Source organism: Chlorocebus sabaeus, chromosome 25 (genome assembly GCF_047675955.1).
Source record: "Chlorocebus sabaeus isolate Y175 chromosome 25, mChlSab1.0.hap1, whole genome shotgun sequence".
Lineage (NCBI taxonomy): Eukaryota > Metazoa > Chordata > Mammalia > Primates > Cercopithecidae > Chlorocebus > Chlorocebus sabaeus.
In genome coordinates, this window is record NC_132928.1 from 40967427 (window position 1) to 41111605 (window position 144179).

At 34.5% G+C, this 144179-nt stretch overlaps 1 long non-coding RNA gene across 3 annotated transcripts; it reads left to right on the plus strand.

The window, feature by feature from the left end:
* The first annotated feature begins 18746 nt into the window (after nt 1–18746).
* LOC103230412 (uncharacterized) lies at nt 18747–109789 on the plus strand. Of its 3 annotated transcripts, XR_012091230.1 has the most exons (7): nt 18750–18915; nt 42564–45014; nt 45664–45795; nt 47362–47447; nt 73462–73586; nt 81049–81152; nt 105967–109784. It is a non-coding gene; the product is annotated as an uncharacterized lncRNA (long non-coding RNA). The 3 variants fall into 3 exon arrangements; XR_012091231.1 differs by having other exon boundaries at nt 18747–18915; nt 42564–45795; nt 79918–81152; nt 105967–109789; XR_012091229.1 differs by having other exon boundaries at nt 18749–18915; nt 42564–45795; nt 105967–109786.
* Nucleotides 109790–144179: the final 34390 nt, after the last annotated feature.

Consider the following 144179-nt stretch of genomic DNA (forward strand, 5'->3'; position numbering starts at 1 on the left):
TTATGAGCTGCTATCAGCCTCACTGCAATCCAGATGGTTTATGAAAGAAAAAGATGAGAAAGAAATACTGTATTTTCACAAGGAGCAGAGAACTTTTTCTTATTAACTTTGAGATTTTTTTTTTTCTTTTTTCTATTCTTTTTTTTTCTGTTAGTTTCAGAAGTATGGGGGCCTAATCCATCTACCACTTTTAAGTCTTAAATATTCATATTAAACATTTAAAACCATAATTTACCAACATCATTAACATAGAAGTTTGCCAGCTTTCAAGAGATATTGACATCGTTTTGTAAAACTACAAACCTAGGACTGAACAAAATGTTATATTTATCGTGATAAAAATATTTATAAAAAATTTAAAATATGCTTTTATGTTCTTAACACTGCACATCTACATTTGCATGGAGTGAATGGAATCATATTCTGCATACTTAAATAATATACATCTGAAAAGTTCACATCAGTTGGTAATATCTTACCAAATAATTCAAGTATTCTGTAACATAGGTTATATAACACTTTGTCTACATATGAACAAAACACCGTTGGAAAATATATTTCACTACTTTTAAAAAGTAATACTTGGAAACAATACTGATACTTCAAGAAGACTTTTGCTAATTTCACACTACCTACCTATCAATCCAAGTCAAGTTAGTTTCACTTTAGGCAAATGGCTTAATTTCTCTAATTCTAATTTTTCCCATCTGTAAAGTGAGTAAAGTGTGTACCTTAACTTAAGGTTTCTCTAGACCTTCTGATTTAGAACGACAATGCACAGCAGATAGCAAGATACATGGCACATGATAATCATTCAATAAATATAATAATATAATATTATTAATACTATTGCTATTTTTCCAGTTTGGGTTTCCCAGGAAGCAAACTGGGGAGTTTGTAGCTCGGGATGTTTATTTAGGTGGGCTCTCAGACTTAACATAAGTGGAACTGAAGGGAAGGGAGCAGGAATGGTTAGAGAAAGAAGCTGAGCTGTGATATGGGCCTGCTGACAGCTCTGGCCATCCCCACTGTGAGTTCTGGAGCCGAAAGGGCCCTTCAGGGTTGTCCCAAGTCAGGCCTTAATGTCTAGGCCTTTCATCTCCCAAGTGGATCAATTATTTGATGTGGGCATCCTGCGGAGGGAAGTGGTCTTGAGAAAGCAGCTGTGTGCAGCTGAGGCAAACCCTGAAGGAGCTAAGAGCTGAAAGCTGACTTTTAACAGCCCTCCCTGTACAGAGGCAACAGATTCTTCTTTGAAGGGGAAATTAAGTGCACATTACAGATGTGCACATTACAGCATCTGTCACAGTTACTAATGTCCAATCATAATTCTTTAGTTAATTTTCAGTAACATCAATATTGTAAAATCAAATTATTATAATTCATCTTACTTTTCAAGTTTTTCAATATCTTTGATAGAAAATGATTTCCAAATCAGTTAATCATAATGCTATTTTTATGAAATTTAATTTTAATTTTTATAATAGATATTTTCATCTTCTATTCGTATACCTGATGAACAGTCTGTCTTATATTAAAAGTAATTTGTGAATGAGTCATCAGAAGAGTTTACTCTGGCCCTTGGAAAAGAAAGTAATCTTGTTGAACATTGTTAAATATGCCAACTACCCTTGTAACAACTTACTGAATTTCCAGGACCTGGATGTCAGTGAGAGTTAAGGGTGCGTTTCCTCTAACGCTTTGCTCTTGTTTATATGCATGCTATGTATGTAATACTTAAGTTCCATTCCACATTGAGTCTGCATGAAAAATCTATACTTAAAAATAAAATGGCATTCATCCATAACAAATTCTAGATAAACAAATTCTAGAAAATAATGAACCACTTTACATGCATGATTTCTTATTTTAATTTCATAACAATTCTTCCCTTTTTGCAGAGGAGGGAACTGAGTTTTTCAGGTTAAATAACTTTTCAGGATCATGTAAGAGAAAAAAGAATTTGAACCCAAGGAGTTACATTCCAAAGCTTATGCCCTGAAACAGACACCTCTTGGCTATCTTAATCTCTTGAATAAAAACAACAACAAAAACAAACAACAAACCATCACCATCTGTCACTTTCCTGAGTCTAATAGATTTTATAAAATAATTGTATACCTGTGCGGGGGATGGTGGATGAGGTTAGTTACAGAAATATACATTTAGAAGTTAATATCCAGACTCTCAAACTGGCTTCTCATCATTTCAACACAGAGCATTCCCCTTGTCCTTCAATTTACAAAAGCTTCAAATTTATACCATCTCTCTGGTTCTTCTCCCCTTGTCTGCCTGTATGGATTTAACTCCACTTTCTTTCAACAGTGTTAAATCAAAGTCACAAAACCTAAAACTTCACAAATTCTTTAAAATCTGACTTTCAGAGCAACTTAACCACCATATAATTTACGAAGAGATTTTCTACATGGTGGCTCATGAACAGTGTTTCAGATGTCAGTAGTTAAAGGGGTGCTTCACATCTTCTCACACATTGAGCAAAATAATGATTTTTAGGACTTTTCTTAAATAACAAATTTAGGATTACTTCAATTGCTCATATCGACAAGTAATTAATGATTTGAAAAAATTTTCTCAACCTTCCTGACACTTCAATATTATGGATTTGATCTGTAAAAAGTAAAACTAAGACCTAATACCTGTAAGCTCTAGGATTATATGATCTTAAAATAAAGTTTCATATATTTAGCAGATAAAATAAAGTTTCCAAATTTTAGGCTAGCCAACAGGTAGTCAAAAATGTGATCCGATTTTTAGTTTTGTTTTCATGTATGTATACTATAGATTGAATACACATTTTAGATAAATTTAAATATAATTAAATTTAAACATCATTGGGAATTTTGATTATAATAAAGAATAAATCCAAGCAAATTATTGAAATGATCAACTCTCATCAAAATATGTCATCTTGATTTTCCTTGAAAAAAAATTATATTGCTAAGAGACTAATGTAGCAAGGTCTATAGGTTCATGCAGAATTTTTACTTTTTATTGTTGAAGTAACTTAAAACTAGTACACCACTTCTTTTCAGCTTCTTATTCAAATGACTGTATTTAAAATGCTCATGTATGTATGTTTGGGTGGTTTGATATACAGAGGAATGTGTATTAATCCCATGGATAATTGTATGTGTTAATTTTGTGTTCTATTAAAAATAAAAATTAAAAAAAAAAACTTTTAAACCTTCCTTCTATGCCCACTTTATTGTTACCCTTGATTTAAAAGTACAAAATTTATTATTTCTATATCATTAAAATATACATTTAAAAGTAACACTTTTCATAATATTTATTCTTCAGAAAAGATAAAGCAGACTAAAAATACTAAGAAAAATTGAAATAAAATTTGAAATAAATAGTCTTATATGCTTGCTTGATATGTTACAAAAAGATATAATAACTTTATTGGGTGCATTGGAAAGAGTAAAAGAAGATTATTTCATTCATGGACATTTTTTCCTTACTTTTTAAAGAAAAAGTATTACACTTGGTATAATTTTTTATTATAGAAATACTAACTGTAAATGAAACCAGATGTGTTTCCCTGGCTTTAATGTTAATTTCACTTTGCCAAACATGTGAGAAAAATTGAAACTGAAACGTTTGGGGCAAGATGAGACAGAATTGAGGTGCTCGGCTGGGTGCGGTGACTCAAGCCTGTAATCCCAGCACTTTGGGAGGCCAAGACCGGCGGATCACGAGGTCAGAAGATCGATACCATCCTGGCTAACACGTTGAAACCCCGTCTGTACTAAAAAATACAAAAAACTAGACGGGCGACGTGGCGGGGGTCTGCAGTTCCAGCTACTCGGGAGACCGAAGCAGGAGAATGGCGTGAACCCGGGAGGTGGAGCTTGCAGTGAGCTGAGATCCGGCCACTGCTCTCCAGCCTGGGCCACAGAGCGAGACTCTGCCTCAAAAAAAAAAAAAAAAAAAAAAAAAAAAGAATTAAGGTGCTCAAAAGCATAAGACATGAAGATCAAAAAGTATTTTACTGCAAGCTCATATTTATAAAATGTGAAAGAAAAAAATACATTAGAAAGGAATGGTAATAAAAGTGAAGGTATCCTTGCAAGCTTGTTCTCAGTGGTATTTACTTTTTAAATTCAGTTTGGTGCAATTCAACCTTAAAAAAAAGTCTTTGCTTTTTTAAAGTATTTGCCGTTTTAAAGTATTAAGGAAATTAATGTTTAATATAATTTTACAAGAAGATTTGTTTGAAGTAATCTGACCAACTCTACTCCTCAAAGCTCTACTGTGCTAACAACTGAGACTTCATTCGTGGCTCTAGAACCATCTACTAGGTTCCAGAGGTTGCCTTGAATCATTCAGAAGGAATTAAGAAATCCTAGGTTACTATCTCAGGTTGAACTACTAGGTCATTCTTAAAGACACTGGGGCACTGCTTATACTCTGATCTTAGTAATTTGGTTTAGGCCTTGTTTTGTTGTCAGTCCTTTAGTTATAGAAGAGAATACCTTATTTATTTTCCGACTTTTAAAATCTGTTCAGGACCTTGTTCTACCCGAACTGTATTTCTAAGTAATGACTCTCAACTATGAACTAATGACATCTGACTTAAGTCCTCCTACGTGAAAAATGTCCTTAATGTTAAACCTAAGCTTGTCTGTTTGTTGCTGCACCGAATGTTGCGTTACAGCGAATAACAGAGCCCACATTTCTCTCCTGCCAGCCACATATTTAACTCTTCCTACACCTTTTTCTTGCTATCTATAGAGAGCAAGACCTTTCTTCTATCACCATGCACTCTAGAAATCATGATGTACTCCCAGGCCATGGGGTATCCTTGCCTGTTTTAATTTTCTACTTGCAATGTCTGCTTTTTATTGTTCTGAAATTTGCAATCAAGAGTAAGTTCTCAAGGGAACTTTGTATAGTTACTAACCCAAAGGATCTTAATATACACTTCATGTATGCACATATGTATATTAAAGGGGTAGAACTATTATGAGGTGGACAATAATGTAAATCATGAATAACACAAAAAAGTTTTATATTAAGTGTTACAAAAAAGATAACATTTTATGGGTGTTTAAAGGAAGAAGTCATATGGAAGAAGGCATGATGACAGAATATCTCAGGTAGCAATTTCATAACCAGCTCATAAAAATCAATACCTGTAGAGTGGATTTTAGAATTTTCTTTGCTAATATTGATAAATATAAAGCCAGAGTAACTGTGTCTGAATCTCTGCACTGTGTGGTCTTTTACAAGTAATAACACTGCTTTGCTTGATTTGCCTCATCCAAAAAAGAGGATTTATCACAGAGTGTTAGAGGATCAAATTAGTTACTGTAATAATTAGTTTTTTAACAAAGTTAAACATTTCCTGGCATGAGGAAATGCCAGGAAATTTGGCACTTAACTTTATTAGTAGTAATAATTAGTAATTATTACTGTCATCATCACCAGGATAGTCATTTTTATTATCATCATCATCTTATTAAAGAAAATGGTAAAAATAAGACAATCGGAGGCAAGTAGTATGACACATATTGGATAGAATGAAGGTAATTCTGCTTATATGTTATTATTAATTTTAGTTTGCTTTAAAAAATTGAATTGGGTTTGAAAAGAGATACAAAAGATTTAAAAATGGTATAATGTAGTATATTACAAATAATTCCCATTAGCAATAATAAAGTTAATGCCAAATTGCCTGGGTCTCATTAATCCATTAATTTTTCTTCCTATTTGTTAGAAATGAAGAGGCAGACATATGACTGAGGAAAATGAATTGTTCAGAGTCATCTGCTACATTTTGTCATGATTAGCCTCAAAGTTTATTTGGTGTAATGAAATATAAATATTGAGTTTTGTCAATGGAGTGGAATCATCCTCTGAGAAATTAAATTTTCACCCTCTTTGTGGTAAACATATTACTAATTCCATCCAAAGGTTTTCTGTTGAAAAAAACAAAAAGGTCTTAGGAAGCAAAAAAATGAAAAATTGAATAACCATGAGTATTTTGAAGAGAAATAAGGAATTGTTTAAATGTAATTTAAATATTTGATCAAGGATCTAAAATGATAAGAACTGCAGTTTACAAAGTTTATATTGAACTAAGTAAAGCTGGTTTTTGGACATTTGTGATAAACATTTGAGGACTTAGATAGTAAAGGGTAAATGGAATTTGTAGCATTCCTTAAGGCATGTTAAGCAAAAGAGTATATTTGTGCATTTGTGCTTCCATAACAAATACCTGAGACTGGGTAACATGCAAAGAACAGAATTTTTTTTTCTCGTACTTATAAAGTCTGAAAGTCCAAGGTAAGGCACTGGAAGCTTTGGTGTCTGGTGAGGGCCCAGGCTCTGCTTCCAAAGGCACCTTATTGCTGCATCCTCACAGGGCAGAAGGTGGAAACAGGGCCTACCTAGTTTCCTCTAGTCCTTTTATAAAGCCACTGTATATACGACCATGGAGCCCTCATGGCTTAATCACCTCCTAAAGGCCCCATCGCTTAATACTGTTTCATTGGGCATTCAGGTTTAGCCTGAAATTTGGAGGGGACACAAGCATTCAAGCCATAGCAGAAAATAACAGATGAAACTTCCATAGGGTCATATAGTGTATTTCTTAACTCCTGCAAAACTTTATGTGTCTTTCTTATTAATTATTTTTTACCTGAGTCCATTCCCTACACTTTTGATTGATTATGTGGCCCTTGGGTAAAGATTCTTTCCCTTTGCCTTTTTCATAAGAGAAATGCCCTGGACAGATTTGGCCTATCTTCACATTTAAAAGTGCATCTACTTTACAATACCCAATCTCATACGTATCATTAAAATAATACAGTCTAAAAGTTTGGGTTATTTTAATAGGTATAACTAGAACTCTCAGACTAAAAAGAAAGCAAGAAAAGCTTACTGGTTACTGAGCAATTATAATTATGCCCAGTTATTGAGCAACATATATTAACTTTGTCTTATTTTATCACAACAGGAATTAATATTGATTTTAAGGACGTGAAAATAGTCTTATATACAATATATTGTCCAAGCTTCCATATCTAGAAATTTCACTGATTTTTTTTAATGAAAAGCTTAGTCCTAAACTAGCAAACTGGCTTAGTAATGTTTTTGATTTGGAGAGAAAATATTCAGATTAGCAGTTATACATGAATATTAAATATCAACGAGGAAGGGTCTACCTATTGATAGCAAGTAGGCTCAGAAACTACTATATACAGAATTCCCCAAAAACAGTGAGCTTTTCTCATTTAATAAGGATATAAATGATATTTTTCTATTCTAATAGAATAGTTACAGGCCACACATATACACAAGATGAGATACATATCAGACAGTGTATTTAAGTATGAATTCATTGATCTGATTTTAAGAATGTTGAGTAAATTTCCAACTATCTTGCAACATTATTGTAAATATTATTTTGCTGACATGTGTGTTTACTTCTATTATAGCTGAATGTCATTTGGGGAAATTTGATAATAGTGAATAAAGTTAAAGGAAAGTAAACTTGTAAGAATGGAGATTTGAAGTTTGCTTTTGACTTAGAAAATTTTGTTTTATTAGAATTTACACATGAAAGAGCATTAATATAGACTATATAGTAAAATATATCAGTGATGTTAACATTTTATTTTGGGGATGCAAGTTCTTTTGTCTACCGTCTCTCAATTCACCTTAAACAACATGCAAAAAGCACACTATCAAACTCCTCCTTAAAACTACTCAGAATATTATCAGTGGTGGCTTTCCTAATTTAGATTATTTTGTTTTATAAAATCTACAGCTATGTCATATTGCAACATTGCAAAATTAAGTTTTTGACAACATTATTGAGGTATATTTATATAACATACAATTCACATTTACATTGTAAATACATTAATATATGATTTTTAGTAAATGTATAGTTTTGTGCATATATCACCAAAATGCAGTTTTAGAATATTCTCATCACCCCTAAATTGTTCCCTGAACCCTTCTGGAGTTAATACCTACTCCCACACTGAGCCCTAGGCAACCACCGAACTCTTGCCTTCACAAATTTGCCTTTTGTGGACATTTTATATGAATGGAATCATACAATATTCAATCTGTTGAATCTGGTGCCTTTCATTTAGCATAATGCTTTGGAGGCACATCCATGTTGTAGCATATATCAATAGTGTATTCCTCTTATTTCTGAATAGTATTCTGCAAGTACATGTCATATAGTATTTATCAATTTACCAGTTGATAAATAATTTTATTCTTTCAATGTTGTATCTTTTATAAATAATGATGCTATGAATATAAGCTATTTATAAATATATATAATTTATTTTCTAAGATTGCTAGATGTAGAATGACTGGGTCATTTTTTTTTTTTAACTTTTTAAGTAGTTGTGAAACTTTTTCAAAATGACTACCATTTTGCATCTCCACCAGTGAAAGGTTTTTAGTTTTGCTTTCCTATGATAGCCAAAGTTTTTTCTCCTCTTAGTCATTCTAATGGGTGTAAAGTGATATTTCATTGTGGTTTCAATGCGCATTTCAAATATGAATAATAATATTGTACATCTTGTCATATGACTATCACTAATATACCTTCTTTCGTGAAATGTCTTTGCAAATTTGTGTTCAAATTATATTTGAGACTTTATTTACTCTTGTTCCTTAAAAATTCTGGATACAAATCCTTTATCTGGTATAATTAATTCACAATTTTTCTTATTTTGCATTTTGCCTTTTCATTTTCTTAATAGTATCTTCTTTTGCAGTGGAAACGTTTTTAATTTTATAAACTCCAATTTTCTGCTTTTTTTTTTTTTAAATAGATCATGCCCTTGGTATTATATTTAAAAAATCTTGGTCTAGCCCTAAATTTAAAAAAAAGTTTTTTTTTAGAAATTTTATAGTTTTAACTATTATACATCAATCTGTGATCCATTTTAGATACTTTCATGGATGGTTTGAATTAAAACTACTATTTCATTTATTTGCTTTTAGATATCCAGTTGCCTAGAAACTACTTGTTATAAAGACTTACTCTCGATCTGTTGAATTATACTGTAACTTTGTCAAATTAAATTGACCATAAATGTTAAGATTTATTTCTGGACTCAATTCTATCACATCTTGACATCTATACCACACTCTTGATTGCTATGGGTTTATAGTAAATTGTACAATACAGAAATGTAAGTTGCCTAGCACTCTTCTTCTTTTAAAAAATTGTATTGTCTGTTGTAGGTTCTTTGCTTACCCCTATAAACTTTAATATCATCAAGTAAGTTTCTAGAAAAGAAAGTAGGCTAGGTATTTGATAGGAAATATGTTGGAATTAGATCAGTTTGGGAGAATTGACATTTTCCTTTATTCAGATCTTCGATTTCTTTACAATGTTTTTAGTGTACGTCTTCTGCACATTTTTGCTAAGTATATTTCTAAATATTCATTATTATTTTTATTATTTTATTCTTTTCTTTGCTGTTATTATAAATGATAAATTTTCTCTTACTTTCTTTTTATAGAGTTTTGTTTTCAGTTTATAAAAAATGCAATTTCCTTATATACATTGATCTACTATCCTGTGACCTTCCTAAAGCATTTTATTCCTTCTAGTATTTTTCCTTTTGCAAATTCCTTGCAGTATCATGTTTGGAAATCCTAATAGTTTTTCTTCCTTGTCTCAATTTAAGTGCTTTAACTTATCTTTAAACATCACAGGTAAAACTTTCAATACCATATTGACAAAATGCCAAAAGTGGACAGTTTAAATTATTCCCAATTTTAAGGAAAAATAAATAAGTCTTTCATCACTAAGCATGTATATGTTTTGGTAGACACATTTTGTCAAATGGAAGAAGACTTCATTTAATAGCAGTTTGTTGAGAAGTTTTATCATTAGTGGCTTTTAGATTTTGGCAAATTATTTTTCTGCATCTATAGCACTAACCATGCGGTCTTTGCTCTTTTGTCTTTTACTATTATATACAACATTGGTTGAATTTTGAATGCTAATACATTTTGTATTTCTAAATTAGTCTAACTCATCATGATGTATAATCTCTTTATATATTGATGGTTTTTTTTTTTTTTGCTAATATTTTAAAGACTTTTTGTATCTGTTACTGAGAAGTATTGGTCATAATGTTTTTTCTTTAAATGTGGTATCTTTTTACGGCTTTGATATTGGGGATAACACTGCTTTCACAGAAGGAGTTGAGGTATTCTATTTGCTAAAAGTTCTTGTGAAAAAGTTATATATATATATGCATGCATATATACACATATATATATAAATATATACACACATATATAAATGCATATATATGTATATAACTAGCTGAAATAAAACATGAATGATACCACCTAAGACGTTGATTTTATTTGTGGAAAGTGTTGTTGTTGTTTTTGAGAAAAGGTCTCCATTCTTCCCCCCAGGCTGGGGTGCAGTGGCAAGATCATAGCTCACTGCAGCATTGAACTCTTAGGCTCAAGCGATCCTCCCACCACCACTTTCTGAGTAGCTAAAACAACAGGTGCACCAAATCACATCTGGCTTAATTTTACTTTTTGTAGAGACGAGACTTGCTATGTTGTCCAGACTTGTCTCTAAATACCTGGCCTCAGCAATCCTCTCACCTCAGCCTCCAGAAATGTTGGGTTTCAGACATCTGCCACTGCATTCAGCTTCTTTTTATTTTTTTTTAAATTACAAATTAAATATTCTTACTTAGGCCTGCGTTGATTTTCTGTTTGTTTTGGAACCACTCTTGGTGATTTGTGCCTTTAGGACATTTCTTTTTCTCTAAATTTTTAAATTTGCTCATTATTATTGCTATTAATATTTGATTATTGCTAAGCTATTTATTATACTTTCTCACACATCTTTTAATTTCTGCAATGTCAGTAGTGAGATCTCGTTTACCATTGCTTATATTAGTGGTATATAGTTCCTTTTATTCTTTTCTACTTTCCTTTTTTTTTTTGTCATCAAGAGACTTCCATTTTTTATCTTTTTAAGTAACAAACACTGATTTAATTGTTTTATGCAATTTTTGATATAATGTATGTTCATTATTTTGCTTATTTTAAACAGTTTGCTTTTTCTAGTTTTTTTAAAGGCAGAAACTTAAAATATTCAATTAAAAACAAAATTTGGATACTTCCCTGGAAAAGTAAACAGAGATAATAAAATCAATCCAATAAAGAAAATGTGGCACGTATACAATATGGAATACTATGCAACCATAAAAAAGGATGAGTTCATGTCCTTTGCAGGGACACGGATGAAGCTGGAAACCATCATTCTCAGCAAATTATCACAAGAACGGAAAACCAAACACTACATGTTCTCACTCGTAAGTGGGAGTTGAACAATGAGAACACATGGACACAAGGAGGGGAACATCACACATTGAGGCCTGTTGCGGGGTGGGGGGCTGGGAGAGGGATAGCTTTAGGAGAAATACCCAATGCAAATGACGAGTTGATGGGTGCAGCAAACCAACATGGCACATGAATACCTATGTAAGAAACCTGCACATGTGCCCCAGAACTTAAATAATAATAATACATAAAATAAAATAAATCCAAAAATAATTAGACAAAATATTTACAAGAAATGATTGAATCTATTCTCAAAGAAATAATTGAATGTTATATCTTATAATAAAAGGATAAACATAACTAAGAGAAAAATAACTTGATATATAATATGTAACAGTCCATGAACATAAAATATATAAACAGTATATCACATGTATTCTAAGAATATACAATGATAAAGATATTCAACAGGTCTAGGCATCTGCCATTTTTGTTTGTTTTTGCTTTGTTTTGATCCCATAGGTAAAATGATGTGTGTATCCAATTAAATACTACTAGCCTGGAGTACGTTAGATTCAAATTCAAAAAGTGAGGCAGTAACCAAGACAATTTTAGCTGAAATTAGGACCGATTATACTATTATCTTGCTTTCTATTATTGTTAGGCAATGCAAAGCATAGCATAGCAAAGACTTGAACAAATAAAGTATCACAGAAAGTATACAAATTGATTAATTTTTTCCTGAAGCTAAAGTAATATGGATAATGAGGGGACTGACAAATATTGAGGGACTTTGCATAAATTATACAGTATTTAAGATTTTTATACTAGAATTTATATTAGTAACAATTTATACGGTTAGAGCATGGAGATGGTTGAGATTCTGTTCTTATTAGATAACTCTAATTCAATTAGAGTCATCTGTGAAGCAATTTATTCTCTAGAATATTGCAGAAAGCAATAGCACAATCAACCAGGAAGTAATGGAACGTAACAGTTGGGTATGGTCAAAGAGAGAAAAGAATCAAAGATAACCCTGCTAAAACCACTGTTGTCCCAGTGTAATTGTAGTCAGACACATGAAGCTATATTCACTGAGAACAACATCAGAGGCTTCACAATGCATTGGGAAAAGGAACTTCCTTAAAATAACCCAGACAGGCAATAAAAAGTGAACAAGCTGATAACAAAGAAGACCCAGGTTTGGAGTGGGTGTAGACCCAGGTTGACAGCTGTTGTTATGTTTATCTTGTCATTCAGGCTCTTTCATTTATTTCTGGAGATTCAAGTTACCATGAGTATTAGATAATTTACCCCAATGTAGCTTTGCTCCAACCCAATTTCTGTGTTGTTATTGTGCGATATATTACTTTTCTATATGTTATATACTCAACAATATATCATATGCATATTATTCTACCCAATAATTGCTCCTTAAATCAGTTAAAACGAGAAAAAAAAATCTGCTTTTATTTTGTCTTCTGCAATTACATCATTACATTCACTGTTTCTTTTTGTTTTCTTGTATGAGTTACAATTATTTTCCAGTATCTCTTAATTTCAGCCTGAAGAACAACATTTAGTATTTCCTGTAAAGTCAGCGTGCACCAACAAAACCCATTTATTCTTTCAGATTTGCTAAAATATATTTTCTAAGATATCCAGTTTTTAGCAAAAGTTACAAGACATGCAAAAAAAAAATAAAGAAAAAGGAAAGTTTGACCCCTATGACAGATAAAAATGTCAGACAATAGAATTATCTATTAGAGAAACTATGTATTGCATTTAGAAGATAAAGACATCAATGTAGCCATTGTTAATACATTCAAAGAGCCGAAAGAAACCACAGTTAAAGAAAGGTATAATTGTAATGTACTACCAAATTGAGATCAATAAAGATAAATTTCAAAAAAGAATAAGTAGAAATTCTGAAGTTGATAAATACAATAATGAATGAAAATTTACTATGGGACTTCGTGAATAGATTTAAACTGACAGAAGAAAGAATTCATGAACTGGCAGATAGATTGATATTGATTATACAGTCTAAGAACACAGAAAAAAAGAATGAAGATAAATGAACAAACGATCAGAAAAATGTGGACACCATTAAGTGTACCAACATGCACAATAAGAATAGCAGGAGAGAAGAGAAAGAAAGGAAGAAACACAAATAGACACAGCACAGTAAAAACGCTGAGAACCAAAGATAAGAAGTAAAACTTGAAAGAAGCATGAGTAAAATGACTAATCATAAAGGAAGACACAAAAGATTAACAACTACTTTCATCAAAAACAACACAATGCAGAGGAATAATACATTTAAAATGTTCAAAGGGGTCAAAAAAGAGATTCAACAAAGAACTCTGTATTCAAAAAAGCTTCTTCAAAAGAAAAAAAAAAAAAAGATGAATTAAAGACATTCCCAGAAAAACAAAAACTGAAAGAATAAATGGTTTTTGTTGGTGCATGCTGACTTTACAGGAAATACTAAATGTTTTTCTTCAGGCAGAAATTAAGAGACGCTGGAAAATAATTTTAACTTATACAATAAAACAAAAAGAAACAGTGAATGTAATTATATAATTGCAGAAGACAAAATAAATGCAGATTTTTTCTTTTATCTGATTTAAAGAGCAACTGTTGTATAGAATAATATGCATATGATACATTATTGAGCATATAACATGTAGAAAAGTAATATATTGCACAATAACACCACAGAAATTGGGTTGGAGCAAAGCTATCTCGGGGAAATTATCTAATACTCATGGTAACTTGAATCTCCAGAAACAAATGAAAAAAGCCAGAATGACAAGATTAACTTAACAATAGTTGCCAATGTACAGTTCCTTTCTTAAATTATATTCTTTAAGAAATATAAAATTACAGAAAATAATAACTGTAACAATGTATCATTGGGTTTGTAACATTTAAATATATAATAACATGTATATAATTTCCCATCCAATGGCAGAACTTTAACCAGGACCGACCAAATGCTAGGACATAAAGCAAATCTCTAAATTTAAAAGAATAGAAATAGTGTAAAATATGTTCTGAACACTGTCTTAGACCATTTTGTGTTGCTATAACAGAATACTGAGTCTGGGTAATTTGAAAGAACAGACATTTATTGGTCTGGTGGAAACCTGGTCTCCACTTCCAAGATGACTCCTTGAATGCTGCATCTTCTGGAGGGGAGGAAAAGCATTCCTCACTAGGCAAAAGAATGGAAGAGAGGGAATCCATTGGCCAAAATCATTTTTTTTATGGCTACATTAATTCATTCAAGGTAGAGTTTTCATGACCTAAACAGTTCACATTTGGTCCCATCTCCCAACACTGTTGGATTGGGGATTAAACTTTTCACACTTGAATTTAGAGGGGATGGAAACATTCATATCATAATAAACACCATTAATAAAATCAGATATGAAAAAGGGGAAATTACTCCTAATCTTACAGCAATAAAAAATATTCTAAAGAAGTGTTATTAAAAATTGTATTCCAATGTATTAGACAACCCAAATGGGCAAATTTTTAAAAATATGTAAACAACCAGAACTGACAGAAGAAGTAAATGATCTGAGTAGACCTATAAGTAAAGAGATTAAATTAGTTATCAAAAAAACCCAAAAAAGCCTAGCACCAGATTTCATTATCGAATTCTATCAAATATCATCATGTATCATTTAACAAGGAGACGTTTTGAGAAATGTATTGCTAGACAATTTCATTGTTCTGCAAACATTACAGAATATCTGTTCTGACATAGATGGTATAGCCTACCAAATACCTAAGCTATGTTGTATAGCTTATTGCTCCCGGGCTACAAACCTGTATAGTGTTTTAGTCTACTCTAGGCAATTGTGAAACAATTATATATATATATATATATATGCATTTATATATTATATATAATATATGTATTTATATATTAATATATAATATTTTATTTTTCACAGGACATCTTAGAGATGTCCAAAATCGAAGTTCCAAGAGGTGGTCTGCTTGAAATTATAATCTATATATAATTATATATAATCTATATTTATATATAATATATAATATGTTATATATTATATATAGTTTATATATATATAATTTTTAAATAAATTTAGTGGACTAAATTTATAAAAAAATAAAATAATTGTGTTACAACAGTTAGAGGGCTACAAAGTCATTAGGTGATAGGAATTCCTCCACTCCATTATAATCTCATGGGCTGTATATGTGATCTGTCATTGAATAAAACATTGTTATGCAGCACATAATTGTACTTAAAGATAAACTACATCAATTCTTCACAAACTTCAGAAAAATAAGAGAGAGGGGAGCACTTTCCAATTCATTCTATGAAGCTAATATTACCTGGATACCAACACCAGAGAAGACATCACAAGAAAAGAAAATTACAAACCAATGTGTGCTATTAATTGTACACAAGACCCTCTCCAAAATATCTGCAAACCTAATTGAGCAACACATGAAAAGAATTATAAACCATGACCAAGGGTTGACATGGTATGTTTCTCTCCATCTCTTCACTTTTAAGCTGCCTAAATCTTTATGTTCACATGGGTTTGGTAGACAACATACAGCAGGTTCTCAGGGTTTTTTTTTTCTTTTCTTTTTTCTCAACCATTCCAATAATCTGTCTTTTAATTGATGTGTTTAGACAATTCTCCTTAATCTGATTAGTGATGCAGGTAATTTTATCAGCTGGCCCTTAATTCTGATACCCCAATGCTAAATTAAACATGATTTCTCATTTGGCTCAAAGTCTCTTCAGTCTTCATGAGCATAACATTTTTATTTACAGCTGATTCTCATTGAAATATTTAGGGATCATTGTTATTCCTTGAAATATGTGAGCTTGCTGCAAATTGATTTTGATGTTAAGGAATAGAGAGAAAAAAATACTTTTTTTCTATGTGAAAAACTTCCACCAAAATGCACAAATACATGTATTTTCCAACTATTTTTTCAAAATTTGTTGTAACCCTTGTGACATACGTATCTATATGAAAGCCACATATGCTGTACCAATTTTGTAAAGCATGTTCTGTGTCTCAATATTGTATTTGATTTAGACAATGCATAATCACATTGACAACTGCATGTATTTTAAAATTATATCGCTCTCACTCACTATAGAGATACTGCTCTACCATTGATGAGGAAAGAAATTCCTAGGAAGCACTACAATAGAGTTGCAGAACAGTTAACCGGTTTGAAATGGTTCAGTTCCTTACAATTGACACACTTTTAGAATGAAGGTTTAGAGCTCTGCATTTTGCAAAGTTTTCAACTCCTGCTCTTGTCTCTTTAATTTTCAAAATTCTGAAGTATTAAAAGTGCTTACTTGTCAATGTTTGACTCCTGGTTTCCACTGCAAAGAAATCTGTCCTGTGCTTACTGCATCACTGTTTTATATACTCAGCTTTTGAATCTCCCGCTGTTTTATATACTCAGCTTTTGAATCTCCCGGGCCACAGTAACCATTTACCATACCACGGGCAGTGTAAATGGTTACATTTACATATATAATAGCTACCAGGTATATGTGTCACTTTCAGAAAAGCAAAATAAAATCAATAACAAAGGCAACCAAAGAAATGTTTCCACTGCAGAACTGGACATCCTCAGATATAAAATGGTGGTCCCTCAGCTCTGAGGTATAGATTGGGGTGTGGGAATAATTAATACAGACTCTACCCCACACTCTCTTGGTTATAACAGATAATGCATAGATTATATAGAAATTAAAGTTCTGTATTTTTTGAAATTAGAAACATGAACCTTGTTATTAACTATTTCCACAGTTTTCTCTGTTAAGCAGAGTGAAGCATTTTCCTTTATCACATGCTTTTCTCTAAAACTTCAGCTAGTTTATCTGAAGCATGTTTTAAATTTAGAAAACATTTTATCTGACTAAAAATCATTTTTTTCTCTATTTATATGGAAACATCATTTGCATATACAATACTCACATGTTTAGCTAAAAAATGTATTATATCAGCTTGTTCAGACTTAACAAATTTCATTTAAATATTAATCTAAATTTCAAAATCTTGTTCTGCAGTAGACATTATATTCCAGCTCTTAGTGTATATTTAATAAAAGGAAAATCTGTCTAGGTGCAGTAGCTCATGCCTGTAATCCCAGCACTTTCAGAGGGCAAAGCAGGAGAATGGCTGGTGGTCAGAAGTTCAAGACCAGCCTGGGCAACATGGCGAGGGCCTCATCTCTACGTAAAACTTAAAAAAAGAACAATTAAGCAAGTGTGGGAGGGTGGCATGCATGCGTAGTCCCAGCTACTCCAGAGGCTAAGGGGGAAAGATTGCTTGAGTGCAGGAGGTTGAGGTTGCAGTGAGCTATACCATTGCTGTACTCCAGCCTGAAGGCAGAGCAAGTCCCTGTCTCAAAGAAAAAAAAAAAAAGGAAGACTTAATTTAAAAATTCATATTTTTTATACAAAGAAAAATGTGCCCCTAAGCCTAATGTACTCAGCCTTCAGATCAGTTAGCTTGTATGACTTCCTGAACATCTTTCTTTGTCTCCTCAGTCAGTACCTCTTTATTAAGGGAAAACGGTCCTGGAACCTAACTTGCTAAATATACTGTATTTTCTAAATTGTGAGTTTTTTTAAGTCCTAATGTACCCCAAGTATTTCAACTCTGGAGACCCTCAAAAACTGTATTCTCAGGTCCTTGTTAGTGTCTCACAGCTGAGACAATGCTACGAACAAATTTTCAAGTGCTGATGAGAACTGGTATAGATAATTAATGTTTCACAGAACCAGTAGTCTTAACTCCTCACCACTAATATCTTTATTTTTTCAATACCTAAGGCTTGCATATTTATCTGCTAGGTTCCGGATAAGTCAGTCTCCTTCAATTGAGCTACAGAAATACTAGTCTTCTGGTTTTCTGCTTCTCACCATGAGCAGAACCTCTGTGCTACTGTGCCATAGCTGTGGGAAGATAAGGCCAATTATTAGTCCTGGAGTGATGGCAGGAACTAGGGGCAGAGCCCTAGCCCCCATAATCTCAACTTTGACTTCTGAGCCTGAAACATCTATCATACATAGAAGACGGAGCTGTAGGGTTGGTGATTGGAGCTCCAGCATTTTCAGCTCAATACACCTAGATTACAGAGTCAGGCTTATCAGTGAAAGCTGGGTGAGGGAAGGAAGCCAGTTTTCTAGTTTTGCCCTCCAGGAATACAACTTCCACAATACAAATTCTTGCAGATGGGGTGAAAGATACCGTTGGCCTGCAGTTCCTAGTGTGGAATTATAGTCCTATGGCTGAGACTGAGGGAAAGCGATCCCCTGTTTTCATGGCAACATTCACTTGTAGTGGAATATCTGTAACACAGGAAGCTGGGCAGAGGGAAATGAGAGCGCCTCTGCATCAAATTTCATTGACTGCAGCTGTTCTTACCAAGATTTAGTACATTTCCTGGGGGGAGCGGGGCGGGGGGAAATGCTTTTTGACTTGCTGTCTGTGCCAGGTCAAATTTCAGTCATTTTAAAATGATGTTGCTTATAGTTTTCTTCCACTAAATGGTCATATTGAACAGGTAAGCTCCTCACCCAGTCGATCTTGACGTTCTACTATGCTTTCTTTCCTTAATATTGACAATTTGTTTCTCTCTCTCTCTCTCTCTCTCTCTCTCCCCCTGCTATCTGTCTCTCTCTCTCTCTCCAGTGCTTTTAGGGAATTGTCAATTTTACTATTTTCAGAATACAAGTTATATTTCCTTGTTGCATTTTCCTGTTATTTTGTATTTCATTTATTTCACATTTTTAAATTATTACCTGTATTGTATTTACAAAGTTAAAATTTGCTGGTTCTTCTAAAACTTCATTAGTTTGAATACATTGGGATATGTTAATTTTTTGCTATTGATTTCTAATTTAATAGTATTTGAGCAAAATGTATGTAGGTATTCAGTGCATTGGATTTTATTTTGATATGTTTTATAAACTAGGATATAGGCTATTTTGGTGAAAGTTCTGTGTTCACTTGAAAATAAGGTATATCATGAATTGGTTTTGAGTGTTTGAAAAATGTAACCTAGGTCATGTATTGGTTGGTAACATTGTCAAAATGTTCTACAGTCTTAAAATTTGCTTCATCAGTTACTTACAAAGAATGCTAAAATTTCTAACTGTAATTGTGACCTTTACTTTTTCTTCCTTTGATTGCGTAAATTGTGTTTCATATAAAATTTACCTTTACTATTTGTTTCATAAATACATTTAAAATTGTTGAATCATCTTAATGAACTTACCATGACTTTCATTATAAAATGCCCTCTTTTATTAATAACATCTCTTATTTTATTTAGGTCCTTATTTTAAACAACATAGCATATCAATTTTCATGGTGTATCTTTCCAATTACTTTGCGTCTGTATGTTTAAACTGGATTTTAATAAAGTTTTATAAATATGTGGGTCTTCCTTTTACTAAAATATTTTTAGTCTGATAACCTCTTCCTTTTACTTATGGTAGATATGCTATCTATATCTAACATAATTACTAACATTATTTAGTTTAAGTGTGCCATTTTATGTCTTTTCTGTTTTTTCATAAGTTTTAATCCTTTATTTTTTTCTTGCCTATTTTGGACAAAGACAATATCTATATGGTGTGTGTGTGTGCGTGTGTGTGTGTGAATGTATGTATGTCTTTGGTACCTAGATAGGGATTCTAAATAATTCAATTAAATCAGAGATTAGGTTTGAAGATGCTTAGTTGCAAATTTAATAAACTCAGTTCACCTTTGATTTGTCTTTTTTCCTTGGCGGTGACCCTTTTGATCTTTGGATGGGGTCCTTGGCAATTTACTTATGTGCGCTGAAAATCTTGAATATAATTTTACTCCTTGGAGATTTTTGTCTTAGCTCTTTACCTTTTTTTTTTTTAATCTTAGTTTTCATTCTTACAGCTTGGAAATCTAGAAAATGTACTGTAGTGGAGGCCAGCTATATCCTTTTTTTTTTCTTTCTTTTTTTTTTTTTTTTGAGACAGAGTCTCCCTCTGTCACCCAGGCTGGAGTGCAGTGGCCGGATCTCAGCTCGCTGCAAGCTCCGCCTCCCGGGCCCACGCCATTCTCCTGCCTCAGCCTCCCGAGTAGCTGGGACTACAGACGCCCGCCACCTCGCCCGGTTAGTTTTTTGCATTTTTTAGTAGAGACGGGGTTTCACCGTGTTAGCCAGGATAGTCTCGATCTCCTGACTTCGTGATCCGCCCGTCTCAGCCTCCCAAAGTGCTGGGATTACAGGCTTGAGCCACCGCGCCCGGCACCAGCTGTATCTTTCAAAGAGGTCTTCTCTCTCTGCTCGTGAAGATATTTTCTTTAAATATTACATATAGAAAAAATAAGCTATTGACATATAAAATATTTTTATAATTGCTCCTAGCAAAATTACATTATTTTATTAAAATTGTCTCCTGAATACTGCTGTCTTATTATAGATTTCACTTTTATTCTTTTTAATTGTCCATTTGCAAGTGTATAGGTTTACTAACTATCCTGAGACCAATGCACAATCTTTAAAACATAAACGAAATTTCAGCAAGGTTCAGAATATACCTGTTTTCAAACTAGCCAGATTTACCTCATGGAATTGTTATTTTGCTTTCAATTTTAGCTTTTTATAGTCTATTTCATGGTTATTTCAGCAATACAATTTAAAATATCTTTTGACTTTTAAAAAATTGATTTACAAAGGAGTTAGTCAAGGTATCAAATTTTCCTAGTAGAATTTGCTGGTGGAAACAGGCACTTTATATTGCTTTTTTTTTTTTTTTTTTTTTAAATCAACTTTCCAATACCATCTTTTTCTAGTTTGAATGCTCATAATTGACAAAATTTTGAAAGAATGAACTGATGAAAGACCAACAGCATCTGGCTTATTACCATCTCTACTCCTAAATCAGATTTTGTCTACTAGCTTTTCTTTCTCTACATGGTTGTTTCATGTGACTGACAGCACAAACAATAGCAGGAGAAACAGGATTCTTTCCACCCATTGGACAGAATATTGGTTACATGCTGAGACAGCTACAGATGAGATAAACTTGAGTAGGGTAAAAAAGAATGAATATTAGTTAAATTATAGTTACCAAAGCATCAGCGGGGGAAACAGAACAAAATATCAGTAATAAATTCCTAGAAATTCAACCTTTGGGTTTTCACATTATGATCTAATAAAAAGAGAGCTAATTTTAAAAGTGTCTTCAAGTTTGAAGACAATATTTTATTAGTCATTTTCCTTTATAAATGTTGATTTTTAGAATTTTAAGATTATATATAGTGTAGATTTACATAATTTAATTAATTTAATACTATAATTATGTATAACGTTTTGTTTTTCATGGGGATTTTTTTTCAGTTCTTCATTTAATGAATGGTGTAAATAAATCTTTAATACATACAGCACTTTTTTCAATATATCTTTTAGCAAAAATAACATTTTTCCCATAAAATTTTCCACATACATCTAAAATATAAAAACATAAATTGTATTTTTGATGTTCATGTATTTTATAGCATTTAGTTCTTGACAATGTCATCAGGAGGAACAATGATGCTATTCTAGTAGATGTAGCTTTAAAATCCTACAAGACACTTAAAACTTATCACTGTTAATTGATGTTTAAACACCCCTCTATACTTAAAATATTATTATGCTTTTCATCTATTCAATAGCAAATATTGGGTAAATCAATTAAACACATCTCTATATTTAGCACATTGTAAAAATTTGAAAACTTATATATAATAAAGGAAAAAGATAAACTTAAATTGTAATCTTCATCCATTCTCATACCATACTCTAATGTTTTATACTCAATTTAGTTCTTACTTATTAAGGCCAGAGAAATATGTTGAAAATATGTAAACCATTGAGTAGTTACCACAGTGAAGTATCCATTGCAAATTGTTCCATTAGCATTTGGGAAAAAGTATCACAATACATATCTTTATTTTTCAATTATAATTTTTAATTCCTATTTTTTTAATTTCCATTATGTGCACAACATCTAGTGTAGATAAATATATTAAGATTTATTTCTATTTACAATTATATAATTTTCCAAAATATGTTTATGTGAATATATAAAAACTTTGGCAAAGACGGTTAGCTTTTTTCTTGGCAGTTATATTAGGTTGTTGCAAAAGTAATTGTGTTTTTGCCATAACTTTTAATGACAAAGTCTTTAGTATAAAAATGATAATAGTCATAGGGGAATTTGGGCCAAGATGACACATAGCATCCTTATCAGTTTTAAAGTTTCATAATCTTTATTTTATAAATATTCTTATTTATTAGGTATTATTAAATCAATTTTACCCAAATACTCTAAAGCCATAGACAAGTAAAATTACTTTTTTGCCATAAAAATTAAAGTAATGCAACACAGTGTATTAAAATATATTTTTCCATATTTGCATTCCATATTATTATGCACATTATTTTAAGTGGTGTTGCATTTTTATGATTCTCACAAATATCTTAGGAAGAAAAAAAATTTCTCCAATTTATAGATGACAAAATGGCCTGAAAGAGATGAGTTTTTCAGTAAATAATAATAGTAAATACAGGTTTTTAGATTTGAAACCATTTAGGAATTCTCACAGTCTGGTATTGTGCTACATTACATTTAATTTAAAAAAAAAATCTAAGCACCTTTACTTTTCACTGATGTAGAGGCATTGTGAATAAAGCACCAGATTAATGACAGTTTGCGACAGAAACAATCACTTTATCAACAGTATTTTTTTAAGTGGCATAAGAAAAAACAATTCAATCATAGCAGCACTTAATGTTATCTAATGTTAACTGCTGCTTCCACATTTCCATTTTGAAAATTATGGTATTTATAAGACTTTTTGTCTTTGGCTCTTTTATTTCAGGAGATTTGAGGAGAAGCAAGCTATTTACTTTCATCCATTTACAGTAGACGATTTATTTTAAGGATCATTTCTGGGAAGATGATTATAATTCTAATTAAATAGCTTGTCAGGAAAGCATTTGCCTTAACAGATCTGTTGTCATCATAATATCAGCCAGATGTAAAACTGGCATGCTGATATATTTGACCTGCATTTTTACTGCTACCACATTTCCTTCTTTCTTTGTTTAGTCTCCGTCAAGTTTGTAATCAAAGAGCACAGCTCTATTACAGAAATACTTTTATCTGGAAGGAATAATTATACTATATTTGAATGATCAAAAACTCAGAAAAATAAGCAGTAATATTTAAAGAAAAGTACAATTCAAACCAAGATCTCATTAGAAAGCCAGACTTTTTATTAGTGATAATCAACAGTTCTGGTGTTAATATTGTTAATTAAAGGGATCTAATTGATTCCAGATAACCTCATCATTATTCAAATATGTAGCTAACAGAATGGCTGAATTTTATCTTCTAAAGGGGTTGTTTTATTCACTTAATGTTTCCTTTTTTATACTAAAATTTGAACAAAAAATGAATATATTAAAGTTCCAATATAAGACATTCTTGTTGTCCACCTCAATCCTAAACCACTCGTAGGTAATACTAAAACAAAAAGAGAAAATGCTCAGATGTGCCACACAGATATCAAATTTTAATATTGATAAATTTGACACTACTAGATTTCCTATAGCTATACCCTCGATGTGAATATTCAAAATCAAAGTGTCTTAGAATTCTGAGGTACTTCACAAAATAAACCTGCCTCTCAAAAGAAGGAGCAAAGCAGAATGAATATTTCCTATAAGGAACGTTATTTCCAAAGAGAAAGAGGGAAGAGCTGAACTGAGAATACTCCAAATTTATGTCTCCCAAATATACCAGGAAGAATATTCACTCTTTTATTAATAAGCTTTCTCTAAACAGAAGGGAATCTCAGGGATGGAGTAAAAGCACTACTTTCAAGATATATCTAAACACAATTTTTGGGATGCCAAATTCTGGGTGAAACATTGCCTTTCTCTTTTCCATTCTTATCTGTCTTCAGGTTTAATTGCTATTGAGATTTTATGTGTATTAGTCTGTTTATGAAACTTTTTTCAAAATTCTCAACTCAATCACTTATGTATGAATTTGCTTTTATCAGTGAACTTTTAAAATGAGACATTTATAATCATGTGAATAATGTTTTTAAAGCTATTAACTTTAGGGAAGGATAAGCAAGCTCAGAACCCACTGCTAGAGTACACTAAACTTGCCAGATAAGTCAACATAGTGTTTGCAGAAAGAAAGTAAAATGTAAATAAATAAATATATAGATAAACTTGCTTGAGAAGACTAACACGCACTAACATTTATTCAATTTGTCTTTCTTTCACTTAATCTTCATTTAACAAATGCCTACTAAGCTTTATACCCAATAACATATGTCATGTAGTGTGAAGGATGTAAAGGAACAGTTTAACTATCTGGCAGTTTGTTAAAATGTTTCTGTCTGCCATTCAATTACTAGATAACTGAAAACATACGCTGATCCAAAGACATGTTAAATTATGTTCCTAGTTGTGACTTTATTTTTAATAGGCAAAAACTACAAATAGAACATATGTCCAACCACAAGTGCATGGATAAACAAACAATCATATTTCCATACCATGGAATTGTTCTCAGAAATAAAAATTAAAAAGATCGAACAATTGATGCATAATCTGGAATGTATCTCGAAATAACTATATTGAGTGACAAGAGCCGACATAGAATAACACATGCCGTGTGGTTTTATTCACGTAAAATTTTGTAAAATACAAACTAAGTTATAATGACAGAGTGCAGATCAGTGGTTTGTTGGGATGACAGTGAGGTTACGGTTGGGAAGAGTGAGATTACAAAGAGCTATGAGAAAACTATTGGGGGTAATGTATATGTTCATTATCTTTATTGTGTGAATGGTTTCACAGGTATTTACATATGTCACACCTATCAAATTGTACACTTAAAATATGAAAATATTTCTGGTAAAATTTCACTTTGTTTTAAATTAAGAGAGGCTAAGATGCGTATTTTTACATCCTTGAGTCTAAATTATGTTAGAAAACCTGGGCAGCACAATAAACAAAGAGGGAGAAAGAAAAAGAGAGAAGGAAAGGGGAAGGAAGGAAGGAAAGAAGGAAGGAAGGAAGGAGAGAGAAAGAAAGAGAGGGTGAGAAAGAAAAAGAAAGGAAAGAAAGAAAGAGAGAAAGAAGGAAGGAAGGAAGGTAGGTAGGGAGGGAGGGAGCGAGGGAGGGAGGGAGGAGGGAAGGAAAGAAAGAAAAGACAGGAAAGGAAGGAAGGAAGGAAGGAAGGAAGGAAGGGAAGGAAGGAAGGAGAGAAAGAAAATAGGGAGAAAAGAAAGAAAGGAAAGAAAGAAAAAGAAAGAAAGAAAGAAAGAAAAAGAAAGAAAGAAAGAAAGAAAGAAAGAAAGAAAGAAAGAGAAAGAAAGGAGAGAAGGCAGAGAGAAAGAAAAGAAAAAAAAGTAAGGAAGAAAGGGAAAGAAAGAAAAAGAAAGAAGAGAGAGAAAGAATGAAAGAAAAAGAAAGAAGGAAAGAAGGAAAGAAAAAGAAAGAGAGAGAGGGAGGAAGAAAGAAAGAAAAGAAAGAGAAAGAAAAAAGAAAGAGAGAGGGAGGGAGAGAGGGAGGGAGGGAGAAAGAAAGAAAAGTAGAAAATAAATAAGCAGAGACTACAGAAAGGCAGAAGTAAATCTGCCTTTATTTGTATATGATGTGATAATACTTTAAAATGATGCATATAATAGAAGTTTTTAAACTGAAAATTGAGTTAAAAATCTATTCCAGAAATTAGAAATAAAACAGAGAACAAAGCCAAAGAATGTATAAGGATGAAATTAAATATAAAACCAAATATTAAAACATTAAATGAATATCTGCTGGAGAGGGTCCACAAAACTAAAAATTTATTCTTTGAAAAGAGTTCTATTATTTTCAATAATTCATGGTAGTGATAAAAAAGAAAAAGGTAGCAAATCTCCATAGCAGTCATGAAAAACAGGTGAAAATTACATTGCTATAAATCCCTTAGAAATATTAAGAAGACATTCTGTACATTGTGACAATTAAATTAGTCTTTTAAGTAAAATGACTAATAATAGGATAGGAAATCTCAACAATTCTGAAGCTAAAAGGCATAAAAATAACATCCTACGACCACTAAGGAAACAATAAATTTTGCAATATTAGCAAACAAAGCACTCCTACTTCAAATGATTTTACCAAAAAGTTCTACAAAGTGTATCAGGAAACAAAATTCCATTCTTACATAAACTTTCCAGAGGTGCAAGATGACTTGAAAACATAGATGACAAGAACCTCTGATGAGCATTTACTGTGTATGCTACGTAATGGAGAAAATCATCCGAAGTTGATTAAAAATGTAAATGTGAAAAAACAAAATGTTAACACTTTTCAGAAGGCACTATCATATGTGAAATAAAATAATAAAAAATAATAATAACATGAACAGATGGCACTTGTGTTCCTAAAGAGCTTATTTGGAGTACAATATCTAGTTAACGGGTTAGGGTAGAGCTGACTCTTTTTGTTCAAACAAAACTCGGAGAGCAATTTAGTTTCCTCTCTATGTAACATATTTAGGCAGAGGAAGCCTGAGATGTCTATCCTGTTTCTTCATTGTTCTTTTGGTTTTCAACAGATTAAGAATTTCTCATATGTCATAGCCAGGCACAGGGGGAGAGACTATTTTTAAAAAATGGACTCAAAGAGGCATTATGTTAATGACTAATTTTCTTTTTTCTTGTTTTCATTATTTTATTTTTATTTTTTTTAAGTTCCAGGGTCATGTGCAAGATGTGCAGGTTTGTTACAGAGGTAAACATGTGCCATGGTGGTTTGCTGCACCTATCAACCCATCACCTAGGTATTAAGCCCAGCACGCATTAGCTCTTTTCCCTAATGCTTTTCCCGCAGCTGCCCTCCCCTGACAGGCCCCAATAAGTGTTGTTCCCCTACCTGTGTCCGTGTGTTCTCATTGTTCAGCTCCCTCTTGTAAATGAGAACATGTGGTGTTTGCTTTTCTGTTCCTCTGTTAGTTTGCTGATGATAATGGCTTCCAGCTTCATCCTGTCCCTGCAAAATACATGATATTGTTTCTCTTAATAGCTGCATAGCATTCCACAGTGTATATCTTACTATATGTTCTTTATCCAGTCTATCATTGATGGGCATTTGCGTTGATTCTATGTGTTTGCTGTTGTGAATAGTGCTGCAATGAACATACACATGCATGTATTTTTATAACAGAATGATTTATAGTCCCTGGGATATATACCCAGTAATGGGATTCATTCCATGTCTTTGAGGAACCACCACGTTGCCTTCCACAATGGTTGAGCTAATTTACATTCCCACCAATAGTGTAAAAGCACTCCTATTTCTCTACAACCTTACCAACATCTGTTCTTTCTTGACTTTTTAAATAATTGTCATTCTGACTGGTGTGAGATGGTATCTCATTGTGGTTTTGAATTGCATTTGTCTAATGATTAGTGATGTTGAGCTTTGTTTCATGTTTGTTGGCAGTGTGTATGTCTTTTTTGAGCAGTGTGTTCATATTCCTGTGCCCACTTTTTAATGAGGCTAATGTTTTTTCTTATAAATTTGCCTAAGTTCCCTGTAGATTCTGGATATTACACCTTTGTCAGATGCATAGATTTTTCTCCCATTCTGTAGGTTGTCTGCTTGCTCTGATGATAGTTTCATTGACTGTGAAGAACCTCTTTAGGGTAATTAGATCCAATTTGTCAATTTCTGCCTTTGTTGAACTGCTTTTGGCAATTTCATCATAAAATCTTTGCCCATGCCTATGTCCTAAATGGTATTGCCTAGATATTCTTCTAGGGTTTTTATAGTTTTGGGTTTTACATTTAAGTCTTTAATTCATCTGGAGTTAATTTTATATAAGGTATAAGGAAGGGGTCTAGTTTCAATTTTCTGCATATGGCTAGCCAGTTCTCCCAGCACCATTTATTAAATAGGGAATCCTTTGCCCACTGGTTGTTTTTGTCAGGTTTGCCGAAGATCAGATGGTTGTAAATGTATAGTTTATTTCTGAGTTCTTTGTTCTGTTCCATTGGTCTATGTGCCTGTTTTTGTACCAGTACCATGTTGAGGGTTTGCTTACTCTAGCCTTGTAGTGTAGTTTGAAGTCGGGTAACATGATGCCTCCAGTTTGATACTGTTTGCTTATTACTGCCTTGGCTATGCAAGTTCTTTTTTCTGTTCCAAGTAAATTTCTTTCTTTTCTTTTCTTTTTTTTTTTTTTTTTTTTTTTTTTTGAGATGGAGTCTTGCTCTGTCACCCAGGCTGGACTGCAGTGGTGAAATCATGGCTTGCTGCAACCTCTTCCTCACAGGTTCAAGCCAGTCTCCTTCCTCAGCCTCCCAAGTAGGTGGGATTACAGGCATGTGCCACCACATCTGGCTAATTTTTTGTGTTTTTAGTAGAGACGGGGTTTCACCATGTTGGCCTTGAACTCCTGACCTCAAGTGATCCACCTGCCTCAGCCTCCCAATGTTCTGGGATTACAGGTGTGAGACACCATGCCTGGTCCCATGTAAATTTTAAAATAGTTTGTGTCTAATTTTGTGGAGAATGTCAATGGTATTTTAGTGGGAATAGCATTGAATCTATAAATTACTTTGGGCAGTATGGCCATTTAAATGAACTAAATGCTCCAATTAAAAGACACAGAATGGCAAGCTGGATACAAAGACAAGGCCCATCAGTGTGCTATATTCAAGACACACATAGCATGTGCACAGACACACATGACTCAAAATAAAGGGATGAAGGAAAATTTACTAAGCAAATGGAAAGCAGAAAAAAGCAGGGATTGCAATTCCAGTTTCTGACAAAATAGACTTTAAACCAACAAGGCTCAAAAAAGACAAAGAGGGCCATTATATAATGTTAAAGGGTTCAATTAAACAAGATGAGATAACTATTCTAAATATATATATGTATGTATGTATGTATATGTATATGTATCAATACAGGAGGACCCAGATTCATAAAACAAATTCTTAAAATCTACAAAGAGACTTAGACCCTAGACAATAGTAGTGGGAGACTTTGATACCCCACTGTCAGTAACAGATCATTGACACAGAAAACCAGCAAAGATATTCAGGACTTGAACTCAGTTCTAGAACAAGTGAGGCTGACAGATGTGTACAGAATCCTCCGCCCAAAAGCAACAATAATATACATTTTTTTTTTCAGCGCCACATGGCACTTACTCTAAAATTGATCACATAATTGGAAGGAAAACACTCCTCAGCAAATGAAAAAGAACTGAAATAATAACAAACAGTCTCTCAGACCACAACGCAATCAAATTAAAACTCAAGATTAAGAATCCCACTAAAACCACACAACTACATGGAAATTGAACAACCTGTTCCTGAATGACTTCTGGGTAAATAATGAAATTAAGGCAAAAATCAGGAAGTTCTTTGAAATCAATGAGAACAAAGAGACAATGTACCAGAATCTCTGGGACACGGCTAAAGCAATGTTTAGAGGAAAAATTATAGCATTAAATGCCCACATCAAAAAGCTAGAAAGATATCAAATCAACACCCTAACATCACAACTAAAATAACTAGAGAACCAAGAGCAAACAAACACCAGAGCTAGCAGAAGACAAGAAATAACCAAGGTCAAAGTGGCACTGAAGGAGAGAGAGACATGAAAAACCCTTCAAAAAATCAACAAATCCAGGAGCTGTTTTTTTGTTTGTTTGTTTGTTTGTTTTGTTTTGACTAATTTTCAGATCAAGATGTTTCCACACACATAGACCACATCTAGGGCTAGCATCATCAGCAACGCTTACTTCTCCTCACACTCCACAGAAGAGGAGAGTTCTCTCTTCTGATAACTGTGTGCCATATTGGCATGGAGAAGGAGGGGTGAGAACACAGTATTATTAGACAATTCAGTAAATTGAGTAAACACTTATTTAGAAGCAATTGCTTTAAGGTAACATTAATAATTATCATCATTTTTTAAATATTAAATTGTTCTAACAATTATTATATAGAATAAAACAAATCCTTACAGAAAAAATACATAAAATAATTTATATATAAATATATGTATTCATATGTAAAGGCACATGTAGGTATATACACTATTATATAAATTAATAATATTTGCTTTTTTAGTTGATACATGTGAGTGTAAGATACATCCTGTAATTTTATTTACCAGTATATTTAAAATCTTAACATGTAACATTTCAGTAGTATTTTATCAAATGATTATGTTTACCTCTAATGTCTTTACTTTTTAATATTTCCAAAAATGTGTATTTGTTTTAAGAAATATGCAAAATACATCAATTCACATGCATTGTGATCACTTTGTCCTTGTTCTATGCAGTTATTTAGATTATAAAACTCATAAATAGTCGATTTCCACACTTTGTTACCTACTGTCAATTTTAGTGTCACTTGAGAACTCATTAGAGATTGTGCCACTGATGCCCAGTGCCATATTAGTCAGTGCTAGGCAAACTTCTCATTTTCTGCCTGAAAGTGGTGATGGGGTAAGGAGTTACCTGTCCAGGACAATATGAGGATATAATGAATATGCATAAAAAATTCTTCCTCATGTATAAGAAGCAATCACTTTCAGTTGTCTCCGTTGGTTTCTCAAAGTATTAGTGAAGGGGGAGCCAGAAGATAGATCACAGACAATGCAAGTGAATAGAAACAATGAATGTCTCAGAGTAATAAAAATATATTTTTGTGAAATGTCCATATTTTGTGAGGATATACATCTTTGCTCTTTATTTTGAGGATGGATGTCTCTTACCTCCCCTACTCCTACCTCCTTACCTCTCTCCCAAGGCACTAGCTAGGTCTGAGAACCCATTCCTCTTTGTACATCTTTAGGAATAATTAATAATTGTAACCATTGCAGTAGTCAGAAAAAAGATCTGAAAACTCAGACCAAGTGGATTAAATAAACAAAAATAATTATTTTCAAGGCATCGTGTAAATAGTTAGAAATAGTTACCATGAACTAGAAGGAAATGTACATGTGAATCAAAACCAATGTACATCCCCAAATACTAGGCACCAGTGACCAAAAGAGCAGAGTTTACCATATTTTCTTGAGACAAACAGCCCTGACTACATACATGTTTTCCAAAAATAGAATAATATAGAAAACGAATTTAGTAATTTTTTTACATTACTGTACTATAACATAAGAATATAATTGGTAAAATACAACAATATCATTAACCATTCTGATGTGGTTTAAATCTGTATCCCCACCCGAACCTCATCTTGAATTGTAATCCCCATGTATTGAGGGCTGGTTCTGGTGGGAAGTGATTGGTTTATGGAGTAGGTTTCCCTCATGCTCTTCTAATAGTGAGGGAGTTCTCATAGGATGTGATGGTTTAAAAGGGCTGGTTTCCCCTGCCCTCTCTCTCCTGATGCCTTGTGAGGAAGATGCTTGCTTCCCTTCCCCTTTTGCCATAATTGTAAGTTTCTTGAGGCCTCCCAGCCATGTGGAACTGCGAGTCAATTAAACTTCTTTCTTTCATAAATTACCCAGTCTCAGGCAGTTCTTTATAGCAGTATAACTATAGCTGTTAGAGTTTTAACTGACTAATGCATGTTCATTTAAGAATATATATATACACATATATATATAATTCCATTCGTGAATCTAAAAATATAAGATATAATATTATTAGGAGTTACCCAAAGAATGCTAGGATAATTTAACCAAAAAGGAAAGTAAGCAAAAAAAAAAAAAAAAAAAAAAAAAGAAAAATCACTACATAATTTCCATGTGATTTATCCCAACAGTGGCCTCTAAGAGAGACCTTATATGTTTTTTTATTTTTTAAACAAATTTTTGTGGGTACATAGTAGTTGTATATATTTATGGAGTACATGAGATATTTTGATACAGGCATGCAAAGTCAAATAAACACATTATGGCTAATGGGACACATATCCCATCAAGCATTTATCCTTCGAGTTGCAAACAATCCAGTTACACTTATTTTGCCTTATTTATTTATGCTGATCCTCTCCCTCCTCCTACCCTCAATAATTACAATCTTTAAGTTATTTTAGAATGTACAATTAAGTTGTTATTGACTATAATCACCCTACTCTGCTATCAAATCAAAGGTCTGATTCATTCTTTCTATTTTTTTAAATACCCATTAATCATCCCTACCTCCTCCCCACTGACCCCTACTACACTCCTCAGCCTCTGGTTACAGGCATGCAAAGTCAAATAAACACATCATGGGTAATGGGACACACATTCCATCAGGCATTTATCCTTTGAGTCACAAACAATTCAGTTACACTTTTTTTTTCTGCCTTATTTATTTATTTATGCTGATCCTCTCCCTCTTCCTACCCTCAATAATTATAGTCTTTAAGTTATTTTAGAATGTACAATTAAGTTGTTATTGACTATAATCATCCTACTCTGCTATCAAATTGAAGGTCTGATTCATTCTTTCTATTTTTTATTTTTGTACTCATTAGTCACCCCGACCTCCTCGCCACTGCCCCCTACTACCCTTCTCAGTCTCTGGTAACCATCCCTCTACTCTCTATGTCCATGAGTTTCAGTTATTTTGATTTTTAGATACCACTAATAAGTGAGAATATGCAATGTTTGCCTTTCTGTGCCTGGCTTATTTCCCTCAATATAATGACCTTCAGTTCCATCTATGTTGTTGTAAATGACTGGATCTCATTCTCTTTTATGGATAAATAGTACTCCATTGAGTATATGTACCACATTTTCTTTATCCTTTCAACTGTTGATGGACACTTAGAGAAATCTTGTAAGTTAAGCTTAAAAAAGAGAGAGAAAAAAACATTTGGAAATGTTCCACATCTATGTTTTCTAAGAGTTTTTAGAAAACATCACTAAAAATGAACTGTCTTAATGATAAAATTGTGTAGCAAAATGTACAGATAGCATCTAGTTAGTAAGAAAACTTTGGCTATACTTGCCTCGTTACCATCACCAAATTAGAATTTTCATCGTCACCCACATCACAACAGTCACCATTAAATACTACCACAGTAGAGCATAGTTCCCTGATTAATGTGATTACAAGAGATTAAATTCAAGGGATGCCTTTAATAATTTTAAAAGTGAAAGAAACAACATATATATTACTTGGAGATATTATAGTCTACGAGAGAGGAAAACCAGCAGATTTAACAGATACAACTCTAGTCTTAATCTTAAAAGAAAGAATCAGTAGAGATCCTGGAAGATATAGCAAAATTAGGGAGACAAGAAGAGCATATTTTTTATGAGAAGACAGAATATTTTATATAAATATATATATATAAATAGAAAATAGTTTTTTAAAAATTTAAGTGACGTCTCCACAACATTTAAAACAAAAGAACACTTAGAAAATTAGCTAGCATGTAGAAGATGTTATTATGGCCTGTTATACACAACATAGATCAACTGAGACTGAGTGACTGAACTTATTGGCTATTAATAGAATAATAAAAGATCTATGATCAGGAAACATAATAACAAGGTGACATGATTTCATACAGTTTGTGAAGAAAGAAAAAGTCAAGTATATTTTTGGTGAAAGTAAAATGTCTCAAGTATGACTTTTTCTGTGTCTGTCACTAATTTGAGACTCTTGGTCATAGAAAACGTTCTCTCTGTGAAAATAAAGTACTACATTTAATATATGCATATGTTCTTTATATAACTTTACATAAATAGTTATAATTATGGCCATTTAACTTTCAGGATATATATCCCAAAAGAGCTCCATTTTGTTAAAATCTTCACAACCTTTTACATTCAAATATGCTTTTGCTAAATTATTTGATGTGATCTGAGATGTTGTATTAGAGCCTATGCAAGCTATCATAATTTTAAGGTAGAAGCTCACATTATAATATTATAGCCCCTATAAAACACATTTCTATTTCTACTCCTTTTGTGAAACTATAGTTTCCACAAAAATTGTAAAATTCCTGAAATACATTTAACCTACTCTTCAAAGGGTATCTTTTGTCTGGAACAAAAACTTAGTACTATGATATTGCATTAATTATCATAAAAATCTGAATAGAGATGTTCATCCCCTCTTAAAATGATGTGGAAAATTACTCTCAGATTTAATTTCTTTTTTTGACTTTTATCCATTTCTCTTATACACTATCATATGAAAAGATACTTAGGTTATTCTTTGCATATATAATTTTTTTTCTCTATGAAAGCAATCCCTTTCATGGTACATATTTCAATTATCTGCTGGTAATTTTTTCTTTTCACTCAAACAAAAAATTGCCTTTTTGCAATCTTTACAATAATATTTTTAAAGACTTGATTGCTGGGTGCAGTGGCTCACACCTGTAATCCCATTTGGGAGGCTGAGGCGGGCGGATCACCTGAGGTTGGGAGTTCGAGACCAGCCTGACGAACATGGAGAAACCCCATCTCTATTAAAAATACAAAATTAGCCAGGTGTGGTGGTGTATGCCCGTAATACCAGCTGCTTGGGAGGCTTAGGCAGGAGAATTGCTTGAATCTGGGAGGGGGATGTTGAGGTGAACTGAGATAGCGCCATTGCACTCCAGCCTGGGCAACAAGAGCGAAACTCCATCAAAAAAAGAAAGAAAAGAAAAAAAGGCTTCATCATCCCTGTTTCAATGGTCACTATTTAATTTATGCTCAAAATTAAGAAATATTTACAATTTATTTAACATCAGTATAATATTTTTTATAACATTTTATATGCAAAACAGAAAGCATTCTTTTTCAGTTGGCATCTCAATTAACCAATGGCATTAAAGGGAGGGATGGATAGGTTTTCTAAATGTTATACAGACACCTCGCATGATTGAACTGATCGTTATTATTTGGTTCCCATAATGTGTAAATTTACCCATTTATTTGGTTTCTGGAACAAACAAAAATAGTGAAAAAACAATGACTTACCCAACCTCATCCAAATTCCCTAGTTTTGTTTTCACAGAGAAGAATGTTCTCATAATTCAGGTGTTCTCCTTTAAGATGAATAGAGATATTAATTTGATGAAGTGGTAATAATTATGCATCATGGCTTAAATGCAGATGGGAAAATGAGGAGAGAGTTTCCCCTAATTGGGGACAGCCATTGAATTACTTTAATTGTCAATGTATCCTCTAAATTAGCAGGATAAGTATGTGAGCAGGACATAGTTATTTTGTGTTATCTTCATGACCCTTTATTTGGAGAGTGGATTGCTCCCTTTTAGAATTTCACAGCAGACACAGTTAATGGTCTACATTCTTTTTTTTTTTTTTTTTTGTATTTATTAACACAATCTATGGTTTTTGTTAGCAATAAGCTAAGTTAAAATAAAGTAAAACAAAGAAGAAAATATGTAACTTATTTTATTATTATTTTCAACTGTTTGGTGAGTTGGTGATGAGATTTAAACTTTCTTTTAACTCGACGTCTAAGAAATCACAATTTATGATGTTTAATTGGTAGGCTTCCTTTTATCCATGCCCTTTATTTTTTGATAATACAGCTAATATACCCAATATCAGAGGAGAGATAAAGAAGATCTGGATTGATAAAACTTCTGATATGTTTCTGATAATGTTGGACTGCCTATTTCTGTATTTTTTCCATGAAATATTTGTCAATGTTGATGACATTTTTCATTATAATTTGTTTTTTTTTTTTTTTTTTTGAGACGGAGTCTCCCTCTGTTGCCCAGGCTGGAGTGCAGTGGTGTGATCTCCACTCACTGCAAGCTCCGCCTCCTGGGTTCACACCATTCTCCTGCCTCAGCCTCCCGAGTAGCTGGGACTCCAGGCGCCAGCCACCACGCCCGGCTAATTTTTTGTATTTTTAGTAGAGACGAGGTTTCACCATGTTAGCCAGGATGGTCTTGATCTCCTGACTTTGTGATCCGCCTGCCTTGGCCTCCCACAGTGCTGGGATTACAGGCGTGAGCCACTGTGACTGGCCAATTTGGATATTTATACATGCAGCTGAATAGAATGTTAGATGATAGTGTCTAAGTCACATTTACATGTAAACAAGTATTTAATTCTAAGACCTACTCATCAGAAAAAAAAAAAAAAATCAAAATTTGGAATGCTACATAAAAAATCAGAGAATCACAAAATATAAGGAAAACAGATGATCAAACTCACAAATCGCAGGCAAAATATATCTAATACATGTATAATGTCATGTCATAATTGTAAAAAATGTTTAGGACTTGTATAGATTGTAAAATATCATTTATTACATATGGCAAGTTAAGGCCTAAGCATTTCTAGTATTGTTAAAAAACAATGTCATATACCTAGTTTCTGTGAGAAAAATATCTGTATCTGACTTACCTATTAATATTTTGCTAATTAAAATATATCGATATGGATTCAGAGCAAGAGCCAAACCTTAAAGCAAGAATGAAAAAAGAACTGTAAGATGTAAAATTTATTGTGATGAAAGACCTATGTTTTAGAGTAATTGAATATAAGGTCTGAAGAAGAATTTGTCTTCATAGAATAAACTTTAAAAATCAAACTAGAGAGTTGTATTTTCATATGCACTCAGTTCAAAATATTTTCTAGTTTTCCTTTAGATTTATTTTTTAAACCATGAGGAATTACTTGTGACATCTCTGAGAATTTTCAAGATACTGACTTCTAATTTAATTCCATTGTAGTTAGAAGACAAATTTGTCATGGCTTGAATAATTTTAAATCTTTTGAGACTCACTTTATGGCTCAGCACATGGACTGTTGTTTAGAAGTGTTTCAATACAGCAGAAACTATTTTGCTAGTTTTGTATGAAGAACACCATAAACATCAATTAACTGAGTTGGTTAATAGCATTACCTACATCTTTGGTATTCTTACTAATTTCTATTTACTTTTCCTAACAATTATTGGGAGAGTAATATTGAAATATCAGACTATAATTGTGAATTTGTCTGTCTCTTACGTAAGTTCTATTATTTTTTGCTGTATGTGTTTTTCAGCTCTGATTCTGGGTGAATACACATTCAGGATTGTTACATACTTTTATGAATTTATTCCTTTATTATTGTAAAATGACTGTTTGCATTCCTGGTAATATTCTTTGTTCTGAAATCTAGTTTCTTTGATACTAATTACTCTAAAGCTTTTAATTGGGTTGGCAGGGGTTGGTCTTTTCCGTAATTTACTTTCTTTGCTATTACTTTATTTGAATATTTGTATTTAAAGATTTTTATGTTTGTTCTTCCTTTTCTTTTTCTTTTTTTTTCTTTTGTTTTGTAGGTAGCAAATATTTGGGCCTTGCTGTTTTATTTCATGTGAAATCTTTCCTCTGTCTTTTTAGGGGGCAAGAGTATTTAGACAATTTACATTTAATGTGATTAAACACATTTAGATCAATCATTTTCAACTTGTTTTCTCATGCGGTTTTTTCTCCTTTTTCTTTTTTATATCTTCTTTTAAATTGTGCATTTTTATAATTTCCTTTTATATCCATTGTTGAATTATTAGCTATAACTATTTGTTGGGTTGTTTTAGTTTTTGTGTTAAGGACTATTTTATACACAACTGAACTTCAAGTGACAAATTTACAATTTCACTAGTATAAGCACCTTTTAAAGTACACACTTATTACTCCTCCCCAAATATTTGTGCCACATACCTCTATATAAGTCATAATAACACAAATTATTTCTAGTTACTTTACTTCAAATAAATTATCTGTCAGTGCATTAGTAGACACTGTTTTTAGAGCAGCTTTATTAAACATAAAATCTAGAGCAGTTTACAGAAAAAAAAAAATGAGTAGAAAAGTGTAGGGATATTTCAAATGCCCCCGCAACACCCCCACCCAGTTTCTCCTCTTATTAAAATCTTCCATTAATATGGTACATTCCTTACAATCATAAGTTAGTATTGTTACATTATTATTAACTAAAGTCCTTTTTTACATTAGGATTCACTCTTTGTGCCATACAAGCTTATGGATTTTAACAAATGTGGAATGGTATGTGTTCAGAATTAGAATATCATACAGAGTATTTTTACTGCCCTATTTAGATCCCTTATGTTCCTTTTATCCATCCCTGTCTCCTTCTCCACTGAATCATTGGCAACCATTGTTTTTATTACTGTCTCCATAATTTTGGTTCTTTTTCCAGAATATCATATAGTTGGAATCATACAGTGCATAGTCTTTTTAAAATTATCTTCTTTCACTTAGCAACTGCATTGCATTTAGGGTTCCTCCAAGTCTTTTCATGAGCAAATTATGTAAATATTTTAAGAAGATTTATGTAAGTTACCTTTGCCAGCTTTCCTCATTCCTTTGTGTAGGTCAAGAGTTCCATCTGGCATTCTTTTCTTTCCGCTTGAAAAACTTCCTTTAATTTCTTTTTTTTCCTTCTTTTTTTTTTTTTTTTTTTTTTTTTTGAGACGGAGTCTCGCTCTGTCGCCCAGGATGGAGTGCAGTGGTGTGATCTTAGCTCACTGCAAGCTCCGCCTCCCGGGTTCACGCCATTGTCCTGCCTCAGCCTCCCCAGTAGCTTGGACTACAGGCGCCTGCCACCACGCCTGGCTAAGTTTTCTGTATTTTTAGTAGAGATGAGGTTTCACTGTGTTAGCCAGGATGGTCTCGATCTCCTGACCTCGTGATCCGCCCGTCTCACCCTTCCAAAATGCTGAGAAAACAGGCGTGAGCCACTGCGCCCAGCCCATTTAATTTTTCAAATACGATATTTTGGTAATGAAATCTTTATCTTTTTTGTATCTGAAAAGTTATTTATTTATTCTTTGTTTTTTGTGAAGTATTATAGTATAAATAATTCTTGGTTGACTTTTACTCCTTTCACTCTTTAAAGAATATCATTCCACTCTTTTATAGCATACATTGTTTCTCATTAAAAAAAAAAAAAATCTGATGTTATCCTTATCTTTCTTTCCTATTTGTACAAAAAGTCTGTGTTGTATGGTTCCACTGATACAAATTTCTAGAAATTTCAATCTAAGCTACATTGACAAAAAGCAGATTGGTGGTTGCCTGATAATAAGGAGAGTGAGAGGAAAAACGTTAAAAGGAGGCACAAAGGGACTTTTGATGGTGACTAATTGGTTTATTATCTAAATTATGATAGTGGTTTTATGGTGGATATATATGTCAAATATAATATGTCACATATCACTTGTCAAGCCTGTAAAATATCAAAATGAGGATTTTTTTCCTCTGATCAGCAGGGAGCTAAAAAATATAGTCATAATGACTGGCATCCATAAATCTTGATGTACTTCAAAGTAGTAAAAATTGTAGGTTAAAAGCAGGAAGAGGGTAATATATGGCATCAGTTAAAAGGTTATTTTAATAACCATATTTAAGAGTAAAGATCTTTCAAATATTATCATCTTACTGTATAAAGAGAAGTGAACATGCTACAGTCCTGGAGAAATCACTATAAATTGTTCCAGAACACTCAAATGACAAGGGAAGAATGCCCCAAGTGGGCACACACTAGGCATGCGGCCCCTCCCAAGTGATTACAGGCTACTGTGCATGCGAACAGTCCACCTAAAGGGAAGAATCGGAGCAGAAGAGACTCAATCCCCTGGAAGACAGCCAGTGTACAAAACTGGAAATCAAAGGTCAAGCCGCACACTGAATCTCTCAAGTCACCCACTTGGCCATTTTACAAGTGTACTATACTTCCTTTTGTTCCTGCTTTAAAATTTTTAGCAAACTTTCACTCCTGCTGTAAAACTTGCCTTGGACTCTCCTGCCTCATGCACCTCAGTCTAATTCTTGCTTCTGAGGAGGCGAGAATTGAGGTTGCCGCAGACCCACACAGATTTGCCACAACTAACATACTATGAGCCAAAAATAGGAGAGTATGGGCCCAATGTCAATGTTGAGGGGACATAGTTTAATAAAATAATGTTAAACAGTAATTTAATACCTAACTGTGTCATAGGAGAATTTCATACTTAAGAATATTGTATTTTAAAATAGTAAAAATAAAATGGATTTTCCTTTCCTTTTTTTTTTTTTTAGATAGAATCTCACTCTGTTACCCAGGCTGGAGTACAGTGACGCAATCTCGGCTCACTGCAATTTCCGCCTCCAGGGTTCAAGTGATTCTCCTGCCTCGGTCTCCCAAGTAGCTGGAATTACAGACATCTGCCACCATGCCCAGCTAAATTTTTTTTTTATTTTTAGTAGAGACGGAGTTTCACCATGTTGGCCAGGCTGGTCTTGAACTCTTGACCTCAGGTGATCCACCTGCCTTGGTCTCCCAAAGGGCTGTCATTACAAGCTAGAAAATATTTGTCACCCAGCTAGAAAATATTTTTAAAACCATTTAAGGAAAGGTATGATTGTGGTATGATTCTTTGCCTTCGTTAGAGGGGTTTTGGACTTCTCTTTGAGAATTTCCATGTAATAGAAAAATGTTATACAGGTATTGAGGAAAACTAATTCACTCTTCTCATTTAACTCTGGATTTAGTTGGTGCTGAGGCTGAACTCATGAGGAAGAGCTGCTGATGATCAGATAGAAGTAGAATAAGAGGGAGGCTGAGATGGAGTTTGAAATTGGACTGTATGGGTAGATATTGCAGATAATATATTTGAAAAAATATATATACATACTGGGAGATAACCAGCATGAAGACTATCGTTTAATTCCAGTTTACTGTGAAGTTGGAGATGGGTAATATTTAACAGGAATCTGGAAACACTAAAAAGTGACAAACTAATATTTGAGTGACACCACCGACAATCTTCTGCTTTATTTGGCCATGTCAACCTCTGAAGCTTCCAGGATTTGAGGCAGTGAGTATCCTGTCCTTCAACTTCCAGAGATCAAATTTGGGCCTCCTAGTGGTCAGTAAGAACCATCACTGCTATTCTGTTGGAGATAAGGATTCCTGATATATAAGGTACTAGAGGAGAAACGTAACAGAATCTTCTGCAAAAATGGACAAGCAGAGATTAGAAGTTGATATACTTTAGACTATTTATGCGGAATGAAATTTCACAAAGAAGTAAACTAACTACATAAATGTTTAATTAGACCTGCAGTTATGTGACCTGCAAACAAATGAGCAAACAAAAATAATTAAGAAAATAGCTTATCTCCTTGCAGACATCTCTAATGTTAAAAGTACGTAAACGTTGTAAACAGTCATAATTGTTATAATTGGAGCATACAGTACTCAACACTCAATTAAGACAACTAGTTGGCATTTTATACTTTTTTTGTTTTGTTTTTGCCAATTGTGAACCTGCTGCACCTTGATTTATTATTTATTTACTTATTCATTTTTATTATTATACTTTAAGTCCTGGTGTACATGTGCAGAGCATGCAGGTTTGTTACACAGCCATACACGTGCCATAGTGGTTTGCTACACCCATCAACCTGTCATCTACATTAGGTATTTCTCCTAATGTTATCCACCCACTAGCCCCCCACCCCCAACAAGCCACAGTGTATGATATTCCCTCCCTGTGTCCATGTGTTCTCATTGTTCAACTCCCACTTATGAGTGAGAGCATGCAGTGTTTGGTTCTCCGTTCTTGTGTTAGTTTGCTGAGAATGATGGTTTCCAGCATCATCCACGTCCCTGCAAAGGAAGGACTCATCCTTTCTTATGACTGTGTAGTATTCCACGGTGTATATGTGCCGCATTTTCTTTATCCAATCTATCAATGATGGTCATTTGGGTTGGTTCCAAGTCTTTGCTATTGTGAACAGTGCTGCAATAGATGTACATGTGCATGTGTCTTTATAGTAGAATGATTTTTAATCCTTTGGGTATATACCCAGTAATGCGATTGCTGAATCAAATGGTTTTTCTGGTTCTAGATACGTGAGGATTTGCCACACTGTCTTCCACAATGGTTGAACTAATATACACTCCCAAAAACAGTGTAAAAGCATTCCTATTTCTCCAGATCCTCTCCAGCATCTGTTGTTTCCTGACTTTTTAATGGATAGCCATTCTAACTGGCATGAGATGGTATCTCCTTGTGGTTTTGATTTGCATTTCTCTAATGACCAGTGATGATGAGCTTTTTTATGTATGTTTATTGGCTGCATAAATGTCTTATTTTGAGAAGTGTCAGTTCATATCCTTCACCAACAATTTGTTTTTTTTTTTTTCTTGTAAATACCTAGGAATACAACTTACAAGGGAAGTGAAGGAGCTCTTCAAGGAGAACTACAAAATACTGCTCAAGGAAATAAGAGAGGACACAAACAAATGGAAACAGATTGCATGCTCATGGATAGGAAGAATCATTATTGTGAAAATGGCCATACTGCCCAAAGTAATTGATAGATTCAATGCTATCCCAATCAAGTTACCATTAACTTTCTTCACAGAATTGGAAGAAACTACCTTAAATTTCATGTGGAACCATAAAAGAGCCAGCATGGCCAAGACAATCCTAAGCAAAAAGAACAAAGCTGGGGACATCACACTACCTGGCTTCAAACTATACTACAAGGCCTGCAGTAACAAAAACAGCATGGTACTTGTACCAAAACAGATATGAAGGCCAATGGAACAGAACAGAGGTCTCAGAAATAATGCCACACATCTACAACCATCTTATCTTTTGCAAACCTGACAAAAACAAGCAATGGAGAAATAAATGGTGTTGGGAAAACTGGCTAGCCATATGCAGAAAGCTGAAACTGGATCCCTTCCTTACACCTTATACAAAAATTAACTCAAGATGGAATAAAGACTTAAATGTAAAACCTAAAACTATAAAAACCCTAGAAGAAAACCTAGGCAATACCATTCAGGACATAGGCATGGACAAATACTTCATTACTAAAACACAAAAAGCAATGGCAACAAAAGCCAAAATAGACAAATGGAATCTGATTAAACTAAAGAACTTCTGCACAGCAAAAGAAAGTATCATCAGAGTGAACAGGCAACCTACAGAATGGGAGAAAATTTTTGCAATCTATCCGTCTGACAAAGGGCTACAAACAAATTTCTACAAATTTCCAGAATCTACAAACAACTTAAACAAATTTACAAGAATAAACAACCAACCCCATCAAAAAGTGGGAAGGGATATGAACAGACACTTTCGAAAAGAAGACATTTATGCAACCAACAAACATATGAAAAAAAAAAGCTCATCATCACTGGTCATTAAAGAAGCGCAAATCAAAACCAGTGAGATACCATCTCATGCCAGTTAAAATTGCTATCCATTAAAAAGTCAGGAAACAACAGATGCTGAAGAGGATCTGGAGAAATAGGAATGCTTTTATACTGTTTTGGGGAGTTTAAATTAGTTCAACCATTGTGGAAGACAGTGTGGTAATTACTCACATATCTAGAACCAGAAAAACCGTTTGATCCAGCAATCGCATTACTGGGTTTATACCCAAAGGATTAAAAATCATTCTACTATAAAGACATATGCACATATATGTTTATTTCAGCACTGTTCACAATAGCAAAGACTTGGAATCAATCCAAATGCCCATCAATGATAGACTGGATAAAGAAAATGTGGCACATATGCACCATGGAATACTATGCAGTCATAAGAAAGGATGAGTTCATGTCCTTTGCAGAGGCATGGATAAAGCTGGAAACCATAATTCTCAGCAAACTAATATAGGAACAGAAAACCAAACACTGCAGGTTCTCACTCATAAGTGGGAGTTGAACAATAGGAACACATGGACACAGAAATGGGAACATCACACACCAGGTCCTGTGGGGGGTGCAGGGAATTAGGGGAGGGATAGCATTAGGAGAAATACCTAACGTAGATGACGGGTTGATGGGTGCAGCAAACCACCATGGCACGTGTATGCCTATGTAACAAACCTGCATATTCTGCACATGTATCTCAGAACTTAAAGTGTAATAATAATAATAAAAAGAAATGAGTAGGTTTGGATAGCACAGCAAGAAGGATTAAAATGGCCTATTCTTTGATAGAGCAATGGAGGATTTGTGCAAGGAGTTAACAGAATAAATAATAAAACTTGTGAATAAATTATAAATTATATACTTGCCCTTGAAATTCAGAGTGATAAACTTGTATCAGTATTATTTAGTGTAATGTTACATTTTTAATCTTTAAAATTGGAGATACAGGAGATAGCTTTGGCATATGAGTAAATCTATTTTAAGTATTATTAAGCAGAATGTGATTAAACAACATACCAAATGTTATAAATTTTGCAGCTATAAAGTTACATATAAACATAAAGATATAGAAGGAAGAATCTTTCAAATAAAATTAGCATTCAAGTACAATTGACAAAGCTCATGGTTTCTAATCTATTTTGCATTCTTTCTTTCGTTAAAGGAACTCACCAGTTTTAGTCTTTCACATGGGCATGAAACTGAAAGTTACATTCCCCAGCCTTCTTTCTAAGCAAATAGAAGCCTTGTGCCTTCTACTTTTCTGTCTTTTTTTTTTTTCTTTGACTGCAATATAGAAATGGTTATAGGAGCATCTCATCTTGAACTATGGGAAGAAGACCTATGACGAGGACAGAGAGGAATTTGACAACCGTCACCTGTATCCCAAACACTCCAGAGCTGTCATATCAGCTCTGTTTTGTTTATATTTAAAATTTTGTGTGAGTGAAAAATAATCATTTTTTATAAACAGCCGTTTTAAGAGATAAGTGTTTATTAAAGCAATAAAGCATGTGTCTTAAGCAAGGCAGCAAACACAAATAAAAATAAAATAACCACCATCATTTAAGGCACATGAAACATTTAAAAATAGCAGTTCAGCTGTGTTGTATATAAAATTGAGTTGTGTATTTCTAAATCTCACAGACATCATCAAAATTTTCTTTTAAATTCTTTTAGTTATTTTACTAAATAATAAACTGGCTTTTGCATTACTCTTTTAAAAGTCCTTCTAAATACAAACCACCTACAGGTTATATTTAGCTAAATTGACAACTGGTTCAAATTTTTTGCTTGTTTGTTTTAGGTTTTTTTATTATTAGCTATGCACATCCAATAAAATGCATTAGTGAACTTGAGGTAGTAGGAGCTGGCTATAATAATGGAATAAGATTTTTAATGATCATATAATTGCTGTCCATTTGTAGATGTAAAAATAGACATTGAATGGTAAAGTATATCATTGATCACATTTTGCTTTTCCACATAAATTAGTGTTATTAAGAAAGAAAAGAAGAATTAACTCTGAAACAAGATTAACTACTAAGCTTGAAGTTTAGATCAGATTTCCTTTTTTCTTTTCCCCCCCAGACAGAGTCTCGCGCTGTACCCCAGGCTGGAGTGCATGCAGTAGTGCGATCTCAGCTCACTGCAACCTCTGCCTCCCGGGTCCCGGTTCAAGCAATTCTCCTGCCTTGACCTCCTGAGTAGCTGGGATTACAGGTATGCACCACCACTCCCAACTAATTTTTGTATTTTTAGTAGAGACGGGGTTTCACCATGTTGGCCAGGCTGGTCTTGAACCCCTGACCTCGTGATCTGCCCGCCTCGGCCTCCCAAAGTCCTGGGATTACAGATGTGAGCCACTGTACCTGGTCAAGGTCAAATTTTCAACTGAAAATTCATTTTCACTATTTAATAATTACAATCTATTTTAAACAGTTCTATTGTTGCATATGATGCAAAAGTTAGTGGTTCCATTATGAAATCTTCAATTTCTGGTAACAGTATAGCAATTATGCTGCTTTTAATTTTCAGAGTCCTGTATATACACAAATATTTCTATAAACCTTTCTCCCTTTTTTAAGTTATAATAAATTGCTACAGCCCAATATTGCTACAATTAAGGAAGCCTGGAAAATCACATTAATTACATATTGAAATATAGTGGAGAGACGTGGGACAGATGACTTGCAGTTCCTGAAGAAGGAAGCTGACCTGAAGTGAGCTGACAATCACTGAATCCTTTATTCCCTGGACACGCTTGCCTCTTCTTGCTATAGCCTGAGAATTAAGCTCATCCCATAAAGAGGAGTTTTTCTGTAGAAAGAGAAACCAAAAAAGTCTTGATCTTTTATATAACTTCATTTCTCATAGTAACCTCCCATTCTCCTACCCCAGAAATGCATTTTGTAATCCATGCAATTTAATTTCTTTTGTCCCTCTTAATGGATCATTCTGCACATCATACACACACACACACACACACACACACACACACACACACGCCCCACATTCATACTGCACTATTTTGCATGATGCATTACCATTTGTGTGTGCTACTCCAAACACACTTACTCCAAACACATTTGTTACCATTTTTCTCCTATGGACCAATCCACACAAGCTTGATACTATCTACTCGCAAATTATTCTCATGAATTTCCAATACAAAATTAGAAATGTTCCAAAGTTGAGTCTACAAAGAAAGACCATTTCTTAGACTGGAAAATACAGGAGGCAATACAAAGTTAAAGAATGTAAGCTTACTTCCAGGCAAGATGTGGTGGCTCACACCTGTACTTTCAGCACTTTGGGAGGCTGAGATCAGAGGATGACTTGAGGCCAGGAGTTTGAGACTGATCAACATAGCGAGACCCCATGTCGACAAACAAACAAACAACAACAACAAACATAAACTTCAACTGCAGAACTGACTTTAGAGCTGGAGTTTATATAGAGCCAATAATTTTTATATTAATATTTTTTCACAATATTACTCTACAATGTGTTTTCTTCCCTCATAGAATGATGAGTAATATGTTAAATGCCTTCTCTGGAGACTGTCTTTCTTTTTGTTTTAAAAAGAATTGTTATGGGGTATTTACCCTATGTTACTCTGAAGAATCTGTTAATCCAAGCCTGACTGAATCCATTATCCATCACATTAACTTTTTTTTTCTTTTTGTGAACTTGAGTTTAATTAATGAAATGGATGATTTTTAGAGAAGAAAACTCAATATTTATTACCTATTTAACATTTTGTCTTGCTAAAATCATCTTCAATAGGGTGAGAAGAATGATCACAGAGGACAAATAAGCACAGAGGCAAACACACCCAGGACTTATCAGGGAGCACGATCCACAAGTATATGGTTAGTGTGGTCTTGTTTATATTATACTTCACTTCATTGGGGAACCTGTCTATGTCTTCACTTTGGATAGTACCTGTCTGATGCTTACTTAAAAAGCCACCCAGTTATGGTTTCCAAGTTAGCACTATTGTCTTAGGTATTGGTCACATTATTGGGTTTTGTTTTCTGTTTGAAATAGGTTTGCCTGACTTATCTTTAGCTATATATAATCAGATTATATATAAACACAACAATATATATGGTCCTCATTGTTCCAATGAGATCCAAAAGTATTAATTACGGAATGTTTGAGAGGCTGGTATCCTATTTGGGATGTGTGTATGTAGTTCAATATTTTAAAAAAAATCATATTGGATTATTTAAGACTAGCCTTAGGACTATTTGATGAAATTTTAGCAGTTATACAATTTAATATTTTTACCTTTCTTTGAAGCTATGCCACACGCTCATAGTCATTCTCTTTGTGCCCTTGACCTCAGAAAGATAAATACACAGGTATGGTCCCAATGCTCAGCATTCACAGAAGGAGAGACTGATAGCGTAAGACTGAAAGAGGGTATCAGGTAGTGTGTCCTTTTTACTGCTTTATCTAATTAGTTAAAAGTTAATTCTTGGATGGACTCCACCAGAATGACAAATAATAAGATATTACTAGAACTTGTAATACCATATGTCAATGGACTTGTTGCTACTGATGTTGAAAATTTAGGATCATTAATTATTTAAAACATTGCCACGACCACATTTAAAGACATATAATGAATATATAAGATATTGGTTAATATTATTAAATTTATTAAAATTATTATTTATTAAAATTATTACTGCATGTTCTCACTCATAGGTGAGAATTGAACAATGAGATTACTTGGACACAGGAAGGGAAACATCACACACCGGGTCCTATTGTGGGGAGAGGGGAGGGGGGAGGGATAGCATTAGGAGATATACCTAATGTAAATGATGGGTTAATGGGTACAGCACACCAATATGGCACATGTATACATATGTAACAAACCTGCACGTTGTGCACATGTGCCCTAGAACATAAAGTATAATAAAAAAATTATTAAATATACTTTATTTTGCTTAGTACCACCTTCAAAGGAAAATTACTTCTAAATCAGAATTTAATTTGATTTTAAGAGACAATGGTTAAGTATACAACTTATTTAATTACTTAGCAATTATGTCTGTGGGTTCTACTTCTGTATTAAATAATATATCATATAGTATCACATCCTCTTATCTTAAAATAGTTGGTTATTAACAAATTTGTACACAATTTAAATCTAATGTAGTACTCGTAATAATTAGTATTATTTGAATTATTTTATATGTTTTAAATAAGAAAGGTGGGATAGAAGGGCAAAGGAAAATTTTTCAGAGTAATTTTCCAATGACCTACAAAGCCATTGGAAATATATTTTTAAAAATAATTTCAATTTTTATTTTGGATTAGGGGGTTTACATGCAGGTTTGTTACATGGGTATGTTGTGCGATGCTAAGGTTTGGAGTGTGAATGATTCCATCACCCAAGTAGTGAGCATAGTATCTAATAGGTAGTTATTCAGCACTTACTTCCCCTTTTTCTCTCCTTGCATAGTAGTCCCCAGTGTCCATTGTTCCCATCTTTATGTCCACTTGTACCCAATGCTTGGGTCTCACTTATAAGTGAGAACATGCAATATTTGGTTTTCTATTCCTATATTAATTTGCTTAAAAATGACCTCCAGCTGGTATTCATGTTGCTCCACAGGACATTATTTTGTTCTTTCTTATGACTTCATAGTATTCCATGGTGCATATGCACCCCATTTTTAAATGCAATTCACTGTTGATGGGTACCTAGATTGATTCCATGCCTTTGTTGTTGTGAATAATGCTTCAATGAACATATGACTATCTCTGTCTTTTTGATAGAATAATTTATTTTCCTTTGAGTATACACCCAGTAATGGGATTGCTGGGTCAAATGGTAGTTCTGTTTTAAGTTCTTTCAGAAATCTTCAAACTGCTTTCCACAGTGACTGAACTAATTTATATTTCCACCAACAGTATATAAGTGTTGCCTTTTCTCCACAGCTGTCAAAAATATCAGGTCTTGTTTTTTGACTATTTAGTATTTTACTTATTAATTTTTTTGAGTCAGGGTCTCACTCTGTCACCCAGACTGGAGTGCAGCGGCACTGTATCAGCTCACTGCAACCTCAACCTCTCGGGATCAAGCAATCCTCCCACCTTAGCGTCCTGAGTAGCTGACATTAAAGATGTGTGCCACCTGCATGGCTAATTTTTTGGATTTTTGTTAGAGACAGGGTCTCATCATGTTGCCTAGGCTGGTCTCAAACTTCTGAGCTCAAGCAATCTGCCCTCCTTGGTCTCCCAAAGCGCTGAAATTACAGGCGTGAGCCACCATTTCCAGCTATATTTTGACTTTTTAATAGCCATTCTGATTGGTATGAGATGGTACGTCATTCTGGTTTTGATTTGCATTTTTCTGATGATTTGTGATGTGGAGAACATTTTCATGTTTGTTGGCTGCTTGTATGTCATATTTTGAGAAATGTCTGTTCATGTCTTTGGTACACATTTTAATGGGATTACTTGTTTATGCTTGCTGATTTGTTGACACACCTCAAAGATTCTGAGTATTAGACCTTTCTCAGATGCATGGCATGTGAATATTTTCTCCAATTCTGTAAGTTGTCTGTTTACTCTTTTGATAGTTTCTTTTGCTGTACAGAAATCTTTAGTGTATTTAGATCCCATGTGCCAATTTTTGTTTTTGTTGCATTACTTTTGAGGACTTAATCAGAAATTCTTTCCCAAGGCCTATGTCCAAAATGATATTTTCTAGATTTTCTTCTCAATCAGTCTAGTTTGAAGACTTACATGTAAATATTCAATCTATATTTAGTCAATTTTTGTGTGTGTTGTAAGATGGGGGGGGCGTCCAATCTCATTCTTCTGCATATGCCTAGCTAGCTATCACAGCACCATTTATTTAATAGGGAGTCTTTTCCCCATTGCTTATTTTTGTTGATTTAGTTGAATATCAGATAACTGTAGTGTACAGCTTTACTTCTGGGTTCTCTATTCTGTTCCTTTGATCTATGTGTCTGTTTGTATACCAGTACCACACTGTCTTGGTAACTGTAGCCTTAGAGCATAGTTTGAAGTCAGGTAATGTGATGCCTCCAGCTTTGTTCTTTCTGCTTAGAATGACTCTGGCCATTCAGCCTATATTTGGGTGCCATATGAATTTTAGAATATGTTTTTTCTAATTCTGTGAAGAATGGCACTGGTAATTTGATAAGGATATTGTTGAATCTTTGGATAGCTTTGGGCAGATGTCCATTTTAACAATATTGATTGTTACACTCTACGAGCATGGAATGTTTCCCTCCCTCTTTTCCCTTCCTTCCTTCCTTCCTTCCTTCCTTTCTTCCTTCCTTCCTTCCTTCCTTCCTTCCTTCCCTCCCTCCCTCCCTCCCTCCTTCCTTCCTCCCTCCCTCCCTCCCTCCCTCCCTCCCTCCCTCCTTCCTTCCTTCCTTCCTTCCTTCCTTCCTTCCTTCCTTCCTTCCTTCCTTCCTTCCTTCCTTCCTTCCTTCCTTCCTTCTTTCTCTCACTCTGTCACACAAGCTGCAATGCAGTTGCATGATCATGGCTCACTACAACCTCAACCACCAGGGCTCAGTTGATCCTCCCATCTCAGTCTCCTGAGCACAGGCATGTGTCATCATGCTTGGTTACTTTTTAAATATTTATTTTAGAGATGGAGATCTTGCTACATTGCCCAGGCTGGTCTCAAACTCCTGCACTCAAGTGATGCTCAGCCTTGGCCTCCCAAAGTGCTATGATTACAGACCTAAGCCACTGCACCCATCCTGTTTTTCTGTTTGTTTGTGTCGTTGATATGATGATATGGTTTGGATTTGTGGCCCTACCCAAATGTTGTGTCAAATTGTAATCCCCAATGTTGGAGGAGGGCCTGGGTGGGAGGTGATAGAGTCAAAGAGGAGGACTTCACCATTGCTGTATTCCTGATGGTAAGTGAGTTCTCATGAGATCTGGTTGTTTAAAAGTGTGCAGCCCCACCCCCTTCTCTCTTTTCTTCTTGCTCCAGCCATGTAAGATGTGCCAGCTTCCCCTTCACCTTCCACCATGTTGAAAATTTCCTGAGGCCTCTCCAGCCATGCTACCTGTACAGCCTATGGAACTACAAGTCAATTACGTTTCTTTTTTTAATAAATTACCCAATATCAGGTATTTCTTTATAGCAGTGTCAGAATGAACTAATACAGTCATCTATGATTTATTTTAACAGTATTTTGTAGTTCTCCTTGAAGTCATCTTTCACCTTCTTGGTTAGATGTATTCCTAGGTACTTTTTGTGTGTGTGTGTGGCTGTTGAAAATGGGATTGCATACTCGATTTGGCGCTCACTTTAAACATTATTGATATATGGAAATGCTACTAATTTCTGTACATTGATTTTAGCCTGTACACATATGCACACATGTACATGTAATCCACTCTGAGTTAATGAAATTATGGCAACTATACAGTGTGTGTTTAATCATCTATGAAACTAAGATGATATACCATATATATTTAACTTGCTAGGATACATTTCAATAATAATATTTAAAGGATAAGGTGGCCTCAAAACAGAGTTGAAGTTGTGGATTTTTAAGGTTATGTTAAGCATTGCAATGTAGTACTAACCTTTTTCACAGATGGAATAAAGTCTCAGTCTGCAATTTCAGCACCTGCCCTTCAGGGTCTTTATAGCTGATATTTTAAGCAGACAGTAAATGTAGAAAGAACATTTCATAAAGCATACTCAACAAATACGTGTAAAAATTCAACTCTGTAACTGAAATCCCATTACATATCTATTTAATCTGATTTTGAAGGAAATGCTATTTTTTTCTTTCTATAGCAATAAAATGCTACATTTAAAATCAATCTGTGCATAACTCACTGACATGGATTAAAACTCTAGCTCATGTGGCATTTTTAGCAGACTGTACAAAATGGAAATGTCACCTTTTCTTTGGGGTGAAAGTATTTTGGCTTTCCCTAGAATGAAATATACAGAGTTTAACATTAGCTTTCAGACGAAAAATTCTATTTTAACCCAAAAGTTCAACAAAATGTTAAGTCTGTGAAACTATTACTAAATAACAGAATGTCTAAGTATTTATCCTTGGCCAAATGTAATAACTCTCTCTATATTTTTCTTTTTATTTATCCTGGGTGTATTTGGTAATCCCAATAAACCAGAAGCAATTTCCAAAGATTGCTAATGAAAATCTTAATTAACTATGTAATGCATCTATTCATCAATTGTATTTGAAGTATTATTTTGAAAGTTAAAGATAGATGATTCCTAAGTATACGAAGTCTACTTATGTGACCAAAATAAGCTAAAATGATGAATGTCATAAAGATCCTGATATCCTCACACTGGGTTTATGAACTCTCCTATAATGATGAGATTATTTCTCTTGACCCTGAACACTTGAACTGGTTATAATGACACTGGCCAAAAGAGTATAATATTATATGATACATAACTTATGATTGTATCTACTATATGACATGATTTATTGCTCAATAGAGTGGGAGAAAACATTATACTAAAAAACAAAGAATACAATTTAAACAGCCTTAATAATTATATTTGTCTTTATAGAAACTTAACAATCTCTACTATAGTAAATGACCAGCATAAAAGTTTGGTTCAGTTTTAGGACTAAAATATTATTTTAAATGTCTGATTATCATAGGCTCTGTGAATTCTTTATAACAACACTGCTTATACACTTTCATAAATTAGGACAACATCAAGCAATCTGTCTATTATTTTAAAAGAATTATAGTATTTTACTTCGTTTTTGTATAATAGAGCCCTGTAGATCTTAGCATATTCAAAGAGTTTTGGGTTGTGATTTAGCACAAATTTACTAAATTTAAAATGTAATTTTTCACTAATGTTATCTAATGCTAAAGTTAGTATGAACAGTCATGGGTAACTAATTGCAAATAGAGGAAATCTAAAAGTAGAGCAGGACATGTAGTCACTTACCGATATGCTTAGATATCTAGTCATTTGCTTGGCACATTGCTACTGATTATTCAGTGACCTGAAACTTGTCTGGGTATCTCTTAAAACAGAAATTTTGGATGTGTAGAAAGTTTTACTAAAAAAAAAAGATACTAGATTTTAAGCCCTACAACTGTTACACACAAAATACAGTGCTGAATAAAAGAGAAATAATTTCTTCACACAGGAGAATCAACAGGAAAGACAGACATGAAAATATTTTCTGTGATAGTGTCACAAAGATAAAATAATAATCTGAAAGGGAAGCATGTGGAGTGACTCCTATTATTATACTGTTGGGGGCCGCACCGGGGGTGGTGGAGAATGAAAGAACACACACAAAGACAAAGACACACAGAGAACATGGCGGCCGCACTCAGAGCCTCCGCCTCACTTTATTTATACTCCATAAACCTCAGGTCAGCAGAAAGAATGCAATGCAAAACAAACTTTCTTTTCCCACATGTAACCTTCTACTCAGTACCTTGTTTCTATATTCTTTCTTATCTACCCGCCTTCTTGGCGCCTACGGGAGTTCATTAAAAGTTCAGTTGGAGATACTGTCCTTGAGCCCTATCTATTCTCAGCATACTGTTTTCAAAGGCCCCTGCATTTCCCCCCTTTTAATTTTGTTTTGCCTCAATCCTAAAAAGGTAGCCCATATTTGTTCCTGTGTTTTCTTTTGTTTTTGGTGGCGACAGAGGGAGCATCGAATCACCAAAAGAAGTAGACACAAACCAAGTGCCCAAAGCAATATACTTCCAGAGATTGTAGAAATCCATGTTTTTATCTGAGTCCATGGGTTAAAGGCAGCAAGGCGCTGCCCCAGCTCCTGCAAGGTTACAGTTCCAGACAGCACATGTAATTGTTGTCGAAATGCTTCGGAAATGTTCTGAGTGAGCTCTTGAATGTCCAAACTAATATTTTTATGGCCAATTAATAATTTTCGGATTACAGTCCAATTTTGAGAGATGTTAAAAGGCACAGGCATTACACAAAATTGAGTGGAATTTCAATCACATTGTAATGTTACCCGAGTATTGAGTACAGTGAGCTGATCTCCAAGCCATGTCAACGCTTGTTCCATGTTGTCCAATCTTTTAGCAAGTCGAGAATCAATGTTTTGTTGTTGAAGCCATAACCGGTGAGATTGTTCATGTCATTGCTGCACAAATTCAGCATTTTGTATGCTTTGATGAAGAGCGAGCCCTGCTACAGCCGCAGTGGAGGCAATGGCAACAAGACTCATCACCGAGGCAATTATAAGTCCAAGGGCACGGAGGGTTCGCTGAAGAGAAGTCCAAATATAAGTTTCAAGAGGTGATGCCCCCCACGGTCGCGTAAGATTAACAGGTAGCCAAATTTCCTTACGAGCCCTGAGGATATAAATATCCCCAGCAAAGTTGTGCCACCAAGAATGATTGAGGCAAGACAAAAATGTACACGTATTTGTACAATTAACAATTCCCGTATTATTATCCCATATTAAATTCCCTGCTAATAATAGGTAGGGCTTACGGACACAAGCAATAATATATCGAGAGGTATTCCGATATAACTGAATATGAAAGGAATTAGTTGGGTTAGAAAGATTAAGAGACATATTTCCCACAAAAGTGCTAATGGCATCGTCTGCAGCTAACAACTTCCAAAGATGACTCTGTACTTAGGCCTCCTTCACACCATACCAAGGTTTCATTATTGTTAGCAGCAATACTTTTATTTACCCGGTGCCATTTCAAAGGTATGTGACTAAATTTTATTTGAAAATCACCGTGTACACTTCAATTAGCTATTTGTATCCCATTGTATTTTAATAAAATCCGGGTTTTATTTCCCCGACATAGTTGCCACTCCAGCACCTCAATATTAGGAGAAACCTCTGGAATAGGACAAAAAGGTAAAGAACTAGGAATAGTTTCATTACTATATACAGTATGATTATAATAACAGTATTAGCAGCCACATAACTATGATTATAGCGAACAACCCAGGCTTCATACGATTTTCGGAGACAATGAGAACTATTTCCCATGTATATTGGAAGTTCTTCCACTCCAAATTGGTATGTGTTGTTTATAATTTCCGTTTCCCATTCTATATTGTCCTTGTCTATATAGGGGGACGGCATTTAAGTAGTGTCATTGGTGAAAACCTTAATTTCCGCCTCTTCCCAGGCGACTCCCTGATACAAGGGTGAAAAGGGAATATAAGTGCAATATTCATACAAAGCCTCACTAAGGGAAATAAGTTCCCCACTGAGGCACATCCAACAAAGGAAGAAATGCATGCTGAATCCAGTTTTCTTTTCAACAGGGTTTTAATCATCTTGTAGGAAACCACTCAGGTCCGCTCCCTGTAAGGACAAGAGCATAGCCCCATTCCTGTTTTAGAACTTGCCCTTGAACATACTTACCTTCTTTATTAGGATACCAAATCTTTAAATTGTCAGCGGGGACTATCACCGAGAGAGGTGAGGAAAGATGAGTTACGACAGCGGAGTCTTGCAATTGTCTCCATTGATTCAAAAAATAATTAAAGTAAAAAGAACCTTCAAAATCAAAAAAATTAAGGTAGAAAGGTTAACCTTCAAAAAAATGTGTTTTTTTGGGGGGGCTCATTTCCCCCTTTTTGTTTTAATAGTTGAGTTTTTAAAGTTAAATTTGCGCGCTCGATGACGGCTTGACCTTGACTGTTGTCCGGGATCCCGGTGATATGTCGAATATTGTATTACTGTAAGAAAACTTGTAATTTATGAAAGACATAGGCAGGGGCATTATCAGTTTTAAGTATAAAAGGAATGCCCATAATGGCAAAACAAGCTAAGAGATGTGTAATAACAGAATTAGCTTTCTCAGATGGCAATGGAGTGGCCCATTGAAAATGAGAAAAAGTATTAATGGTATGATGAACATACTTTAATCGTCCAAAAGAAGGAATATGTATAACATCCATTTGTTAAATTTGATTAACTTGAGTACCTCTCAGGTTAACTCCAGGATGGAAGGATGGAATGCTTAAAGGAGCACAGAAAGGACAAGCTCGAATAAGAGAACAAGTTTATTTATGAGTTAAATGAAACCGTCGTTGAAGGCCAGAACTATTAGTGTGATGTAGAGCATGTTCTTGTTCTGTAGCCTGCAAGTGGCCAATTAGAAGTGAATTAATCTGAGTATTTCCATGAACTAATGGTCCAGGCAGTTGAGAATGAGAACGAAGATGAGTGATGAATAAAGGAGCTCGACGTTGGCTCAAAGTAGAAAATAACAAGGAAAAGAGTTTTTGAAGAGAAGAAGTAGCACAAAGAGGTAAAGTGGCCTGAGAAATATAAGAAGTAACATAAACGGCATATTGAGAATCACTAACAATATTACAACCAGTAGTAGGGAAATTAAGTAAGACCATGAGAATAGTAAACAATTCTCCCTGTTGTACCGAGGGATAAAGATAAACTGTAACTCAAGATTGATGAAGCTTCTTGCCAAGAATTAGAAGTTGCAGGAAGATAAATGATTTGACTATGAGTGAATTGAGAGATAATTAAGGAAGGATCTCCTCCCCAAAGTTGTCGACAGTGATGCCGTCCTTTGATGATCAGTTTAGCTAAACGATCGATATAAGTAGCCAAGTATTTAGATGTTTTATTGGACAAAAAGATCCATTTTAGTGGCTGATTGGTCTGAAGAATCATTCCTGTAGGAGAATGTAAAGTATGAAATAAACAAAGGGAAAGGGGAACATCGGGAAGGATATAATGTAAATGAGCCTTTTGAAGTTGCTCTTTCACAAGCTGGAGTTTCTGTAAAGCCAAAGGAGTTAAATGACGTGAGCTGTCCAAGTGACTGTCTCCTTCTAGAATAGAAAAAAGATGTTGTAACTGAATAAAGAAAAAACAATTTTTGAGATCTATGACCATTAATTTTTAACTTTGTGGGATAAGGGCAGGATTAGGAAGACCAGGCTGTAAACTTTCCCTAGGTTTAATGTAAACATTTATAGTTTTAAGACAAGACAAAGACGGGAATTCCATGCAGAAATACGTGGCTTTATATTCCTCTCGGCCATTTGTTTTTTGACTTACTCTTTTAGAGTCCTAAGTATTTCTTTAAATAATGGTCACTGTTTCACATAAATAGGAGTGGTGGCTATGAGTTTAAAGGATTGTAGCCCATTTTGAACATCGTATTTTTGGCAGCTGAGGAAATATGAGGAATGTTTTAAAAAGCAGCAAATTGTTGTGAAAGATCTTGTTCCCAAAAATTAATATTGATAGGAACAATATAAAAATAAAAAAAAACACTTGACCTTGTTAACCTTTAGGACCGACACAGGTTAAAGGTTCTACGTCTTGATAAACCACAGAAGCAGCACCCAAGCCAGTGAGTATAACTGCAACTTGTCTTTTTTCCTATTGTATAGGCCTCTAATTTAAACAAATAATAGACATATTTACCACCGTATCAATTAACCCTTTAAAAACTATTTCATTAATGTGCAAAGAACATAAGGGCTTTTGGTTAGAAACTAAAGTTTCCCAAAAAACAGTTTTTTCTGTGCTACCAAACCCTCCCTATTGAGAATACATTTCCCTGTCTCTAGGCAAATAAATTGTGAGACTTAAACCATAATAAGACTTTTATTAGTAACATTATGTCCTTTTGGCAAAGGGCCACACTCTCTAACAGCTAATTTATATACTCCTTTATTAGGAGACAAAGTATAAGGCTGAGTAATAACTAAGTCAGCAGTGGTGCTCTGCTTAGTTGCCACATAAAGCTGAGAAACTGGGGTAAGGTGTGGGATCCTTAAGGAGGACTTGAATTTATTCCTTGATGTTGTAGGCCATTGCTCACTGGGTATTGTATGTAGATTTAGTCAATAACAAATATTTGTAAACAAATAAGGTGATTACAGGTACAGAAATTCAGTTTATAGTTTACTATTTAATAGAGTATCTGCTTTGTAAAAAATGGTGGACCACAAAATACTCAACGGATTTTGGTTTTCAAAACACAATGATGCTATCCAAGGCTAAATGGATACTTGAAGTTGGGATTGGATCCGGTGCTGAGATACAACTTTTACTTAGTTATTGATTTTTCTTTTCTCTGATTATTCCAAGGAGGGTGACTACCATTTTTGTACTTTATAGAGCAGTCTAGAGGAAAGGGTTAAGCATGTAAGCTCTGGGGACAGAAAGTCATATTTTCAAAATATAATAGCTATATGACCTTGGATACATTTATAAAACTGTCTTAACTCTATTTTCCTGTCTACAAAATGGTAATAATTATAAAATTTGTCAGTCTTAAAGGGATGTTGGAAGAACTAAATGCAAGTGAAAATTTTTTCACAGTAGTAGACACATAGTAAGTACTCAGTATACTATGGCTATTATTACTGTTATTATTGTTAATATTACATCTATTAATTTTAGCTCTTTAATGTAACAAGTGCAGAACCATAATCTCACATCCTTCAGAGTCATGTTGATCTTGTATTTTTTGGTCCTTGGACTAGTTTAGTGATTTATTACAAGAAACGTAGTTAGTTTGTGCATTCTTTTTCTTTCTTATATTTCTCATTTGTAAAGACTGATAAACCAACTACACTTTTAGACCTGGTGACATAAATTGTTGGGGCCCCTCCAACACTAACACAAGTTTTAATATATTTATCTAAATTGGCCCCATTGGCCTTTAATGATTTTAACAATTTTTGACAGTCAGCATAAGCATTTTTAAAAGACAACGTTTGTAACAAAATTTTTGAAGCAAGGTCAGCACCCACAATTTTCAAGACAGCATCCTGAAGACGGGCTACGAAATCTGAATATTGTTCATTTGTGCCCTGTAAAATCTTCACAGAGGAAAGGGAAGATTTTCCTGTTATCTCTACCTTATTTTAGGCCCTTAAAAACAAAGTCTTGATTTAAGTAAGGGCAACATCTTCTAGACCAGCCTGAGCACTAAGAGTAGCATATTGGCCCGTGCCTGTGAGTTGTTCCTCAGTGGCTCCTGGGGGATCACACATAACATTTTTTCTAGCCTGTACATGCGCCTTGTTCATTTGCCAGCTGTGCAATTGTAACCACTGAGAACGATCAAGAAAAGCCTTCCCCAAAGTTTTCCAGTCTATAGAAATTATCAAATTTTCTGATGAAAAAATATCAAGAAGACCAAGGATAGGGGTTCATAGTTAGAAATGGTAGCTTTCATTTCTTTTTTTAAAAATTTAATTTATAAGGCATTAAATTGGACATTATTGCCACCATTTGAAAACTAAGCATTAGGAGCAAAAGAAGCACAAATAATTGGAAACAGATCCAGCTCTTTAAAATTTTTTATTTTTTATTTTTTTATTTTTTTTTTTTTTACGAGACATTTTTTTTTTTTAATTCACAAAATGATACATGTTAACTCTAAGCTGGAAAACACGGATCACTAAGTGATTTTGTGCGAAGCAAACAACAAAATCATTAACACAGAAGTTATACCAAAAATGCAAAGGAGCCTTCCCACCTCTGCACAAAACAAAAGCCCAAAAGTTGTTAGGCTGAGACATTTCAAAGTAAATTATTTTATGACCTCAAGAAAAAGATCATATCAAAGCTATTCTATCAGTTCCAGGAAAGTTTCCAAAATGTTTAATCAAGTCAGCATAAAAAGGATACCAAAATCTAGGAGAAAGCGCGTAATAAAATAAAATGCTGCAAAACACAGTTCATCCTCAGTTATATCAGTGAAATATCCTAAATTAAAGACTTGTCGATAGAATGCAGCAAAAACAGAGACAGAGCAAGAAAGGACGCCGAGCAGGAGCCCGAGGTTCACGGTAAGAAAACAAGTGGCTGAGCAGCTGGAGAGAAAGCAGCCCGGGGGATTCGGCCACGTGAAGTGCGGTCGACCCTGTGGCAGGGACCCGCCAGGCTGCCCGCCCCTCAGCGCCTCAGTCCCTCAGCTCCCTCAGCCATCTCAGCCTGTTGGGGGCACTGAGAAAACTTTGCCAAACAAGGGTAAAGATAAGGAAGCCCGGGGGTTGGAGGCACTGGAAAATTCTCTTTTAACAGGGCAGAAGGAAAAGAAACAGGGAAAGCTCACAAAGGTGAATTAGAAGAATGTATCTGTAATATTTGTTGAAGCATTTCCATAATACACTGCATTTCAGAATTTCCCTTAGAAGAAGGAAGAGCTGGCTTTTTCTCTTCTCCCCCTTTTGCTACCCTGGCACAAATGGGCTCCATTTCAGATTTATTTTATTTTATTTTATTTTTCCAAATCCTCAGATACCTTTCCTCCTGTGGCTACATTACCACACTCCGAATCAGTCTCAAGTAACTCTAATGTCTGAGTGATAGAGTTACACAAGGTCCACAGTTTTAGAGGCATAATATCCCCTAACTGGAGAGCTCTAAGCAAAGCTTTTACTACCTGTAACCATTTTTTCCGATTCAGCTGCACTTTAGTCTGATACTGAAACCAGTAACAATGTTATTCAACATGGGCAAACAATCGCTTCAAAGTCTTTTTCTTTCACTTCTACTCCCATAGACAGCAACAGTCCTTGAAACAGCCATAAATATTCTGAGGCCAGAGAGATGGAATTCCCATAATGAAAGCTTAAGAAGGTTCCCCTTAACAATATCTGAGCCTTACCTGCTCCTAGGGGGTTCCCCTTCTTGTTCTCCCCTACTCACCCGTGCTGACCCTGCTCGCTGCGCCACTTGTTGGGGGCCGCACCGGGGGTGGTGGAGAATGAAAGAACACACACAAAGACAAAGACACACAGAGAACATGGCGGCCGCACTCAGAGCCTCCGCCTCACTTTATTTATACTCCATAAACCTCAGGTCAGCAGAAAGAATGCAATGCAAAACAAACTTTCTTTTCCCACATGTAACCTTCTACTCAGTACCTTGTTTCTATATTCTTTCTTATCTACCCGCCTTCTTGGCGCCTACGGGAGTTCATTAAAAGTTCAGTTGGAGATACTGTCCTTGAGCCCTATCTATTCTCAGCATACTGTTTTCAAAGGCCCCTGCATTATACAATTCAGGTTTATTTTATTCAAAAAAATTAGATGCAAGGATTTATGCCAATTGTGGTAGATAGATGAGTTTTCTTTGGTGTTTAAAACAAATTTTTTGAGAATAAGAGTTGTAAACATTATGTGTGAATACATTATTCAATTAATTATGGTAAGTTCTGCTTTCACTCAACATTGAACCCCTAGTGCACACCACGCTATTGAGTAATTATTGAATAAACTAATGTGTGACTAATTAGATGAAGGGGTAAATTAGTAAGTACAAGAACATGGAGGAGAGACCACTTATATCTTGGGAAAAATAAGGAATTATAAGTATTATGGAAAATCTTGTGGTCAGGCAAGCTAGTGAGTAGTTTGACATGTTATTCATAAATTGTAAGCAGGGAGGACACCTGAACATTTTTCCATGTTTGAATTATTGTGGCATAGTAGAGGCCAGAATAAATTTAGAGTGAAAGTTTGAAATGTAAATTTAAAAAATCTGAATTTTTTAAAAAACTTAGTTTAGTTAAAAAGTATTCAGAGATTCTACAAAATGCTAAAAGGTTTAAATAGACAGAGGATATTTTCAGATGTCAACTCAATGAATAGCCTAGTATGATGAGTCTATTTTTCGTTTTTCTTTGTTTAATGTTTTTTCAAAGATATGTATACCAAACACCCTAGATAGACATAGTAATTTTGTAGTGTTACGGATAAGAATCACAAATAATACACTTGGAGTTTATTCAATGGAGTATAAATTTAGGAATAGAAAATACTATCCAATATTGATGGCTTAAGCCAAATACTTGAAATAAAAAATGATAAAAACAGACCATGCACGGTGGCTCACCCCTGTAATCCCTGCAGTTTGGGAGGCCGAGGCGCGTGGATCACTTGAAGACAAGAGTTTGAGATCAGCCTGGCCAACATGGTGAAACACTGTCTCTACAATAAATACAAAAAATTACCCGGCATGGTGGCGCATGCCTGTAATCCCAGCTACTTGGGAGGCTGAGGCATGAGAATCACTTGAACCCAGGGGGCAGAGACTGCAGATAGCCGAGATCCCACCACTGCACTGCAGTCTGGGCAACAGAGTAAGACTGTCTCCAAAATAAATTTTAAAAAATTAAATAAATAAGTAAATAAATAAATAAATAAAGGGATTACACATATTGTTACAACATGATTGTCTCTAAAATTGAAGGAAGAAAATAGCTCAGCTTTGTAGGTTAAAAAAGCCTTCTTTTTATGGGTAATTAAGATGTAAATGACGAGTTGATGGGTGCTGATGAGCTGATGGGTGCAGCACACCAACATGGCACAAGTATACATATGTAACAAACCTGCACGTTATGCACATGTACCCTAGAACTTAAAGTATAATAATAAAAAAGAAAAAAAAAGAGTAGATATTATTTGTCTGTGTCAATACAAAGAAGGTTAAGAAGAACCTTTATTTAAAATTACTTTAACATGTATATTCTTCACTCAAATACATTTTAAAAGTTCAGAATAGCAGCATATTTTCTTCAGAGTATCACATGTATAACAAGGCTATAACTGCCTTTGATAATCAGTCTCATTTATTGTAATTATTTTAAATGTTTACATTTATGCATAGTTAGAAAAACATAATTCTTCTTTCCAGGCTTTTATTTAATTTGAAAAACTTCATCCCTAACAGTTATAAAACCATGATAAGATATTATTGCAGAGCATTGGTAAAGTAACCCTGAAAGATTTCAGTGTAGCATAACCCATAATTTAATATTCTTCTGCTCAGAGTTAGACAATTCTACTTTCCATTTTAACATTTAGAAATAAATCCCCAGAATTAGAATATGCAACATTAAAAAAACAAGAAAAAGAAATACATAGTAAACATGAATCAGTTTAACAAGAAAAGTGTTTATTTTGACAGTGATTATTGAAACTTTATTTAATTATTTGCTATATTTGAGTATATGTATGGCATGTCTACTATGATTTTATCATCCAAATACATTTTATATTTATACTAAAATGTCTTAACAAAAACATACAACAAATTAAATTTAAAAATCTATTTAAAAACCGAAAGTCTAAGAAAGAATATGTTATACACACACACACACATACACATATGCACACACACACAGACACACACACAAAATTCTTATGAGATTGTGAAAGGTCCAAGAGGTAGCCTCTAACTCTAACATAGCTCCTAGTGATCTTTGTTTTCTAGTATAATATGTGTGTGTGTGTATCTCCAAGCTTATAACGATATACATATATATATATGTATATGTCTACATCTATATCTATCCCTTAAGTGTGTGCTATATTTTGTAACTTGCTTGTAAGCAACAGAATATAACAAATTAATGGAATATCATTAGTTACCAAAGACCTGTGACTTCCATATTACTTGCTACCTCTCACCCTCGCTTGCTCTCTTACTTGCCCTCTCTGGTGGACAACAGATGACAATTCATGAGCTCTCCTGTGGAGAAGCCTCCAGCCTGTGAGGAACTGAGTCCTGTGTCCAGCAACATGTGAGGAAATGCTAAGTTCTTGAATGATCTTGAAAGACAATCTTCTCCCAGTTGAGCCTTTAGTTGACCACAGTCCTGGCTGACACCTGAATTGTAGCTTCATGAGATCCAGAGTCACAGGGCCCAGGTAAAAGACATCCACGCTCTTAAACATGGAAAATGTTAGATAATAAATGTTGCTGTTAATAAGATATTAAATTTTGAGATGATTTGTTACGCAGGCATAGACAACTAATACAATCTTTTTAAAAACAAAAGCTAAAAAACCCATAATCTTGGAATGAAAAACATTGTAATATGTATACATTAAAAATCACATAAATAAAACCAATAAATCAAATAGCAAAATATAGTCTTTATAAATATTAGTACCCATATTTAATCAACTATTTAAATCATTTAAAATATAAATAACCCTATAATAATGATAAAGTTTATAATTATATTATTCATGCGCAGGCATATAATAGTCCAAACAATACACAAATATAATTATATTTGTTAATACTAAAATCAATTAAATGTCATAACATTTTACTTATGCATTTATCAAAATTTTGTAAACATGGTAAAGTACTTTTCCAAATTGACTTTCCACTGCCACTTATGGCTATGGAAAGTATATTGTTTCTTACAGACATTTTTGAAGAGCTAATAGGAACCATTAAAATATGTCATCATTTTAATCATATTGTTTAATATTACTATAGATTATTAAAGATATTGGAGACTGGTAAAAGACTTAAGAAATAATCCAACATATATTTTGCCATTTAAACAATCATTTTAACATAAATGAATGTTAAAAAACCATTTTAAAGTACATTTTTAAGTGCAAATTGAATAAGACTGTATAAATGTGTATAAAGACAAAGGTAGGGAAAACAACAAAAAATTAAATCATATATTTAATGAAAATAGTTTAAAAGAATATTCAATTCAGATTTTCACAGCCCAGCATGATGTTATTAATGCACACTTTTATGTAAAACTGAATAATTTAACTTTTTAATAAGTTCAGATTATGATGTAATGGTTACTGGGGTCATATGTGGACAGACCATAAACTCGTGAGTTTTAGGAAATTTTTACTACAAGAAACAAATACGTACTTATTCCCAAACACATCAAGTTGTATACATTAAATATCTAAAGCTTTTTGTAGGTCATCACACCTAAATAAAGCATTTTTAAAAAGATTACATTTCTATTAAAACTTAAGTATTAAAGTACTGAAACGAAAGTACTAAAGTACTAAAATAAATTTGGCCCAAACTGTTGCTCAAATTCTGGGTGGACTGCTGACAGGGAGGGGAATGGGGCAAGAACATTAGTTTCTCCTGACCAAACTCCTGGAGTGGCCAGCTATCAAAGAGTTGGCTCCACAAAGGGTCTTTAAATTGATAGTAATTGAAACACACATATATTATTTGCCTTAATTGTTCTCAAACATTTCTTAATATCAATGTGAGATGTTGCAATCTTTTCCTCATGTTTTTAGAATTAACTGGAAAATGACTGTAGTGACAGTAGTGGGGAGTAGTAATTAAGCAGATCTGGGTTCTGATGGCCTGGTGATCACAAAACTATTAAAGCAAGCTCATGTATAGGAGATTAAAGCACAAGGCCTCAAATATCCTGCTTGTAAGCACATATTAGTCAGTGCCCCATAGAACTCTTAGAAGATAGGGGGACACATTGAAGGGAAGCTGGGGCAGCCTGGGGGTAAGCAAGGAAAGAGAGAGTAAAGAGATTAACAAAGAAAATGTGCCAAGGTATAAAAATAATGGCTACTTCACAATGCTGAAATTATGGAATCATTTTTTATTTGCAGCTCCCTCTTTTTTTTCTCCAACCATCCATGTGATGAGAAGCAGGAGAAAGTTAATCCAACTTGTTAAAAACTAGAAACATGACAATTCTAAATTTGTATATATTATTGAAACATAACATTAGGGATTTCTTATTAATGGTTTAAATTTTTCAAATGTATTTTCACACAACGATATAAAATAAATTAAATTGAAGCATTTACATGATTTTAATTTGATTAATTTCAATAAACTGGATATTTAATTCAAAACAACATTGTCAGCCTGGGGGAATACAAGCTATTTTTTTTTTCTCTTATAAATAGAGCACAGAAAGTTTTTTTATTCCTTGGGAAATTCTGTGAATACAAGTATTTAAACTAAGACTGAGACAAGTGATTGACAACAATTCAGCAAGTTCAGCAACATTCTTTTGCTTTATATTCAGGATGTGCTGCCTGTAGCATAAATTAGTCTTAAACCTTTGAGTTTTGTCCTTGTCCTTTAAAGAAGTAGCAATTGTAATATTTATGCTTTGGCTCATCTTCCTAAGTGTGAGCTATGACAATTAAGGCAATTTTTTGAATAAGTATTTCAAAGCAGCCTTCTGATTATCAATTTGGGGATCTTTAAAAGCAGAATAAAAGAGAATACAAAAATTGGTATTTGACATAAGATAATTTTATAAACTAAATCAAAACATTAGTTATTGTACATTCATTGAAATTTTTAATGCTCCTTTAAAAAGACAATAATAAGTAACACTATACTGAAAATATTCTGAAGAAGCCATGAACACATTTACTATTCCACACAAAGAATTATATTGACATTTTCTATTTATCTTGTCTCTCTCACTATAGGAAGAGCTCAGTGAACTCAGATAGTAGGCCATGTTTATATTTGTATTGGCAGCACATCAATAAGATATATAATATTTTTAATTTATGTTTATTACCTAATTAACTATAGTAAGATAAAGAAGTTTACAGAAGTATAAAGTTGATAATAATTAGGGGAAAACAACAATCATACTGTTTACACTTTAAAATCAGCGGAAGTTCTTAGAGTACCTACTTAGAGTTATTAGAGCTTAAGTCTAGATTGATCAATCATTTCAGATGTGAGTGCTAGAAGTTAATTTTAATTATTTCTCATTAGTGTTTGCATCTATCTAAAGCAAAAGATAACAATAGTATTAAGTGGGGTAAAAGAGAAAAAAATGTTGCATTCAAATAATATTTTATTTAGGCAGTGTATTCGTTCATTTTCACACTGATAACAGACATATCTGAGACCGAGTAATTTATAATATAAAGAAGTTTAATGGACTTACAGTTCTATGTGACTGGGAAGGCCTCACAATCATGGTGGAAGGTGAAAGGCACATCTTACATGGCAGCAGGCAAGAGAGAATGAGAGTTGAGCAGAAGGGGAAACTCCTTATAAAAACATCAGATCTCATGAGACTTATTCACTACTAGGAGAACAGTATGGGGAAAACCACACCCATAATTCAATTATCTCCCACCAGGTCCCTCCCACAACACATAGGAATTATGGGAGCTACAATTCAAGATGGGATTTGGGTGGGGACACAGCCAAACATATCAGGTAGACTCAAAGGCAGAAATAAGATAAATGTTCTTACATTCTCCTTATATTGAGAAATATAAGTCAAACCCTATGAAGTCTTTGCAGTTGACTATATGGGCTCATTCTCTCTGGAGCAATGTCAAAACAAATGCCCAAAATAAAATTTTCTTCCCTTTTGTAATAGCCATTTTATATTGAGAATGAATCATTGTTGTAAAAAATACAGTGGATAAACAGTCTGAATAAATGTCTGAGTAAAGATAAGTGCCATGATGTTCTTTTGGCAGTAAAGGGAAATTTACATTTGACATGTTAGAGAAAATGACACTAATTGAAGTGTTTTCTTCACTTATCCATATTTGACTATTATACGGTTTCCTGTGTTGATTAATGATTAGCCAACGTCAACAGTGAAAAAATATTAGCATATAATATATGAATCGAGCCAAAGCTAATTGTGTTGGAATACAAAATTCAGACATTATAATACCAATATTTTCATAGTATGGTATGAACTGAAGAAAAATATCTATATAAAGATAAAACATTAAAGTTGTATCTCTGCTCTTTACCCTAATGTCCATTTTTTAAATTAAATTTTTAAAAAAGAAAATTAGTGCAGAAAAGTTAGCCCTAAATGAAAAGACAGTCACAAGTGTAAAAATTATAAAAAGTAAAATCTGCTATAGATGGTAAAATTTAAACAAAGTTTGATAGCTAGCTAGAGAAGACACCCATCTCTGCAGAATTTGACCACAAGTATGCAGCACAACCTGAGAACCCAGGTATCGAAGTTTTATGAGTCAACCAAATCCTGAACACTGGACAATAGAAGGGTATCTCCTTCTTTTTTTAGTACTGTGGAGTGGCAATTAAGAAACTGTTTGTAGCAGATAATGTTCCTTGCCCCACCATTGGCCATTTTCAACTTTCCACTTGTTTTGAAAAAGTTAAGGAGCCTGAAATACAGCTAGATATATGCACATGATTTTTAACTGGCAAGTGTGAAATCCAGTTAGATAAAGAGTAATAAATCTTAAATCCCCACTAACACTTTCAATATCTTGAAATTCAATTTTGGATAAACATATATGAATTAAGAGCCAGTGATGAATTTAATAAAAATGTGTTTCAACCACAGGCTTAGTTGTTCAAACTTTGCTAAAGAAAATACACACATATCAACAAAAGGGACACAGCATCTACTAAGGAAATAAAAACACAAATAATAAATTAATGAATGAATTAATTAATTAATTTATATGTCTCTCTTTTCATTTTTTCTCAGATATCGCATGGCTCTCATTCTTATTTCATTCCGTTTTTCACTAATTCCTCACATTATCAGAATGAGCTAACCTAGTCATACACATAAATACTCACCATCTTTGTGGTTTATTTATTTTTAAAATTATGTTTTAAGTTTCAGAGTACATGTGCAGGATGTGCAGGTGTATTCATTTGTTTTCACATTGTTGATAAAGACATATCCAAAACTGGAACAAAAAGAGATTTAGTTGGATTTATAGTTCCACATGGCTGGGGAGGCCTCAGATTCATGGTGGGAGGTAAAATGCACTTCTTAAATGGTGGTGGCAAGAGAAAAATGAGAAAGAAGCAAAAGTGGAAACCCTTGATACACCCATCAGATCGTGTGAGACTTATTCACTATCACAATAATAGCATGGGAAAGAACAGCCCCCATCATTCAATTACTTCCCTCTGGGGCCCTCCCACAACAGGTGAGAATTCTGGGAGATACAATTCAAGTTGAGATTTGGATAGGGACACAGCCAAACCATATCATTCTGCCCCTGACTCCTCCAAATCTCAAATCCTCACATTTCAAAACCAATCACGCCTTCCCAACAGTCCCTTAAAGTCTTAACTCATTTCAGCATTAACCCAAAAGTCCACAGTCTAAAGTCTCATCTGAGACAAGGCAAGTCCCTTCCATCTATGAGCCTGTAAAATCAAAAGCAAGCTAGTTACTTCCTAGATACAATGGGAGTACAGGTATTAGGTAAATACATCCATTCCAAATAGGAGGAATTGACCAAAACATGGGGTTGCAGGGCTGACACAAGTCCAAAATGCAGCATTGTAGTCAAATTGTAAAGATCCAGAATGATCTCACATTCAGATCACAGATGCAAAAGTTGGGTTCCCCTGGTCTTGGGCAGCTCTGGCCCTGTGGCTTTCCAGGGTACAGCTTCCCTCTTGGCTGCTTTCATGGGCTGGTGTTTAGTGTCTGTGGCTTTTCCAGGTGCATGGTGCAAACTGCAAGTGGATCTACCATTCTGGGGTCTGGAGGACAGTGGCACTCTTCTCACAGCTCCACTAAGCAATACCGCAGTCGGGACTTCGTGTGGGGGCTCAAACCCCACATTTCCCTTCCACACTGGCCTAGCAGAGGTCCTCCATGAGGGCACCACTAAGGGTGGAACCCACTCCCAATGTTTCAACGTAGGTTCTTTTTATTTTCCATTAGTGTCAGCCAGCTGAGAAATAAAGAGAAAGAGTACAAAGAGAGGAATTTTACAGTTAGGCCTCCAGGGGTGACATCACATGTTGGTAGGACTGTGATGCCCACCTGAGATGCAAAACCATCAAGTTTTATTAAGAATTTCAAAAGGGGATGGGGTGCAAGAATAGGGAGTAGGTCACAAGATCACATGCTTCAAAGGGCAAAAAGGAGAACAAATATCATATGCTTCTGAGGAAAGAGGACAAGGGCAAATTCAGAACTACTCATAAGGGTCTATGTTCAGCTGTGCATGTATTGTCTTGATCTTAAACAACAGAAAACAGGGTTCAAGGGCAGAGAACTGGTCTGACCTCAAATTTACCAGGGTGAGGTTTCCCAATCCTAGTAAACCTGAGGATACTGCAGGAGACCAGGGCATATTTCAGTCCTTATCTCAACCACATAAGACAGACACTCCCAGAGTGGTTATTTATAGACCTCCCACAGGAGTGCAATTCCTTTCCCAGGGTCTTAATACTAATATTCCTTACTAGAAAAAGAACTTAATGGTATCTCTCCTACTTGCATATCCATTTATAGGTTCTCTGCAGGAAGAAAAATGTGGCTCTATTTTGCCCGACCCTGCAGGCAGTCAGACCTTATGGTTGTCTTCCCTTGTTCCCTGAAAATCGCTGTTATTGTGTTCTTTTCCAAGGCACACTGATTTTATATTGTTCAAACACACACGTTTTACAATCAATTTGTACAGTTAAATATCATAGTGGTCCTGAGGTGATGTGCATCCTTAGCTTATGAAAATAACAGGATTAAATGATTAAAGTAAGACTGGCATAAGAAATTATAAGAGTATTATTTGGGAACTGATAAATGTCCATGAAATCTTCACAATTTATGTTCCTCTGCCACAGCTCCAGCCAGTCCCTCCATTCAAGGTCCCTGACTTCCCACAACATCTCTCCCTTTCTTTTTATATAAATGTGCCATGGCAATGAAAACTTGTTCGTTCTCTCGGTTTTGACGCACGATTCTTTGACTGGTCCAGTACACTAAAAACAAGCCAATTAAACAGAGAAACATAATTCCTAAATTTACTACAGTGGAGCCCCCAGTAGACTTAATCCAAGTCATGGGGTTTCATCCAGAAAGACTTTCTGCCACTTGATCTAATGCCTCAGCTCCAGGCACAAGGGATAAATGAGCTTGAGAGCCTTCAAAAATTTGTTTCCTTAATTTAGTTATGTCCAAGGATAAATTATCTTCCCTATCCAGAAGGTGTCCTTTGACCATTTCCCATGAATGATCAATCTCACTGTAGGAATATGTTGTGATGCAGAAATCAGAAGTATTCCAATTGCACTGCATTTGTATGCAATGCTCGAGACTCAGTAGCCAATCCCCAAGTCAAATAACAGACTGTCTTAAATCATTAATTTGATTAGCCAATTTTGGATCAATGCCTTGTTGAGAAGTCCACATTTGGGTGGAATTGGCTTGCCAATCATTAACAAAATGAGCCATTTGAGTAGATTGATGTAATGCCATTCCGGCAGTGGGGGCCAGTGCAGTGACTGTAATTAGGCCCATTATCACAGCAATTAAAGGGAAAACAAATCTTCTAGATCTTTTGAGAATTCATTGTAACACTTCATTAATTAAATGTATTCAGGGGTAAGATGTTCATCAGGGATATTGCCTGAAGTTTTCTTTTTTTGTTGTATCTCTGCCAGGTTTGGTTATCAGGATGATGCTGGCCTCATAAAATGAGTTAGGGAGGAGTCCCCCCTTTTCAATTGTTTGGAATAGTTTCAGAAGAAATAGTAACAGTTCTTCTTTGTACTTCTGGTAGAATTCAGCTGTAAATCCATCTAAACCTAAGCTTTTTTTTTTTTTTTTTTTTTTTTTTTTTTTTGTTGGTAGGCTATTTATTACTGCCTCAATTTCAGAAATCCTTATTGGTCTAGTCAGAGATTTGATTTTTTCTGGTTCAGTCTTGGGAGGGTCTATGTGTCCAGGAATTTACCAATTGCTTCTAGATTTTCTAGACTATTTGCAGAGAGGTGTTTATAATGTTCTGTCATGGTTGTTTGTATTTCTGTGGGGTCTGTGATGTTATCCCGCTTATCATATCTGATTATGTTTATTTAAATCTTCTCTCTTTTCTTCTTTATTAGTCTAGCCAGTGGCCTATATATATTATTACATTTATTTATAAACCAGCTCCTGGATTCCTTGATTTTTTGAAGGGTTTTTTTTGTGTGTTTGTGTCTCTGTCTCCTTCAGTTTTGCTCTGAGCATGGTTATTTCTTGTCTTCTGCTAGCTCTGAGGTTTGTTTGCTCTTAGTTCTTTAGTTCTTTTAGTCGTGAAGTTAGGGTGTCAGTGGAGATCTTTCTAGATTTTTGATGTGGAGATTTAGTGCTATAAATGTGTCTTGCAACATTGCTTTAGCTGCATCACAGAAATTCTGATATGTTGTCTCTTTGTTCTCATTGGTTTCAATTAACTTACTGATTTCTGCCTTAATGCCGTTATTTACCCAAAAGCCATTCAGGAGAAAGTTTCCCAATTTTCATGTAGTTGTGTGGTTTTGAGTGGGTTTCTTAATCTTGAGTTCTAATTTGATTGCACTGCAATCTCAGAGACTGTTGTTATTTCAGTTCTTTTGCATTTTCTGAGAAGTGTTTTCCTTCCAATTATGTGATCAATTTTAGAGTAAGTACCATGTGGTGCTGAGAAATATGCATATTCTGTTGTTTTAGGGTGGAGCATTCTATAGATATCTATCAGATCCACTTGGCCCAGAGCTGAGTTCAAGTCCTAAATATCTTCGTTAATTTCCTGTCTCAGTGATCTATTACTGACAGTGGGGTATTAAAGTCTCCCACTATTATTGTCTGGGGGTGGAAGTCTCTTTGTAGGTCTTTAAGAAATTGTTTTATGAATCTGGGGGTTCCTTTATTGGGTGCACATGTATTTAGGATAGTTATCTCTTCTTGTTGAATTAAGCTCTTTACCATTATGTAATGTCCTTTTTGTCTTTTTTGACTTTTGTTGATTTGAAGTCTATTTTGCCAGAAACTAGAATAGCAACCCTTGATTTTTTTGGCTTCCCATTTGCTTGGCAAATTTTTCTCCATCCCTTTATTTTGAGCCTATATGTATCTTTGCAAGTAAGACATATCTCTTGAATATAGCACACTGATAGGTCTTGTCTTTTTATCCAGCTTGCCATTCTGTGCCTTTTAATTGATGCACTTAGCCCATTTACATTTAATGTTAATAATGTTATGTGTGAATTTGATACTGTCATCCTAATGCTGGCTGGTTCATTTTTTAGACTTGTTAATGTAGTTGCTTCATCATGTCATTGGTCTGTATAATTCAGTGTGTTTTTGTAGCAGCTGGTAATGGTTTTTCCTTTTCATGTTTAGTGCTTTCTTCAGGAGCTCTTGCAAGGCAGGCCTGGTGGTGACAAAAATCCCTCAGCATTTGCTTGTCTGAAGAGGATATCATTTATCCTTCATTCATGAAGCTTTAGCTGGATATGAAATTCTGGGTAAGAAATTCTTTTTATTTTCAATATTCTTGTTCTTTCTTTCTTCCTTTTTTTTTTAGATTTTGCCATTGAGGGCCCTTCAGTTGACTCCTATATCCTTTTGACATACCCCAACCATTGTATTATTTTTAATACTTTCTTACTTCCCAGCACTACAAGATATACCAGGGTCATCTTGCATAATTCTTTGCCCCAATCCTAGAACCAGCCAATTCTCTAAAGGGACCTGGTGCCTTTTAAAGAATAGTGTTAGAAACTCAGTGCTGGACTCTGAATGGGCACATTGTTACTTGGTGTTATTGTCCTGTTAGACAGCTGTCAATGTCTTCTAAGCCCTCAAAGATAACAGAACAAGAACTACATGTGCATATACTGACCGTGTATGTGTGTGTGTGTATGTGTGTGTATACATGTCAAAATTTATATTTCTCTATGTAAACATCTGTGTCTATATTAAACTAAACACAAGTTCATAATGAAGTTGCCACTAATCTATTACCACATAGATCATTCCAGTCTCCTACCATTGCTTATCTAAAATGGTGAGAAACCTGGCTACCACTATCCACTATCCATTTACCTTAACTATTCAATTCCAGTAAACATGAATACAATTTATGTCTCATACAATGTGAAAACAACTTTATCTACTAAAGAACAGTGCTTCTGTACAGTTCTCTTTGCCTTTAATTTTAAGACTACTCATTTCCCTTTATTTAGGTCACTTCCATACACTTTGTAAATGTATATATTTATTGGTGTTTTACTTATAGCTAGTGTATATAGTTATTATATATATTTTTCATTTTTACATTAAAACGTTTATATTCTGTGATATTGATACTGATTTAAAAATTGGTACATACAAAATAAATTAACCTGAATAATTGTGGTATTGCATTTTGGAAATCCATATTCTTTCAAGAGAGATTCAATATGTGGCTTTGTTGTTGTTTATTTTCTTCATATTACTGGTATCTTTTCATGTAAATGTTGGTGCTAAGTTGTCTGCAGCACACATTTTTATTTGGTATGCTTTACTATAAATTTCATTAATTAGCATTTCTATCTACATTTAAATTTCTTCAATAGGAAGATTGGAGGCATTTTCTCTATTGATTTGGCTATTAATGTTTGAGTGTTCTTTACTTATGCAAATTTTTCCACTTGAATTCCTCTTCATAAAACGGGTTTTTTTCTTTTCTTCCACATGGCCGGGCTGCAAATTTTCCAAACTTTTATGCTCTTTTTCCCTTTGAAATATAAGTTCTAGTTACAGGCCATTTATTTGTTTATGCAAATGAATGTAGACTTTTAGAAACAGCCAGATCACCTCCTGAATGCTTTGCTGCTTAGACATTTTTTCTACCAGATAAACTAAGTCATCTCTCTCAAGTTCAAAGTTCCACAGATCTCTACAGTAAGGACACAGTGCTGCCAGTCTCTTTCTTAAAGCATAGCAAGAGTGACCTTTGCTCCAGTTCCCAATGAGTTCCTCATCTACATTTGAGACTGCATCAGCCTGGACTTCACTGTCTCTATCACTACCATCATTTTGGTCACAACCACTCAACAATTATCCAGGAAGTTCCAAACTTTCCCTCATCTCCCTATCTTCTTCTTAACCCTCCAAACTGTTTCAACCTCCATCCATTACCCAGTTTGAAAGTCACATCCACATTTTCAGGTATCTTTATAGCAATGCCCAGCTCCCAGTACCAATTGTTTGTATTAATAGCTTGTTCTCACACTGCTATAAACACACACCTGAGACGGGGAAATTTACAAAGAAAAGAGGTTTAATTGACTCACAGTTCCACAAGGTGTACAGAAAGCATGGCTGGAGAGGCCTCAGGAAAACACAGCAAAAGGTGAAGGGGAAGCAGCCAGTCTTCAAAAGCCCAGAGCAGGAGCAGGAGAGAGTGAGAGAGAGAGAGAGAGAGAGAGAGAGAGAGAGAGAGAGAGAGAGCGCAAAGGGGAAATTGCTACACACCTTTTTTATTTTTTTTTGAGACAGAGTCTTGCGCTGTCACCCAGGCTGGAGTGCAGTGGCGCAATCTCGGCTCACTGTAAGCTCCATCTCCCGGGTTCATGCCATTCTCCTGCCTCAACCTCCCGGGTAGCTGGGACTACAGGCGCCCGCCACCACACCTGGTTAATTTTTTATATTTTTCGTAGAGACAGGGTTTCACCAGCTACACACTTTAAAACAAACAGATCTTGAAAAACTCTATCACCAGACAGTACTAGGGGGCTGGTGCTAAACTGTTAGAAACTACCCCAACGATCCAATCACCTCCCACCAAGCCTCACCTCCAATACTCCAACAATTAAACATGGGATTTGGGTGGGGACACAGAGCCAAACCATATCACCCGTTTTTTGATTAAAAAGGAACAGAGCAGGAGAGCAGGAGGGCACAAGATTTAATCATGCTACTAAGAAGAGCATGCAATTTAAAACTTATGAATTGCTTATTTCTGGAATATTGTAGTTTGACATTTTTTGGAACACATTTGACAATAGGAAACTGAAACTGCAGAAAGCAAAACGACAGTTAAAGAGAAACTACTGTTATCAAACTTCTAACAGCCTATTTCTAGCCATGCAAACCCTGCCTGCCACTCAATCCTCAAAAATAAGCCTGCAGAAGTCTTTCTGCTTATTCCTAAATAGGGTCATTCAGACAAAAATATGCATTTAAAATACTACCTTTTAATTGTGAAAAAATGTAGGCTACAAAGTGGAAAATACATGTGCCACAAAATGGAGATCATAAAATTAATAGTGAGAACTTTATTTTCATTTTTGAGATTCAAGAAATAAGATGAAAGTAGTATTATTTTAACTAAACTAAAAAAGACTAAGAGAGTACATTTTAGAATAGTTCTACACTTATGAAAAAGTAATTATGGAAAACAATAAGAAAAGCATATAAAATAATGTCAAGAATTTTTAATGTTAGATAATTGAGTTTTGGGTAAGCCATGGAATTAACACCTAATTATGCCTGGAAATGCAACTACTGATGAAAGTTTTACCAAACTCTATAATCTTAACATAAGGTTATATACAGGTCCATTAAGTCCCACAACAGGCATCTTCAAATGACTTATAGTACAGCAAAAGAGCAATCAGTGTTTATATAAACATGTAAGGAGAGAGAAAGCAGCTTAATCTAGTATTATTTAGTTCTACCTCATGTATGACTAAAACCTGTCATAGCTTTGCAGTTTGAAACAACATAAAGTTAATTTACTCTCTCTGAGTTATGTTGATCACCATGCTTGTTCTTAAGGCAATAACTAGTGAATATTTTTAAAGGAAGAGAAGGCAGTTCAATATTTAAATTGGTTTTACACCTTGTCTTGAACCTTGTCTTTTTAACCGTGTCTAGTTATTCTGAATGATGTCTTTGTGACATGGATTTCTCACCTCTTACCATTTGCATTATTAACTTCTGAATGCTCTTCAGGACAGAAGTTCACAAACATTAGTGGAATATTTACTCGATGCTATGTTAACTTTAGTGCTTTAATGATGAATAGCATGCTTCTTATTAATGAATATAATCCTCCTGGGGTTGTGTTATTTAACACTGATTGCTGTTGGATGATTATTTTCTGTGATGTTGTTTATACTACATTAATGCAAACAAGATTATGTCTGCTATTTTACCATCTGCATTAAATGATTCACTCATTAAACTTTTCAACAACTGATACCACCAGATCCTGAAATCATTTTCTTCTCTTTTGTTAATCATATCATTAATATATTACTCATGCAATCTCTTATCTTAAAACATATATTAAAGACTCTGTATAATCTTTAATAAATTTCAAAGATTTTCTTTTATTCAATATTACATATTTGATGTATTTTAACGGTAATCCTGTAAACCTAATAACCTAATAGTGACATTTAATAATGATTTAGAAATTATTTATATTGCTTAATATTTGTGTATTTTCAGACTTCTATAACCCCCCATTATGCATGCTTTAAATGTTTTCATCAAAATGTCATTTTTAATAGTTTCAGATCAGGCAAAAATATAAACCTTTGAAATGTCATTAAATATCCACATTTATTTTGAGCCATGTGCCAACATAGCTTGAGAGGGTAATGTTAATGTTTGCATAATGTGCAATCTGCATAACAACAATACATAGGCATACATGTTAACATGTTTCAAAATTAGAGTTGTTAAATAATTCTTAAGAGCACACATGAAGATTTTTGTACAATGTTTGAGCTTTATAGCCTTTAAAATTTATGCAATTTTGAGTAGTTTTCACTTCCACCCAAAGTTTATTATTTTTAATTTTCAAAGGCTAAAGATTTTTCATCTTTGTTAATGATGTTTTTGATAATTGCTTCTGAATTTTGCCAGGAATTGATAAACTCTTTATTATTATATTTGAAAAATAGCGTTTCTTCCACAATGCAGCATTTTAGAGCACTGTTCTTGCCAAAGTTTTCCCAAGACATTCACAAATGGCATTGCCAGCAGATCTAATTTCCTTGATATCTTATCTACTTTTTCTGCATCTGGACATTTTTAAAGATTAAAAGATTTAGGTGCTAAGCTACATCTTACGATGATTACATAATTGTTTTATGCCTTCTGAGTGGGAGAAAATGTTCATAATGATGAAAACATAAGAAAATATAAAAATTGAAGATTGTGGCATTTGCCCTTGAGTAGGCTGACTAGAAGTATAAAATAAAAAAAGAAAAAACTTTACTTAATTGTACATTTTTCCGAAAACCTAGATAATTTGGCTGTGGAGTGCATGGTATTAGCTGTCTTAGTTTAATGTCTGCCACTGTCCAACTCCACTTTATTCAGGTCAGTTCTTCACGAATTTCCTCATCAGAATTTATCACTAGCTAGAGGATATCCTAATTGTAAAGTGCTGCTTCAAGTATTATACATTTTTAAGTTGGGTTGTCTTTTTTTCTCAATGATTTGAGAATTTCATATGTTCAGTTTACAGCTAATTCATTAATTGTGCATTTGCTGCTATTAAATTTCTCAGATTTACTTTGAATAAAAATAGCTTCATTTCACTTATAATTTGAAGAATAGTTGTACTGCAATAGTATTCAATATTGCCAGCAATTTTTTTCTTTTTTTTTCTTTTTTTTTTTTTTTTTTTGAGACAGAGACTCACTAAGTCTCCTAGGCTGGAGAGCAGTGGCTCTATCTCGGTTCACTGCAAGCTCTGCCTCCTGGGTTCACATCATTCTCCTGTCTCAGCCTCCCAAGTAGCTGGGACTACAGGTGCCCACCCCCATGCCAGGCTAATTTGTTGTATTTTTAGTAGAGACAGAGTTTCGCCGTGTTAGCTATAATGGTCTCGATCTCCTGACCTTGTGATCTGCCTGCCTCGGCTTCCTGTTGCCAGTAATTTTCCTTCAGTGATTTGAAAATAGCATTTTATATTCAGCTGGTTTCCTTTAGCCTTAATAGGTCAACTTGTAGGCCTTTTAAAACTTCTCTTTACGTGAACTATTGTTCAGATTTTCCGTTCTATTTTGTTGTTATTATTAGAGTAGCTTTTCCCTCAAAATCTCAGTCTAGATTTTTTCTTATTTATTCTCCAGTTTAGAAATTCTTTATTCATCTTTGTCTAATGTATTTTTGCTTCCATTCCTTGAGTTCTTAAATTGTTATTTGTTTTGTCAGTTTCATATTTTTCATTTGGTTCTGCTGTATAGATTCCAGTCATCTGCCATGATACTTTACATGTTTTGTTTTTCTTGATATATTAAATGCAGTTATTTTGATGTATTTGAAAACTCCTTTACCTGGTTTCCTATTGGTTTTTTATTAATGTAAATTTCTTCTCTTGGATTTATTTTCATGTCTGCTTTTGTCCATACATGTTTGTTTGTTTTAAATTTAATCTATGACATTGTGCATAAAAAATTGAGATAACTTGAGCCTAGGATTACTTGAGTCTAGAATGATGTTGCATTTCTTAAAAGATGATACAAAATTCGTATTTTCCTCAGTTTGCTTATAAATTTGCATATTTTAGATTTAACTTCGGCCCATTTGTGAACTGGTCTTTTTGTTTTTCCTTTAATACAAGCATTTTCTTTTCTGTGCAATTTTATGACTGTCTAAATCAAAGCAAACATTTTGAACTCAGAAATAATGTCTGGTCACATCCTGCTATTTCCTTGACCATCTGATGTAGATCTAAATGTCATGTGTAGGAGTCTTCCTACGCTATGATTCTTTCAGTATCTAGATGATGTGCACAATTCTCAGGTGGGGAATCTTTAGTAAACTTTTCATTCAATGTCTTCTATATAGATACTGCTAAAGCACTGTACAGAAAATGTGGACTCATCTGCCTAAAATCTATCATCAACCAATTAACCTTAGCCAGTGATAATAATACAGATGTTAAAGAAATGGAGAATGGTGAACAGGTGAAAATTGACTGCATATGATGCTTTTTGCAAGAAGTCCTTCATGGAATAAACTACTTGAAACTCCAGGCCCATGTTCTAAAGGAATATTTGAACTGATAGTTTTATGGAAACCATTCCACAGCCAGTGACATAGCATTTTCATATTACCTATAAGAATGGTAAACCTTCCAAATACTGCATGTTCTCACTTAGACTGGGAGCTAAATGATGAGAATTCATGAACACAAAGAAGGAAACAACAGACACTGGGGTCTACTTGAGGGTGGAGTGTGGGAGGAGGGAGAGGAGTAGACAAGATAACTATTGAGCACTAGGCTTAGTACTAGTACATCTTAAAATTAGGGTTTAGGTTTTTTATGGATATGGGAGATGTTGAGTGCACTAATGCAAGTCACAACAGTAATGTTGCTGTTTTCATTTGTTTTGTTTGCAAAGCCCACACAACATATTTCGATTTCCCTCTTCCTCTTGCATTTGTGGTGTCCAAATAGTCTTCTGAATTTGTTGTAAAAACATTCCAACTAGACTTTATCGTTCCTTAACTAGGATGACATGAAGTTTTATGTTTCAGAGCAAGTTGCTTCAAATTCTCATTTTGAAGTTTGCCACTAAACATTCATCAAAATTTTAATTTTATTTCTACTTTTTTTTTAAAATTATTTTGGATACATAATGGCTGTTATATTTATGGACTACATGTGACCTTTTGATTCAAGTATAACGTGTAATGATCAAATCAGGGTAATTGAGGTATAGATCACATCAAATGTTTATTATTTCTTTGTGTTAGGAAATTTCAATTTCACTCATAGTTATTTTGAAATATACAATAAATTATTGTTAACTACAGACACCAGATTGAGCCACCTAACACTAGTCATTCTATCTAACTGTATTTTTGTACCCACTGACAATCTCCTCCATTTAACTGCTTCCCATCTTTCTCAACCTCTGGTAACCATCATTCTACTGTCTACCTCCATGAGCTCTATTGCTTTTTTTTTTTTAGTTCTACTGTTTCGTTTGAGGTCCTACATGTAAGTGAGAACACGCGATATTCATCTTTCTGTGCCAAGTTTACTTATAATGTCTTCCAGGAGTGCCCATGTTTTTGTAAGTAACAGGATTTCATTCCTTTTTATTACTGAATAATATTCCTTTGTGTATATGTAACACATTTTATTTTTCCATTTCTTCATTGATGGATATATACATAGATTCCATATCTTAGCTATTACTAATAGTCCTACAATAAACATGGGAGTGCGCCTTTCTCTTTAATATACTGATATCCTTTCTTTGTACACATAGCCACATAGCCAGTAGTAGAATTGTTGGATTATATAGTATTTACACTTTCAGTTTTGTTAAGGAACCTTCATACTGTTCTCCATAGTGGCTGTAGTAATTTGCATTATCACCAACAGCATAAGAGGGGAGAGTTTACCTTTCTTCAAAGCCTCTCCACCATTCATTATCTGTCTTTTGGATAAAAGTCATTTGAACTAGGGTGAGATGATATATCATTATAGTTTTAATTTTCATTGTTTTGATAATTAATGATGTGAAACATTTTCCCATGTACCTTTTGGTCATTTATATGTCTTCTTTTGAGAAATGTGTCTTCAGATCCATTGTTTGGTTTTTTTTGTTTTGTTTTGTTTTTTTTGAGACGGAGTCTCACTCTGTCACCCAGGCTGGAGTACAGTGGCGTGATCTTGGCTCACTGCAAACTCCGCCTCTCTTGTTCAAGCAATTCTCCTGCCTCAGCCTCCCGAATAGCTGGGATTACAGGCATGTGCCACCACGCCCAGCTAATTTTTTTGTATTTTTAGTAGAGACGGGTTTCACCGTATTGGCCAGGCTGGTCTCGAACTCCTGACTTTGTGATCCACCCTCCTCAACCTCCCAAAGTGCTGGAATTACAGGCATGAGCCACTGTGCCCAGCCCAATAATATTAGTTATTTTAGGTAGATAAAGTTTTTAAATATGTATTTTAATTTGTAAGTGATTAAATAGCTAAAATACATCTGTGGAAGAAATTTGAGGATTTTTCATTGGTATTTTACATAGTATGACAATTTTCTGAAGTTTATCATGAAACTCAGATTCTACTTTAAAATTCTTGTTCAAAAAATACCAGCATCTGATTCATCATGGTGTTGACATCAGTTGATTATCTTTACTTATGCAAGTTGTGATTTGCTGACTTCTTTTTAAGACATGTGAGCTTATGGTTTTTTTTAAATGTATCTTAGACATCTGGTCCATTGTGTTAGGACATCCTGAATTTGATTTAAATATTTTATTTTATCAGGGAATCACCCTGTTTAGGTTCAGCATGTGAGTCTTGGTCTAGTTTCTGGGTTGAGGGTCCAATAACAGTTTAATTTTCAGAATCTTTGTGGTGTCATTTTGATCTACTTGGCTTACATGGACACTGAAATGTCCATGAGCAGTAGATAGAATAAACAAATTGTATTATATTCAAATAATGGAATAATTTACAATTAAAAATAGATTATCTATGTAAACTCATGAATAAATTTCATAAACATAATATTGAACAAAAGAAGCCAGGGTCAAAATAATATATAACTCAATTTATGTGAATTTTTTTTAAAAAAAACAATATAATCTAGAGTGATAGAAGTCAGAAAAGTAGTTAATTCTGGTTCATGGATTTTGACTAAGAAGTGAACATTGAAGACTTCTTGTATCTTGGAATGTTTCAATATTCTATGTGCTCATCTGGTAGTCTTTAGTAAGAAAAACAATATGTGTATATATGTATATAATATAAACATATAATAAATTAGTACACATGTACAGTTTGTACCTTTATAATGTGGACCTTATGATATATATGCTATAAGTTAATAATTATGTAAATTTTAAAAGATATTTAACCTTTTTGTCAACTTTGCTTTAGTCTTTTTTTTTTTTTACTGTTTTCTTGTATACATTTGAGGTTTCCAACATAATGTTATGTGATTCATATAATTATAAAGATACACATGGATAGTACAATGACTACTGTAGTTAAGCAGATTAACATATCTATCATATCCCGAAATTATTTTTGTATGGCACAAGAGACATTAAAACCTTCTTATTATGTATTATGTATTATATAACAAAATCCCTAAATTGGTTCAAAGATCTCTTAAAGATATCAAATATCCATGGATGCTCAAGTCTCTGATGTAAAATGGCATAGTATTTGTACATAACTTATACACATACTCTGTTAAATTTTAAATAATTTCTAGGTTATGCATAATACCTAACACATGTATATGCTGTGCAAGTAGTTGTTTTATTGTATTGTTTAGAGAATCATGATGAGAAAAAAAGTTTGTACATGTTCAGAGAAGGTACAATTTTGGTTTGAATATTTTCAATCCATGGTTGATTGACTGAATCCATGGATGTGGAACCCACGGATATGGAAAGCTGATCATATTTCAAATTATATGCTAGTGTGCCTATGAGTATGTAAAATTTTACTAATATGAGATTAAAATTAGCATATACTGTCACTATATAGTTAATTTGAACTTTTAGAGTCATTTTGATCTCTTTATATTCAATTTTAAATTGATCTTAAGGGAATAGAAAATGACAGGAAAACATAAATAATTCAGTCTTTTTCTTTATACTCTAACTTTTCTTTATACTCTAATAAGACTAATGTTAATGTTAGTTTTGAAACAATTCCTTATCATATATTTTAAATTAAATGTCAATTATATGAATGATGTGTGTACTTGTTTATTCATTTATTATACATCAATTAAAAGTTCAAAAATATTCTTGACAGGGCCTTTTCACCAGATATTCTGATTTAACTGGTCTGGCATAGAGCACAAACATTACTATATTAAAATACATTGTTCTGCCTTTCAATATGTAGACAAGGTTGAGAACCACACAATTAAAAGAATAATCAGCACAAAATTTTAGGTATAAAAATGCTGATATAGATCCGCAAATAAATAAGTGTATGTACTATAGAGATACAAAACTTCAGTTCCCACATCTTGCTGTTCCATTATAGACACAACATTGATTCTAGTTTTCCATAGCATGGGAAATAAAATTATCAGTTTTACTGGTTACAACTGTGTAACTCTAATAGATCTAAAGAAGAGTGTGGAAACATCTCTTGATGAAAATGTGAGCATCTTCCTTCCTTCTCTGTATTCATCTATCTATATAGTGAGTCAGCACTCTAATCTATCTGATGACCTTCCTTTTTCTTTTTTCTCCTTTCTTTTTCGTTTCTGCTTGTATATAGTTTATATAAAAATGTACATGTAACTTTTACTTTTTTTACATTTTTTTCCTTTCCCATTGACATTGGTTGTATTTTGTTCAGTCACGCCATAAAAATGTGAAATGAAAGTGAGTTCTTACTGAATATTCTTTGGTTTATTATCAAGAGGTAACCCCATACCAGAAGTATGTTGGTAACTGAACTATACTGTAAACTTAATCATCTTACACTACTGGTGGGTTTTATTTGAATTACACACCGATGCTTTTGATATATAAAATGTGAGTTGGGTAGGGGAATACATTAGTTAGTATGACAGATCTTTTAAAATGGCTCTTTTCTAGCTTAATATGTTTTGTTAACTTTAAAGAAAAGAAGATATAGTTACTCTGTTTTTAGGTGGCCGTAGTTTTTGCTGAGATTACATTCATCCTGTGTTGATTTTACCTTTTATTTATTTATGTATTTTTACTACAGTAGACCCTTGAACAATGTGGGTTTGAAATGCATGGGTCCACTTACACAAAATGTTTTTCAATAAACATATTGGAAAAATTTTTGGAGATGTGCAACAATTTGAAGAAAACTCACAAATTGTGTAGCCTAGTAATACCAAAAATAAGACAAAATAGATATGCCGTAAGGCATAAGATATATGGAGGTACAAGTCCATTTTGTCTTATTCTACAATATATACCACACATTTATGATGCAAAGTTAAAATTCGTCAAAATCTACCTGCAAATACTGACAGACTCTTCGTGGGCACCATTCAGAATGGAGAGAAATGTAAACAATGGTAAAGATTCAGTATTAAATCATTACTGCATAAAATTAACTGTCGTACGTAATGTGCTACTGTAGACATTTTGTAACTGCCTATTGTTGCTATTGCAGTGAGCTCAAGTGCTGTAGATGTCTACTTCAAATGCCAATTATTTCTGCCTGAGAAATTCCTCTCTTAGGTAAATTGCTTATAGCAGCGAAAGGTGGTATCTCACAGTCCTCCTAATCGTACTCAACAGGAAGACGACAAGGATGAAGATCTTTATGTTGATTCACTTTCATTTAATAAATAGAAAATACATTTTCTCTTCCTTGCAATTTTCTTTAAAACATTTCCTTTTCTTTAGCTTGCTTTATTGTAAGAATACAGTATATGATATATATAACATATAAAATATACACTAATTAACTGTGTTATCAATAAGACCTTCGGTCAAGAGTGGGACATGCATATTTAAGCTTTTAGAGAGTCAAAAATTATGTGTGGATTTATTTATTTTTACTTTTTTTTGAGACGGAGTCTGGCTCTGTCACTCAGGCTGAAGTGCAGTGGCCGGATCTCAGCTCACTGCAAGCTCCGCCTCCCGGATTCACGCCATTCTCCTGCCTCAGCCTCCTGAGTAGCTGGGACTACAGGTGCCCGCCACCTCGCCCGGCTAGTTTTTTTTTTTTTTTTAGTAGAGACAGGGTTTCACCGTGTTAGCCAGGATGGTCTCGATCTCCTGACCTCGTGATCCGCCCATCTCGGCCTCCCAAAGTGCTGGGATTACAGGCTTGAGCCACCACGCCTGTGGATTTTTAACTGCACCAAGTGTTACCACCTCTAACCGCAGCCCCATTCAAGGGTCAGCTGTATTTTAAATAGTATTTAAAAAAAAAAAAAAATGAACAAACTTGATGTAGCTGCATCTGAAAAAAAAATGTTCTTAGGCTGGGTAAGTCAAGGTTTTCCAGAGAAACAACAAATATATATATATATATATATAGAGAGAGAGAGATGTAGAAATACACAGGCTGGAGAGCTGATGATGTAATTACAGTCTGAATCTGAATGTCTGAGCACCAGGACAGCTGGTTATAAAGCCTGAGTTCAAAGGCACGAAAAGACCAGTGCCCCAGCTTGAACACAGTCAGGCTGATGAAGTAAATTCTACCTTACTATATTCTTTTGCTCTACATAGTCCTTCAATGATTTAGATGAGACTTACCAACATCAGGGAGGGCAATCTACTTTACTCAGACTACAAACTCAAATGTTAATCTCATTCATTAACACTCCCATAGGCATACTCAGAATAATATTTAACTAAATATCTGAGCACCTGGTGGCTCAGTTAAGTAAATGTATAAAATTAACCATCACATAGGCTTTTTGTTCAATCAATTACTTAATTTTCTACATAATCATTTTAATTTACAAATGTTAAGATACTTTTGTTACTGAGTAAATTTATAGGGAATTATGCATTACATTCCTATGTATTCCTGAGTCTGGTTTGAATTTCTTTTTAATTAGATTTGTCATTTTATTTCTGCAAGCATGTAACATGATGGCTATTAAGTATGAATAACTGTTAAAGAAAATGACATTTTGTCACATCAAAGTGTCCAAACTCTTCTTACTTTTTCATTGTCTGAATGAATCGTGGACATATTTTACTCAACTTTAAAACATCTTATAACATTTTAATTAAAATATTTTGTATTTATAGGTTAATTTAGAGAGATAAAATCTTTACAACATTGAGTGTTCCAATCCTAAACAACATTGCATTTCCTTTATGTATTTTTCAATCCTGAAACAGGTTTTGTAATTGTTCAAACATAGGTCCTGAATACTTCGATATTTTATATTTATTTTAGGGTTATTCATTTTTATTGACTTCTGATTCTTATTTTCTGAAGTGTTAGATCCTTCTATCAAAATTTGCAATTAAGAAACTGAAAATATATTTATTTAGCAGAGATTTGTGAGTGAAATCGTTAAAACCTGAAAGCTGATAAAATTTTCCTTAAGTTTTTCAACTGACACTGATATAAAATCATTTTTTGGACTTCAGCACTCTTTCTGTTTAAGTCCCCAAAATGTTTTTGAAGTAGAATTGTAATTAAATGCTTAAATAATAGCTTTTATGGATGCTGCCCTTGGAGTCACTATTTAATCTGTTTGAAAAACACTAACTAAATGAGCAGTTCATAGCCAAATCCTTCATTCTCTTTGCCATCATTGTAACACCTTTTTTGTTTCCTGTTTTATTACTTCTGCCTATTTGTTCACAGTTTTGTGTAGGCAGTAGATAATCTATAAGCTTGCAGCATTAAAGTGAAATTACATTTAAAAAATAAGATTGGTTTTACAGAATTATTTCCAGGTTCATATGTCAAGGTAATTATTTCACATGCTTTAACAACAATTGCAGATATTTCATTTAAATAATTAAATAATAATTTTGAGACTGACTAATCTTGACTAAGACTAATGCTTCTCTAAAAACCAACATACGCACACAATATTATTCTTTGTTTTTCATTTGCAATATGCAGAATAATAGTTTTGTGAAGATAGTAGTCTGAATAATGGTCTCCCTCCTGACAAAGATGTCCATGTCCTAATCACTAGTTCTATGAATGCTGCTTTGTATTTGTTGTTATGTTAAAGCTCTTTGGATGGGTTACCTGGAATATTCTTGATTATCAAAGTTTACCTGATGTAATCACAATATGAGACATAAAAGGAGTCAGAAGAGGTGATGTGATAATGGAAGCAGAGATTGGAGTTATATAATCAGAAGACAAAGGAAAGGGACACAAGCCAAGGAATACAGATGGCCTCCAGAAGGTGGCAAAAGCATGGAAACATGTTTCCTCTAGTGCTCCAGAAGGAATCAGCATGCCAACACCTTGCCTTAGCCCAGTGGAACTAATTTCAGGCTTCTGGCCTCTGAAATTGTAGAATAAGTTTGTGTTGCTTTAAGCCATGAAATTTGTGGCAATTTGTTAACAGTGCAGTAAAAGTTGATAACAGACTGAAAAGAAAATGTGGCCTCTAATCAGGTGAAGATAATATAAACATTATTGAAGTCATCAAGAATTTTGGTTCAAGATATTACAAAACTATAGTCGGAATTACTAAAATGCAATATTATTTTTTCTTCTGACTTTGTCACTAAACTCTCCTTTTCTTAGGTATATTTAATATTGTTACATAATATACTTTTATTTATATAAGACTTAAGTTGAAGCTTGTTGAAATTCCTTTACAATTTTCTGCCTGACATGGTATTCCATCCAACTCTCCACATACTATTATTTAGTAACTACGAGAAATGACTAAGTACTATTTAGAAGTTAACAGGAACTCTACTCAGGTACACTCAAAGAAAATAAAGCAAATTTATATAGATTAAACATTAAATATAACTGAAAGAGAAAATTGCAAATCAAAATGATCATAAAATATACTTATCTGAAGGTCATGAAAATATTATTTTATTTTTATCTTAGCAGCACTATTTTATTTTAATATCTATATTAACAATTTTACCAGAGATTGTTTTGCATGTGATTTGAACTATGGGTAAAGAATCAAACCTTTAAGTATGGCTCCCCATTTGACTCAGTAACATGTATTGAAAGCAAAATCAGTATCTTACTATACTGCAATACTGCAATGTTTTATTTTACCATAAAACACACAATGGGCTCTAAGGTACTGACTGTCCAGCTTAAGCAACAAATTATTATCATTAATTTGGAGTCCCTTTGGGTCTATCTCTAATTTGAACCTTTCATTCCACTTTTTGTAACTAATGACTATGCTTAATTTTTTTATCATTTTTTCATTTTCATTTACAGTTTATTATATATGTTTATTTAAGAATTAGTATGCTTTTCAGAATATGTAATCTGACCAAATTTTGACAATAGAATGTAATATAGATTTTTAAAAATTATTTTAATTAAAAGTTATGTAAAATACATATGCAAACATTTCCTCATTTAAAATAATATTACATTAACAATATGGTATTCATCTATCCTTATGGAGTTTTAACTAGCTTACAAGCTTATGCTATTTTTTGAAGATTATTATGTGGCTAATAATTATTATTTTAATAATTTTAAAGAGTTGCATAAATGTCACATAAAGAGAAACATTACATTTAAATAAATAATAAGGGAATTTCATTTTGGAGGCAAATTGCAAATCTCACAATGATTTATTCCCGTATCTGTATGGAGGTATTTTTTCAATATGACAGTTTAACTCCTCCTAAAGGGGATGGAGTCTTTTTAATTAACTGTAGACTCTGTACGTACCTGTTAATTACTTTGACCAGTGGGATAATAGGTAACATGGTGGGATCGATAGCTTAAAAAATTCTTTTCCATTGGGCCTTGCTATTGAAACCAACTGTCCCATAGAACTGATGTTTATGGTTTATTTGAATAAACATAGATTTTTATCTTCTCAATCTTAAAGTTTGAGAAAGTCGCAGTTTTTTTAATCTGGGTTCACTTCTCAGGAAACCAACCATCAGGCCTCCACAGATAGTATCAAGGAATTGAAACTTACCAGATCACCATATCTGGACAATGAGACACCCCACCCCTCATCCATCATGATTGCCTAACTGACTACCTCCTTCCTATTGGCCAAGTGCTCTTCCTTTCTCCTCCCTAATTTCTGTTTTGCTGCATATAGTCACATTTCTTCCTTGCAATAGAAGTCCCTGATTTTAGTTGGTCGAGGAGATGGATTTGGGACTGATCTCTCATTTCCTTGACCGAAGCACCCAATTAAAGCCTTCTTCCCTGACAATACTCATTGTCTCAGAGATTGGCTTTTAGTGTGGTGGGCAGAAGGACCTAGAATGAACACCTAGAATTTTAAGAACACTCTCTCTTGCTGCTATTGAGTTTAGCTGATACATCAAAAGAACCCTCCAGAGCTTCCTACATAAGCTCACCTGTCAGGTAGTTAGATAGACATTAGCAGCTAGGAGAGGGTGAAAAAGGAGAGCAGAAAAGCTGTCACGAAGTGCCCCTGGCCCACCTAAATTCAGCTGCCAAGCAGCCCTAACTCCACTCTAATGGATGGAGTTTGTGGAAAAGTCTGTGGCCAGCACATCCTGTACAAGGAGAAACTAGGGCACGGGTAGAAATTCCCTAAAGTAACGAATGCCCAATAACATAAAATCATATCCTCAAGGCCACCTCAAACTCATCATACATCATTATAGTAAAATTTCCAGATGGTTTTACCGCCTAGCTCCTGAGTGGGCTTTTCTGTATGAATTATGGATAGGAACACACACAGTTTAGCTTTAGTTATATAACCATAAACTGCCAATCAAATAACATGATCCTGTCACTCAGACACAGCCCAAAACTCAACTTCTCCTCGCAAATGCCATAAAAGCACCTGAGCTCTATAAAGAGGGGCTGATTTCGCTTCGCAGAAATCCGCCCACTCTCCTTTGAGAGTGTATTGCTATGCTTCAGTAAACTTTCCTTTGAGCTTGCATTGTGGTGTTACATTGCAATTCTTTGCTGACTATCGCAAGAACCAAGATTGCTGGTCCAGAGCCCTGGCTCCTGTTAATCTCCTTTGTCAAAGGATCCATCCCAACACGGAATTTTCAATATCACACTCAACTTTGTGGGTAGGTCCCAGCTCAAAATTCTTACTCAAAGCATCCTGAGATTTATAAATGACTATTTTTAAAACCATTAATCAAACACTTTTTTCCTTATGTAAAGTGTAGTTGACATATTTTCTCCAATCTTATATTCAGTAAACCTACTGATATAGTTTGGCTGCGTTCCCACTCAAATCTCATCTTGAATTGTAGCTCTCATAATTCCCACCTGTTGTGGGAGTGACCCGATGGGAGATAAACGAATCATGGGGGCAGTTTTCCCCATACTGTTCTCCTGGTAGTGAATAAGTCTCACAAGATCTGATGGTTTTATAAGGGGAAACCCCTTTCACGTGGTTCTCATTTCTCTCCTGTCTCCTGCCATGTAAGACCTGCCTTTCGCTTTCTGCTGTGATTGTGAGGCCTCCTCAGCCATGAAGAACTGTAAGTTCATTAAACCTCTTTTTCTTTATAAATTACCCAGTCTCAGGTACATGTTTATTAGCAGTACAAAAACAGACTAATAGAGTAAATAGCATTCCATCATCAAATGGAAGCGATATATATGTGATTGGGCTCAGGCAGGTCCTGAGGACACAAGTAAGTTACCTAAGGAAGTGGCTCAAATGCCTGTGGTCCCCACTCCTGTCACCTTGCCTTCTCTCTCCCAGCCTGCACCAATCGCCTCATAGGGAGTTCCCTATGATCAGCTGACAGAGGAAGAGGAGACAAGGGCCTGGTTTACAGATGACTCTGCACGATAAGCAGGTACCACTCAAAAGGGGAAAGCTGCAGCACTATAGCCCTTTTCTAGGACTTCTCTGAAGGACAGCGGTGAAGGGAAATCTTCCCGGGGGACAGAACCTCAAGCATTGCTCCCTTCTGTGCATGTTCCTTGGAAAAAGAAATGGCCAGATGTGTGATTATATACTGATTCATGGACTGTCACCAGTGTTTAGTCAGATGGTAAGGGACTTGGAAGAAGAATGATTGGAAAATTGATGACAAAGAAATTTGGGGAAGAGTTATGTGGATGGACCACTCTGAGTAGTCAAAAAGTGTGAAGATATTGTATTTCATGTGAGTGCCACCAAAGGTTGACCTCAGCAGAGGAGGATTTTAATAATCAAGTGGATAGGATGACCTGTTCTGTGGACACCACTCAACCTCTTTCCTCAGCCATCCTTGTCATCATCCCATGGGTCCACGAACAAAGTGGTCGTAGTAGCAGGGATGAAAGTTACACATGGGCTCAGCAACATAGACTTCTACTCACCAAGGCTGACCTGGCTACAACCATTGCTAAGCGCCCAATTTGCCAGCAGCAGAGATCAACACTGTGCCCTCCATATGATACCATTCTTTAGGGTGATCAGTCAGCTACTTAGTGGCAGGTTGATTATATTGGACCTCTTCCATCGTGGAAAGGGCAGCAGTTTGTCCTCGCCAGAATAGATGCTCCAGATATGGGTTTGCCTATCCTACACGCAATGCTTCTGCCAAGACTGCCATCTGTGGCCACACGGAATGCCTTATCCACTATCACGGTGTTCTACATGGCATTGCCTCTGACCAAGGCACTCACTCTACAGCGAAAGAAGTGCAGCAGGGGGCTTATGCTCATGGAATTCACTGGTCTTACCATGTTTCCTATCATCCTATCAATCCAGAAGCAGCTGGATTGATACAAGAGTAAAATGGCCTTTTGAAGTCACAATTACAATACTAACTATGCAACAATACTTTGCAGGGCTGGGACACAGTTTCCAAGAAGGCTGTGTATGCTTTAAATCAGTGTCCAGTGGATGGTACTCTTTCTTCCATAGCCAGGATTCATGGGTCCAGGAAGCAAGGGGGGTGGAAGTGGAAGTGGCACCACTCAGCATCACTCCTAGTGACCCGCTAGTAAAAGTTTTGCTTCCTGCTTCCATGATATTATTTTCTGCCAGCTTAGAGGTCTTAGTTCCAGTGGGATGAACATTGTTACCAGGAGACACAACAAAGGTTTAATTAAGCTGGAAGTCAAGACTGCCACCTGACCACTTTGGGTTCCTCCTACCTCTAAGTAAAATGGCTAAGAAGGGAGTTACATTGTTAGCTGGGGTGATTGACCAGGATTATCAAGATGAAATCAATCTACTATTTCACAATAGAGATAAGGAAGAATATTTATGGAATACAGGAGATTCATTAGGGCATCTCTTAGCATTACCCTGCCGTGTGATTAAAGTCAATGAGGAACTACAACAGCCCAATCCAGGCAGGACTACAAATGGCCCAGACCCTTCCAAAATGAAAGTTTGGGTCACTTCACCAGGTAAAAAACCACCACCTACTGAGTTGCTTGCTGAAGGCAAAGGGAATATAGAATGCACAGTAGAGAAAGGTAGTCATCAATACCACCTACTACCACATGACCAGCTGCAGAAACAAGGAGTATAATTGTCATGAGTATTCCTCCTTATTTTGTTAAGAACATATTTGCGCATGTATAGACTTGCACCAAGAAAATACCTTCATTTTGTTTCCTTCTTTTTCCTTTGCCATGTGACATAAGATTTATTGACTTCATATCAGCATTTCAGTGTTAACATTATGCAATTGCAATTGGGTTGGGAGTTGGTGCATTTCTGATTGTACAAGGAATAGCTGTATTATGTTAGCCATAATTATGACCTTATTATTGTTTTATTTGAAAATTAGGTACGATTTCAGGAGATGTGTATGGGTTCAAGTTGACAAAGGGTGGACTTGTGACAGTTAATATTGAGTGTCAACTTGACTGGATTGAAGGATCCAAAGTATTGTTCTTGGGTGTGTCTGATAAGGTGTTGCCAAAGATTAACATTTGGGTTAGTTGACTGGGAGAGGCAGACCTTTCCCATACTTTCAATGTGGTGAGCACAATCTAATCAACTGACAACACAACCAGAATAAAAGCAAGCAGAAAACTGCAGAAAGACTAGACTGGTTTAGTCTTCTGGCCTACATCTTTTTCCCATGCTTGATGCTTCCTGCTGTCGAACATAAAATTCCAGGTTCTTCAGCTTTGAGACTCAGACTGGCTTCCTTACTCCTCAGCTGCAGCCAGCTGATTATGGCAACTCACCTTGTGATCGTGTGAGTCAGTACTCCTTAATAAACTCCCCTTTTTATATACACCTATCCTATTTGTTCTGGAGAGTCCCTCTAGAGAGTCCTGACTAATATGCCTTCTTCCTATAAAGTACTTAAATATATGATAAAATATGGTAATATGTATATTTTAAAATATGGGACTAAATGTGCAAGACAGAAAAGGAAATTACAAATGTCAAATGAGCAAGATGAAGACAAATATAAAACAAAAGTAAGTCAAAACTAGTAGCAACTATGAGGGTCTTGAATATCTCAGGACATTTCAGAGGTTGTTTGTTTGTTTCCTTCTTTTTAAAAAAATATTCATCAGCAGACAATATACAAACACATGAGCATGCAATATGGAAAATTGCAGTAGTGCAGGGTGACCTCAGTGTAAAACTGAGATCCTCAAAGATCCCTACCTCCAGTGAAAGTATAAACTAGACTAAAATCTCCCTTCGAAAGACAAGATATCCTTGCAAATTTATAACAACCAGATTTCACCTAGGATTTCGGTTGGATTACATATCACAATCCATACAACTATAAATTTAGATACGAATTTAAAGTAGTGGCAAATGGCTTAGTGCCCTCTGTGTCTGACTGAAGCAAGCAGAGTTCTCCATCAATAATTCAAGCCTCAAACTAAATCTTATGGTATTCAGCATGTAAAGCAGCAATGAATACAAACTCTTCAATAAAGTCTATGAAAAATGAGAAAGTCAATGTGACTGAAAGTCTGAACAATTAAACAACAGAATCAGAGCAATGAGCAATTCTTGTATTGGAAATATCAGCTATGTATTTATGTTTATCATAACTAAAAAAAAAGAAGAGAACGAATCAAGGCATTACAAACTTTAAAATATGACGTGGATATTTGGGAAAAAATGGAAATAAAATAGAAATTTTAGAAAAAAAAAATTGAAGTTAAAAAACACGGAAAAAAGTAACAAAAATAAAAATTTCTGGAGAGGGGATTAGGATATTTGACTCAGCCGAAGAGAGATTTGGTGACTGAAGTTAAAGCCTAATACATTGTCTAAAATTCGTTCAGAAAAAGAAATAAAAGCTATGCAATGAAAGGTAAAAAGCATCGAGTCAAAAGTGGTAGGATGTATGCAAAAGGAGTTTTTTGTTTGTTTGTTTGTTTTGTTTTGCTTTGTTTTGTTTTTCTGAGACGGAGTCTCACTCTGTCACCCAGGCTGGAGTGCAGTGGTGCGATCTTGGCTCACTGCAACCTTTGCCTCCCAGGTTCAAGTGATTTTCCTGCTTCAGCCTCCTGAGTAGCTAGGATTACAGGCACGTGCCACCACGTCCAGGTATTTTTTTTTTATTTTTTTATTTTTTGTATTTTTAGTAGAGACGGGGTTTCACCATGTTGGTCAGGCTGGTCTCAAACTCCTGATCTTGTGATCCGCCCACCTCAGCCTCCCAAAGTGCTGGGATTACAGGCATGAGCCACTGCATCCAGCCGTGAAAGGAGTTCGTAAAAGAATAAAGAGAAAGGAAAGATCAACTACTTAGGCCAATAATTGCTAACATATACCTGATAAAAGACATGATTCCTGAGATCCATCAAGGTCACCAAATTTGAAGTAAGATAAAATAAATAGATCGATGCTTGGTATATCATTGTGAAATATTGTTCAACCAAGGACAGAGCAAATATCTGAAAAGTAGACATAAGAAAAATCCATCTTTTTTCCAAATAAACAACTAAACTTATGTAGGATATCAAAACAACACAATGAAAGGTACAAAACTGTGTATTGGTTATTATTAAAGTCCTAAGAATGAAATAACTGTCAGTTTAAAACTGTATAGCTAAAGACATACTCTTTCAATTATAGGGTTAATAATCAAGATATTTCAAAGAACCACCATGGAGAAATTAACTTCCGAAATGCCATCTCTAAAAAAAGTTAATATTCCAAGAAAAAAATTATTTTAAAGGTAAAATTCAAGGTGCAAGCAGAAATGTCAACATAGAATATAATAAACACTTAGGCAATTCTACAGAGAGATTGACCTGCATAAAATCTTAACATGACGCCTGTAATCCTAGCATTTTGGGAGTTGGAGGCGGGTGGATCACCTAAAGTCAGATGTTCAAGACGAACCTGGCCACCAGGGTGAAACCCCGTCTCTACTAAAAATAGAAAAATCAGCCGAGTGTGGTGGTGAGTGCCTGTAGTCCCAGCTACTCAGGCTAAGGTAGGAGAATCATTTGAACCTAGGAGGAGGAGGTTGCAGTGAGCCAAGATCACACCACTGTCTTCCAGCCTTGGCAACAGAGTGAGACTTGGTCTCAAAATAATAATAATAATAATAATAAATAAAATCTTAACATGAATGTCTAAATTATGCGATTATAAAAGAACAGAACTAAACAATTAAAAGAGAAGATCATACAAAATGAAAAGGAGACTTCTGCATTATAGAAATTTAAGAGACCTATATGGATCAGAACGATATTATTAAGATCAATTTTAAATTAAATGCTATAAGTAATTAAAAACATTGGGATTTATAACATAAATAAAGGAAAATACAATCTCAGTAAAAACAGAAAAAATAGCAAATTGATATTATAGAAAAGAATATCGAGAGAAATAAATAAGACATATTATCACCAAAAATATATTAATGGTAAATTATTCCAATCATAGAGAAAGCATGAAAGAAAGAATGACACTTTGGGAGGCCGAGGCGGTCAGATCACAAGGTCAGGAGTTTGAGGCCAGCCTGGCTAATATGATAAAACCCTGTCTCTAAGAAAAATACAAAAATTAGCCGGACATGTTGGCACATGCCTGTAATCCCAGCTACTCGGGAGGCTGAGGCAGGAGAATTGCTTGAACCCGGAGGCAGAGGTTGCAGTGAGCCAAAATTGCACCACTGAACTCCAGACTGGGCAACAGAGCTAGACTCCTTCTAAAAAGAAAAAAAAGAAAACATGATTTAATTTAATTTTAGCTACAAGAGACACATTTAAAACATAAAAAGGAAATATAAATTGAAAAGTTGTAAATAAATAGGAGAAAGTTGCCATATTGAAAGTAAATTTTTAATTAACAAGAACATAAAAATAGTTACAAATGTCTATGCAAATAAGCCTTTCAAAAATATACAGAGAATATGGACAGAACAAGGAATATTGATTAGAAGATACTAATATACATTTTTCAGGAAATGGTATTTAAGCATATGAAAATCAATAGGATTTAGTTTTAAAAATACATCTTATGTTTTTAAACCTTGGAATATTTAAACGTTTTAATAAGACATACTTTAAAACCACTAGTCTATTGAATATATTTACAACACAAGACTTAACAATGACAGTCGTCATCCCTGAAAGTTCTAGTTCTAATAATATACAAAACTTACAGTTCATTGCACCATAAATTTTCTCAACAAGTTTCCAATTACTTTTACTCTGAAATTTATATTATCTGACTATAATGCAAATTATATTAGAAAGCAAAACAACAACCACAATAACAATAACACTGACAACAAAACTATCTAAAAGTGGTTGATATTTTAAAATACGGCATAATTATTATTGAGCCTAAGAAGGTAAATATCATGTTAATTAGAAGATATTTATAGATGAATACAAAAAAATGGTATAAAAGCATGTTATATACTGGGAAATACATATTTTTAAATTATTAACTAGTAAAGAAGAAGGAATAAAAATGTAATAATTTGATATTTTCAAAAGTGAGGAAAATATATCAGAATAACTCCTGGGAAGTTACTAAGTAGGATATGATAAACATAAAATCAGATATTAATAAATGATAAACAAAAAACTAGACAAGACTAACACACCCAAATGTTTATCTGAAGCAAAATGGATTCAGTAGAAACCGATAAGGAACAAATAAATAAAATTGGGAGAGAAAATTATTTCATAGCTAAAGATACAGCAGAAATTAAATGCAACAAGGAGTATTGTGAACAAATTTATTCAAAATAATTGTAATCTTACCTGACATTGACAATTTTCTAGGAAATATAAATTCCTACAATTGACACAAAAACACAAGAAAATAAGGACTAAGGACAAGATAAGGACTAAGGACAAGAGGACTAAGTGGTATTAAAAATGTGTGATATAAACTTTTTTAAAAGCTTTGTTAAACTTTTTTTTTCAAAATTAAACACCAGTGCCAAATTATTTTAGGGGTGAATTTACCAATCTTTCAAAAGGAGGGAATAACTATAGTCAACAAACTATTACAGAGTATGGTGAATGATGGTGTTTATTTTAGTACATTGTTATATACTTGTGTTATTTACATATTTATATATTATATTTAGTATGAATGAAGTCTTCTATAATTGCATGTTTTAAAATGTTTCTGACTACCATTTTAGTGTAGTTCATAAGATATTATTATAAACATAAAACCTGTTGCTAGGTGAATACATAAGTAAATTTGGGTATAATAACAGTAATAGAATAATGTAAAACAATACAAACAAATGAACTATTGCTATTTTCAGTCACACACACAAACTTTTACACAAGCAGCAAATAATGTTTTGAGTGGCAAAACAAATACCTACAGGCTAAATAAAGTGTAGCAAACTTTAAAACATTTTGATAGCAACTAAAATTTGAAGGTTATATTGTGTGGGGCACTGTAAAAATGAAGAGCGATATTAAAAAATATATATCACCTATATTTATATCTAGATAAACAGAAGATGATAGATATGGAAATAGAGATGTATCTGATAGATGTGTCTAAGGGAATACAAATAATAGGAACATAAAAATGAATATAAATAAAAATGCACACATAAATTTAATGAAGAGTTAAGGGTAGTTGTTCCTGTAGAGGAAGCTAAGGAAATAGGAAGAAAAAAATACATAGTTTAGAGTTAGTGATACATGAAATTGTTTGGTTTATGGTGGCTTCATGGTGTTTGATTACATTATTTACATTATTTATTGAATTAGCAAAAGATAGACATAGACAAATGACTTTAATTATGAACTAAATTAGCATGACCAGTCCTATCATTGTCAAATCTCATCACGATGACACTGACTCTTGTACCTCTCTCTTTCACTCATAAGGACACCTGCGCTTATATTGGGCCAATCATAATAATTTCCCACATCCTCATCTAATTTGCAAATTTAATTCTATCTGCACATGTAATTACTCCGTGGCATATAACATAACATATTTAGAAGTTTCAGGGATAAGACCTAGACATTTGGGTGTGGAGTATTATTCTGCCTACAGCAGAAAGAATAGAAGTAATAGTAATTTTCAGTTAGAGTCATCCACGTTAGGTAATACAATTTTGAAATAATTTAAATAAAAATAATAAAATAAAATTTCCAAATAATGAACCCAGTCTTTCTGAGGTACAAAATTATGAGTCCTATTTGTTTATTTTTGTCTGCATTTTGTGTACTATGTCTCAAAATTACCAATTTAAGTTTAAATTCTCATACCGCACATAAAGGAATTAAGATCATTTTAAGTGGTAGATTGACTGTTAAAAAAATGTCCAGTTTAGCATAGCAAGGATCTTTTATCTAATCTAAAAATACACATTTAATTGTCTAAAGCTATCTTTAAGGAATCAATTTGACATCAAATGAAGGAACCTATGGTGAAAATATATTGTGAAAGACAAAGGGAAACCCTGAGACATGCAGGCGACTGCTGAACGATCTGCTTTTTTTGCTGCTCTCTTTTCAGATAGGTTTATCTCACAAGTGTCAGGAGATGTCAACTTTAACAATTTTATCCACTTAGGTGGGTTCTATTAAGGAACTATCATCGTGATCAGTGATATTTTATGAACATTTTATTCATGGTAGTTTGCCACTTAATTTCTCATGTTGTTTAGACTCCTTCAAAAGTAATAGACATTCACTATGTTTTTTTGGAAAAATGATACCTGATATTTTATTCAAGCGTGTCAAACCTAATTACCAGGACTTTGTCCTGTTAAAATAAGAAATATGGTATGCTAGGATATGATTCATACTTCATATGCCAGGGAGCCCCCCTAAAATAGAATGTGATTCAGTTCAATAATTTACTGCATGTGTTATGTGAATTTCATTGAAGATAAGGCCATTTGAAGTGACTTTAGTTACTTAAACACTGTATAATTATCATTTTCAGGATCTTCACATCTAGTGAGCCACAACACCTTTTAGTCTTTTCTTCTTACTAAAGGGGTCAGACTTTAACTCTGTGGATTCAGAGAAAAATGAACACATGAATGAATGCCCAGCCAGTTTTGATAATTAATGGAAATAGTGTGTGATGATTCAGAAAGTAATAATCCAGCGTATTCGGGGATGGGAGGATAGATATGTGTTAGGTTGAAATAATAGAGTATTGAATAGGAAAACAAAACATAAAAAAACAAATGGTGTTGGGTACGATAGCTCAGCCTATAATCCCAGCACTTTGGGAGACTGAGGTGGATAGGCACATCATTTGAGGGCCAGTAGTTTGAGACCAGCCTGGCCAACGTGGTGAAACCCCATCTCTACTAAAAATACAAAAGATTAACTGGGTGTATTAGCACACACCTGTAGTCCCAGCTACTTGGGAGGCTAAGACACAAGAATTGCTTGGACCCAGCGGTTGGGGATTGAGGGCAGTGGGGAAGGTTGCAATGAGTCAAGATCATGCCACTGCACTCCAGCCTGGGCGACAGAGTAGGATTGTCTCTAGGAAAAGTTTTATGATCAAGGGAAAGGTGCAACATGTAAAAGGAAATATCCTTTAGTTTTAGATGTAGGCAAAGGCAAAGAAAGAATAATAAATATAGAACTTAAAAAGTGAAAATATTATGATACAAACAGAAATTAAATCTACATTTTACAAAATGAGGAAAGAACAAAACAGGGGAAAAATAGCCTCATATTAGAAATTTTTAGTAAATATAAAACAATGTACATATAAATTAGAAGAGGCAGTTTTAATGTAAGATATTTTAAGATAGATATTATTAAAGATAACTATAATATCCTGGTAAATTAATAAAATACAAAGAGACAATGCTCTATGTAAAAACTATCTTGCAAATTTGAAATTTCCTACTTGATGAAAATTACTTGATCACAAAACTTTTGAATATTCAGCTTGCTTGGATTCTGAGATAGGAAGACAGGCTGTTATTAATGATAAGTATAGTATGTGATTCTTCTATTCTACTATATATCTATATAAATTAACTCTTGTATATTATGGCTTTTAATGTTTCATAGATTTAGATTTGTTAGCTCATAATATAGACGGCATTAATTATTCATGTAACTCACTTTTGAGACTAGTGTTATCAATTCTAGAAGTTGTGGTTAAATATTGTAATCATTAAAAAAAATACGAGCCATAACACATATTTCCTACTATTGTTGAATGATATTCCAGTTATTGGTAATATTTCTAATTGGTGTAATTAATTTTATATTGAAATAACTTTAGGAAATTTATGTTTCAGTATTTTTATCTTGGTAATTTTTTAAAATATCAATATGATTTTTGAATAGTTCTCTAGTGGAAACACTGCTAATGAATTCTAAAATAAGTATAACGAAGAATGAGGCACAAAGAAAAGCAATCCATAGCTTGAAAATTACTACCTCATTTTATTTTTTGAGTTCTGATATATCTATAAATTGCTGAAAATATTATGCATTATATCCATTGAAACCCATTAAGGTTTCCAGTGATATATAAAATAGCCATATCCTGATAGTTTTTGCTGTTACAGGATATACTTTCAACTAATATTATGTAATACAACTCATATACTTTTCCCTTTTTTAAAACTTGAACTTAATATTAAGCCACTTAGACAAAAATTAATACAAACAAGTTTATCAGTTTAATTCACCCTTAAACTCAAATTTCCTGGTTAGTGGAAAAGATACTTGTTTTAGTAAATAAAGATGTAGTGTAAAGAATTTTTATCATAGACACGCTACTTAATAAATTGATTTTGGCTTTCTAAAACTTATTTTAAAAATATTTGCATGAATGCCAAATTTGAATATCTAAGTAGTCATATATAGAATTAAGTAGAAAAGTTGCTATGATTTCAGGGACACTGATGATTTAGGGACAAATTTCTCAAATATCCTGTCAGAATGCATCAAGATGTATAATTTTTAACTCCTTTGAATCAGGGAAATGAGAACCTTATGATCATTTATTAGAAAAGAAAATCACTTTTCAAAATGTGACGAGCCATAAATAATATAGTATTAATTCATTAACTATAATTTTTAGTAAAAACAAAATTTAAAAAATAGGAAGAAAGGCTACATTTGATGGCAAACAAGAGATACATACCCCCTCCCAACACACACACACACCCATATGCATGCGGACATAAATGCAAACATACACACACACACACACACACACACAGAAACACAGAGAGACATGAAGAAACATTAACAGAGTAAAGAATCCTGGATGAGAATCTATAGCGAGTACCTCTTGGTGGCCATAAAATATTTTTAAAAGACCTCAGATTTGGAGACAAGAGAGACAAAAGTAGAATAAATACAGCCTTGCCTTCATTAAAAAAAGTTTTCAAAAGGAAAAAGTATTAAATTATTTTCAAGCCTCTCTCTTTACAATGGTATTCACTCATCAACATGAAATAAATGAGATAAGACGTGAACATAAGTTAGCCATACAATTATGTATTTATCTAACATACTTGTTCAAAATGTTAATAAAAATTAGGAATAAATATATAAATATACCTGGAAGGATAATGCTCTGGATATGATCTTGTATTTGATATTTAATTAAAGCAAAACTTGTATAAATAAAATAGATTTTTTTTAAAAAATATTAAAGTCAAGTAGAATTCATCTATGGCTCCATCTGGTGCTGGACTTTTTTTATTGGCAATTGTTTTGATTACGGTTTCAATATCACTGCTTGTTATTGGTGTATTCAGAGTTTCAATTTCTTCCTGGTTTAATCTAGGAGGGCTGTATATTTCCAGGAATTTATCCATGTCCTCAAGGTTTTCTAGTTTGTGCGTAAAGATATTCATTGTAGCCTTGAATAATCTTTCTTATTTCTGTGTTATCGGTTGTAAAATCTCCCATTTTATTTCTAATAGAGCTTATTTGAATTTTCTCTCTTCTTGGTTAACCTCACTAATGTTCTATCAATTCTGTTTATCTTTTCAAGGAACCAGCTTTTTATTTCATTTATCTTTTGTATTTTTGTTGTTGTTCCAATTTCATTTAGTTCTGCACTGATCTTTGTTATTTATATCTTCTGCTGGGCTTCGATTTGGTTTGTTTTTGTTTCTCTAGTTCCTTGACAGAATTTGTACCAATCCTACTGAAACTATTTTGAAAGATAGAGAAAGTGGGAATCTTTTCTAAATCGTTCATGAAGCTGGTATAAACCTAATGCCAAAAATAAGAAAGGACATAACAAAAAAGAAAACTACAGACCAATATCCCTGATGAGCATAGATGCAAAAATCCTGAACGAAATACTAGCCAACCAAAACCAACACAGTATCCAAAAAAAGAAAAATCTAACATGATCAAGTGGGTTTCATACCAGGGATGCAGGGATGTTTTTACATATGCAAGTCAATAAATATGATATACCACATAAATAGAATTTTTAAAAAAATCATATGCTTATCTCAATAGATGCAGAAAAAGCATTTGAAAAATCCAGCATTGGTTTTTAACACCCTCGCCAAAATCGGCATAGAAGCGAACATACCTAAAGGTAATAAGAGCCATCTATGACATACCCACAGCTAACATTATACTAAACGCAGAAATGTTGAAAGTATTCCACTTGAGAACCGCAAGAAGGCAAGGATGCCCACTTTCATCACTTCTGTTCAACGTAGTGCTGGAAGTCCTAGCCAGAGCAATCACACAAGAGAAAGGAATAAAGGGCATCTAAGTCAGTAAAGAGGAATTCAAACTGTGGCTGTTCCTTGATGATATGATCACATACCTAGAAAACTCTAAAGACTCTTCCAAAAAACTCCTAGATCTGACAAATAAATTCTTAAAGTTTCAGGATACAAAATTAATGTACACAAATCAGTAGCAGGATACAAAATTAATGTACACAAATCAGTAGCCCTGCTATACACCAACAGCAACCAAGCTGAGAATCAAATGAATAATTCAATCCCTTTTACAATAGCTGCAAACAAATAAAAATAAAATACTTAGGAATACATGTAACCAAGGAGGAGAAAGACCTCTACAGTATAAACTACAAAACACGGCTGAAACAAATCACAGATGACGCAAACGAATGGAAACACATCCCATGCTCATGGATGGTTAGAATCAATATTGTGAAAATGACCACACTGCCAAAAACAATCTACAAATGCGGTGCAATTCCCTTCAAATTACCATCATCATTCTTTATAGAATTTTTTAAAAATCCTAAAATTTATATGGAACCAAAAAGAGTTGGTATAGCCAATTCAAGACTAAGCAAAAAGAACAAATCTGAAGGCATCACATTCCCCAACTTCAAACTACACCACAAGGCTATAGTCACCACAACACCAAGGTACTGGTATAAAAATAGGCACATAGATCAATGGAACACAATAAAGAATCCAGAAGTAAAGTCAAATACTTACAGCCAACTGATCTTCAACAAAGCAGACAAAAACATAAAGTGGGGAAATGATACCCTATTCAACAAATGCTGCTAGAATAATCGGCAAGCCACACGTAGAAGAATGAAGCTGAATCCTAATTTCTCACCTTAAATAAAAAGCCACTTAACATGGATCAAAAACTTAAATCTAAAACCTGAAGCCATAAACATTCTAGAAGATAACATCAGAAAAAGTATTCTAGACAATGGCTTAGGCAGAGTTTATGATCAAGAACCCAACAGCAAATGCAACAAAAACCAAAACAAGGAGATGAGACTTAATTAAACCAAAAAGCTTTTATGTAGCAAAAGAAAGTATCAGGAGAGTAAACAGACAACCCTCAGAATGGGAGAAAATTTTCACAAGCTATGCATTTAACAAATACTAATATCCAGAAACTACAAGGAGCTCAAACAAATCAACAAGAAAATAATAAATAATTTCACCAAAAAGTGTACTGAAGACACAAATAGACAGTTCTCAAAAGAAGATATACAAATGGCCAACAAACATATGAATAACTGCTCAACATCACTAATTGTCAGGGAAATGCAAATCGAAACCACAGTGCAATACTACCTTACTCCTGCAAGAATGGCTGTCAATTAAAAAATAAAAAATAAAAAAAATAGGTGTTGGCATGAATGTGGTAAAAAGGGGACACTTTGAGACTGTTAGCAATCCCACTACTCTGTAATAGCAATCCCACTACTCTGTATCTACCCAGAGGAAAGAAGTCATTATAAGAAAAAAGAAAAACACAAACACTTGCACATCCACGTTTAGAGCAGCATGATTTCCAATTGCAAAAATATGGAACCAGCCCAAATGTTCATCAATCAGCAAGTGGATTAAGAAATTGTGATACACACACACACACACACACACACACACACACACACACACACACCCTAGAATACTACTCAGTCATAAAAGGGAAAGAAATAATGGCAACCTGGATGGAATTGGAGACCATTTTTCTTTGTGAAGTAATTCAGGAATGGAAAACCAAACATCATATGTTCTTACTATAAGGATGAGCTAAGCTATGAGGACACAAAGGCAGAATAATGATACAATGGACTTTGGGGACTTAAGGGGGAAAGGTGGGAGGAGGGTGAGTGGTAAATAACTACACATCTGGTACAGTGTATACTGCACAGGTGATGGGTGCACCAAAACCTCAGAAATCACCACTAAAGAACTTATCCATGTAACTAAACACCACTTGTTACTCAAACACTATTTAAATAACAAAATTTTTTTTAAAAATTAAAATCAGTTAATAAGTGGGTACTTTTGGTGTAGCACAATTATTTCTAACAGTTAATACGAATAATGAATTCAAGAGGCAATATTCTATTTTAACACATTCCATCTCTTTAATACTATCTCTCCATTCCCTCTGATTTCCAGATGCCTCAAAACACCTGTGCGATAAAAGCCGAACATCCCCTAAAAGAAGGACTGGAACAGCAGAATCCTAATGCTAGAAATTAATCATTTGAGTACATTAACAGTGAGAATGGGAACATTCCTTGTCACTTAAGTTTCTATAGAACTATATCCAATATTTGGACTGTTTTTATATTTTAGAAATATATTGAATGTTGTGTCAATGTTTGATGTTGTTCTTGTAGAGTATTTGTATTTTCCATTGCCATGGTGAGAGAGTAAGCTTAGTTTTAGTTTCTGTTTTTGTTTTCTCATTACAAATTTTCATGAGTAATATTGTTCATGAGTATCTCACTGCTTCAAAACCACTTGGAAAGGAAACCAATTTCACCAGAAAAAGCCAATTTTTTCACCCTTCTTTGTAAAAGAATTGGTAGATTCTGTTGTCAAAATCTTCAGAGAGCAAACTCTTTCAGCGTAATAAATGTAATGCAAATCTCTTTTGTCTTCCAAATTTTACATACCAAATATGGGAATCAGTTTCTCAGTGTCTAAGATGTATTTGAATAAATTGAATAAAAATCAACCCCTGTGGAACAAAAGAAAAACAAATGTACGCATGCACACACATACATGCAACTTTATGTCACTATTTTTTAAAATGAAAGACTATTCTTTCTGGAGCAGAAATGCTAATATTCTTTTCCTAAATTCACGTTAGTTTGGGAATTATGAATTGAAGGGCCTCCTATGATTAATGTGTCTATATCATTTCTAGATAAATTTAGCATTTTTCTAGGTTTTTGAAATAATATGTGTGACAGTTCTTTCAGAAAGATAAATATGATTCAATCTCAAAAATCATAGTCTATGTGCTCAATCTATGTGCTCAGTCTACATGCTCAGTTCTTTACTAGTGATGCATTCTCTATGATTTCAAAAACAGAGCAAATGCTATTTGATATCATATTGCATAATATTAGAGTAGAACTAGTTCATTATTTATAAATGGTTTAATGTGTTATGTACAAATATATTCATTATTCACTTTAATTTATTATAAATATATTGTTGCTTTGTGAAGCAATTACTGTTTGGGAGGATTTTATCTATCTATTTTCTCTCTCTCTCTCTCTCCCTCGCTCTCTCTCCTTCTCTCCCTCTCTCTCCCTCTCTCTGTCTCTCTGTCTATCCAGAGCTATCTATCTATAGCTATCTTTCCATCTACCCCTAAAATAAATATGAATTATATTCATGGCTTCACTGTGCAAAGTATTTCCTGTTATCATGGCATTCTCAAATGACTACATAACTGGTCCACGTTAGGGAATCACCAAGTTATAATCTCTGTTTGTGACAATACTAAGAATCATTATAGAGTGGCATAATTTACACTATGAAAGGAGGCAACATCAGAGGTTACAAATATACGTGTAAAAATTGAAATGAGAAATAATAGTACTTCAAAATTAAGGTATTTGACCCCAATATTTAGATCCATCTAGGTACCCAATCACATTTATCTGCTTACTAATGGTCTTTGCTTTTAGCTCCAATAAATAAATAAAAACAATTATTTTAATTAAATTTTCAGTGAATATTAATTAATTAAAAATCTATACTAACAGAAACTGGCAATGTTCAAACCTGCCTTAAATGAATTGGTCATGATTTTTTAAAGTGATCAAATTATTATGGCTTAGCAGTGGCTATAGTATGAGGATTAATTCCAAAGGGCCTAGAATTAGCTTAACCTGTGCTAATAAAATAATGAAGGTTTGTGGCACTGACTCCTGGTCAAGGCATGAAACATACTGTGTAAATGTTTTGTGTATCTATAATTATAAAGAGTTGGGGGAGGTATGTCCCAATTTATCAGAATTTTTGTTGCTCACTGTGAAAGTGACATTTTTTGCTTGGCTTTGGTGAAATAGTTTCGCCCTTTCTTCCCACCTCTTCCCCCTACTCCTCCAGGTCCCTGCAGTTGAGGCCGATTGCAGAGAAGGAATAATAAGGAGGACTGTATGAAAACACCTGGAGGAAACTCCATTCTTTTATCTTCTTGGTTTCCAGGTGTTCCATGCACACATCTATTGTATTTGATCTCAGAAAGAAAATGCATTCTGCCAAGGCTCTTACAGAGGGAGGCCAGTAGGAGGCTACAGTTAATGTCACCAGATCCCTGGCTTGGTGATACCCTTTGACTGTGATGCATGTCTTTAACCTAATTATGATACAGTTTTTCTATAATAAATCTTTTTAAATTATCACTGTTAGTGAAGTAGCATTTAAACAATAAATATTATCTCAAAAATTATTTAATATTAACATCGATATAAACTGACATAATATGTTGCAACTCGATGTTTTAGTTGAATAGAGAATCAATTATTTTGACAAAATTTGTCCACAAATTTAGACTTCGTGGTAATAGCTCCTATAAAAATCATAATAAACGAGGGCATAAATAAGATATAGATTGAATAAGAATCAATTCAAAAAATGTAATTTTATTTATACAAGGTGATGTGGTTTAATTTTCTGTCCTCAGCAAATCTCATGTACAAATGTAATCCCCAGTGTTGAAGGTGGAGCCTGCTGGGAGGTGATTGGATCATAGAAGTGAAGTTTCCATGAATGCTTTAGCATCGTCCTTTTATTTATTTATTTATTTATTTATTTTGAGACGGAGTCTTGCTCTGTCACACAGGCTGGACAGCAGTGGCCTGATCTCGGCTCACTGTAAACCCCGCCTCCCGGGTTCAAGCAATTCTCTGCCTCAGCCTCCCTAGTAGCTGGGATTACAGGCACCTGTGACCACGCCTGGCTCATTTTTGTATTTTTAGTGGAGACGGGGTTTCAACATCTTGGCCAGGCTGGTCTTGAACTCCTGATCTCGTAATCCACCTGCCTCAGCCTCCCTAAGTGCTGGGAATACAGGCGTGAGCCACCGCACCCGGCCAGCACCATCCTCTTGATGCGGCTGTCATGGTAATGAATTAGTGAGTTATCATTTGATCTGGTTGTTTTAAAAGTGTGTAGCACCTCCCCGCTTTCTCTCTTGGTCCTGTTCCTGCCATGTAAGACCCTTGCCCCTGCTTTGCCTCTCACCATGTGTAAAACTCCCTGAGGCCTCCCCAGAAGCAGATGCTACCACCATACTTCATGTACAGCCTGCAGGACCATGAGCCAATTACCAAGTCTCAGATATTTCTTTATAGCAGTGCAATAACAGATTAATTTTCTTTATATAATAAATTACCAAGTCTCAGGTATTTCTTTATAGTGTACAAGAATGGACTCATATGCATGGGAAAATTGGGGTCAAAAATTAGCCCATAAAGTAAAAATTAATAAAATTGCCTTAATGGAGTTTCTTCTAGAAAGGATTTTTCGACAAAAGTATATAAAATATTTTTTTAATTTTTGTATTTTTAAAATATAAAATATTTATACAAAATCAGTGAAAATGCATCTATAGCACGAATCTAACATCTTCTTGTCAATACAGTAGCGGCAAATTATGTACCATTTCTAAATATTAACATCAAACACTGTTACAGTTAGGATACTCTCCTATGTTACAGCAGATTAGTTTTTGTATGCTTCAAATAACTTTGATGTGCTTTTTTTAAATGTGTGAAGTTGTTTTGGCCCATGGGTCTCTAGTATTTTGAAACCAACAAGTTTATCTTTTTTGTTTGTTTCTGAAATTATTCAATGTTTAATCATAAAACACTTATAATAGCATATGAATAAAAATATGTCATTATATTAACTGTGCAAATTATTTTTCACTACTTATTACTGGGGAAAGGCTATTACTTCTAATCTGATTTTTTTTGTCCCATTTCTTTGTTTTTATTACACAAATCTATGTTATGATTTCTTGTGCTTAATGTTCTTTAACACCCCACAGTCTCCAAAATGATGTTATCTTGTCAAGTCCTTGAATGAAATATGACTAATTTATTCTTTAGGGTAAAAATGATTAAACCAATGAAGAAAAAATTGGGAGAATCTTATACTTGGTGGAACAGTATTTAAGACTGTTCTAAACCTCTAAGACTTTTAATTATGTTCATTACAATTATTTGGTTCTGTATTTTTAAAATTATGTTCATTATAATTATTTGGTTTTGGATTATTTTTTCCTAGATTATTTTACCTACACACACGTGTCGTCCACTGTAGTAGTTACTAGATACTGAGAACTTAAAATGTGGCTTGTTTTAGTTGTGATGTTATGTAAATATAAAATACATATCAGATCTTAAAGAATTTGTGTGAAAAAAATGTAAAACCTCAATTATGTTTTATAGATTGGTTGTGAAAGGACAATATTTTAGATATAGCAGGCTAAATGAAATGTATAACTAAAATTAATTTTAGCCACTTCTTACTTTTTTGAAAAATTAGATTATTAGAAAAATTTGAATTACATATGTTGGTTATACTAAATTGTTACTCAGCAGTGCTGCACTAAACAATTTGACTTTGCCTGAAAACAAGTTTTATTTGAAAGAGAGAAATGCAAGAGAGAAAATGTTGCTATTATATTTGCATTAAGTTTCCGTAGTTCCTACATATTTGTTTGAATGAGAAAATAATCAAAGTGGTTTTTTCTGTTTCATAAAGACCTTATTTGCATTATTGCTTCTACTTTCCCTAAAGAAAACCTTACTTTTTTGATCAATGGGTTTACAAATGTCAGATTCTAATCTAGAATTACACAAAGAAAATCACACTGCAATTAGAGTTATAAAAGTAATGTCTGTGTAATATTGAGCTGTATTCCTAAAGGAGAATATCTTGTTCTCTTATGCCTTTAACAAAACAAGACCTCACTCAACAGAATAGCTCAAACATTCACTTGTTGAGTAAACAGCAATTGAAAAAGGAATTGTGGAGAGGATACTTCAGCATAGTGTAAGTATCCAGTGACCTCTTTCAGATCTCTAAAGGAAAGGCAAGATGTTTGCTATAATGAAATCCTTTGAGACTAAAAACCCAATGACAACAACATAGCAGAAAGCAAGTAACAACTAAATTTTAGCAAAGTAAAACCTCTCATAAAAATAAGAAAATCAAATGCACAAATACATAAGCTCAAATATTTTTATCAATTCTTCCTGTTTTGATATAGCAATGTAAGAAAAAAATCTATTTTTTTTTAGTTTGTCAAAATGATTTTGATTTACCTTATATTAGTTTCCTATTGCTAATGTAATAAATTACTACAAATTCAGTAGCTTAAACAAGTACAAGTGTATTGCCTCACAGCTCTGTGAATCAGATGTCCAAAATCAGTTTCACTAGGTTACAATCATGGAGTTGATAATGCTGTATCCTGCAGGTTCTAGAAGATAATCCACGTTTTAGCTTTTCCAGATTCTAAATGCTGTCTACATTCCTATTATTGATGCTGATTCTCCTGACTCTGTCTTATAAGGATCCTCATAATTATATTAGGCCACCAGAATAATGCAGAATAATCTTTCCATCTCTAGATAAGTAATTTTACCTGCAAAGTCCTTTTTGCCATATAAGTAAAGATATTCAAGATTTATGCCACCTACCAAACCACCTTATTACCAAAACAAGGTAAAATATTCTAGCAATTTTAATGATAAAATAATGTCATTGTGTCAATTAAACAAATTCAATTTGTTATCAGAAACATTACCATAAAGAAAACTCAAGGGCCACATGCTTTCACAGCTGAGTTATCTTAAATATTTACAGAAAAATTAACAGCATTTATATACCATATATTTCACAAATTAGAATAAAAGAAAAATCCCCAATACATTTTATAAAGCCAGCATAACACTAATACAAAAACAATATTATGGGTAGAATAGCTCCCCAAAAGACATACTGAGATACTAATTTCCAGTACCTGTGCATGTGACTTTATGTAGATTCAGGATCTTTGCAGATGTAATCAAGTTGAAACGAGGTCATACCAAATTAGGGCTGGTCATAATCCAATATAAGTGGTGTCCTTATAAAAACAGGAGACATACACATGAAAAGATACTGATATGTGACTAGAGAAGCAGATATAAAAATGCTGCTCCTCAGATCCAAAGTAATAAAAGATAACAGGCAAACCACCAGAAGCTAGTAAGAGAAAACGAAGGCTTCTACCCCAAATTGCAGAGAGAGCATGGTCCTGGTGACACCTTAATTTTGGACTTCTAGCTTACAGATCTGTGAGACAATAAATTTATGTTGTTGGACATCATTTTGTCTGTAGCATTTGTTATGGCAGCCCTAAGAAGCTGATATACAGACCAAAATATTACAAGTAAACAAAGTAATGTATCATTATAATAGATTCAAAATTCCTGAAGAAAGAGGCAAAATAATCCAAAGCAATCTATATAAATAAATATAACTTACTAGTAAGTGGGGTTTGTTTCAACAATGCACGACTGGCTTAGCATTAAAAAATCCATTAGTGTAATTCACTATATTAAGAGTACAAAATATAAATATAATAATGATATCTTTATATGTGCAGATAACTCATTTGGCAAAGTTCAACATCCATCTATTATTGAAAACACTCAGAAAAATATGAATAAAAGGAAACTTCAATATGACAAAGACAAAGGGCATCCTAAAAATGGCTTCTGTTAATGTAATATTTACAGATAAAACAGATAAAACATTAAGTGCTTCCCAATAAGTTCAGGAACAATGCTAGGGCATCCATTCTTAACACTTCTATTCAGCATTGCACTGAAAATCCTTCATTTCTTCCTTCTCTAATGTGCTTCCTTTCTTTATGAAAAACTTACAATTTTTTTTTTTCTCTCTGAAGAATACCTTTTGACACATGGCAAGTTGTAGCTACTGCCAACAAATGCCTTCGGTTTTTGTATGAAAAAAGACTTTAACTCTTCTTTAATACTAAGGGTAATGTAACTTGATACAAAATTCTAGATTGCTTTGTTTTCCTTCAAACACTCTAAATATTTTGCTACACTCTATTCTTGCTTGGTTTCTGGAGGAATGCCTAAGGTAATTCTTGGTTTCTCTAAAGATAAGGTTTCACATGACCGCATCCCACACCCCCTGACTTCTCTCAATATTTTATCTGTCTTTTTCTTATAATAAATATGATGTGCCTAAGCATCAATTTTTTGAGGTTTTCCATACTTGATATTCTCTGAAATTCTTAAATCTGTGGTGGTTTTGAGTGCATCATTAATTTTGAAAAATTCTCAGCAATTGATATTTTAAATAATTTAATATTTGTCTTGCTTTGTCTATTTCTGATTCATCTAATACTTCCATTGCATGTTACATGTTTTATCAATGTCTAACAATTCTTGACTATTTGGCTCAATGGCTTTATTCACTATTTTTTCTCTCTGCATTTCAGTACAGGAGGTTTCTATGAATCTATCTTTAAGCCCACTGATTCTTTTCTTGGCCATGTCTAATTTACAGGTGAGTCATCAAAGGAATTATTTATTTATGTGCAATTCTTTTTTTAATTTCTAGAATTTTATTTCATTTTTTTATTTTAATTTTTATTTTTGAGACAAAGTCTTGCTCTGCCGTCCAGTTTGAAATGCAGTGGCGCAATCTCGGCTCACAGCAACCTCTGCTTCCCTGGCTCAAGTGATTCCCATGCCTCAGCCTCCCAAGTAGCTGAGACTACAGGTGCCTGCCACCGCACCCAGCTAGTTTTGTTTTGTTTTGTTTTGTTTTTTAAGACAGAGCTTCACTCTTGTTGCCCAAGTTGGAGTGCAATGGTGTGATCTTGGCTTACAGCAACCTCCACCTCCTGGGTTCAAGTGATTCTCCTGCCTCAGCCTCTCGCTGCTGAGATTACAGGCACACGCCACCATGCCCAGCTAATTTTTCATATTTTTAGTAGAAATCAGGTTTTACCATGTTAGGCTGGTCTCCAACTCCTGACCTCAGGTGATCCGCCTGCCTTGGCCTCCCAAAGAGCTGGGATTACAGGCGTGAGCCATTGCACCCGGCCTAATTTTTGTGTTTTGGTGGAGACGAGGTTTCACCATGTTGACCAGGCTGATCTTAAACTCTTGGCTTCAAGCAATTCTCCTGCCTCAGACTCCCAAAGTGTTGGAATTACAGGAGTGAGCCACCTCACCTTTCTTTTTTTCTTAGACTTTCAATCTCCTTGCTTACCTTACCTACCTGTTCTTTCATGCTGCTTTATTTTTCTTTAGAACCATCAACATATTACTTACAGTTATTTTAAATTGCTGGTTCTCTTTACCTTCATGTCTCTGCTGTATCTGAATCTGGTTCTGATGTTTGCTTAACTTCCTCTCTTCAGACTGTGTTTTTTCTTTTAGCATACCTTATTTTTAATTTTTTTGTTGAAAGCCAGACATGTGACATCAAGTAGTGGGAACTGAGATAAACAGTCCTTTAGTGTGAAATTTTATGTTTATCTAACCAGGAGTTAGCTGGTGTTTAGTGTTTGTTACACCTGTAGATATCAGTCTTCAATAGTATCTAGTGTCCTTGCTTTTTCCCCACTGTTAACTTTGAGCTTCCCTGGAGACTTCATAAATGGAGTTTATGTCTTGCAGCTTGTTCAGTTGTGGTTCACTGTTATTATCCTGTTATTATCCATTGTGTCATGTTATGAGTCTCTCAAACTTGTTTAAATATTTTCTTTTTAGCTATATAATTTGACATGCCTTCAGCTGGGGAAGAGAAGCCACCTTATTATAACTGGGTGATGATAGCAACTCATAATCTCCAATGGGTTTCCATTGAGACCAAAGGGGATGATGCCTTATTACCTCAGACAATGATAGGAGTTCCTGTTCCCCACCAGGTATCCAATGATGCCTTGCTGTTTTAGAGGGGTGGAAGTGTCTTGTCACTGCTCCCTAAGTAGTCTCCACTGACACTGCCATGTGAATGGTGTTATTACCCTCTGGTGATGGTGAAAGTATTGACTCTATGCAATACCTCCTCTGACTCTACACTGGGGAACAAGAGGGGGGCCTTGTTAATATTGGTGGGGGTGAAAGTCCAGGCTGTCTGCATGGTTTCTATTGCCATCATGGAAGAGGTAGTACTGGACCTAGCTATTACTTGGTGGAGATAGAGCTCCAATTCCCTATACAGCCCCCTTCGAAACCTCCCCATCAGGGGAATTGGGACATCTTTTTATAACCTGGCAAAGGTGAAAGTCTAGGCCACTTACTTGACAATTACTGGTGGTGTTTGGTGATAATAGAAAGGTTACTCTCTTAAACCTTTGTTTCCTTAGGTTTTCCCATTCCTATTCATTTGTGTCAAAAGAACGGGCTTTTGAGGGGCTTATTTTACCTGAGGCCATTGACAATTCTGCTTTTAGGCTTCTCCAGAATCCTGTATAAAATATATGAGGCAAAAATCATACTCAGGAAGCTTACTGTGATTCCACATTTTTCATTCTGAGGCCCCTAACTAGTCTGACTTCTTTTTAGCTTTCAGGGTCTTCTTATATTTTATACATAATGCTCAGAGTTTTTAGCAGCACATATCAGGAAGAACAGGGGAAAATATATCTAATGCATCTTCTTGGAAGTGTAGTTTTATCTAATTTTTAAAATGTAAAATATTTCAAATATTTAGACTATTATAGAGAATAATGTGAATGACGTCTATAAACTATCCAATCATTTTTACAACTGCTAATATTAAGCTTTATATACTTAAAATCCATGTTTTCTTTTATTTTAATACATAAAACACTAAAGATACAGTTGAATTCTGTTCAGCACCTCTCTATAATCTGTTTTCCTCAATTTGCAGCAGCAGCACACTTAGTGTTTACCATTCCCATACATAGTTAATATGTGTTTTTATATATTTATATATACATATTTATTATACAGTAGTCCCCCTTTATTCACAAAGATATGTTCAAAGATCCCCAGTGGATGCCTGAAACTGCAAATAGTACTGAACCCTATGTATACTATGCAGAAATTTATTTTACCTTTTTTACAATTTCACAGATAGAAAGTTTGTTTTTACCATAGATCTTAGCAACCTCAGCATACTTTTTTAAAATTTTCCTTATTAGGTCAAGAACTTTCACCTTTTCAATTAAAGGAAATACACATTATGGCTTCTCTGTAGTAGAGCAAAATTGTCAGCATCACTATTCTTGTGCTTTGGGACCATTATTAAGTAAAATAAAGGTTACATAAACACAAGCAGTGCAGTATTGCAACAATAAATCTGATAACCTGGATGATAACTAAGTGACTAAGAGACTGGTAGCGTGTAACATGGATAAGTTACACAAAGGGATGCCTCATGTGCAGGACATGATGCAGCAGTAACTGAGATTTTTATCAAGCTACTCAGAACAGTGCACAATTTAAAATTTAAGGATTTGCTTGGTGTGGTGGCACACACCTATAATTCTGGCTCCTCCGGAGGCAGTGTGCTATGCTCACCCTGTATGACTGACTGCAACCCGGGAAACATAGTGGGATCTTGTCTCAAAAATAAAAATATTTTAAACATTTATGAATAATATTAAGTTCCATATGTTTCTAAAAATAATTAGGGTAAATTTTTTGATGAATTATATATTTGTAAGATGTATTTATGTGGATAAGTGGTTACTTGTTTAAATTTCATTTTTGATTGGCTAAATATCAGGTGAGTTACTTATGATACTGTGTATAAGTTCCTTTTTCTTTCTCTCTCTTTTATATTTTTATTGATCTCAACGGAAGTTTGATTACATTCAAATTTTTAATCCAAAATCTCAGATTTACATACCTTCAGTCACTACTATGGTTTGAATGTTCTCTCTAAAACTCAGGTTTAAATTTAATTGACATTGTGACAGTATTAAGAGATGGGATCATTAAGAGGTGATTAGATCCTTTCTCCTGAATGGATTAATGCAGTTATCACAGAAGTGAGTCAGTGGTCTCAGGAATTCATCCCCCTTTTCCCACAGGATGATAGGGAACGAAAATCTTCACCAGAATTGGCTTCTTGATCTTGAACTTTCCAGCCTCCAGAACTGCAAGCCAAATAAAACATATTGTGTATAAATCGTCCAGACTGTGGTATTCTGTTATAACAGCAAAGGTGAACTGAGACAGTTTATTCTTTTTTTTTTTTTTGAAACAGAGTCTTTCTGTGTCGTCAGGCTGGAGTGCAGTGATGCAATCTCCGCTCACTGCAAGTTCCTCATCCAGGGTTCACACCATTCTCCTGCCTCAGCCTCCAGAGTAGCTGGGACTACAGGCACTCGTCACCAGGCCCAGCTAATTTTTTGTATTTTTAGTAGAGACGGGGTTTCACCGTGTTAGCCAGGATGGTCTCTATCTCCTGACCTTGTGATCTGCCCGGCTCGGCCTCCCAAAGTGCTGGGATTACAGGCATGAGCCACCGCGCCCGGCCCAACAGTTTATTTTTTACGTAAGACTTTTGTTTTCTAATTGCTTAATGTCATTCAATCTCCAAAATTTTAAATTCAAAGTTTTAGATTTATAACATATGGACTTAAAAATCCATTCCTGTTACACTAGTCAGTTTCTAGTCCTTTGAGTGATGAACAATATGAATATAGCTTTTGCTCTTATCAAATGTGTAGTCTAATGCAACAAGAAGTTATTGAGAAATGTTAGCATTGAAGAGTAATATGAAAGGAAGAATACAGGATGCTAAGTCAACCTATACAAGAGGGATCTATGAAACAAGAAGAAATCCTTTCTGAAGAAATAACATTATTATGAAAACTTCTGTTGGCCAGAAGAAAGAGAAATTGGGTGGGAATATTCTAGAGTGAAAAAATGAGAAAACTTCCAGTGAAGTGTGGAACACAGGATGCTCAAAGGACTGCAGTAAGGATGATCTTTTGATCATCCAAATACTAATCAAAAATATGGATGAAATGGCACGCAAAAGAGATAACAGGCAACCATATGAAACATTTTGCTTTTTTTCCAAAACAGAAATAATGGGTGCAGATAGGGCAATACTGAAAAAAAAAAAAAATCAAATGCTATATTTTATATATTTGTCTCCTCCAAAACTCATGCTGAAATTTTACCCCCAGTGAGGCTATATAGAGTGGTGGGGACATTATAAAGTAATTGAGTGATAAGAGAAGAGTTATAATGAGTGACTTGATCCATTCATGGATTAGTGGCTTAGTATACTAATGGGTTATTACAGGAGTGTACATAAGTGATTTTCTAAGAGGAGAAAGATACCTGAATTTGCATTATAAGTCCCCTCACCATGTGATGCACTGTGCCACCTCAGGACTCTGCAGAAAGTCCCCACGACCCCAAGAATCTTCCCAGATGTGGTCTCTCAACTTCAGAATTCTCACCCTACATAACTGTAAGAAACAAATTTAATTTCATTATTGATTGATTAGTTTCAGGTGGTCTTTTCTGGCAACAGTAAAATGGATTAAGATACAAAATTAGTGCTGCTAATGGGGATGTTGCTATTAAAGAATATCTGAAAATGTGGGATAGCTTTGGAACAGGATAATGGGTAGAGGTTGGAAGAGCTTAGAGGATCAGGCTAGAACAACTCTGCATTGACTTAAACGGTATATTAAGGGCAACTCTGGTGAGGGATCATAAAACAACAAAATGAGTAGAGAAAGTCTGACATTTCATAAAGATTGGTTAATTAGTTGTGACCAAAATCTGATAAAAATATAGGCACTATAGGCCATTCTAACCAGGTCTCAGATAGAGCTGAGGAATCAAGGTATTGGAAGCTGGAGAAAAGACCAGCTTTATGTTGTTATAAATTGGCAAATAACTTGTCTGAACTATGTCCATAAGGACTTTGTGGAAGGATGAACTTGAGAGAGATGAATACTAACATATCTAGCAGAAGAAATTCCTAAGCAAAATTTAGAAGGAGCTGCGTGTTTACTTTTGGCTGCTTGTACTGATTCAGCAGCAAAGAAACAATTTAAAGATAGATTTATAATCTGAAATGGAAGAAGAGCAAAAGGTTTAGAAAACTTTCAGCTTGGTCATGTAAATAGTGAACAACTTTGTTCAGGAGAGGAAACCAAGGATGTGGCCCAGTGATCATTTGGTAATGGAATTAGCCCAGGGACACAAAAATGAGGAGTATAAACTATGGGGACTCACTCCAAAATGGGCGAGAGTGGGAAGGATGTGAGCAGTGAAAATTTTTCTATTGGGTACAATGTTCAATATTTGGGTGCTGGGTACATGACAAGCCCAACCCCCACCATTACACATATAATACCCGTGTAACTAACAAGACTATGTGCTCCTTGAATCAATATTTTTTAAAAAAAGAAGGGAGCCAGCAGCAATTTCTCAAGGCAATGAAAGACCCCAAAGACATTTCAGAAAACTCTGAGACTTCCCCTCTCATCACAGTCTCAGAGGCCTAGGAGGGTAGGATAGTTTGGGGGCACAGGTCCAAAGCTTGCTCCATAGGCTCACTTTCCAGAGTCACTTTGAGATTCTGCTCCCTGAAATCCAGTCCTGTGCTTCTTGGCCACACCTGCTGTTGCATAAATAGGTCCATGTAGAGACTGATACTACCCTTCACTCAAGAAGATACAAGCCATAAGCCTTGGGACACCTACCTGGTGTTAATTATTCAGACCTACAGAAAGCAAGGGCTATGGAGGTTAGGCAACCTCCATGCAGATTTCAAAGGATGTCACTGAAAGTCTGGGAGCCAAGCCTGAGATTTGTCACAGGGGCAGAGCTACCATAGAGAGACCCAAATAAAGTGAAACAGAGTGGAAAGGCAGGGTCAGAGATTTACCACCAGGGCAGTGCCTAGTGGAGCCATGACAGTAGGATTGCCACCAGGACCTCAGAACTGTGGAGTCACTGGCAGTATGCAACATTTGCCTGGGAAATCTTCAGGTACTTCACTCTAACCTGTTTGAGCAGCCATGTTGGCTACACCCAGTAAAGCCATACAGAGAAGGTTGCTTGAGGCCTTGGGGACATGACCCCCAGTGTGTCCAGGAAATGGCACACTGAGTCAAAAGAAATTATTCTCCTCCTTTAAGATTTAATGTCTGTCTTTGGGGGTTTTGCACTTGCTTCGGGACTGTTCCTCCTCTCTTTTTGCCTATTTCCTACATTTGAAATAGGAATACCTATGTCAGGCTTGTACCATCATTGTGTCTTAGAAGTGGCTAACTTATTTTGATTTCACAGGTTTACAGAGGGAGACTCTGAACTTTAGACTTTTGACTTGGTACTGGAACCACTTAAGACTTTGGGACAATGAGATTAGAGGAATATGAAAAGGACATGAGTGCTGAGGGACCATGGGCAGAATGCCGTGGTTTAAATATTTGTCCCTTCCAAAATGCATGTTGAAATTTAATCCTCAATATGGCAGTATTGAGAGGTGAGGTATCAAACAGGTAACTGAGTCATGGGGATCCTGCTGTCTTTAATGACTTAATTCATTCACAGATGAATAGATTCATGGGTTAATGAATTAATGGGTCATTATGAGGTTGGCATTAGTGGCTTCATATAGGGTAAAAGAGACAGCTGAGCTGGCATCCCCAGGCCCCCTCCTCATATAACACCCTGTACTGCCTTGGGACTTTGCAGAGTTCCCACTAGATGTACTCCCTTAACCCTGGATTTCCCAGCCTCCAGAACTGTAAGAAATACATTTTGTTTATTTATAAATTACCCAGTGACAGGTATTATTTTAAGAGCAACAATCATGGACTACAATTTAGGATTTTCAGTATGTCAATTAAGACCATGTTGCTTTTAACTCTAAACATGAGAAAGGAGAAGTGGCAAAGAGAAGTGATATTTTAAAAACACACAAGAAGGGGCTTCAAGATGGCTAGAAGAATTTCATCCTTGCCTCCTTTACTCAGAGGAACAAAAATAGTGCATAGACAATCACACTGAATGCATTATGTAAGAAATAACACTGGAATGCAACAGAAAAGTGAGAGGAAACATTGAAATCAAGGAAGGAGAAGAGACAGAAAGAGTCAACGTGCTTGGCTGGGATTGGCTGGGAGACAGGAGTGACTTCCCCATATGGAGAAAGTGTAAGTGAGAGAATTGAGGTAGTCCACATTCGCACCATAGAATCTTGCCACAGGAGAGCCCTTTGACCCTGTGAAGGCTTGAAACTAATACAGGGAGCTTCCAGGAAACTGCGAGAATTGCTCCAGGATGGACTTTGTGCTTGGTACCATACCTTTTCTCTGATCTAAGTGGGTATAGTCAAGTGCCACTTTAAATCCTGGCGTTCTGCCCTGGAGCTCAGTGACACTGAGAGTGAGGTGTTAGGAAAACTTGGGCTGTTGCTGCAGGAACTGGGGTGTGATCTGGGAACAAGCTCCCACATGTGGAGCTGATAAGTGAATGAGGCATGGACTGCAGCTGCTGGTTCTGGGACGTGAGCTCCATGGTGACTGATACTAGGGTGCAACTGGGGTAAAACTTGCTCCTAGGACTGAATTGCAAACCGAGCATGGAGTTCCTACAGCTGGGCTGAGGTGTGAACTAGGCATATACTATTCTTGCCAGGACTGAGAGTTGAACCCCACTGGGACTATGGCATGAGAGGGATGAATGTTTGCCCCACCATTGACCCAGGCTGTGTCCAGTGAAGCCTGCCCCATCCAATCCAGTGGCAGGATCTCAGTACAGCCAGAACCACTCCTTACTTCAGCACTCAGCTGGGGGCCTGAGATTCACTCTGCCCTCGCCCATCATGACTGATGCCTTCTCTAACCATTGGTTGGGCCTGAGTGCAAGCCCTCCCATTTGACTTTTACCCATCCTTCCAAGACAGCTCACATAGCCAGGGTTTGGGGAATTGCCCAATTTAATCCACCACTGCAGCATCTGAAAACTCCTCCAGAGGGCGTGAGGTTGAACCTAAACATCTGGTTGCTACCAACCCAGCTGGCACCTATCTGCGAGCACCATCTGCAAGCCTGAAGACTCACCTGAACAGACTGTCACAGCCACAACCATCACCAGTGCACACCACTTGGGACTCAGAGACTTGTCTTGTCACTGCTGCCACCATTTCCTCTACCACTCTGGCTGCTTAGGGACCTATAATCCACCCACCCACTCAGTCCATCTCTGCCACCACCACCATCCAAGCAAACAATCTGAAAGCCCAAGAATTGGCTCATGGTAACCACCAACACAGATGCCAATGTATACTGCCCTGGGGCACAAAAATAGGCACGCTAAATCCACAACCACAATCACCAGTCCTTGAATATTGGCACTTCTGGCATTCTAGTCCCCAGCACGACTTTGCCACTATCTTCACTAATAAGTTTACCCCAAGCCACTGAGGAAATCACACACGTTATGAAAATTGTTTACAGTCAAATAAATCATAAAAAGACTTCACTACTGCAGGTATCCCAAATCATAGCCAAATGCCCGACCTAAACCACATTATAGATACATCTTCAGGAAAAAGTCTTCTCCTATGAAAGTAAATTTAAAAATAGGGAGAAGTGACTGTTACACCAGATGTGCAGGTGTGAGGACACAAGACTCATGAAAAAAGGAAATAAGACCCCTCCAAAGGAACATAATAATTATCCAGCTATAAACCTTAGCCAAACAGAAATTCTCAAAATAATATCTAAAGAATTCAAAACATTAACTGTAAAGAAACTTAGTTGGATAAAGAGAATTCTATAAAATACAGAAAAAATATTTTAAAAATCAGGATATAAATGAGAAACTTACCAAAGACATATTTTTTCAAAAATAATATATACTTTTAGATTATATAGTTTAGAATATGTTTTTAGAATAATAAAATAGAAATTCTGACAGTGAAGAATTTATTAAAGGAAATATTAATTACATTTACATTTGAAAGTTTCAATAATAGACTTGATTAAGCAGAAAAAAGAGTCTCAGAACTTGAAGACAGGTCTTTTGCTATAACCCAGTCAGGCAAAAATAAAGAAAATATAATAAAAAAGAAAGAGCAAAGCCTCTGTGATATTTAAGACAGCATAAAGCAATTGAATATTAAAATTATCAGAATCAGCAAGGGCATAGAGATAACAAAAACTTAGAAAACTTATTGAATAAAATAATACATGAAAATGGCTCAGTGATCCCCAAGCAGATACAATGCAAAAATTTCTTCTCTGTGAAACATTATAAGCAGATGTATGAAGTCAAAGATAAAGAGCAAATCCTAAAAACAGAAAGATGAAGTCACCTCCCTGAGACTAATATCAAATCTCTCAACAGCAACTTTAACAGGCTAGAAGAGAATGGAATTATATATTAAAAGTACTGAAAAAAAAAAAAACTTTCAGCTAAGAAGGTTATATCCAGCAATATTATCCTTCATAAATGAAAGATAAATAAAATATTTTCCAGACATGCAAATGCTGAGGGAACTTGTTACCATTTTGACAGGTCTTAAAAGAAATATCTAAGGGGGTCTTAAACCTAGAAGTTAAAAGATAACATTTACCATCATGAACAAACATGAAAATATAAAACTCACTGATAATCACACAAAAAGGAAGAGAAATGACTCATTACAGAAATCCACCAAACCAAAATGAGAAACAATATAATAAAAATAAATAATATATAAAACAATCAGAAAATAATTAACAATATTACAGCAACAAAGCCTCACATACAAATAAAGACCTTGAATGCAAATGGATTGAATTATTCACTTAAAGGAAATAATTGCTGAAAGGATAAAAAAAGAAAAGATCCAACTATGGGCTACTTGTGAGAAATGAACCTTAGCAGTAAAGATACATACAGACTAAAAATAAAGAGACAGAAAACAATATTCCATTCAAATAAAAAGCAAAAACAAGCAGAAGTAGCTGTACTTATATCAGATAAAACACTCTTTAAATCAGAACAGTATTAAAAAGACAAAAAATGTCACTATATAATAATAAAGAGATCAATATAGCTTCAAGATATAACAATTATATATGTCCCAAGAACCTTAGCATTCAGATTCATACAGCAACTATTATGAGATCTATAGAAAGAGATACACTGCAATCTAGTAATGATGGGAGAATTTAACACCCCACGCTCACCATTACACAGATCATCTAGATAGAAAATCAATGAAGAAATATTGACTCTATACTGGACTATATAGTAAATGGACCTAACAGACATTTACAGAACATCCTATCCAACAACTGAGAATATATATTATTTTCACCGGAACATGGAGCATTTTCCAGGATAGACCGTGTGTTAGATTCCAAGAAAGTCTCAACAAAGTCAAAATCATATCAACTATCTTCTAAGTCCACAATGAAAATAAAACTAGAAACCGCAACCAAAAGGAATCTTGAAAATTATAGAAATACATGGAAATTAAAAAAAAAAAAAAAAAAAATACATTCAAATGACCACTGAGCTAACAAAGCAATTAAGAAAGAAATGTAAACAATTTATTGAAACAAAGGAAACTGAAAACACAACATAGCAAAACCTATGTGATACAGCAACAGGAGTGCTAAGAGAAAAGTTTGCAACATTAAAAAAGTAGAAAGATTACAGATTAACAGTCTAACAATGTACTTTAAGGAATGAGAAAAGAAAGGACAAACCAAATCTAAAATTAGCTGAAGAAAATAACAATAAAAATCAGAAAATAACTAAATGAAATAGACACTAAAAAATTACAACGGGTCAGCAAAATAGAAAATTGGTCTTCAGAAAGACAATCTAAACTGATTAATCGCTAGCTTGACTAACCAAGAAGAGAAAGACATAAATAAAATAGGAAATGAAAATGGAGACATTACAACTGATACCATATAAGTAGAAAAAGGTCATAAGAGACAACTATCAACAACTAAACACTGATAAACTGAAAAACCTAGAGAAAATGGATAGAGTACAGAAAACATAAGATCCACCAAGATTGAATCAGGAAGAAATAGAAAATCTGAACAGACCAATAAATAGCAAGTTTGAATCTATAATAAAATGTCTCCCAATAATAATTTCACCAAATGTACAAAAAACTAATACCAATCCTCTTGAAAGGAACACACAACAGCAACAACAACAAAAAAAGAGGATTTTTATTTAAAAAAACAATGAAATAGGAGAAAATTCTTCCTAACTAATTCCATGAGACTGGCATTACCCTGATACCGAAACCAGACAAGGACTCAACAAAGATGGAAACTATAGGTCAATATTCCTGATGAAAATAGACTAAAAAAATCACCAACAAAATACTAGCTAAATAAATTCAGCCATGCTTGAAAAAGATAATAAACCATAATGACATGGGATTTATGGTGGGGATGCAAGGATGGTTCAACATACACAGATCAATATCCTGTCAATAGAATGAAGGAAAAGACCATACAATCATCTCAATAGATGCAGAAAACGCATTTGACAAAATTCAACATGTAGTCATGATGAAATCTCTCAACAAACTATGCCTAGAAGGAAAAATACTTCAAAATAATGAAAGCCATGTATATCAAACCAACAGCTAACATCATATGAAATGGAGAAATGTTGAAAGCCTTTCGTGTAATTAGTAGAACAAGACAAGGATGACCACTTTCAGCATTCATATCAAGCAAAGCACTTAAAGTCCTAGCCAGAGAAATCAGGCAAAAGAAAAATAAAGGGCGGACGGGCACAGTGACTCACGCCTGTAATCGCAACACTTTGGGAGGCCGAGGTGGGTGGATCAGCTGAGGTCCGGAGTTCAAGACCAGCCTGGACAACATGGTGAAACCCCATCTCTAACTAAAAATACAAAAATTAGCTGGGCACGGTGGCACATGCCTGTAATCCCAGCTACTCAGGAGGCTGAGGCAGGAGAACTGCTTGGGCCTGGGAGGCGGAACTTGCAGCGGGCCAAGATTGCGCCATTACACTCCAGCTTGGGCGACAGAGCAAGACTCCATCTCAAGAAAAAAAAAAAAAAAAAGAAGAAGAAGAAGAAGAAAGGGCATCCAAATAGAAAAAGAGACAGTCAAAGTGTCCCTCTTTGCTGATTATATGATGTTATATCTAGAAAAACCTAAAAACTCCACCAAAAGTATCTTATATTTGATTAATGAATTCAGTAAAGTTGCAGGATAGAAAGTCAACCTACAAAGACCAATAGCATTTCTTTCCCCTTCACTACCCTTCCCTTCTCTTCTCGTTTTCCTTTCCCTTCCCTTCCCTTCTCCCTTCCCCTCCCCTCCCCTCCCCTCCCCTTCCCTTCCCTGCAAGCACAATCTTAGCATCTCAGCTCACTGCAACCTCTGTCTCCTGGGTTCAAATTATTCTCCTGCCTCAGTCTCCTGAGTAGTTGGGATTACAGGCACATGCCACTATGCCGGGTTGATTTTTGTATTTCTATCTTAGTGGAGATGTGGTTTCACCATGTTGACCTCAAGTGATCTGCCCACCTCGGCTTCCCAAAGTGCTGGGATTACAGTTGTGAGTCACTGTGGCCAGATCAGTAGCATTTCTATACATTAGTAAGAATGTAACTGAAACAATCAATAAGCTAATCTCACTTATAAAAGCTGCCAAAAATATTCCTGGCAATAAAATTAACAAAGGAGGTAAAGTAGCTTTATTAGGAAAATAAACAAAACGCTGATTAAAGAAATTGAAGGGAACACCAAAAAATAGAAAAGCATCTTATGGTCATGGAGCAGAAGAATTAATGCCATTAAAATGATCATACTACTCAAAGCAATCTACAGACTTAATTCAATCTCTATAAAAAATGCTCACATTCTTTTACACAAAGGTAAAAAAATCTAGAACTAGTATAAAACAACAGAAAAAGAACCCAAATAACCAAATCCATCCTGAGCAAAAAGGAGATATCTAGAGGCATCATATTAACCTAACTTCAAAATATATTACAAGATTACAAGGCCATCATAATCAAAGCAGCACAGTATTGGTCTAATAATAGATACATAGACCAATGGAACAGTATAGATAACCATGAAATAAAGCCACACATTTACAGCCAACTAATCTTTGACAAATCATACAAAACCTTACACTGGGGAAAATACACTCTCTTCAATAAATGTGCTAAGAAAATTGGTTTCAGAAGAATAAAACTGAACTCTTATCTCTCATCAGATAGACATTAACTCAAAATAAATTAAAGATTTAAATATAAGATCTGCCAAGTATAAAAATACTAGTAGACAACTAAAGCAAAACTCTTCTGGACATTGGTCTAGGCAAAAAATTTATTACTAAGACTTCAAAAGCACAGGCAACAAAAATAAAAATAGACAAATAGAAAGGACTTAATTAAACTAAATAGGTTCTGCAAACAAAATAAATAACCCAGGGCGAAAAAACTATCTGTTGAATGTGAGAAAATATCTACACACTGTTACTCTGACAGGGGCCTAATCTTTATAATATTTGAGGAACTCAAACATCTCAATAAATTACAAAAATTAATCCCAATCCGGTTAAAAAGTAAGCAGAAGACGTGAACAGACATTTCTGAAAAGAAGACATACAAATGGCCAACAGGTATACAAAAAAAAAGTTTCATATCTCTAATCATCAGATAAATGCAAATGAAAAACAAAAGAGATAACCTCTTATTCCAGCCAGAATGTCTATTAGGCATCTAAAAAGACCAAAAAATAACAGATGATGGTGAGAATGTGGAGAAAAGGGAACTCTCAAACACAATTGGTGGGAATGTAAATCAGTACAGTCACTATGAAGAATAGTAGGGAAATTTCTTGATTTCTAAATCTAGAATTACCATTTGATACAGCAATGCCACTACTAGATATCAACCCAAAGGAAAACAAACTAATAAATCAAAGTGATGCCTGCACTCACATGTTTATTGCAGCGGTACTTAAAATACCAAATACACAATCAACCAAGTGTCTACCAACAGATGAATGGGAAAAGAAAATGTGGTACATATACACAATGAAATGCTACTTGGCCATTAAAAAGAGCAAATTCATGTCATTTGCAGCAACATGGATGGAACTGGAGGTCATTATCCTAAGTGAAATAAGCCAGGCACAAAAAGAAAAATATTTCATGTTCTCACTTATGAGTTTAAAAAAAAAATGATCACATAGAGGTAAGGAGTGGAAAGATAGATAACAGAATAGATAACAGACTGAGAAGGGTGAATTGAGGGTAGAGAGGAGACTGAAGAGAAGTAGGTTAAAGGGTATAAGAACGTATAGTTAGATAGAAAATTTAAGGTCCATGTGTTGTTTTTATCACAAATGGGACTTTTTATTTACACTATTAAAAGTCTCAACCTTAAACAGATTCTTGGAAGAGTTGGTCATACCCATAAACTTGTTAAATTTTAGCAACTATCTCATCCACAGTAGCTTTTCCGGAACTACTACCTTCACCATGAAGCTCCATGAGTTTCCCAATTCAAACTTGGGCTCCTTCAGCATTTTTACTTTTCTAAAAAAGACATCATGGCGAGGATAAATAGATTGACAAGGCTTTTCTTATGTAGTTTCCAATTCTGTATGGAATCAATTTACTGGCCACTTCTTTCAAGTCATTTGTTGCTCTTCTCAGGTCATGATTTCCATCACCTTTTTCTGGATTTGGTGGACCCATTGGTGCTGATCCTAAGACGGCTCATAACTAATTTTTGCATGTTTTAGTACAACCAATACGGAACAGATAAAACAAATTCACATCAATAGTCTTAACATTGAAAGAAACTTTAATCATGGTCTGCCAATTTTTACTGTGGAACACATTTTATCACGGGTAAGATTCATGCCATAGAAGTTAGGAAGTTTTTGACGTTAACATCTTCAGGAATCAGCTTGAATTTTCCAAATTCAACTTCATTATTCTGCAGATCAGCAAGACTCACTTCAAACACATGACCCTTGATGCTGTCGGATGGTTTTATTTACTTGAGCTCTGGTGACTAGTGTCTTTCTGATATTTCTTATATTGAACATAACAGGTGCTTTTACATCACACCATTTTTCTTAAAAAATGGATCAACCATTCCTCCTTGGCTCCTTTTTGCCACCTTTTGTGAGGTGCTTGTTTTTGCCAGCCATCATGATGCTGCTCAGAAAGCCAGAAAGGCTGAAATTGGTACTTGATAGTAAAGTAGGGTGAATAGAGTTAACAAAAATATATTGTGCACAGGTGATGAAAACCCTACATGTCCTGTCTTAATCACTACTCATTATATACATGTAATAAACTTTTACATGTTCCTCCTAAATTTGTAAAAAAATGTAAAACTTTAAAAAGGAGTAAGAAAGAATAGAAAAGTAAAAAATTAAATATTTTCATTATGCCTATTATGTATGCACTACCTGTGCTTTTTCAAAGCAAGAGGTAGCAAAGTGGTATGCTTAAGAAGTAAACACCATTATTGAGATGCAGAAATAAACCTAGGGCCTTTAGGCGTAGCCAAGTCTTCATCCCTTGATACTTTTCTACTGGTGCCAGAAAAACACAGGCCCTCATTTTCAAGTGTATTTATGGCCAACTATATGACTTTACCATTTAGACAACATAGTTAAAATTTAGAAAAGAAAGTAAACATCCTAAGATTGTATCTACATATAATATTCAGTATTACCTTTCTATATCAATATTACTGTTATGAAAAAAAGAGAACAACCTGAATCACATTACTATGGGCTCAAGAAATTACTTCCCACATTCTCAAGTCATACTCTGGAACTGGCAAACGTTGTTATACAGATGATCACAGCATCTGCTTAATGTGAGGCATCACAACGTACTCCATACATATGTATAATTATTCTGTAATTATTCCATATCAATTAAAAGCAAAACCTTAAAAAAGTGAAAACACACTCACACACACATAAACCACATATAGAACCTTTATTAAGTATGATTTGATAATTCATTAAATGTGGGATGTGAATGAGAAGGAGACAATGTCTATGCCTATCATTTTGCTGTTGAGAATAAAGGTGGTGCGTGGTAGAGAAAAATGAAAACCAGAAGACAGCAAGATTGCAGGCAATAAACATCTCAAAATTCTGTTATCAATGCTTTTCTAAAATATGTTGATAATTTGGGTACAGAACCTAAAAGATGGCCGGGCTCGGCGGCTCACGCCTGTAATCCCAGCACTTTGAGGGGCCGAGGTGGGTAGATCACAAGATCAGGAGATGGAGACCATCCTGGCTAACACGGTCAAACCCCATCTCTACTAAAAGTACAAAAAATTAGCCGGCCGAGGTGGCGGGCGCCTGTAGTCCCAGCTATTCGGGAGGCTGAGGCAGGAGAATGGCATGAACCCGGGAGGCAGAGCTTGCAGTGAACCGAGATCGCACCACTGCACTCTAGCCCGGGCGACAGAGCAAGACTCCACATCAAAAATAAATAAATAAATAGTAAATAAATAAATAAAAGAAATCTAAAAGACATGTGTAGTGTGAAAGTAGACAGTTAATAGGGACATATCTAGAGAGAGTATTTGGAGATTCAGAATACGAAGGCCATAAAGAGTGAATCGAAGAAAGAGAAAAGGACACAGTACAGAACCCTCCAGGTAAAAGACTGACAAGAAATAAACAGATTCAAGTTATAGAAGGAAAACCAGGGGGATGTGGTGTCAATGAAACGAAAGAAAATAGTGCTCTCCAAATACAGAAATTGTCAAGTATATCAAACATAACTCAAAGGAAAAGCAAAGTAAAAGTCAAAGTGTATATGTTGAATTTAGTGTCATGGAGATTCTTTTAGATTGGATTCCTCTTAAAAGCTTACCCAGAAATAAGGACGTGGAGGGCAAATAGTATATTTGAATAGGGATTCAAGCAATTTCCAGTTGGAAAAAAAGAAAATATAATCCAAAAAGGAGAAATACCCCTAAAGCGTGGGTTAAGGTGTGGATTATCATTGTGGGCAACGAGGGCTTCATCCAGCAAGGGGGCCTCTGAGATATCATGGAGCTCATGCCCCAGAATGGTCTGACTGAGGGAGAGGAAAGCCTGGACACAGATGTATGGTCTCTCTTCCCTCTGCTATTGAGAAGTCTCATGAATAGAGTAAATCCCTTGCACTTTTGAGCTGTCCTAGAAAGGAGCAGAGCAACTTTATGCGACATAGGAGAATGGCACCAGGATAGGCACTGGAGAGTCACGAGCATTTGAGTTGGGAATGTGTCAATCATTTCATTGCAAAAATTGATCCTTATTAAACACTAATATTAATGAAATGGAAACAACAGAGAATAAGAAAATAAAACTATACAAAACTGAGTATCAGTATAGAATGTTCTCTGAAAATGGAGGCGTGCATGAGATGCAGAGCATTAGTGGAAGAAATAGATTAATATAGCAATAAATATAATAACTAATGTTTATTTTTAAATTTCTATGTGCTAAGAATTATGTAAATGAGAAGCAAAATCCTTATAACTTTCTAGAAAGCTTTTATGCTTTATGCAATATGAATAATAAATAATTTGGTTAGTGAACTAACAAAATCAACAAACAAATATCATTTTTTTTTGCATGGTAAACTCAATCAAATTCATCTACTTTCCATCTTGTAAAAGTGTACGAAATCAAGATATTTTCTAATACACTAAACAAAAGAAAGTATATTGAATGAAGTCTATTTTTGTTTGTTCACATATTAAGAATAGTTTATCTAAAATTTTATTTGGTTAATAACAAAATCTATTTTTATTCAACCGTGGGATCCATTAACATTTTACTCAGTATTATTATATACATAAAACTATAAACAGCCATAAGGGAATAAAATGTATCCTGTATTTATTTTTTACAAATTTCACAGTAAGAGGTAGGAAAATGGTAAAATGTATACAGTTGCAGTTAGTTAAATTTTTGAGGCTTTGTTTCTACTTGAAAGTGACACCTAGGTATTGTAAACTTCTCAAGAGACCATTTTACAACAAGAAACTCTTGTATTTACCTATAAAAATCCAGTGTCAGATACGTAGTTTCTTGTACTGAACATCAGAGAAACTAGATGTGCTGTCAGACAGTATTTGTGGTGGTAAGGATGAATGGATAAAGTCTCTTGGGCCTCCTTTTTTGTCAGTTATTTCTAAGTTTTTCTTAGCTGTATCTGACAGTGTTGTAAGTCCTTTCATCTTGTTAAAGCTTTCGCGGAAAATAACTTGTTAAAACTACCACTCAACTCTGATAAGCAAAATAGTACTTTTGTTAATAACGCTTAATAATAGTCTTGTATTTCACTCCAGCCTAGGCGACAAGAATGAAACTCCATTTCAAAAAAAAAAAAAAAAGTCTTGTATTTAAAAATATGATACACATTGTAATTTTTAAATAGTAATGACTCGTGGTCGTGAGCTCATAACTGACTTAGCGTATTCATTGATAGTTTGCTGTTTTTAAGGTGCATAGATGCCCATAACATTTTGAGCTAAGTTATCAAAACTTCTTGAAGGGGAAGAAAAAGATGCTTTGGATCAAATACAGCATCGAAATATGTAGCCCCCCCGCCCCATGGTGATTGGACCAATTGCATGACCCCCTCCTTATAGGAAGAAGGGGAAAGCCCTTGTTCCTGTGTTACATCAGAAATCCAGACCACAGATCTCAGAGGTGGTCTCATTGCTGCTGTCCCTTTAAGAGTACCTGGAAATGAACAGCCAGTAGTTGGGCTCAAGCAATAGGAAGTGAAAGTACATTTTCAATGTGGTGACCATGTCTACAACAATCTTCACAGCAGGTAAAATGAATATTTTGTGGAAATGCAACTGAATAAAGACATAATTGAGAGGAAACGATAAAGTTAATGAAAATAAAAACATTACAAGAATGGACTGAAACAAGGACTTTTTCGTAGTCAAGGAGCTTAACAAGCAATCTAGGAAATATCTGACAAATACCAAACATGGAGGCTTTGGTCAAGATGCATTCTCCTTCCTTGCTTCTGTGGTCACCAGTTTTAGGGAACAATTCTTTGTAAATGTTTTTGTTTCTTCAAGGCCTGGGCTTTCTGACCAAAAAAGCGCTGGCAAGCCTTAGCAATTGATAGCGTATTACTCCACAGAGACGAAAAAACTCACCTGCCCTAGAGTCGTTTGCTCATATTCCAGGGCAGTAAAACTCCAGGCATCTTTCTTTCCAGTTAAGGGGAGGTAGGGCCCACACACCAGCTGCTGTCTGTGAGGTCTGGATCACATAACGGCAGGGTTCCTGTGACGCACAAACGACTGGACATTTGGCTCTCACTGTGTCACTCCATGAGGGAGAATCAGGGTTTGGGGGAAAAAGGCACTCTGATTCTCCATGAGCAATAAACTGTTTGTTTTCTGATCCAGAGACTGTGTGTTTCCTAAACACACACACACACACACACTTTTAACAACCACTCGCATAGGAGTTCTGTGCTTGGTTCGTTACTCTGCATTGCCTTTCAGTGTTGCCTGTGTCCGATCTGATCCGCTGTTTAATCACCTTTACTCCAGATCCACTTCTTGACCTAGGTCCTCTGCAACCCCCAGTTTTAAGCATCATGTTCTTGATCATATTCAGCACAATCTTGTGCTTGGATTTATCAGTCCTTTTCATCCTGCTTCTATAACCCAGGGAACTCTGATTTTAAGCCCTGATTTCAGACAAACACTCAGTACTTGAAAGGTCTTATTATGAAAATGAGGTATATTATCATTGGTTGTATGGCCAAGAAAGACATTTGGGCTTTCTGAATCTTAATTGTATTAATTTTCAAAGGGGGATGATAATACTCACTTTTCTGCTAAGATGGTAAAGTACATGTGAAGAATAAGTGAGATGTTTTTGTGTACAAATACATTGCAAACTCTGAAACATTAAACAAAGAGTTCTTATGATAATTAATATCATCATGTCAAACCTACGAATAGTTGCCCTAAAACTGACATTCTCATTTGCTAACTTTTCTTGTGCTCCATTACATAAATTCTAAGACTTATAGATGAAAGTGAGGACCAATAGTGGAAATAAAAAATGTGGAAAAGATAGGGTCTAAAATAGTAACAAAAATGTTTAGGAAAATACTAGGAATCTCATGTTAATTTTATATTAGTGTCTTCATTTTATGTACTATATTATTTTCATATGGTAATAAATGTGTGTAATTTTAAATAACTATAGTTGATCAAAGCATCCTACTTAACAGGTTGTATATCAAAACTGTTTGCAGCTCATCTGATATAAAGAAGTACAACGATCTGATTTGTGTGTTTTAATATACTGCTGTTAGAAATACACTGCTGTTAATAGAGTGTTGTGTGTTTTAATAGACTGCTATTATGGAATCAAACTACCTTAAAATATGTGTAACCATCTACATAATAATCTATACTTCTCATTTAGGAATATATTCAAGAGAATAAAGAGAGATAAGAATGAAGAATTATACTTAAGAATGTTTAGTGTGATGCTATTTGTTAACATTTGGAAGAAAAATAAAACAAAATAGTCAACAAAAGGGAAATGGATAAGTAAACACTATTATGTAGTTAAGCTTATTAAAAGCAAATAAAATTCAATTTTATAAAACACCGGTTATTAAAAGAAAATAAAATTTCAATTTTGCTTTTAATAATTATTATAAAGAATATTTATGAACCCAGAAGACTGTTCCAAAAACACTTCAATAGAAAAATAAAAACATGACTACATATAATTAGGTATATACATGCACTTACATATATATATATCTATATGTGTATATATGTGTATATACATGCATTAAATTGTTATAAGTAGTTATGTTTAGAAAAGCTATATCCACTTGTTTGTTACTTTATTATCCATGTCATGAAATTATGAGAATTTCTCTAAATATCTCTCAATATGATATGGCAAAATATTTATGTTAAAAAGTTTCTCAAAATGTTATCCATTGGAGTTGTTGCATAAATATTGAATCTTCTAGAGTTTCTCAAGATCAAGCTGCTGTTGGGAAGACTCCTCTGATAACACAACACTGGCTTCCCTCTCATACTGCTACTTCACTGCTGGTGTAGTCTGGGCTCAATCCCCAGATACACTCCTTTTTCTCAAATCCTTGTATCTGGCTCTACTAGAAAATTGCAAATTCAGATATGTGATCAGAATTATAAGGTGGAAAGATAGATGCTATATCCAGGACTACTCCAGGTTTTACTTGGATACACCATTCTTTTCTAATACGTATTATTCCTTGACAGTTTCACCAATAATGTATCATTTCCATGAATATCAGTACATATATCCATCAACTACATAAATATTTCTTTAAAATTAATATATTCAGCTCTATTCTCTTTCTTGAGATTGAAACTTATATACTATTTCACTGGACAACCTTTTACAATACTTTTACAAATCTTCTATATTCACCTGAAATGACATGCCCAAAATGAAATTTTTAACTCCATTTTATCTCTAAGATGTGTTTCTCTGCTTGAATCCCCTAATTATCTTATAAGGTGTTACTTTTACTCATGTATGTACTATATTTATTTTGCACTCATATTTGATACATCTTTTGCTTCTGCTTATTCAGGTGTCTGACCAAACAACAGCATATCCTTCTATATTTCCCAAGTGTGGAGTTAGATAATATGCCACATTAAAGTAACCATAGGAGAGTTTGCTTTAGTGAGTAATTACCTGGTTATTGACTTTCCCTGTATCTTCTTGCCTCCAGAAGATACTACACATCTACTTCTCTATCCCACACAAAAACCTGTGAATTACTGTGTCCTGTATAACAAGGGTCCCCAACATCTTGGGCACAGACATGTACTGGTCTGTGGCCCATTAGGAACCAGGCCACACATCAGGAGGTGAGTGGTGGGTGACTGAGCAAAGTTTCATCTTTATTTACAGCTGTTCTCCATTGCTTGCATTACCACCTGTCAGACCAGTAGCAGCATTAGATATTCATTGGAGCATGATCCCTATTGCAAACTGTGCATGAAAGGGATCTCAGTTGCATGCTCCTAATGAGAATCTAATGCCTGATGATCTGAGGTGGAGCAGAGGCAGTGATGCTAATACAAATTACCATTAGCAGAGAGGTTTGACTACACAGAGACAATGATAAGTCAACTTCTTGCAGATTCATATCAAAACTCTTATTAGTGAGTGGCAAGTGACAAGCTGCATCTGGTGGCAGGCTTTATAATGGTCAGTGAGTTGATGGACTTCAATTGTACAGCTGCATCTGGTGGCATGCTTTAAGTCAGAATCCAACACGTATTTTAGTCCATGTGTGGCCCACTCATTACTTTATTTACCACTTCCATCCATGTCTCTTTCCCACACTATGCAATTGTCTCAGTCACAGTTTTGGTAAGCCCACAAGCTAACCCTAGCCCAAATGAGTAAAAAATAAATATCACTGGAGAGATTCTTTGAAAAGGGAAAAAGACCCAATGATGAGACAGCAGAAGACGCTAAGACTGCCAACAAAAAGAAAGTTGTATTTAAAAGAAAACACCAACAGTCCTACCTAAATTATGGGTTCATTCCAACAGGTGATTCACATTCTCCAGGTCCTCTCTCTATAATATGTGGTGACTGGCTATCCAATGAAGCCATGAAAGCTTCAAAACTGCTCACCACATGTTGCTCTGCAAGAAGACAAACACCTTGCAATAAAAGACAAGCCTTTGGAGTTTTTCAAAGAAAAGAACTGTGAACATGAAGAACAGAAGCAATTATTGAAGTCCACCACTTCATTAAATGTGTCTGCACTGAGAGCATCATTCTTAGTGGCTACTCGCTTTGCCAAAGCTAAGAAGCCCTTTATTATTGGTGAATAGTTGATCCTGGCTGCTGCTAAGGACATTTGCCATGAATTTTTGGAGAGGTTACACTTCAAAGGGTGGCACATGTTCCTATTTTGGCTAGTACAATAACTAAGTGAATTGATGAAATAGGAGAGGACATTGAGGCACAATAGTTAGAGAAGATTAAATGAGTTACCGTAATACACAATTCAGATTGATGAATCTACCAATGTTGACAACAAGGCAACAATGTTTGTTTTGTGTGATATATTTTTCTAAAGGATGTTCATGAAAATATGTTATGTGTACTTTTGTTGGCAAACACCACCACAACTGCAGAACAAATTCATGTCTTTGAATGATTACATATCAGGAAAACAGAACTGGTCATTTTCCGTCAGTGTATGCACAGATGGAGCAGCTGTCATGACTGCATGGCCGTCTGGTTTCATTACTGGGGTTAAAGAGGTCACTTCTGAATGTGGGTCTACACGCTGTCATCCATAGAGAAATGCTTGCTAGTCTAAAAATGTCACCAGAACTTAATAATGTTTGATAGGATATGATTAAAAGTATTAACCATATTGACGTATTATACATGCCTTTAACTCGCATCTGTTTGTGCAGCTCTATGAGGAGATGAATGCAGAGCACACAGATTTCTCTTACACATAGGAGTCAGATGGCTTTCTGAAGGTTGATCACTGGCATGAGTTTTTGAGTTACAACGACCACTCCAGAGATTTCTTTTAGAAAAACAGTCACTACTAGCAGCATATTTCAGTGACACAGAATGGTTACAAAACTTGCTTATTTGTGTGACACATTCAACTTGCTCAATGAACTCAATCTGTCACTTTGGGAGAGAACAACTGTGTTCAAGTCAGCAGATAAAGTGGTTGCAATCTAATCCAAACCAGAATTATGGGAGTGATGAGCGAACACTGGGATTTTTGACATGTTTCAAACAGTAGCAGAGATTTTGAAAGAGACTGAACCAGGGCCTTCTTTCTCCCAGCAGGTGCATGATCACCTATCTCAGCTTTCAGAAGAATATGAGCATTATTTTCTAACCACAAAAGACCCCCAAACTGCAGGGGGATGGATGCACTAACCATTTGTGAATAAGCCAGGTGAATGGACTTTGTCTTCTAGAAGATGATCAATTGCTTGAAATCACAGATGAAAGCGACCCCAAAAGTATATTTGAGACTTACAATCTCCATACATCCTGGATTAAAGTCAAGGAGAAATGCTCTTGAGATTGCCACAAAAGCACTGAAAAGCCTTCTTCTATTTCCAACGTCCTATCTTTATGAAGAAGGAGTTTCTGCAGTGACAGCAACCAAAACAAGATTATGGAGTAGACTGGACATAGCAACACACTTTGGGTGTCATTGTCTCCCATTGCCTCCAGATGGGACCATCTAGTTGCTGGAAAACAAGCTCAGGGCTCCCACTCATTCTACATATGGTGAGTTGTATAATTATTTCATTATACTTTACAATGTAATGATAATAAAAATAAAGTGTGCAATGAATATAATGAGCTTGAATCATTCCCAAACCATCCCCTGACCCCTTCCTGCCCCAGTCCATGGAAAAATTATCTTCCACAAAACTGGGCCCTAGTGTCAAAAAGTTTGGGGAATGCTGCTGTATAAGATGTAGAGGTTCTGGGTGACAGAAGAGGTCTTTATCTGGATTGAACTGTGTCATTGGAAATGAAGTATCTACATCAACTAGTTAGTCTGGTGTTTGCCATATGCACACACTCACCTCCCAGTTTCTTCTGTATTTGTACTTGGAACTCATCAATACTGTTTCCATCGCATAGAAGAAAACCTCCTCCACATATGTCTGGTTGTTGTTCTCTGCCTGTGGTTTACCTTTCAGAAAATTCCTCCACTTTTTATTTATGGATGGTTTGCCTAAATGTTTGAGTGTTGCTAGATTTATTTATTTACTTACTTACATAAAAAAATTTTATCATGAATTTCATATGGGAAGAAGAGAGAAACATATGACTAATCCATCAACTTAATCCCAGAAATTTACCATTTGCCTTATTTAATTTAATGTAATGACTACCTACCCAATCACACGAGCCAGATAACTAGCAGCCATTCTCAAATAACCTTTTTCTTTTCATCTCTTAAATTGAAAAATGAAATCCTTATGTTTCATAAATACAAATTTCTCAATTATTTTAGAAACCATTTCTCCTGTTTTTTGCTGCCCTACTGCCATAATGTAATGCTTTATGTCTCATCAGAATTATTGTATGACATTACAACTAATTTCTCTACTACAATTTTATTTATCTCATATCCATTTTTCACATTACAATGAGAATAATCTTTCTAAATGTCACTTCTCCTGTTTAAAATCCTTTGATGACCAATTATCAAAACCGTGTAATTAAGAATCATCTTGGCCGGGCGCGGTGGCTCAAGCCTGTAATCTCAGCACTTTGGGAGGCCGAGACGGGCGGATCACGAGGTCAAGAGATTGAGACCATCCTGGTTAACACGGTGAAACCCCGTCTCTACTAAAAAATACAAAAAACTAGCCGGGCGAGGTGGCGGGCACCTGTAGTCCCAGCTACTCGGGAGGCTGAGGCCGGAGAATGGCGTGAACCCGGGAGGCGGAGCTTGCAGTGAGCTGAGATCCGGCCACTGCACTCCAGCCTGGGCGACAGAGCTACACTCCGCCTCAAAAAAGAAAAAGAATCATCTTGCTTACCTGATAAAGATAGAAATTTCTAAACTCCACCTCAGACTTACATTAAAACACATTAAAAGGTCTGAGAGTAGATCATGAGACTCTATATTTTAATAGGTATCCCAGATTACTCTTACCCATACTAAAGTATCAGAACCACTGATAAATTCCTACAGAGTTAGCATGTCATAAAGGGTGTCTATGAATCAGACCTAGGTTTTTTTTTTTTTTTTTTTTTTTTTTTTGAGACGGAGTCTTGCTCTGTCGCCCGGGCTGGAATGCAGTGGCCGGATCTCAGCTCACTGCAAACTCCACTTCCCAAGTTTACGCCATTCTCCTGCCTCAGCCTCCCGTGTAGCTGGGACTACAGGTGCCCGCCACCTCGCCCGGCTAGTTTTTTGTATTTTTTAGTAGAGACGGGGTTTCACCGTGTTAGCCAGGATGGTCTCGATTTCCTGACCTCGTGATCCGCCCGTCTCGGCCTCCCAAAGTGCTGGGATTACAGGCTTGAGCCACTGCGCCCGGCCCAGACTTAGCTCTTAACTTTCAGGTCTGTAATTTATGTTAAAGTATTATTTTGTAGCTTATAGTAAGCCCCTACATCAATCTAAGTCACATTTTCATGTCTCTGATCACTCTGGTCACTTTGCCTGACGTGCTCTTCAGCCCATCTTCACCCAACCAACTCCTACTCAGCCTCCATTAGTCAGTCCACACATTTGTCTAGGGGTCTTCTGAGGCCAGAGTAACTGTTCTTCCCTCTGAATTTAAGACATCATTTTAATAATTACACAAATTTTACCGTGTACATTTGTTTTTGTATGCATATAAGAAATTTTACTGTATACATTTTTGAAAGTTGGTCTTGCTTATTAGAAATATTTATAAATTTTTTTTTAATTTACAGTGCTTACCACATTTTCTAGAATAAGTTAGAATTTAATAAATATTTGTGAACTAAACTTTTAAACTAAATAGTCTATTACTAGCATTTTAATAAATGCATGCACATTAAAATTTAAATCCAAATGATATATTTATGGAATTTTTATTTTTTTCTCTTTACATTGTAGCGGGTAGGCAGAGCAAACTAATCACTACAAAATGTCTAACATGAAATAATGACTTCAATTCCCAGAACTGCAGAGTCATCACCTGAATTTGCTTATCTTTAGTTCAGTACACCTCTGAAAGACATATACTTACACTTTAATTAGAAGTATTTGATCTCAAAGAAAGCAAGGAATATGTGAAATTCATTTGTAGGAACTCTTCAAATTGCAAAAGCATATTTCACATATATTTGCTTTTAGAAGACCCATCAAATTCTAAATATATCCTATTTTTCTTATTAAATATATTCACACTTTGTACAAATAAGATTATAAAAGTTTTATTACAATATTTACTCTTATTTTATCACAAACATCAAGAATGTTCTGAAGTATGTGTGTATTTACATATTTATTGTAATAAAACACACAATGTGATTTATAATAAATCTTAGGAAAAGCTATGCTTCTGAAATAGGTTGGTTATACTCTTTCTTGTGTTGAATTTGACTTTAAAATATTCTGATTGATTGCCCATTTTCTGCAAAGAAGATGAAAACTTGGATCTTAATAAAAATAGAAACCCCAGAATGAAATGTGATTATAAAGAATGCCAGCTATCTTACTTTTATTTTTATTTTTATTTTTTTACATATTGGCAAATGATAATTGTATATATTTATGGGGAACAAAATAACACAATAGCAAAATAATACATATACAATGTAGAATGATTGAATCAACCTAACAAACCCGTCCATCACTTTAAATACTTATCATTTATTCCTCCTAAGTGAAACATTCTACCTGTTGACCAACATCTCCCCATTTCCCCCAAATCTCAATCTCTAGTATACACCATTCTGATTTCTATTTCTATGTGTTTGATCCTTTTAGGTTCCACATATAAGTGAGATCATGCAGCTTTTGTTCTTCTATGACTGGTTTACTTCACTTAACATAATACCCTCCACGTTTATCCATGTTACCATGTTGCCAAAAATCAGTGTACATGGATTCCCTTTTCTCCACATCCTTTCCATAGACACGTAGGCCAATGGTACCAAACAAAGAACCCAAAAGTGCACTCATTTATAGACAGTTGATTTTTGACAAAGGTTTCAAGAATGTACAAAGGCAAAAGAGCAATCTTTTCAGGAAAAGATGTTAGGACAACTGGGATATCCATATGTAGAAAAATGAAATTAGACCCCTATCTTATACCACATACAGATTAAACTCAAAATGCACCAAAGACTTTAAGACTTAGTACAATAAAATCACTGGAAGAAATCATAGGGAAAAGCTACAACATAGGTCTGGGCAATAATTTTTATTCTGATTTGGATTTGAACCTAAAAGTTAAGGCAACAATATCAAATGTAGATAAGTGGGATTTCACAAAACAAACAAACAACAAAAAAAACAGAATGTGAGGCAATCTACAGAATGGAAAAAGACATTAATCAGCTGAATATCTTATAAAGGGTTAATATCCCAAACATATAAGAAACTCAAACAATGCAATAGCACAAAAACAAAAACAACAACAACAAAAACTATTAAAAATGGGCAAAGGACCTGAATAGACATTTTTCAAAAGGAAACATGCAAATAACAAACAAAGCTTCTCTGTGTATGGAGTAGTCATTCTTTTATTCCTTTGCTTTCCTAATAAAGTTGCTTTTACCTTTAAAAAAAAAATGGTGAATAGGTATATGAAACAAATGGTCAATATCACTCATTGTTAGTGAAATCCAATTAAAACCACAATGAGACATAACCTCACGAAGGTTATCATCAAAATGATTACTATCAAAAATATGAAAGATAACAAGTGTTGGAGAGGATGTGGAGAAAACAGATGCCTTAATTTAAATCAATAATATTCCATCAAGAGTTCTTAAAGAAATAACCAGTTGCCAATACTGTGGTCTAAAAGAGAGTTAGATGAGAGGCAAGAGTGAATATAAAAAGGAACCCATAATTTGTGGGAAAGAAAAATCTGAAAATAAACACAGTACTATATGATTTAAATGGTCATTAATTTCTAGGAGAGGTGATTTGTGTGTGTGTGTGTGTGTGTGTGTGTGTGTGTGTGTAAGAGAAGAGCTATGAAAAAAATATTTTGCCTGAAATTCACTATGAGCAAAACCTGATAAGGTCAAATTTATCCTTATAAACTTACTCAAGTTTCACTCTGCTAAAAAAGTTAAATTCTTTTTGGCTGAATTAGATGCTAGGTAAAATAACTCTTCCTAATTTTTCCCCAAACTTTACTTTTATCTTCTTAAAAAATACTAATCCAAATGCTCTTAGTTTATTTTCTAATGTTTTCTGCCAAGCCAGCAATCAGAATGCAAATCCTGAGCTCAAAGATGTCTTATAAATGTATGATCCATTCTTGTGGTTATACCATTCAGTTACTACATCTATTAATGGCAAGGAGTTTATCTGGAGTTTTTAGTTTTCTTATCACCTGCATTTTCTGGGCAAAACACAATGTAATTGTAAAATTATAAATATCTTACTAACAGGAATTAGGCAATTCAAAATTACATCAATCTAGTGGAGTAAAACTCTCCCAAACTGTTCTAAAAAAATTGTGTCCCTTGTCAGGTATATATATATATATATATAGATTAGATTAGAATAAATTATGTTACCCAGAAAAATGTTTTCTATCTGTAATTGAAAATCTAGAGTCATCACATATAACATATTTTTGCCTTAAAGAAACAGGAATAATTACAGGTATAGATATATATAATATGTAATGTAATATAAATATATAATATTACTATATAATATATATAATAAAATATATATTATATAAATATAATTTCTATTTTATTTTGCAATATTATAGATTTTATTTTTATTTATAATTTTTATGGGTACATAGTAATTATATATATTTATGGGGCACATGAGATGTTTTCATATAGGCTTGCAATGCATAATAATAACATCAGGGTAAAATAAGTATCCATCACCGCAAACATTTCTTCTTCTTTGTGTTATAAACAATCCCATTACACTTTTTCAGTTATTTTAAAATATACAATAAATTTTTGTTGACAATAGTCACCTTATCAGTTATAGCAAGCTCTAGTAGTTTTGTGATGTGTTTTGTTTACATGTCTATCTCTTTCACTAAATAGTTGGCCAGGTAACATCAAAGTATTATATTATCTTCATGACGCATCTACATTATTTATTGCTGTACTTAGATTTCTTTCCCAGTTTTTGCCATGCAATTTTAAATCTGTAGAAGAGATCAATACTGATTATTCAGGCTCTTAAAATATTCTCACAATTACAGTTGCAAGAAATTATCGATTAATGTAGAACACACAACATGGCACCAACTCTTGATTGTCTAAAGAGCAAACCATACTAAATATAGAACCAAAAATATATCCCACAATAAGCCAAAATCTATCAAAAAAAAATACTTATAGAGACTTCTATTGAATTTTCCACAGGGGGAAAAAAAAAATCTAATATTATGTGATTAGACAAAAGTAACAATAACACTTCTTAAACACTAATAGCTTATACCATCAAATTCTAAGGAAGATTAGAATAAATTATGCTATCCAGGAAAATGTTTCTTGTTAGTGTTCTTATAGTGTTTTCTATCTATAATTGAAAATCTAAAGTCAT